A 144,179-nucleotide genomic window follows, 5' to 3' on the forward strand; every position below is an offset into this window, starting at 1 on the left:
TTTGTATTGCGTATTAACAACGACTGATACTAATTTAAATGTGAATAACAATAATTAAAATTAAGTTTTAATAATAAATAAGTGTTCTAAACTATATTTTGTACTTATTTCATGAAAAATCCCCTGAAAAGTTTATTACACTTGTAAAAGGTAATAAAGGCAAGCTTTAGACCTCAAAGTATACACTTCCAGTCAACCTAGAGCTACTGAAAAATAAGTACTAAACTGCCAGTTATTATTAAAAAATCAAAGGTATCCATTTACCCTAAGAACTTTTACTTTTAATAAAAGCAATAAGCATCAAACCCGCGAATTAGCCTAGGCGCAGACCACCGACTTTTAGTTGGCCAATAGTTGGGTCCGATTCTAATTTGTGTGAAGAATCGGCCGATACCAAATCGGTATAATGTGTGCACTTTCATACACCTCCATTCTGCTCATCAGCCCGACCCAACTATCGGCCAACTAAAATCGGTGGTCTGCGTCTAGGCTTATCCTATAGTCAAAATTACCAAGTAACAAAACACTTCGTCCTTTGTCAAATGGACGGATATCGTCAAGCATAGCAAACTCTACTTTGCAATACCATTATCCTATGAAAGCAAAGCCAGGCTATCACTTTGGCAAATCTTGCCCTAGCCTAGGTCTAAGGGCCCTCGCCCACGGCGACTTTTTTAGGCGACAGCATCGCTACTAACGCGCGTTAGTCGCATTTGCAACGCACTACAGAAGTGATGCCAACGCGCTACTAACGCGCTACAGCAGCGCGACTGCATCGCTACAAAAAGTCGCCGTGGGTGAGGGCCCTAACTAAACTAGCCATAGAGCCATGGAGTCATTGAGGTGAGGTTGATAGTGATGGAGAAGACATACATTTATTATCAAACTTTTGCACATATAAATCATGTACAGAGGCGGACTAAATGCCAGGTGACTGGTAGAGAATGCCAGTCAACAAACATTAATTGTCAAGATTCGATAACAACTGCCTTTATCAGAAAAAGCTATTTCGGTGTTTCTTTACGAGATCGAATCAGAAATGAGGAGATCAGTAACTAAAGTCGCTGACATAGCCCGATGGATTATTCAGTTGAAGTGGCAATGGACAGGGCACATAGGTAGTATGCAAAACTGACGGCTAATGGGGCAGCAAGGATCTGGAGTGGAGGCCACCACGTACCAGAAAACGCAGCGTGGGACGTCCATCCATAAGGTGGACCGATGACCTGATTATTTTATTGCATTAATTAAATGCTAACATTATTAAACCAAAGACTAGTATTTTACTTAAAAGATGCACATGAATATGGTCATGGTCACTTATTTGCGAGAGGGTTATCCATCAATAACTACTCCTTATGCACCATCGAAGAATATAGGTCGTCAATAATGACGTCACTGACGCGGCGGTGCGCGTGGCCATTATGCCTATGACGTCATCGGTATTCTAACTCTTTGAAATGGTAATTTTTCAGTCTGCGACACAATGCCTGATTTTGCATTAAGTGCGACTTAGCTGAGCTATTTTAAGAATGGTATTATCGTTTTATGGTTTTTCAGTTAAAAAAACACATTTTTTTTCCTCCTAATTTAAAAACTGTTTTTTTTTGTCTGAAATAAAACTAATTATTTTCGTTCTTATCATTCCAACTACAATATAGCCAGAATCTACAGATTGACCGTCAATTTCAAATTCTTTGTTTGAAAGCCCTTTTCAGGGCATCTAAACACATTTAAAATATAGCTTGCTCTATTTTGTTTATTTAATTTTATCAGGGATGACAAACAATTGCACAAACAGATTTAACAAAATGTATTACAGAACCTCTCTCTAACCTTCAACTATGGTTGGGTTTTTATTGGCGGTCAAGCTGTAGATCCTGGCTACACAGGAGTTGCAGTGGTGGGAACGAGAGGTGGGAATAGTCCCTAACTATTATCAGAGTAAATACAAATGAGTAGTAGACAAAATTCGGCGCAACTCCCCGCTAATCCACGCTAAGTTTTGTCAGCGTGTGCGTGCGCGCCGCATACGTATTGGCGCGCTCACATACAAACCGCACTCGGTGCGTTTCTATGAAGAAAACCTACTCATTTGTATTTTACTCTGGCAGTACCTCTGTCTCGTTAGTGTCAATTAACAAAAAATAAAATCAAGACTTTTGTTTTCATTTTTTTATTACAAACAAATTACTGAATAATAAATGCATGACAATGTTCGCTTTATCTTACAAAAGAAGACTAAAACATTTTTATATTACAATTTATACAATATTTTGGCATCAATGGTTACTCCTATGTACTGCTTAGGGTAAATGGTACCCTAATCATCATCATCATCATCGCCCCCTTTGAAAATTTTCTGGGCTTCCAAGATGGTGTCCACGGCTGGGCGAGCGCTGATGATGCTGTCACGCACTCTCTGGCCTATTCCTTCCTGAAAAAGAAAACAAAATTAATTAGTAATAATTCCAGACCGTACCGGAAAACGCAGCGTGGGACGTCCACTCACAAGGTGGACAGACGACATCATAAAGTTAGCAGGAAGGCGCTGGATGCAGGCCGCTACCAACCGGTCATTATGGACAGCATTGGGCGAAGCCTATGTTCTGCAGTGCACGTCCTATGGCTGAGATGATGATGATGATGAATTCCAGACTAATTTCAGCTAGGTCATCATCACAATCATCATTTCAGGCATAGGACGTCCACTGCTGAACATGAGCCTCCCCCAATGATTTCTATAATGATCGGTTGGTCGGCCTGCATCCAGCGCCTTCCTGCTACCTTTATGAGCTACCATTCCTATTCAATTCTACAATTTCCTGACTGGTACAGCTAATGGATACCTGATATTATATTTGTTATAGCCGCCATCATGGGTAATGTGTAATAATGTCGGATGCCTTTTTAATTATTATTGAAGGAACGGTAGACCTTTATTATTGCACTTAGGTAAGGAAATGTAGAGCTACGAATATTATTCGATATTATGCGTTACACAAATGATAGTAGAATTATTAGTTTTAGTTTTATTCGTATATTTTCAAGTCTTATAGCTTTTTCAAATGCCGTACCTACATTATTTAAATTAAATGACTCATAATAAAGGATTTACGTAGGTATATTACGCATCACAGCTTCACTTCACTGAAATTTTGAAGTAAACATAGAACCACCTCCTTTTTTTAAGTCAGTTGAAAACATTGTCACTTCCGTAGATCTAGGTAAAAAAAACTGTATGAGATGAAACGAGTAAATTCTCTGCAATTTTCCCCAAAAAATTACTACCCGCATCTTTATTTTCCCTGGTAGGAAATAGACCCCATTTTTTAAATTGGATGGACTTGCAAGATTACAATCTCACCTGAGGGTAGCAGATTGTGATCTATGACAGAGCGAGTCACAAAGTTATATGACCTATTTAGCGTTTATACTATAGCTCTAGGACTATAAGGCTGAATAAAATTAGCAAAGAAATCCTAATTTATTTTTGTTGTTTCCACATTTCAAAAATTATAGTGTACTTTCCTTGGTAAGTGCAGGCTATTAACCTAAGAAAACATGATTTTGTCTTTCTAGTAGCATGTTAGTAATTAACTGACAAAGTAGTATTACGCCCGTATTCACAAACGATGCTTGCTTAAGTGAACCAACAAATCGAACGTACAGCGTTGAACTTTATTGTGATAGTGATTAATATCAAGCCTTTCGTTTATCTTTCTACTAGCTGACCCGGTAAATAAGCAGACTTTTTTTTAATTTCGAACGGGATAAAAAGTATCCTATGTCCTCTAAACTACCTCCCCGACAATTTTCAGCTAAATCGGTTCAGCCGTTCTTGAGTTATAAGTGGTGTAACTAACACGACTTTCTTTTATATATATAGATAATACATTATAACTGTTATACCTTTAGGAATATTGACAGCTAGGGACTGAAATTCGCTGCCTGCTGCTGTCTTTCCTGAACACTAATCCGGGCCTTTTCAAGGCGAGAGTAAATAAGCACTTACAGGGCAGATCATATTATTATTATGTACCATGTATGAAACTGAATCTCACTAAACACCAGGTGCGATTGCGGTCAAAAAGTTTTAATGGTGATGAATGCGATCAATTTGTTACATTATACTTTAAATTTAGAGTTTTTATGTTTAACGTAATTCGAAATGGCGAATAATAATCTACATATTTATTACCAAATGTTCGAGGTCTTAGGACTAAATGTTACGATTTGAGACTTAGCATTTTGAATAACGATTACGACGTAATTATTTTGACGGAGTCTTGGTTGCACGGTGGTATCTTTGATGGTGAGTTGTGTGACGACAGGTATGATGTTTTTAGGGCCGACCGGGATTTGAATGCCAGTGGTAAGTATACCGGTGGTGGAGTAGTGATAATGATACGACGCACACTGGGTGCTATGTCTCGTGATCTAAACGTCATAGCCCCAACTGAATTACTGTGGGTTACAGTGCCGTCGCAGTCCATTTCTAAACCTAACTTGCATTTTTGTGCGGTGTACATACCCCCCAATATGCGTCAGAATACCCTCCGATTTGAAAACGATTAAAAATACGGTTAAAAACGTAATCGATCTCTGTCCCGAAGATAATCTTGTATTACTGGGTGATTTTAATCTGCCATGCTTATCTTGGAGCCAGAATGGATACTCAGTTTTAAAAAAAGGGTCGGTTGAGGTTCAAGAGGCTAGTTTGGAACTTATGGAAACAGTTGCGTATTGTGGATTAAAACAATATAACGTTCTAAAAAATTCTCATGGCAACACATTAGATCTTGTGTTTTCCAATCTTCCAATACGTGTTGAATCTGGGTTCACACCACTCTTGAAGGAGGATCGCGCACACCCATCTATTTATTGCTCACTTCTGGACTTAAATATCGCACCTTTGCGAGAGGCTCCCGCAGCAAAGCGGAATTTCAATATAGCATGCTATGATAACGTAAATAAATATTTTCAGGAACAGGACTGGCAATCTCTTTTGTGTACAGGCACTATCGACGAGGCTGTCGATGTTTTCTATGATGTCATAAATAACTGTCTAAATTTAAACATTCCTTATTTCTTTAAAAAAGATAGTCGTCGGTCGTACCCTAAATGGTACTCACCAGCATTAATAAATATTATAAAAGAAAAAACAAAAGCTCATTCGCGCTGGAAAAAATATGGAAATAGATTAGAATATGATGAGTTTTCTCTATTACGTTCAAGAGAGCGACGCGTACAAGATGAGTGTTTTAAGAATTTTACGGCACACTGTGGAAACAATATTAAAAAACACCCCAAAGCATTCTGGACTTTTGTTAAGGCTTTGCGTGGTGGATCCGCATACCCCAAAAAGTTTTACCTGGAGGGAGTTGAATATACGGACGGGAAAAATATATGTAATGCCTTCAGCTCATTCTTCCAGAGTGTATTTGGCACACCCTCTGACAATTACTCACCAGCAACCCAGAAACCATCTTTATGTAACCCAGTATCAAATATACAAACTTCCTTGTTAATTGTAGAAAATATGTTAAAATCCCTGGACATAAATAAAGGTGCTGGGAGTGATGGGTTGCCGGCTGTGTTTTGGAAGAGATGTGCTAAGTCGCTTGCTCTTCCGTTAACTATAATATTTAACCGCTCTTTACGGGAGGGTACTTTTCCACATAGGTGGAAGTCCGCCCTAATAGTGCCTGTACATAAGAAGGGGTCGCGTATGGATATTGTCAATTATAGAGGCATTTCTATATTGAATACTGCTGCAAAGATGTTAGAGAAAATTGTTTATAACGTAATTTATTCTACCTTGGCACAATCAATACCTGAAAACCAACATGGTTTCTTAAAGGGCCGCTCAACCATTACAAATCTGGCATGGTTTACGAGTTTTGTACTGGAGAATATGGATGGGGGTGGGCAGGTCGACGTGATCTACACCGATTTTGAGAAGGCTTTTGATCGGGTGGATCACGTGATCCTATTGAATAAACTTCAGGTTTTGGGAATCCATGGGGATTTACTTCGGTGGACTGAATCATATCTCACAAATCGTTCCCAGGCTGTAGTGATGAGTGGTTTTCGTTCAAATTACATTAATGTCCCTACAGGGGTTCCACAGGGCTCCCTTTTGGGTCCTCTTTTCTACAACGCCTACCTGTATGATATAGGTATGTGCTTTGAGCATTGTCACTATCTCATGTATGCGGATGACAAAAAGATATTTTATAAAATTAATAACCTACAAGACAGCCTTTCTATACAAAGTGATCTGGATCGCCTATATGAGTATTATGTTAAAAATAATATAACCGTTAATGCAGGCAAATGCGAATGCATAACATTTACTCGAAAGCCAAAGCCTATCGTACAAAATTATAATTTCAACGGCAAACAAATAGAGAGGAAAAGTAATGTTAGGGACTTAGGAGTACATTTGGACAGCAAAATGCTACTTTCCCTCCATGTTGAAAAAACTATTATGAAGGCGTACAAAAATCTAGGCTTTGTTATGCGTGTGTGCAAGCCATTTTCGGATATTTCAATTGTAAAAACAGTTTATAACGCGTATGTGAGAAGTGTCCTTGAGTATGCTAGCCCTATATGGTCTCCCCAGTATTCTGTATACAAATCCCGTCTGGAACGTATACAAAAAATTTTCGTTAACCATCTAAAATATCGTGGTCGTAAAACTTTTGATAATTATGAAGACGGCTGCATAAAACATAAAATCTTATCTCTGGAGCAGCGACGTATATTTTTGGATATGGGTCTTCTGCACGACATAATAAATAGTAAGATTGACTGTCCGTATCTGGTATCTAAAATCACATTTCGTACACCTAAATACCGAACCCGTCAAACCCCACTTTTGGAAATTATGCGGCATCGTACAAACTTCCAGCAAAATTCAGTTTTGCTGCGGCTGGCTCGTGAATATAATGCGCGTTTTGAAGGTGTCGATATCTTTGCGAACACTAAGCGCAAGTTTAAAAGAGATGTAGGTGCGTTGTTGGATTCAGGTGCAGGGGCTTGTGGCTGAGTCTGGAATCATGGAACTATTATTTACCTACGGCTTCGCCCGCGTGTGGTTTAGCCTGTTACGGATCCTTCTGGATCGTAGATTATAAGTAATGATGCTTTAAGTTTCGCTAAAATCCGTTCAGTGGTTTTTGCATGAATGAATATGTACTCAAATAGATGTTTGTGTAAACATAATAAACTTACGTATTTATAATAATAGTAGGATGTAAACTACATAATATCTTTTCTGTATCTCAACTGACATTGAGTTGGCTATTGGGATGATCTTTGTTTTGTAGTGTATTGTTTAGGTAGTGTTGTGTGAACTTGTGTGGATAGGTATTGGTAGCATTCCAACCTTTACTAGTACTATTGGTAATAATTTAAGGGAAACCTGTTATTGGCCATATTGTATGTTAAATTTATGTATGGTAAAATTGTATAAATACGCTGTTGGTTTTCTCAATAAAATAAAATAAATAAAAAATAAAAATAAAAAATACGGGTGGTACCTATTTGTTACGCATAAAAAAAACTTATACTACAAAAATAAGGTTAATTCGATTGAGCAGTTCAGGCTTGTAACCTTGCCTGTTAAAGGACCTTCTTTTTTGAAGTCGGTTAAAAAACTCACCAGTTCCTTCCCCAGATTCCATGGGGTGGCCGAGACCGTAGCGAAAACCGCTACAAACACAACGACGACGAAGAAAATCGTAGTGTATTTCATTTTAACTTTTAATGTATTTACACCTTACGAACTTGCGTTCACTTAAAATGTTCCTTACAAAGTGATACTTGTACCCTTGTCTGTGTGTTTATATACGTAAAAAGCTGCTTGATTGCTGAGATGGGTCGGCAAGAATGTAATCTTACTTTGAACCTTAATTGCATAGCCTTAAGAGTGTCGATATCAGCCTTAATGCAATGGTACATTGACAGCTGTGCGTGTCGTTGATCGGATAGAGTTATTCCCCATGAAAATTGGCCAATAAAAAAGGTATTCTAATTTCAAAATGATAAATATTCAAGTTATGATAAAACGTAAGGAAAAACTAACTTTGCAGTGATTGCTTAATCAGTAGGAAAATCAGTGGTAAATATTAAAGTCTTTGGAACGAAGAAATTAGGTCAAACGCTTAACTCAGTCAGTGCCTGAGGTATGTGAGCGGCACGGGAGGGGTGGTATTGACATTATGACGTCATAGAGCATACAAATCTGAAGTCTCGCTGACATTTTGACATAAAAAAAAAAACACTTTCTCACAAAAAAATTGATAACTAGTAACTAACATAACTTTATTTATTTATTTATTTCCAAACTTAAGCCTATTTTTACAGAAATCCAATATGATAGACAAGCGAAATATAACAATATTCTATTAATGCTTTAAGTCTTAGTTTTAACAGTCATCATCATCATCATTTCGGCCATAGGACGTCCACTGCCTCCATACATAAGCCTCCCCCAATGATTTCCACAATGGCCGGTTAGTGCCTTCCTGGCTACCTTTATGAGGTCGTCGGTCCACCTTTTTTTATGGCTTTTAACAGTAAAACAAATAAACCATCAAGGAAGAATCAGTAGCTTTACTAGGCACAGAAATCATCTACATATTCATAGTTTATGTCACAGTGTATGGCATCGTATTGCCTTACAAGTTTTATGATTATTGGAAAATAAAATTATAACATTACAACGATCGGTAATCTTACATCGAGTCGTAATGTTACGCAACCCAGCCATACTGGTTTGTTTTTGTAAGTAAAATTTTAGTTTAGTCTTATTATTAAATTCTAGAAAGATAGGTCCTAGGATTGTAATAAGCGCAGCGTAGGACGTCCACCCACAAGATGAACCGACGACTTACGACAACGAGTAGGAAGGCTCTGGATGCCGGCCGCTACCAACCGGTCATGGAAATTATTGGGGGAGCCCTATGTTCAGCACTGGACGTGCTATGGCTGAAATGATGAAGTACTAGGATTGCCCATTTATCCGCCTCTGTGGTCTAGTGGTATGATCAAATCACCTGTTGTAGACCCAGAGGATTGGGATTCGATTCCCAGTAGAACAGATTTTTCTCTTCAGTTTGGCTGGTGGTAAGGCTTGTTCTAAGTCCGCCTGGCTAGCTACCATCATCTTACCTAAGTCTGTTGCCATAACAACAATGTTGACACCATTGTTGTGTTCTGGCAGTTGGAGGTAGATAGGCAGTTCCTCTATGGTTGAGGATTCCAGTTGAAAATCGCTTCCACCTTCAGCCTAATCATCACTTTCCATCAGGTGAGATGTAGGCAAAAAGTTTCCTAGTCGTAAATAAGAAAAAAATTTAATAGTATTATAACCGTATGATGAATACTTATAAAATATCTTTGCCGTAGGTGGTGGCGGCAATATTAGTGATTTTTTCAGAACAAAATTTACTCTTTTCAGAATTTAAGATTGATGTTTGATTATTTTCCATGTAGGTATTATACCTGAGGTCCTAAGTAAATATTTTTTCTTTCTTCTTTTTAATACACCTAGGCTTTTCACTCGAAGACCTTTAGACGCATTGTGCTTTCACAACCTTTTACGTTTTATGCTGAGTAGTTTGAAATAGGGATGTTATGGATATGGAGTTTCGGTTATGGATACGGTTACGGATATAGGAATAATATTTTACCAGTTTCGGATACGGTTACGGATATTTTTTTATTTCGGATATCCGAAAGTTTCGGTTACGGTTACGGTGTCTGTGCTTTAGAATGCAATTTGCAATAGTTGTCCAACGCGGTTCATTCATGGCCGCTCACTTTACATCAAATAAAAAGTAATAAAAAATATAAAAATTGATACTACATAGATGGCATTATAAAGGTAAATCAGGCTGCCTTTACATAATTATAATTCTATACAAAAAACAATTTAAACTGCCTTCATCCGAAACTATCCGAAACTTTTGAATCGGTTACGGTTACGGTTTCGGATATTTTTTTATTTCGGGTATCCGAAAGTTACGGTTACTGATATCCATAATATGCCTGGTTTGAAAGGTAAATCTTTTCAGTTTTTATAGCTACCTCCATGGCGGCAGACTACGTGAACAAAAGTCACACGAAGCCGTGGAAAGTGCGGTTTTACCCGAAAAGGTCGCTTTTCAGGAAGGCCGATCTGATTGATAAGGGATGTACAGTGTTTATCAATGATTGTCCGCGTTCTTACAAGTGAGTTTTTATTGATGTATTTACAAAAAAGAAGTATTTAAGTATGTTTATATCCGTTGTCTCTAGTACCTATAGTACAAGCTTTGCTTAGTTTGGGACTAGAAGAATCGGGGTTAGTAGTATTAGTGTAAGATGTCCAACGATATTTATTTATTTATTTTATTCACCAAAAATTTTAACCATTATGGCTCGAATCCTCGTACTGTCAGAAAGTTACCATAGGATGCATTCCGTGACAAGCTTTTATCGTGCCATTTTATCGATTTTACGCGACATTAACCCTTAACCACTGACGTGTCATTTTGTTACACTAACACTGACGTACGTACGGCATACGTACGTAACTTTGAAGACCTCTTGATGTATCAATAGAGTGTAACATTGGTGAAATTTGAATGTAAATTATTTACACATGTTTATATTAAACAGAGATAGTAAAAAAAACTTAATAAGATTAATAGAATAGTATGATTTGGGTGAAATCCTACAGAGGTAATAAAAGTTACAGAGGCATTTTTTTAAAATCAACACAAAAATATTCGATAACAGTACGAACTTCTATTTTGGCCATATTTATGATTAAGAACAGTTTTAATCAGGAAAAAATCACAATAGCAATAATTCACAAAATAAGCCACTTTTTAATACAATTCATTTAGGAAGGCTATTTTCTATTGTCTTTATTTGATTGATGACCTGGCCACCAGTCTGCCGTGCTTCAAACTAGTGAGGAAATATGAAAAATGGTTTACAATCTTCAGAAGAAGTCAATCCAAAGCCACGAACTGAAATTCTTTCACCATCATAAAGATTGTCCTCGAAAGATGCAACCGATATAAAAAATTTCATCACCTAGATTTTTTGCTAATTTCTTCGTCATTTGCAATATTTTCGGGAGTAAATGAGGTTTTTTATATATAGACGACCAAGAAAATAAATAAGACTGATAACGATTAATTTTATCTATGGACCACCATACATAAACGATTTAAAAAAAGTTACACTAACACTGACGTTACGTACCACATACGTCGGGTGGTCTAGTTCTCCTACTTAGGAACATGCTACCCATTTATTTTCTCCCTTCGCACACGCATCTCTGGCCACTAGGAAACTACCAAAAAGGACACGCAAAAATTCCCGCACAAAATGAAGTTTTGAACGAAAAACCGTTTGACCGACGTACCACGTACGTACGTCAGTGGTTAAGGGTTAAGCCCATACTTGTCATTTAAGTAAAATATAAATATAATAATAAATAATAGTAAAATCATCAATAAGAAAGTTATTACGGTGCGCAGCCCATCTTAGCCCGGCAGATCTCATGTAGGTACGATGAAAATTATTAGAAAATGGCTATTTTACACTTTACACGAGGTTTCCGGCGACTGGGACCGCAATTAACTAGGACCGCGGTCCCAATCGCCGGATCCGTAAAAATTAAATAATTTTCTTCCGGCGACTGGGACCACTCATAAATTTTAGTACTGTACCCATTTGGTCCTAGTCGCTGGAAGAATTATATTATATAATTTTTATGGATCCAGGGACTGGGACTGCGGTCCCAGTTCATTGCGGTCCCAGTAGCCGGAATCCTTTTTTTTGATACACCATTTATCCTCCTGAGACCCAGACCCCTAAAAATTGTCGGATTGTCTTGAATTTTGGAAGGCAGGCTAAGTTTCATATGTACAACTAACAAAAAATGCGAAAAAAAATCTAGCCCCCCTACATACGCCAAAATGGGGGGTGTCACCAGTGACACTACAGGTTTCAAATACATTAAAACGGGCTTGAATTAATTAATATTTTAATTACTTCAGGTATGGTAAAATAGGTGTTTTAGTTTCAAATTGATCTGCAATTATTTAGAATCATATAAGATTTACTTTTTAACAGCTTTTATTGAACTTGTTATTAAAACTTTAATTTAACTTGCAATAAATGTGTGAATGTATGTTTGAGTAAAATCTTGGAAGCTGAATTAGAGCTACTTCCTGCCAACCGATTGAGCTGAAATTTTGCATAGACATGTAACTCAGATGAGACTTCAATATAATGAGGTCATGGACCTGATCTGATGATGGAGACGGAAGGTAGCCATAGAAACTCTGTGACTAAACGATGTAACTCTGTCGAGTTTTGACTCATTTGATTGGTATTGACAAGTACTCTGGTCGTGGATGATATCCAGGGTCTGATCTGAGGATGGAAAACACAAAACAATACCAAAAAACTTGTTTTAAATAATATTTTCTTTTCTTGGAATGTGTCATGTCGGAGGTCGCCCGAATTCAAAATTTCAATTAATGTTTACATAATCAAAAACCCTTTCGTGCGAAGCATAGCAATTTTTTGGATATGTGACATATTCCAACGTTTCACACACTTTTATTAATTTTCATAAATACCAATAAATGGCGCTGTAAAAAAAATATATACTCAAGTGTCACGAGTGACACCGGGGGTCTCAGGAGGTTATCAATAATTCCAAAGCACAATTTTGCTAATTAAGGCACATGTATAATATTATTTTGATCTCAAAAACTCACTTTTCATATTTTTTAAATATTTTAGGCAAAACCACATCTGCGCAAGGCATTACGACGGCCAATACAAAACATTCAACAACTACTGCGAAATGGAGTTTGAGAACTGCAATAGTTGGAGAAGTAAGTCATCACCATCATCATCATCATCAACTGGTCATTTACGCCCGATTCCCATATTCAATCCTTGTCCAAATCCGGATTACAACTGTCAAATTGAATTCAGTTTTAGATTATATTTCCAAAATTTTCGATGCATTTACACTTTAATATTGTTTAAATAGTCTTATTATAAACAATATAAAAATGTAAAAACATCAAAAACCGCAGTTATTTTGGCCAAAAACATATTAAAATTTGACAGTTGACAATCCAAATCCGTATAATTTGGATTAGGATTGAATATAGAAATCCAGCATTAGTCTCCACTGCACACGATCCTCTCCAATTTAGCATAGTCAAATGGAGGGTTTGACTGCCTCATGAAGCTAGCAGGAAGGCGCTGGATGCAGGCCGCTACCAACTGGGCGATGTGGAAGTCATTGGGGGAGGCCTATGTTCAGCAGTGGAAGTCCTATGGCTGAAATGATGATGATGATGAAATGGAGGGTTTGATTTGTTCCCACGCTGGCCAGAAGGGCTGGGGAGGCAAACTTTTTTTAAAAATTTCAAATAACATAGGTACATTATTATTTTTTAAGTATGAAAACCACAGAACAACTATTGATCTTCTTTTGTTTTCTTTTTTTCAGAATGGAGTATGGTCAAAAGGGAAAGATGCTAACATTATTTTAATCCATTCAACTTTATTGTTTTTTTTTCATGTTTTACAAAAAAATATAATATTTTGCTAATTACAAGATGATCAATAGTACCTATTTATCAGTTATTAAAGTTTTATTGAGTTTTTATGATGTTATTATTTTAATTTATATTTATTTATTTTGTACCCATGATTTCATAACAGTCCCATGTATGTATTTATTATGGCCACTTCAGTTAGTAGGACTGTCATTATTTAGCATAACACTGGCATCTGAGAAAATATCCATGCCATGCCAAAGTAAATAAAAATAAATCTGTCAAATAACTTTGCGCGGGAAAGTAAGAACTAATTTTCTCTCCCACCCATTAATTAGTAAACTCATTTATTGTCATTATGGCACAATGAATACACAAGCCATTTGTAACCGTAATAGCAGTGACTAACGCTTATTATTCCTTGATTCTGTAATTAATGTCATTTGCTTGGCCAATGTTTATACAGGTGCTGAAAATTTAATGAAAACTATTAAAAAAAGTAAATTAAAATAGGAATGTTTTGCGAGTCGTACATTAACAATTTGTCTATTGTAAAAAACCTATTTGCAGAAAGTAAATAAATGTTTTTTTTATGATGAAATAGTTTTCAATAAAATGTCAAAGAATAAAAATTAAACATTATTAATTATTTTGTTTTGCACTAAAAAATAGGTTCACAGTCATAATTTTATCAAATCATTACTTTCGATGTTTTGATTAAGCCTACGTGCAGACCAACGACTTTTAGTTGGCCGATAGTTGGGTTGAGATGTATGAAAGTGCGCACATTACACTTATTTATTAATGGCCGATTCTTCATACAAATTAAAATCGGACACAACTATTAGGCTACCTAACTAAAAGTCGGCGGTCTGCTCCTAGGCTAAAAAAAGTTGATTTAAACTGGCCAGTCAAAACCGAAGACAAAAAATTCGTATCGTACATTATTCAAATTTGAATTCGAAAAATCGAACGCACGTTCAATTTTATTAGCTGTCAGAAACAAATGACTCACGATATATTTTTTGAACGTTTGCGATTCCCCTGCCAGTGTAATATCGGCTTTATGCCCATATAGATAAAAGTATTGACCCGATGACATGAATTTGCAACTGCGCGATAAAGAGTTCAAGAGGTTGTGAGGGGGGACTCCCGCTTGTTAATCTCCTCCTGAGGGAAAACCACATATTATTATTATTGTTATTGTATTTAAATATTCATTGATAACGGAAGTGCAGTGGCCAGCCTCAATTGATAAATTAATTTATTAATTTACCGTTCTTATAAAAATTAAACAAAGCTTGTGACCAATTTCATAATGAGGTCTATCGTTTTAGCGCTCACCAGTTAGCGCCACTGTAGAGTAAGGTTCTGTCACTTGCTAGTAGCGAAGACAGTGGCACCAACTGGTGAGCGCTAAAGTGGTAGGACTATCGCATTTGCACTCATCAAGATGGCGCCACTGTAGAGTAAGGTCTTGTCAATCGCCAGGGGCGCCAACTGTTAAGTTTAAAAACGATAGCCCTCATTGTGACTCTACCTACGTCTGACATAGTTCCGTGATAAGCCGATTTTGAATAGTGCCGTGTTAGGAGCTTTTAGGTCGCCGAAAGTGACCGACATAGCCCGCAGAATTGCTAAAATCAAGTGGCAGTGGGCGGGGCACATAGCTCGCAGAGCTGATGGCCGTTGGGGCAGAAAAGTTCTAGAGTGGCGACCATGGGCTGGAAGACGTAGTGAGGGCAGGTCCCCAATAGGTGGACCGACGATCTGGTGAAGGTCGCGGGAGGTGCCTGGATGCGGGCGGCGCAGGACCGGTCTTTGTGGAAATTAAATCTTTGGGGGAGGCCTTTGTCCAGCAGTGGACGTCATTTGGCTGAGACGATCTATTAGTTTTTACGTTAATGCTAGAATTATTTGTGGGTGAAAAATAAACAGTGTGTTTTATTAATCACAGTGAAGTAAAAACTGCAGGAAAATACCTAGTTACAGTTTTTTCTTGTTTTGCAAAAAATAATGTGTGCCTGACATTTGTCATAGACAAATGATAGGGTTATAAAATACAAATGCCATTTCTGTTGACTTATTTCACAAGTGCTATAAAAAGATAGTGTGTGTCAATGTATGTATAGGCATAAAGTTCACTATTTTAGTAATAGTACAACATAGTTTTGAGATGTTATTCATCATAGTGCAAGTTCTACTAAATCTTCAGTTCTTAAATGGTGACCACGGATTGTAAGACGTATGTATGCAGGTCTCCTACATAGTGGACATATGATCTTATGAAGGTCGCGGGAAGCACATAATATAGTTGGGACCGGTCGTTGTGCCTTTGGCCAGCAGTGGACGTCTTTTGCTTGAAACAAACCAGTTGCACTTCATAATAACTTACCTGGTATTCTACTTAACCAAAACAAATCGACTATAGTGTAAAGAGTATGACGATAGCTTAGAATTTGCTAAAAAAATGTCTTCAATAATGAGTCACCATTTCGTAAAAATACTGAAATGCAATTTAAATATTTAAATTGTTTTTCTTTGTATCTCCGAGGGGAAGAACTCACTCACACGTTGGTACTGGCATATTTTCCTGTCCTTATCCACATTGAAATACGGTTCACAATACCTGACTTTATTACGTCGATAATGGTAGTGTTTTAAGTATATAAACTTGCTACAACTGGGGTCAAGCATCATACGCTTTTGAGCATTCATCGAGAACACAGCTAAAAGAAGAAGAAGAATAAAGAACAAAAATGAAATTTTCAAAGGTTTTCTTCGTTTTCTTCGCATTCGTGGCTGCGTTTGCGACGGTCACCGCTTCGCCATTCAACTTAGGGAAGGAACTGGTAAGTGATTATAAACCTTACATTGATCCCTTAAAGTTTAATTTTACGCGGTAACGTAGAGCTGTCAGAAGGATTTTTTTTTATATTTGCGATCGCTAGTTGGAATTACTGGCCAGTAGCAGCGCCTACTCGCTAGTGGCGGCAACTAGTCACAGATTAAAAAGAGTATTTCGAACGCCTAGTGTTTACCCACCATAGTTAAAATAAGCAATTCTCTATAATCTATGGTTAAAAATATTAGCAGCATGTAAGCCAATAGCAAAAAACCGTACTAAAAGTCAAGCTAACCATAGTTCGAAAACAGTTTTGCTGATATTTTACGACTGTCATTAAATTTGACAAATAGTTATTTTAACTATGGATCATGAAACTGGGCCTTACATTGCCGCGAAAAATAATTTAGAAAATAAACAAAAGAAAGCCCAGCCTTTATGTTTTCTTTACCAAAGAGCTGGTCAGTTTAAATCTGTTTAAAAAGTAATATTATTATCAATCAACAAAAACCCATCCTTGTATTTTCGAATTTCAAACAAAACTTTTTTTTAAGTTCTCACCAAAGACATGGCCACTCAATGTCCAGTTCGTTTTATAATACATAAAAGAAATTCACATTAAATTATTGTTTTTCTTTACAGGAAGGAATCGGCCAGAGAGTGAGGGACAGCATCATCAGTGCCCGACCGGCTGTTGACACCATCTTGGAAGCCCAGAAGATATTCAAGGGAGGCGACAAAGACTGAACGAAATGACGTCATAATTTAAATACAAATATTTTTTTAAGTTAGTTTTACAACATAAAACGTTAATACCTACGTACGTTTGAGGAAAAACTCATTAGATTATTATTCATGTAAATTATGTAGATTAGCAAAAGAGAATTTCAAATTACCTTTGTTTGGAACTCGGATTCTGTGATATAATATATGTTTATTTTAAAGTATTTAGTTGTATCTATTTTTATTTTCACAGTCAGCACATTTCCTAATTAATTTTGAACTTTGAATTAGAGTAAGAAGGGTCATAATCATCACTGTACAATTTATTTATGGTTTCATGCCATACAAATTAGTACTTATCTACATAAAGTGAACTTAATGCCATGAGGCATTCTCTGCCAGTTACAAATTCCTACTTGCAACGTTATTTTAGCTGTAGACAAGTAAATTATTTTTATTCATTGACCATTTTAGTTAGCATTCCTTAATATCGTAATTATTTTCTCAATGAAATTAAGTTGGTAATGTTGGTATACCTAATTTAGTCTAAGAATTATGTCAGTTTTCACAATCAATCACTAATTTTTAAGTGGCCCTTATGGTAACAGGCATTTTGTTTTCATAGGGGTCACTTAAAAATTAGGGATTGATGGTGAAAACGGGCATTAGACTCTAAACTGGCTCAAAGAAAACAGTTTTTAAAATCGTACTTAATCATAAGAAACTGTTCTCTGTCTGTATTTACGCGAGCGAAGTCGCAGGAAAAAGCTAGTAACAATCAAAAATGGTTTCTTCTAATCTTTACAGTTGTAATTACAGTCCATTGTACTCTTCTAAGAGCTTCTGAGGGTAGATCTATTGTTCTGGGACTATTACGCGACTCGTTAAGTACCTACCCACCTATTATTATTAGGAAGGATTTTTTGGGAGGCGTTTAAAATGAAACAAAGGATAGAAGAGATTATAGATCGTTTTAGCAATATTATTAAGTAATTCTTAATACGCAATGTAGACCTCCCACTTGGTGCACCGACGATCTAGTGAAGGTCGCAGAATCACCTATCTACCTAGCCAGGTATTAGGTATGACCTTTGAATACCTAACGTACTTGACATCTAAAGTTGCCAAAAAGGTGTCAACAAAACCACGTGTTGCGAACTTTTTAGCTGCTTTACTTTGGGTATCACGAACTACACTCGGCATCAAATAAATAGCACCTCCCGCGACAAGCACTTTATCAAACGTATGCATCCCCACTTCCCACCAACATTGGTACCATTTGAAAGCCTAGTTCTAAACTTTACGCTATAGCCATTTTTATGACTATAAAACTGTTAAGTTGGGATTAATCGCTATCCATCTGTTAAAGAGGACACGTGAGATCTTTATTTGGTTTTATAACCATAAAAATTGGTCTAATTGATCCCAGAGGTGAGCCCGAAGTGAGGTCTATTTTCAAGTCACATTTATGGTATATGTTAATCATTTATTTAGAAATGAAATGTATTTTTCTTTAAGGATATTTATTGGGCTTTCAAATAACACCAATGTTGTTGGGATACCATAATTGTGTCAGAAGAAAATCTGTAAAGTTCGCGTCGCGGAAGGTGCGGTTTATTTGATGTTGTGTATTTGACGCTGAATATTGCACCTGGATACGGGCAGCGCAACCACGGGCTAGAAGACGTAGCGTGGGCAGGTCTCCTACTAGGCGGACCAGTGATCTGGTAAAGGTCGCAGGAAGAGCCTATATGCGGGCAGCGCAGGATCGTTCGTTGTGGAAAACCTTGAGAGAGGCCTTTGTCCAATAGTTGACGTCATTTGGCTAAAACGAACGAACGAACGAACGGGCAGGGCAGGACTAGTTGCTGTGGAAATCCCTGAGGAAAGCCTTCGTCCAGCAGTTTACAAGAATTAATGATGATAAAGTAAATCTTGTATCTCCTATTGAAATATTAGTTTAAACTGAGTTACTTTGAAGAGCGCCTGTCAAATTAGTTCCATCGCGTATGCTCAGTTACGCAAGATTGCTTTTAAATAAATGAAGGGCTTTTTTTTATCCACAACTAACGAAGAAACTAGACCTGGAACTCATCTGATGGAAAGTGATGATCAGGTCAGGTGGAAGCGAGCTGCACCCGGAATAGACAGTTATTGCGACAGACTTAGGTAAGATGGTGGTAACTAGTCAGGCGAACTTAGAACAAACCCTAACACCAACCAAACCGCGCAGAAAATTTTGTCCCCACTGGAAATTGATCCCAGGATCTCTAGAGATCTGAAGCAGGTGGTCTTACCACTACAACACAGACGTGGTTAACTATTATGCGGATACTTATTAAAACACTGCCTTTTTCATCATCATCATTATCATTTCAGCCACAGGACGTCCACTGCTGAACATAGGCCTCTCCCAATGACTTTCACATCACTCGTTTGGTAGCGCTCTGCATCCAGCGCCTTTCTACCTTTATGAGGTCGTCAGTCCATCTTGTGGGTTCGCTATTAAGGTGACATAAAATTCCAAAAACTATTCATCTCATTTATTTTTAAAACAGTAGCGTTTTAGATTCAGCAGAGCTTGTCGCTGTGATAATGCCAATAATCTGAAAAAGATATGATACGGTTAGCTAAAATGATAAACTGGAACGTTTTAACAATGTCATTTGCTATGCAACTTCAGATAGAGGTGAGATAGCCAACATTTTAATGCTGGAGTATGTTTGTAGACTATTCATTGATTAGATACTCGTTTCAGTCGCCTACGATTAAACACACAAACATTACTACGAGGTCTCACAATGCGCGTGAACGCACAGGGTGACATACGAATCAATCACAGAGCTCTATTCAACGCTGTGCGTTCGATTTGCTGCTTCACTTAAGCAAGCATCGTTTGTGAATACGGGTGTAAAGGTTTTCCCTTAGTTGACAAGATACAAGGAAAAAGAAAAGTGATAGAATTTTAAAATATCATTATCAATATTAATATCAAAAATCAATTTGCCTTTATTAATTTTGCAGTTGTCATAATTCATTTCGCACAGGCCGAGATACAATTTCTTGGTCCCCTCCCCGTTGATCGCACAAAATGGCCGCTCTCTGAAAATAATGAAAAATTAATTTAAACAATATTTAGGCAGGATCTTAAATAACATGACTGATCGCAAAAAAGTTAGGAAAGTTGAGACACGAGTCAATTGACATACTTTTTGGAGCTGTCAAACCGTGACGTGTAGATTTTCTATGGAAAACCAAGGGATTGATTTATGAGCTTATACTCCATTGAAAACTTACTCAGTTTTCAGGGCGAGATTGAAGTATATTTAAAAAGAAGTTGTATCTTAAAATCTTTTATTACTCATGTCAGCTACTGTATTTTTACATGTGCTAATTGTTGTGTCGTAAGCTGAGTTGCACCTTCTTACTTTAGCTTTAACAAACGTCAAAAATCTGTCAAACTCCATGGTACAAAAAGCACCGGTTATTGTCATAGTTACCACAGTAGTTACCGTTAAAGTTAGTTGGTGCAACTCGGCCTTAATGTTATTACTTTACTTGTATTTGTGTAATGCCCTATTGTGTCTTTCTTTCAAGAAAATAATTGTCTGTAGAGTTAAGAGTTTAATGCCCGTTTTCACCATCAATCCCTATTTTTTAAGTGACCCCTGTGGTAACAAATAACAGGAATTTTGTTTACATAGGGGTCACCTAAAATTAGAGGTTGATGGTGAAAACGGGCAGAAGTCTCTTGCATAATAGGGGAGAGTTCGGTATATTATACTGCCGGGTAAATTGTACTACCCTCATATTTCGTAAAGTATTTATTGAATGTCTGTAATTGCAACACTCAGCGATACACAACTAAAATCAATTAATATCGGTCATGTGGTTTTTGCCGTGACAACAAACACGTGTGTTTTATTTTGAAAAGTATTTTTTTATTGTTTTCAAGTAACTTTTGACAATACATGTTTAGTTTGTAATTTTGTTAAATTTAATCACAGGGTGTTTCTAATATATTATTTAGAAGCGTAAATTAGTGTGAATTACAATTATTTGAAAGATTTTTCGGTACTTATAAGCTATATTTTTTACCGATTTTTTAAAAGCACTATCACCTCGGTACCAGTCGGGTAAATTGTACCACATCAAGTTGTATGGAACTTTACCAAAGGATTTTGAAATTGTTTTTAGTAAATCATATTTTGAAGTTATAATAGCGTAGTTATGTTTGACTAACAATAAATGAAAGCAAAAGACTGGCAAAGTAGATTAGGTACAAGTGTGCGTTACGATAATTGGAATTACAAAACTTGTACTCAAAATCGTGATAACGTGTAAAACAATATCGATTGTCTATGTTATTAACTACTGTTCCTTTTCGTTACCTAATTTGTTAAGAATGTATCGTATAATATTTTGCCATAGTTTTTTTATAGGCTTGAAATTTATTGAAATCCAATTTAGTAACCCTGTGGTACAAATTATCGAACCGGTTGGCTAAATTGGACCGAAGCTCTGAACTCGTACTTTGTTGATTCATACTTTGTACATTCAATCATGTTAATTAATACTTATGAAATAGTAAGTTGAATAATGTATCTTTTATTATATACCATGGATATTAGCAAAAACAAAAGAAAACTATGTGTAATATGGGATTGAAAAAAACTGGTCCAAATTAGCGGACTCTCCCTTATAGACAGCCGAATAGACTATGTGCCAGCTAAAGGGATTTAAAGTCTAACTCTTCCATTATATACGAGCATTAATTATTTAATTAATTTCGAGATTATTTCGCATCCATTAATATAAAGAGGATTAAAACCAACACAAATATTTTCGTAGGACTTATCTAAACGGAAGTTCCAAAGCTTTAGAACTTTCCGATTCGAAACGGTTGGAAGTTCCCACTTCCTCTCCAAAAGTGTGAAATCCTTTTACTAAAATTTAATTATTAAACGGGAAGCTTGCATGCGGGCAAATGGAATACTTAGGATGTGGGAAATGCTTGTAATAGAGAATAACCGCGAACTTGTAATGAGTATGAAAGGACAATGGAAAACGGCGGCACTATTTTGAAAGGGATGTTGTTCGTGTGTTTATTGTATGTCAGGCTACAGGTTTTTGTTGGAAAATGTCCTCTAGTACAATTAAATAAGATGCAGTAGTATATGGCTTGATATGCTGTCGTCTCTACCTTAGGCCGTCTTTTGTCTTCTGTTTTGGTTTTATTCTTTTTACGATAAAAGTGTATTTTACTAATGCGGAGCTGGACAAAACTGAGTGTGCTTCTTAAATACTTAGCTCTGCGTTATGCGTGGTACTAGAACGTAACTAGGCCTTATAACTAAGCTCAAAGTTGCACAGCGTGCTAGAAATTATAACCATTCTCCTTTTGCTCTTATACTCAAACTTACCTGTTTTACCCCGTCTACCCGTTTACGGCGATGCGAAAAAGAAGGTTTGTGAATTTAGCAGTCAATATTATTTGTGTTTAGGTACGTAAGTTCCTCCGTAGCGCATTTTATTTTGATGACCTTATTCATGTTGATCAATTCGTTATTAATATTTTTTTAAGATTATTAGAATTTGTTATTTCACAAATTACTTACTAATACTCCCGTTAGCCCCTCGTACCAAGATAAATATGCTTGTGTCACGAGTGAGCTCACCACAATAGTCAAGCGGCGGCGGGGACCGAACCCACGTTCCCCGGATCACGAGTCGGCCAGTCCGACCCGAAGAAGAAGAATAAAAGTACATACCCATTGACTTAGATTAATAAAACCTAGATAGATAGTCAGTGCACGAAAGGTGAGGCAGTTTTTAGGGAGCCGGCACGGCTCACCCGTAAACGTCACATGAACTGTCAAAGTGAAAAATTGGTAAACACGTCCGACGAATTTTAATTAATTAAAACGGTTTGTGCTGTGAAAGGGTGTCTAAAATGCATCAGAAAAACGAAAGAAAGTGACCAGTGTTACATTTCAAAAGTAAGTACTACAATTCGACGCGTATTTTGCTTGAATTTGGCTTTCAAAAATTAAATACGGGAATGATACCAGTAACAAGAAAATTTATTTCCCAATTGTTCGCCGTACAAATACACTTCCTTTTTTATGAAATCGAGACTTTTAAGTCGATTTATCTTATTGTTATTAGGTAGGTACTTTGAATTCAATAAATAAGTAAGTACATGATGCGTTTTGTTTTTGTTAATTATAAAATAATTAAAAACGTATTAAAAATTTCCCTACTTTCGGGAAAATCGCCTTCACTGTCTACACTCCCCAACAAAATTGACACTAATGACATAAGATTTTTGCCTCACTCTTGACGAAGCGTTTGTATGAAGACTATCCATCTAGGTTTTATTAATCTAAGCCCATTGACATAAGTGGCGCAGTTGATGAACTCGTTCATACACTCCTCCAAGTCCCGGTCGTACTCGGTCTTGTTCCCGGACAGCAGGTCCAGCGGCATCGGTCGCGCCGTTACGTCGGCGTATATTATTATAGCGTCGTCGTATATGCGCCCGATTTGGGTATGGTATAATGGCAGTAAAATTATAAGTACTAGGTACTACAATAGTGAAGTAAAATACTTGTACTTGTACTTGTACCTCATAAATACTTAACAAGAGAAGCCCAAAACGATTTTCTATCTACAGCAACAGGGATCTGATGTCACCAATTCACAAACTAGTAGTACGAGAGCCCACTACCAAAATTTTTGTCTCATAGCAATACGGCCAAAACCGCATCAAATCGATAGATACGATTATCCTGAACTCGAAAATACCAATATCAGACATTTTCCGCGTAGCGTTTGATCTGACCGAATTTTCAAAATTGTCAAAGAATTTTACCGAACTGCATCATAGCAATATGTCTGATTTGCAGACTGTAGTTGAATGATAGTTCTGAGATACCGGAAACATTATTTTCAGACGTTAGTGGTGTAGCGCAAACCCGTAAAATCACTTAAAAAAATTAAAAATGAGACAAAAAAAATGTCTCATAGCAATACGTCTGAAATTCTTTTTTATTAGTAAATTTTGGTTATTTGATGCGAACAAAACAATTTTCAGACGGAAATGTGAACGCATTAAATTTTGAGACCGTTTTGAAAATGTTAACAAATTTTACCGATCGGTATCATAGCAATATGTCTGAAAATTGTTGGACATGATAAAATAAGTTGTCCACATGTGCAAAAAATTTATATCAGACAAATTAAGTGTAGCACCTTCTCTATCATACAACTTTTTGATACACTTAAAGTGTCTGAAAACAGGTTTTTGGTAATCATGGCAGCAATACGAAAAGTTAAAAAAAATAATTATTAGAGATGGGCCGACTAGTCGCCGACTAGTCGGGAAAGCCGACTATTCGGCATCATTTGTAGTCGGCCGACTAGTGACGACTATTCGGCAAAATCTGCCGATTATAATCGGCGCATTACAAATTAAAAATTTGAATGAAATAAAACTCATAATTACCAAGATGATTATGAGGTAGACCAAGGGCGTTTATCTAACTAAACCATTTTTGACTGCAAAAAATCAGTAAAAAGTGGTTTCACCTGATTTAAAATTTTGGCAATCAGACTAAATTCATACAAAGTTAAGATTAGTTAAAATTACCAGGAAATCGTCAAAAATGTGTAAAGTTTCTATAATTTGTCCATATAAAAATTGTGACACTTTTTTTTCGGGGCAAAAATGCATGGAATTCTCCTCTCATCGGAAGGATGAGGAATACCCACATAAATAACCCCTGAGCTCCGTCGATCGCCTTAGTGTGAAGAACTATGGGAATCCGGACAAAGCCATCACCTATCACAGTCTGTGCCAGCAATTGGCGGGCCCTGCCTATCCGAGGGTGGTGGTAGTCCGTGCTATGTAGGCGAGGGTACCCCCACGCTCCCAGCTTCTGACCATCACCGTGGAGGGTGGAGAGGAATCAGTGGGCCTAGGATGCGTGCCGCGATAAGCGCAATTTGCCCATACATTTTGACGTCGATACTTAAGAATAATATCACGGCGCGCATCCTAGCCCAGCAGGAGGCGATCATATTGTCACCTCCTCTGACCCCTCCGCCGTCGAAAATTATGACATTTACCTTAGGTACTGTTAGTTAGGTGATTGTGTGTTGCTTTTTATTTTTTCTTATAATTAAAGAAATTTCATTTCTCAAGAAGTTATATTTTTATCTCTTTAGAAATCTAGATATTCTTATTGCTTTGAGAAATCTATATATTATTCTTCGGACAAGTAGGTATTAGAATGATCGGCATTGCCGACTAGTCGGCCGACTAATCGGCAATTTGGAAACCGATTAGTCGGCTAGTCGGTTAGTCGGCAAAGACCATAGTCGGCCCATCACTAATAATTATCCGTATTGCTATGATACAGGTCGGCTAAATTTGTTGACATTTTCAAAAATGCGCACAGGCTATATGCTACGCGCAAAATGTCTGAAAACAAACTTTTTCGTAATACAATTATAAAATCTATGTACATTTTCACTATCAGACGTATTGCTATAATACCGACTGTCTTTTTTTTTTGACACAGCAGAAATGGCCTCCCACTCAGTTGCTACACTTTCGACCGTTACTACACACCTAGTCGGGTTCAGAATCATACAATCTAACGATTTTATAGGGTTTTTGCCGTATTGCTATGACACATGGTTTTGGTCGTGGGCTCTCGTACTATAGATTGACTTTTAATTTATTTATTTTTGAGTAGAAGGAAAGAAGTATTTAGCATTCTTCTCTTGTTTTTTCAACCCTTGTTTTTCACTTAAAGTTATCTAACTAACCAAGATGGGGCAGCGACCCAGTAAGTCTTGGCCTCGACAGTAAGAATATTCACTCCTGTCTGTTCTGCGTCCTTCGCTACTATGTATCATCAAACTCAAAAAATAGTAATAAGTCTACATACCCATTGACATAAGTGGCGCAGTTTATGAACTCGTTCATACACTCCTCCATGTCCTGGTCGTACTCGGTCTTGTTCCCGGACAGCAGATCAAGCGGCATCGGTCGCGCCGTTACGTCTGCGTATATAGCGTCGTCGTATATGCGTATAAGTACTACTACTTACGAAGTAAGTACTCGTACTATCCCTAAAGCTTTTGTATCTACAGCAACAGGAATCCCACAACGATTTTGCATCTACCTACAGTAGAACCTGACGTCACCGACTCACCAACTTGACCTTATATTATTATTATTAATTAAAATTTTGACAGGAAAGAAGAATCTAGCATTCTTCTCTTGTTCTTTCGATCTTTGTTTTCTCTGAAAGTTATTTAACTAACCAAGATAACGCAGCGACCATAATAAAGAGTGAGATTTTGCCACCGATAATAAGAATCTCTACTCCAATCTGTTATGTGGTCCGCAAGTCCTTCGCCTTTTCATTGAAAATTACTCAAACTTACCTATTTCTAATGTGTTCCTATAACTTACCCATTGACGTAAGTGGCGCAGTTGATGAACTCGTCCATACACTCCTCCATGTCCCGGTCGTACTCGGTCTTGTTCCCGGACAGCAGGTCCAGCGGCATCGGTCGCGCCGTTACGTCGGCGTATATAGCGTCGTCGTATATGCGCCCGATTTGAGCATAGCATGATGATAGTAGAATTATAATTGCTGTAATAATTCAAATTCAAACCGTTTATTCGGGAAGTCGAACCTTAACTTAGATTTCCTCCTATGTTCTTCTGATTGATTTCGTTGCGGGTCCAATGACAGTTTAACCTTCTCACGGGACAAACTTGATCTTCGCTAGTTGGGTTTTTATTGGCGGTCAAGCTGTAGATCCTGGCTACACAGGAGTTGCAGTGGTGGGAACGAGAGGTGGGAATAGTCCCGAGTCAAAGCATAGACGTTTATTTTACACGAACTTTTCTTGAATTGAATTTGTCCACACGGAGCAGCCTATGCAGGCCAAATAAAAGGTAATGTCGGAGTACCCACACCTTCTTTTTAATTCATGATTTTTGTCTTGATAGTTTTTGCCACTTAATTTTCATGATAGTAATAAAATCCTTAATTCTGAACTCTAATTTCAGAAAAAAAATTACTCACTTACTACTATTACTGAAAATGGCTTACCTGTTATTATACAATCTATTTTTGGGAGTATCCTTCTCATTGCAATCAAATATTTCTAAAAACAAAATTGAAGAAAGAATAGTCTAACATTTTCAATATCACTAGTTAATTCTAATATTGGAAAAATGGCTTCTCATTATTACGAACACTGAAATCAAATCTATCTTTCTGTTTCATCTCGTAGAGTATTCTCGAATACTTAATTATGTGGCTGAAATTGATTATGAAGACTTATTAAAACCTGACGCGCTTGAAATTTTAATTAGTTTTCTTCTATTATTTATACGTAGTTTAGATAGTTATATGTCCTCAAAGACTTGCCCATTATTTATATCTAACAGCCTAGATGTTGATATATCGATAAAAATAACTATTTTCTGGAGTTTTATAAAAATAACCCTGCATTGTAGTCAACGTGCTCTCTACGTTACAAAATGTAGGTACCTATCATAATATTTTGATTATGAACTTTTTACTAATGCATTTTAAGATTCTCGAGGAATTGTTTTTAATGATATTATGTTTTATATAATGTTGATTGTACATAAACATAATACGTGACTGAAGATTAATTTTATCTTGAGATTACGACATGATCTCAGTGGACATTTCATTCTCAAAGTTTATATCGTTTCTTATCACCAAAATTGATTGTCTATCTTTTGTAGCCTGACTAAACAAAAACTCAATAAAATTCTTATAATTTGTAGTCAAATTGTTGTCTTTTAGAACAAATTCGTGAATACTATAAATCGAATTTAATTAATTCAATTTAAATCTGTTGATGTTTGTCTCTTTCTTTATTGTTTAAATTCCAATAAATCAAAGAATGGTGACTCTGATTTAGGTTGATAACCTAAAACGTTTTAACTATAAGTTCTAATTAAACGGCTCTTTTATTGCTCAAAGTTAAAAGATAATTCCTCCGAATTCTCGTTGAGATTTCAAATCAATTATTGAAGATTTTCTTGAATGATAAAAAGCAAAGTGTAATTAGGTATTTAAAAAGGTATGTTTGCCCTAAAGCTACAACTCAGCGAAGAATTTAATTTCATGCGCCTTCCTTTAGGGTAACATTTTTAAGCAAATTTATTTAATCTCACTCGGATGTTGCACAGCTCAGTATTAGCGTTAGTAGGTCAAGACAAAAACCTTTCATTTCCATATTTCGTTTAATTAAAAAACCTACATCTATCTTACAATATATTACAGCAGTACTTCGCGTTTTGGGCTCAGAAAAACGCAAAGTACAAACTACAACTATCCTTATTCAAAACAGTTCGTAGAATTTACATTTACAATGATATCGTCAACATAGAAAACATAACAAAGGAACTTTATACACAGCACGGCGTCTTAACTAAAAGAGTCACTGGAATTGACACTGAGAGTTTCAAATATTGTGCATCTCGACACTGCTGGTCTCATGCTATTTGAAACATGTCTTTAGTCAGAAAATCTGAGAGCACTGGGACGTCTTCGTGTTTGCTGTCACCGTGTGTTCCAGTTGTGCTAGCGCCGTCAGTTCTGTATCCATCTTCCTATTCTTTGCTCTCCCTATGTTCTTTTTCAACTGGCCTTTTTTTTGACAGCAGCAAAGAATCTCTTCAAACTCCTTTCTGAAGTTGTCGTTCAGCCATCCGTATAGCAGCGGATTCGAGACAGCACTGGACATGCCAAACATGTGGCAGATAGCGTAAGTTATTGTCATGGCTTTCTCGTCTAGAAATGGTTCTGAACTGAAGTCTGCTACTAAATTGAAGACGTTTAGCGGCAGCCAGCTGATCACATACGTAGCTGCTATAGCTATTAGGATTGCTGGTGTCTTCCTCGTGGTCCTTCTTCTTCCTCTTAATCTCCTGTGAATCTGTACATGTGCTAACACTACAACTAGAACGGGTAAAAGGTATTGGAAGATCAAACTTAATAATGAGTAGATTGCCCTGCCATTCTTGATGGGCCAGTCTTCTATGCAGAAGCTTAACGAGTCCATCCCGATTAAGCCCAGCTTGTGAGTCTTGAGGTTTCGGAATATGTACAGAGGGGAGGCGAGGGTGAAGGCGGTGGCCCAGATGAAGAACATCGTGATAAGGGCCCCCATGGTCTGGAGACCAGGCCGCGTTGGGTACACGATGAGCTGTGGACAAGGAAACATAGGTGAGTAACGTACTCGTAGATTATTTACAATATTACATATTCAAGAATTAGTTTGGACCTTTAAATCTTTTAGATTATTAATGGTTGTTTGCCTCTGATCATCTATTATTCAAAAGTTGGATAGTAAGAAAAGATAAGCAGTTTATGATCATAGGAAAATGTTTGTAAATATCCAAACTCACAAGACTTTTCCTTGTTTGCTTATTCAATTAACATTACCCACTATTCCACCACTCTATACCCTTTTTAATGCCACAAGCTTTTAGACTACCACTACAGCACTCAATTTAAAAATATTTCCATTGAAGTGCAAATATGCAGCTCTCACATAGTTTATTGATTTTGTGTTAACTCCATTATCTATGATTTTATCATTCGAGAGTAATGAACCAAGGGTACAGTCGACAACACTATAGTATCTTATGTCGTTGCAATAGACACTATTTTGCAACAAAATTTACAGTTTGATGTGCGGTCAACTGTACATACCACTACAAAATTGATAAAGCTACTTAATACATTGATAACAGATGCTATAAAACATAGATGAATTCAATATCTGTCTGTTTTGATAGGTGTGAATCATGTCGCTATAAATTATGTATGAGTACCATAAATACAACATACGAGTACATGTGTATAGATATAGTATCTTCATAGATTATCATGCCGATAGAGATTAGAACAGATGAAATTGTTGTCGAAATATAGTGAAAAAATTCATATTATAGTTTACACTAAATAATGACACATTACACACACACATACACATAAGAGCTGCCATAGGTGTAGAGTTTAACTAAGTAAGGCTAAGAACTCACGGCGCGATTTTCACCCGCGCCCGCGGCGGTTGTGGAATTGCGGTTTTATTTCAAAACTCACGGGAGCGGTTATTTGCGCGGTTATTCTAAGAACTCACCCGCATACAACCGCGCCCGCTGCGGACGAAAACCGCGTCGTGAGTTGTGCGTTAGTTTTTACATAAGTATAATATCTGCATTCTACAGTAGATGCGGACCCGCAACCGCCGCGGGCGCGGGTGAAAATCGCGCCATGAGTTCTTAGCCTTAGTGCCTGAGGTATGGGAGCGGTACGGGGAGTGTGTTTGTGATGTCAAACGTCAGCGAGACTTTAATGTGCTTCAGATTTGTATGCTCTGTCACGTCATAATATGTCAATGTCACCCTTCCCGTGCCGCTCCCAAACCTCAGGCATTGGCTCAGTTAAGCGCTAGACTTTGTACAACGATAGCACATTAACCGTACTTGTTGCTCATAAAAGTAGCCCTTATTTTGAGAAGATTAGAGGATATGTCAAGGTCATGTCTAGGTTAGTGTAATAAAATATACAAGTACTTATGGGCCTCATAAGAAGGCTCAAGGTCACCCAAAGGGCGATGGAGCGGGCTATGCTCGGAGTTTCCCTGCGTGATCGAATCAGAAATGAGGAGATCCGCAGGAGAACCAAAGTGACCGACCATAGCTCGCAGAATTGCTAAATCAAGTGGCAGTGGGCGGGGCACATAGCTCGTAGAGACGATGGCCGTTGGGGTTGGAAAGTTCTCGAGTGGCGACCACGGACTGGAAGATGTATCGTGGACAGGCCTCCTACTAGGTGGACCGACGATCTGGTGAAGGTCGCGGGAAGAGCCTGGATGCGGGCAGTGCAGGACCGTTCATTATGGCCTTATATGGATAACGACCGTTATTTGGCATTAGGCCTTTGTCCAGCAGTGGACGTCATTTGGCTGAAACAACGACGACGACTTAGACCTAGTTCTCGTGACAAACAATTAAATTTGTATTGATTTTTTTCTTAAAATTGTAATTATCGATGAAAATTTCACAGCAAGTTTTGATTTCAAAGGTTTTGTTTAACAGAAACTTTATATAGAAACACAAAATTTCTAAGATTATATTGGGAGTTTGGGATTTAAATAACTTTGGTTTGTGTACTTTGTTAATTGGACTACGACTGGCGTTATAATTGAAATTAATTATTTTGCTAGAAAATTCTTGTTAGAAGTTTTTTGTTTTAAAAAGTCCAGTGTCTTTGGAAGACAATTAGGTAATGCTATAAAGCTGATTTCAAAACCCTAATTTATGGATTAACATTATGCACCATAATACAGTTGAAACTTAAGTATTTTGTGTAAGAAAAAGCCAAATTATATTTCTTTCATCATCATCAACAGCCTTTTACAGTCCACTGCTGGACTGGAGTGGAGGGTTTTGCCATAATCCCCACGCTTGGCAGGCGGGTTGGAGATCGCAGTTTAAAAGATTGATGTTTTTCAGAGAGCGCTGCTGCCCGTTCTCCGTATTTCTTTACAATCATCATTTTATTTCTTCATGTTTTTTTTATCATCCGTTGATAAAGCAACAATAGAAATATGCTTTTATTAAATGAATTTTAAAAGTATAAACTGCCTGTAAATTACCAACCAGATGACAGATAGGACAAATAAAACAAAAATAGAGTTCCTTTGCACAATAATAACCCACAGAACCTAAAGTAAACCGACCTTAATTATTATATTTAATAATAATCATTAACAATAACTTTCAATTATATCCGACACGAGTGTCCTAAAATAACAAAGTCAAATCAATAATCCTTTCGCGGACCCAAGTAACAGTTTCGCCGATACAAAAGGCATTGTTACTTCGAAATTAACCGAGTTTACTCAATAAACAACTAAATAAGCCCTTCGACCTTCGTTTGAGGGGACACAATGGCTCTAGTCTCGTGTTGCCGGTTACCTAACTGCAAAATGCTTGCTTGGAAATACAAATGGTTAAAATAAGCTCCTTTTTTGTCAGGACAATCGTTCGTTCGTTCAGCCAAATGACGCCCACTGCTGGACAAAGGCCTCCCCAAGGATTTCCACTATGAACGGTCCTGTGCTGTAGTCTGTGCAATCAAACGTGAGAATATTCAACTATAGGTATAATTTAATTGTTTTGATTTAAATATTATATTTTCAGTGGTATTAACAATAAAATGTTTAATAAATTTGTCTTTTGTTAGCTTATCTCTACTTCTATAACTTCTATTACAGACATCATTTATTACATCTCTATTACTACTATTAAAAGTGACATTTACTAGAAATAACCTAAATTTATAAAACTTGTAAGTTTAATACTATTTGACACTTTTAGCAAAAAAAAGGTCTGCTTACTATTTTTTGAAAACCTACCGTCTCAAGTGATGCCTATTGAGACATTTAAGTACCCTAATAGCTACAAGCAAGGTTACTCCGACAAACGTTATCTAAAGTTTCGAGTTCTAGAATAAGTGACGTACGAGACTATTCCCACCTCTCGTTCCCACCGCTGCAACTCCTGTGTAGCCAGGATTTACAGCTTGACCACCAATAAAAACCCATCCAGTGAAGTTAAAGTTCGTCCCGAGGGAAAGTTATACGGTTATTGGACCCGAAATTAAATTAATCAGAAGAACTTTGAGGAGTTCGAAGTTAGGGTTCGACTTCCCTCCAGTGCAAAGCCAAAGAAAGGATGTCAAGTGACAAAACAAAGGTTTAATGAATGAACGACAGAGACAGATAGACCCAATGCGTTTCGGAGTACCCCTGAAGGTGACAATGTTTATTTTCAATTCCCAGTCGTCCCTTGTGGTAGAGTCACTTAAGGCGGCAACTGGGAAACCCATCCAATCCAGGAGTACCCTAACCAAACATGTCCCATACCCTCTAAATATACATGTTGCAGTCAAAACTCATAGTCGGTCAAAACCACTTTTGCCTGATTTTTCCAGTTCCATCTTTTACCAGACGAATACTTAAATGTCTTAAAATTTTAAATCAGTCAAAAATGGTTTAGCCTGATTTAAAATGTTACCAAACTGTCGCCCTTGGTCAAAACCACTCTTGGTTGATTTTTTAAAGAATCAAATCCACTTTTGACTGATTATCAGTTTTGACTGTAACATAAAAATCCCTTTGCTTAGAAGTCGAGCGCGTTTCGGACAGCCAATATGATTAGAATCTGACGTCAAGCTCCTTTATTTATAGAAATTATTGATAATACATATTATTATAAACATGTTAACGCTAGTATAAATTCATTTGCAGGCTAACTATATCCAGGAAGTTTGTAAGTTTGTACATCAAAGGGAGTTTGCGGGAATTGAGAACGTGAGGGCTTCTGCATGACTCAGATAACAGCTTCTTAAATATACATTTTGCGAGATATTAGATTTTAACGAAAAGGGAACGATTTTTCTGTCTAGTTAGAATAATAATAAGTACTACGTACAAGCCATAAGTTTGTATGGCTTGTAACTTATGGCTCGGAAACGTGGCCTCTCACTATAGGCCTTATACAGAAGCTCAAAGTTGCACAGCGTGCTATGGAGAGGGCTATGCTTGGTGTTTCTTTGCGAGATCGACTCAGAAATGAGGAAATCCGTAAACGAACTAAAGTCGCTGATATAGCCCGACGGATTAGCAAGCTAAAGTGGCAATGGGCAGGGCATATAGTATGCAGAACTGACGGCCGATGGGGCAGCAAGTTTCTGGAATGGAGGCCGCGTACCGGAAAACGCAGCGTCCACCTACAAGGTGGACCGACGACATCGTAAAGGTAGCAGGGAAGCGCTGGATGCAGGCCGCTACCAATCGATCAACGTGGAAAGCATTAGGGGAGGCCTATGTTCAGCAGTGGACGTCCTATGGCTGAAATGATGATGATGATGATGACTACGTACAAAAGGTTTTCTTCGCGAAGGTATTAAAAAAATGTATGAGCTCTAGTATTCAACGCTGTGCGTTCGATTTGCTGCTTCAATTAAGCAAGCATCGTTTGTGAATACAGGCGTGAGTTGTGTCAGATATTTACCGTTGAGGTGATGTAGATAGTTTTTGACATTTATAAAGGTACAAATTAATTGGGGGATGCCTTTGTCTAGCAATGGAGGTCATTATTTTAAAACTAAACGAATGAACAAACTTTCAACTTAGGTTTTAGGATTTGCTAGTACTTAAGTTATTTACAGTTAAATGGTTAAGTGGTCGGTTAGACGAAAATGGCCTAAGTTTGGACTAAGTGACGTAATATACGATAAGGGAGGCCTGTATTTTTCAACTTTGTGTGATTTTTACTTGAAATTTTCACTTTAAGAAACTGGAGTCTTTGTGCATTAAATAAGATTTGAAAATCTAAGGGTATAGAGTAGTGATGAATTAAATAATTACAAGCTTAAACGAAGTATATTTTTTATGCCAAAAGTAATAAATTTTACATTACAGAAAAGTATTTTTATTTTTCTAGGATTTAAGTCTATTTTATGAAAGTAAAAGTATTTAATATGAAATATTGTTTTACAAACGTACGTCGTACACGTGTGTTTAACTTTTTTTAATATTAAATTCTTTATCAAAACATAATCGCTTGTTTGTTTGCGAATGAATAGCTGTTTTTTATTTATCACAAAAGAGTACCATTTTATAAGCAGCCGTATTGTATTTCCAAGATTATTTTTCCAAGAACTACAAGACAAAAAGATCTGCAAACGTTGACCCTACCTACTGGGAGTTGAACTGAGACTTAAATACATTATGTTAACGAGCGAGCTTTGTGTCCTATTGATTCATTTAGGCTGAGCTGAAAAAGCAAAAGTTTACAAAAGGTTTGAGTGTTTTTACCCGACTGTTCAGAGGAGGATAATGTGTTTATTAGCATACAAGTATGTGTTTAAGTTAGTTTCTTTGGGGTACTCTAGCTAGAGACCAAATACGTGGGCCGATTTAACATAGCAACCACTCCATAGGATCTATCTATGTATAAATTTTAGAAACCATACATTTTTAAATGAAAAGTGTAAAATAAAAAAGGCTTTAAATTTTAATTAAATGTTTAAGTCATCGGTTATTTTTAAATATTAATTTGCTGTTCTATTCTATTATTTTTTGTTCTATAATTGGCGTTTGTATGTAATCCATGGGTCATACTTTTTGGCGACCGTAAAAAAAATATCTAAAATAAAATAAAATCGACTTCACAATCACAAATAAGGCGCAAAGCTTCTCAATGTAAACTCACCCTTAAACAAACATAAACCACTCAAACTAATCTCTACATTCAAACCACTAATCCCTTTATCAATAGAGTTTATTTTACCTGGTATCTGTCCAGGGCAATAGCGGCGATTTGTACTTGTGGGGCCATCCAGGCCCCACAGGCCTGGCAAAGGATAGGCCAATACTTGGTCAGCAGTTCCATGAGTATTCAAGCTAATTTCTACATTCAAACATTTCATAAATATTTATTTTATCGATAGAGTTCACTTTACCTGGTATCTGTCCAGGGAAATAGCAGTGATCGATATGGTTGAGACGAATATCGAGATAACGTGGACGGCCTTAGAAGCCTTGTAGAGGCCAAAGACTGTTGCTTGGTCAGCAGTTCCACAAGGATTAAGCTAATTTCTACATTCAGACCTCTACTTATACATATATCAATAGAGTTCACTTTACCTGATATCTGTCCAGGGCAATAGCGGTGATGGAGATCGTGGAGACGAATATGGAGATGGCCTGGATGGCCCCACAGGCCTTGCAGAGGCTAGGCCAGTGCTTAGTGAAGAGTTCCATGAGGGTTAAAGGGGTGCCAACGCAACCATTCAAGCAGATTTATACATTCAAAACACTAATCTAAAACTAATAGAGTCAGCTTTACCTGGTATCTGTCCAGGGCAATAGCTGTGATGGAGATCGTGGAGACGAATATGGAGATGGCCTGGATGGCCCCACAGGCCTTGCAAAGGCTAGGCCAGTCGGGCAGCGGCCAGTGCTTGGTCAGCAGTTCCATGAGGGTCAAAGGAGTACCGACGCAGCAGACCAGGGCATCGGAGACGGCAAGGTTGACTATGAACATGTTGCGGGCTGTTCGCATTACCGGTTTTCTGACTACCTGGAAGAAATTTGCGGTTATCAGGGTATGCTGGTGTTATTTACTTAAACCTAGTGAAACCTTTAAGATCTCTATTTAACCTATCATAAATATCCTAAGTTCAAAATGCTGCAAGTCTCATACCCATTCGTTGTCAAAAGTTGTGGGGTCATTTATGTAGAACGAACGTTGATCATTCTGGATATCTTTCACACTCCGTCAACACAAAAATTATTTGAAATTAAGGTGCTGAAAATGTCAGTCAGTATCTCCAAGAAAGGATAATTTTGTAATATTGAAAATAGCTCGAAAATGGGGGATTGAAAATCTTAAATGGCTTTATGAAAATGTAAGTAGGTAAATAAGAGTTGTGTTTTTTGCTTATGTTGGGGAGAACTCTACCATGCCCCCGAATTCAAAACGCTCACTTAAGACCACTTGAGTGAGCGCCACTTTATTTATTCGATTGTAATATAAATAGTATAAAGTTACGAGTAAAATCTACTAAGAGTGGTATGTTCGAAGTTTCCCTGCGTGATCGAATCAGAAATGAGGAGATCGGCAGGAGAACCAAAGTAACTGACATAGTCCGCAGAATCGCGAAAATCAAGTGGCAGTGGGCGGGGCACATAGCTCGTAGAGCTGATGGCCGCTGGGGCAGGAAAGTTCTTGGGTGACGACCACGAGCCGGAAGACGTAGCATGGGTAGGCCTCCCACTATGTGGACCGACGATCTGGAGAAGGTCGCGGGAGGTGCCTGGATGCGAGCGGCGCAGGATCGGTCTTTGTGGAAATCCTTGGGGGAGGCCTTTGTCCAGCAGTGGACGTCTTTCGGCTGAAACAAACGAACGAACTAAAGCCTGGTCCGTGAATTTTGTCCAATGACCCCAAGCTACCCATCCTCATCGATCGCGCCTAATTAGCAATATAATTACGCGCGAGCGATAAGGATGGGTACCTTGGGGTCATTGGACAAAATTCTACGTGCTCACGGGCCAGGTTTTAGTAAAAAAAAAGCAAATTCACTTACGGAAATAACAACCAGCGCATTGCCAACAGCACCAATAACTACCAGGATGCCATAGAACGCCAACAGGAGGGATCTGGTCGGGTCATCAACCTTTCGGTTTTGGGAGAACTTTTCAAGGAGCACGTTTGGGTCCTGTATGCCTCGGGAAGCTTCGATTATCCATTTTGCGGACGCATTGAAGGTCAGGTTCATACTGGCGTCCGGGGTCTGGAACAAACAAATGAACGTTAATAGGGTTAGGGTTCCGTTGTTTGTATAGAATATGAACCTTTTAGAGGCCTTCCGGTCGCCACCAACTCTATTTGGTGGCCACGGGAAGGGCTTACAAAAGACAGTATAGTTTTAGGGTTCCGATATTTGTGCAGAAAAGGAACCTTTTAGTGGCCTTATAGGGTTGGTGGTCGCCGGAAGGGTTTATAAAAGTGCTTAATATCTAAGTAGGTCGTTTCCTGGTAATAACAGTATAAGCTTTGCTTAGTTTGTAACTTAAAACAAATGAGCGTTAATAGGTTTAGGGTTCCGTTATTTGTATAGAAAGGAAGCTTTTAGAGTCCTTGTAGGGTCACCGGAAGGGTTTAGAAAGGCTCTAAGTACGTCGTTTTCTGGTACTATCTGAAGCTTATTTTGGGACTAGAGGTGCAGTGTAAATTCATCACAATAATATCTCTTCGTTGACTATCCGTTTGATAAGACCCTTCTTTCAGGAAGGTGAGTAGTAAATTTATCATCATCAAACTTGAAAGGTCTAATATCTCTTGAAAATATCAGAAATCAAACTTCTTTCGCAAAGAGAAGAATTCAAAAAGCCAGTATAAATCACAATATTTAGAAGGATAATATCAATTCTAAAATAGTAAGACACGGGTCTTAATGCGACGTTTATTAATGAGTTACGTTATGTACTCACGGCTTGACGTTTCGTCTGCGATGCTGCAGCCGTGGTCACAATACATAATGTAACTCATTAAGGCTTGGTATTTCTGCTAAAGTAGGTATTTCGCGCTGTCAAAATCTGCGCGCGCAATACTTCGCCGAAGACAGCGCGCCAAAGAGCTCTCGCGGCTACACAGTATAGAAATACGCAGTTTAGAAATACGCAGTTGGTTAGGTTAGGTTGACTTCCTTCCGTTCAAGCGTCACACTCACAGCACTTTTTAATACAAATCATATCCAAGTGATACAAATTAAAACAACTTTCAAAAGTTTTGGAAATATATTTTAGAATCGAATAAATATAGAATATAGCTGCCAAAGTAAACACGGTTCAAAGAGGCATGGCGTCACCCGACCTTCCGGAAGTTCCGCGCCGGCTAAAAGAATTTCAAGATTACGTCACCCGACCTATCGGTAGATCCTCGAGAGCTTGAGCGATTGGAAAAACATTTTATGATCAGTTACTCGTAGTAGCGATTATTTAGAGCTTGGATAATAAATTATAGTTGTTGCAATTCACAAAGCTTTGTATCTGGTTAATTACATTAATCAGTACACGCATCAATTTTGTTCAGTCTTTTTGTTTATTAATAAATAAAAATATCATACTAAAATTGCATACATATTTGTTTGTATTGGTCTGGGTGTTTTCTTTCCATAATTTATATATAACGTATGTACAGGGCTCTGTATCGAAAATCACTATGAGCAATAAGCATCACACACGGTTACCTGTAGTGCATTACCGCAGCAAAAAGCTTGCCATCTTAAATGAACGGTATAATATCGAGGTTTCGTCAGTACAGTTGCGAACAAAGGTGTTTGTGTAGTGTAGTTGAGTTGAGAGGTCAGATTATTGAAATAATAAAAGGAACATTTTATTTTTTAAATACATTTTAAAAATAATTTACATTACAGATAACAATGATAGGATGACATTGCAAGGTAGTGCCAGTCCAGTCTTAAATCCGTTGATATATGCTGCATCTGCCATGTTTTTGGCTAAAAAATTCTTCTATCTTGCAGTTTAGACTTTTATTACAGACCTCAGACAGTATTTTTTGAAAACTTTTACGCATGGTGGAGGAAGGGACGCTCTAGAGACTCAAGTCTAGAAGGAGTCACATGAACTCCAAGTTTTAAATCCGTTGACATCTGCTGCATCTGCCATCTTTTTGGCTAGAAGATTCTTCTATCTTGCAGCTTAGACCTTTAGCTACAGACCTTAGTATTTTTGAAACATTCTTACACATGGTGGAGGAAGGGACGCTCTAGACACTCAAGTCTACAAGGAGTCACATCAACTCCAGTTTTAAATCCGTTGACATCTGCTGCATCTGCCATCTTTTTGGTTAGAAGATTTTTCCATCTTGCAGCGTAGACCTTTAGCTACAGACCTTAGACAGTATTTTTGTGAAAATTCTTACGCATGGTGGAGGAAGGGACGCTCTAGACACTCAAGTCTACAAGGAGTCACATGAACTCCAGTTTTAAATCCGTTGACATCTGCTGCAACTGCCATCTTTTTGGCTAGAAGATTCTTCTATCTTGCAGCTTAGACCTTTAGCTACAGACCTTAGACAGTATTTTTGTAAAAATTCTTACGCATGGTGGAGGAAGGGACGCTCTAGAGACTCAAGTCTACAAGGAGTCATATGAACTCCAGTTTTAAATCCGTTGACATCTGCTGCATCTGCCATCTTTTTGGCTAGAAGATTCTTCTATCTTACAGCTTAGACCTTTAGCTACAGACCTTAGACAGTATTTTTTATTATTTATTTGTGTCAGTGTGCTCTTCTAAAGAGTGTAAGACGATTGTATGTAGGTACTATTAAAATGTAATTTTAACTCATTGGTTTTGTCTAATATTTGAGGAATGTACTATGTATCATGAGTAGAGTCTTCGTTTAAAAGGATGCGAACGATTTAAATTTCAATAGGTAGACAAAATTGATAATTTTTAACTATCAAAAAGGACAATGACCAAAAGTGGTCCAAATGTCCACCACTAATTAGACCTATATTGGCTTATAGTCCATTAAATAGAGATTAGCTTTCAGTATGGGACGAAAAAAAAATAAGTTGTCAGTAAAAAGTTATGACTGTTTGAAAAATTGTAGTAGTTTACGCGCTAATCTCAGGAACTACTAGTCCGATTTGAAAAATTCATTTTGTTATGGATAGCCCATTTATCAAGGATGGTTTTAGGATAAATAACATCACCCTACAACCAATAGGGGCGGCGCAGTAAAGACAAATGTTGTAAAAATGGGAAATATTATTCAAACTATTTTCACGTGTATCTACAAAGTCGTAGGCACAGCTCATTATAATATTTAATAAAATTCATTTATAACCCCGCGCCATATGCGACATGACATAACAAGCGTAGATTAGTCCAAAATGTGCAATGGATAGAATGATATCAAGAACATTTTTCTTATGAAAAGGTAAGAAACAGACTTTTCATTCAGTCATAACTTTTTACTGACAGCATATTTTTGATTGCGGTTGGGTTATAATGAATCAGTATTTATTAGACTATTTTACTACATAGGTCTCGTTAGTGGTGGACATTTGGACCACACTCCATACATTTTTGGTCATTGTCCTTTAAGCTTTCTCCAGTAACACTGATATTATTATACTGTGACTCATCAAAGTCATCATTGTCAAAAATATTGACAAATCGCGAACTGTCACGCCCAAAAAACTGACACGCGTCCGTCCTCCGTAAGCGCCACCGCGCGACTGATTGAGAGTGTCCAAGCCGTCATAGACGATTTTTTCCACATTTTTTAACATAGTAACTAAATAAGAAGCAATATAAAAATTTCATCCGTTAAAAGCCCTCAAGTTATTTCTGAACTTTAGTTTAGTAAAAGATTTAGAATCTCAAATCGCTTATTTTCAAAATAAAACCATAAATAGAAAACGAATAGAGGTAACTTTGGGAATTTATTCTATCGAGTCAACTTCATCAAATCGTGTTTCCATCCGTTAATAGCCCTAGAAAATATCCTCAACTATGCCCAATAAAAATCTTAGCCTTTAATTTTACTGTTTAGTACCTCAAAAATGAAAAATGAAAACCTCATTTTCGCCATTTTCTCTGCTACCCGGCCTTAATAAACGTCGCGTTAAGACCCGTGTTTTAGGCTGAGTTGCACCACCTAACTTTGACCGTAACTTTGACGATAACCGGTGTTTTTTTGTATGGAGTTTGACAGATTTTTGACGTTTGTCAAAGTTAAATTAAGATGGTGCAACCCAGCCTTAATATTTTAGCTGAAATGGAACGCGTAAGTTAAAAATCTTATAATATCAAATTGTTAAGTTTCTTTTGTACCTAATGCTAATAATGAAAGGTAAGAACTAAAACCATCATAAGAAACAAGACCATCAGTGCGTCGTCCATCTATTGGCATATAACTCACTTGAAAGTGAGTTTGACATTTAAAGCAGAAGGATCTTTCACTTGCCTTTTGCATTAAAATATTTTTACCTCTTTTGTTGATCTGGCTATGAACAAAATAAGAAGAGACTCAATTACCTCCCTTCTAAGGTAATATAAAGAATTTCTTAACCCTTTCATTTATCTAGAACCATAACAGACTAATTTGTGAAACTACCGTTTCAGCTTAATTACTAACACTAAAGAAATCTTAAAGCTTTGTAACGTTAACGCGTAGGCTGCTAATCCAGGGCTTGTAATTAAAATAGACAATGCTTTATTAAACAAATTATAGGTCTAAAGCTGAACTCATTTAGTGCCTGGGGTATAGGAGCGGTATGGAATAGAATAGAATAGAATTTCTTTATTGCGGTAAATGTGGTACAAAGTAGTGATAAACAATGAATGTCCGTTTCACACATCTAACCAACGACAATTGGCATGCAACATACAGTGAAACAGAAAGCACACAATTATGTCCAAATAAATAAGTCTCTAAGACTATAAAAATTCAACTAAAATAATTAAGTAATTAACAATATTGATATACATTCAATAATAATAAACAAAATACATTTCGATTTAAAAAAAAAATAGAAAAATAGTGTCAATTTCTTTAAAATTTGCAATTAATAAATTCATTTATGCTATAAAAACATTTGTCACTTAACAATTTATAAAGCTGGTATTTAAATTGCTTAGTGGGTAAGTCCTTCATTGCGTCCGGAAGTTTATTGTACAGTTTTATAGACATAAAGTAGCAATTTCTCTGAAAATTCGTCGTTGAACAAGACGGTACCACCAAACGATTAGGATACCGTGAAAGAGGTAACATTAACATAATATTATGACGTGACAGAGCATACAAATCATAAAAGAAATGTGAAGTCTCACTGACGTTATACGTCGCAAAAACGTTTGTTAGTCGTATACCTCGAAATCAAAAAATCCTCGTAGCTTTTCACCTATTCGCATTTCGCCGCGATATCAAAATTTCTGAATAGATTTTTATTCTTGTAGTATAATTTTTGATCGCTAATTACAACTGTCTAAAAAATTCATAGTAGATTTACTTTCCTGCCTGTCTTAACTGTAGTCGCTTTTCACCTTGTTAGATATTTGTTTGTAATGCGTTATTACATATCGCGATATTTCCTTTAAGCACTATACCTCTATAGTTCAAAATATATGCGGCTTAATAAATAGGCTATTGATAATACATGCTTTATCAAAATTTGCTACCGTTGTAAAAATCTGTTAAAAATATATGCTAGTAACAAAATATACTACCGATATTACACGCTACATCAAAAAACGCTATCACGGTGAAATGCGGATAGGTGAAAAGCTACAAGGAATTTTTGATTTCGAGGTATACGACTGTTGCTGGCAGTTTGGCCAGCAATCCTTTTTTGATATTGTTTATGGTTTTATACTTTTTTTAATATTGTTTTTTAGGATTTTTGAAGTTGCTTTTGTACACTCTCTCGTGTTCTTAATGTTTTGAGCAATATACCTACTGTTTTGGCCCTTTTTGAAGTTTCCTTGCTTCTAGCATACCTATAATCACCACCGGCCTGCCTATCACTATAATACAGTCCACTCCTTCGTTTTTAACAACGACTAACAAACGCGCAAAAACACCCTCCCATGCCGCTCCCATAATGAGTTAAGCGCTAGACCTTAGATACAACTTAGATCTTAGATCCAACGCGATTTGAAACTTAATCTGGCGCTAAATCTGAACAATATTCCAAGGAAAGAGGATTTTCAGTGTCTAATGATGAGGTAAAACTAGTTTTTGCTTCTGACGTCACCCGCCTTATTATCGCCTTGTCTCAGAAATACTTTATCGGTCGCTTCATCCTCTCTACAACCGGTATTTTATTTTTTCCTTGGCACATATTACACCTTGACCTTTTCTATGAATCACTGAATCTATCGATGAAAACCGCAAAAAAATCCATAGAGTAGTTTCCATCCATAGACTTAGTTTTATATAGCGAAGTAGGCGTTAGGCTTCGAATAAGCCGTGTTTTTCCATAGTTCGAGGAAACGCCCGTCTATTTTCAGGCGGGAGTCATCCAGTGATCAATCAATCATGGCGACACACGCCACCCAAGCACTTGGGTTTATTCTAAAAAATGACGGCCTGAATTGTCTCCGTAAAAGGACTTTTTATTACCGCACGATGGGCTCATTTTTAACGCGAGATGTTGTTTACACTTGTGATGGACCCGGCAAATTAATGTACTCTCGCACATTACTATGTGGTTTCACAGTGTTCGTGGGCGCACAGGGTCACACATGAACCAATGACAGAGCTCTATTCAACGCTGTGCGTTTGATTTACTGCTTCATGGTTCATGCACTTAAGCAAGCATCGTTTGTGAATACGGGTGTAAGAGTCAAATCACACGACGCGTGGCAGCGCCTAACCGCAAAGATTTCGCCGCACCGCTCGTGAGCCCGCCGCAGATATTTCTATGTAAGACGACGCAGCGACACCGCTCCGTAACAGATATTCCTGTCATTGATACAATTGACACTGACGTCTCATATAGATCGACAAAATCGATTAATAGCGCAAGTATCCTTATCTTGGAACGTACGTTAAATTTTGCATTTTCTAAAGGTACTAATAATCTATCCCATCTGTACTTTAGGTAATCAGTAAAGAAGTTTTATAAAAGTAAAGTTGAAAAAGGAGGATTTATAAAAGTAGCGTAGAATTCTAAAAGAAAAAGAAAAAAAGAAAGCCATTTCCATGATGCTGATTAAAATAGTCTATAGGTGGTTCGTTTTACGCAATACTTAATTCAATTCACTCTTCGCTCATTTGTAAGAGAAACCCACTTAAAGCAAGCACCTAATTAGTTTTTTAACTAAAGCCTTACTTTTTCATCCAGAATTTCAAGCCTCTAAGGCTCTATAGTATACTAGATTTTTCGGTTTTTTATATAACCTATGAGCTATGACACTCAGCAATAATGTGGCTTTAAAATTGGTGAAATAATTTTTAAAATCGGTTCAGTAGATCCCGAGATTACCCCTTACAATTTAACAAATAAATAAACACAGAAACTTTACTATTGCGTGCGTGATAGCTACGCGACTGAATAGTGATTCTTTGGTTCGTTTCAACCAAAAGAAATTACTGCTAGATAAAGGCCTCCCCCAAAAATTTCCGCAATAGACCGGTCCTGCGCTCTCCGCATCCAGATTCTTCCCGTGGCCCTGACCAGATCGTCGGTGTACCGAAGGAAGCCTAACTACACTGTGTCTTCTAGTTAGTAGTAGTTAGCTGGCGCTGTGTGAAATTGTCCAAAGATTTATTTATTTATTTATTAGTTGTCGCCACTGGAGAAATTTTCAGCCTCAATGGCCATCAGTTCTTTGAGCTATGCGCACTACCCTCTGCCACTCGAGTTTTTAAATTCTATGGCCTGCCAAGCTAGGTTGCGCGCCATGATATAATTTTATCGATGTTAGACGTCAAATGTTTGGGCGCGTAAAATCGATATAATGGCGCGATAAACGCTTATCGTGCCGCGTACCCAGGCCTACTGGTATAGTGATTACTTACACTACTGCTTTTAGTAATGTGTCTATAAAGGTAGATAATTCGCTATTGTATCATAAAAAAAACTCATAAAACTCATTTATTTTTGCAAATAGACTTTTAAAAAGCTTTTCCAAATATTCTAGCTACATTGAGACTGAACTGAATATTCCCTTGAATCACTACAAAAATCGAAATGTATAAAGGGCCTTAACATAGTGGTTTACTTAAGTCAGAAAATGTGCAAGCACTTAGTGTGAGCGGGGTCAGGTTTCCATGGGAGCTGACAGCCATAAAGGTCAAAACCACTCCAATAGATATTGGCAGGTTTTGGTTGTTTCTAGAAGCCAAGGTGCTGACCACAACGATTTATAGTTGTTGCAATTCACGAAGCCGAGTGAGCTATAATATGTGTGGTGGTTCGCTACTGTTTGTTTTTCAAAGGTTTTGATAGACAATAGACATCTGACTATCGTTATGTGCATGTACAGGTACACGTACACACACAAGTAAAGCTCATTCGCCTTCGTGAGTTGCAAGAACTTTAGCAGAGAACACCTTAAGTCCTAACCTAACCTTAGGTCGTTAGGGGTTCGGGACTCGGTGTCATGTATGACTAAGCCATTTTCTTGGGTTAGGATCTGTGACATGAGTGAACTTATTTTTTTATTAGAAAGTGAGTCCCAAAAATGTCGCTGAAAACCATTTTACCAACTAACGGATCCTATTATTTCACTTCATTGACCTTTTTGAGTCGATACTTTTAATACAAAATTGACTCTATTTGCATGGAACAAAAGCTACCGTGCATCGCAGCCATATCCAAAAGACATGTGCTAATACATTACCCACATAAAAATGTACGGTGCCGCTTCCCTGGGTGCCACGGAAGCGGCCAATAAATGCATTAAGGTGTATTCATACCTAAACTTACGTGACATACGCAGGGTACAGTCAAAAGTTTGTAAGGGCTCTTCCCCATGGAGATATCTCGTTTTTTTTTCAGTACTGGTTTTGCAGGATCTTGTTTGGCGCGGGCACATTGACATCCTGTTTGCAGTGTCCCGCAAAAATCCGATCCTTTCGAATTTCAAGCACACACTTGTATTCCTGCATTACTGAATCCTGCAATACTGGATTGCTGTAAGAAAGGCCCTAAGACTTCTCACTCTTCTCGTGGATGGTCATCAGTAGACCTAGGATGCGCGCCGAGATAAGCGTTTATCACGCCATCTTATCGATTTTACGCGATAAGGCCATTCATTTGTCGTCTGGTTAGCTGCTGGTCTCCTTACTGGCCGGTCGTGGGTAAAATTCAAATCCACACTCTTGCCTTTATTATGAATTAGACCTGTATTCACAAATGATGCTTGCTTAAGTGAAGCAGTGCTAAATGAATTAGATTATTAGAGAGAATGGACCTCCTGCAGTAGAGGCTAAACGACTTCATAATAATAAAACTTTAAGGCTAAGTTGCACCACCTAACTATGACTGTAACTTTAACGAAAACCGGTGTTTTTTGTATGGAGTTTGACAGATTTTTGACGTTTGTCATACAACCTGTACACTACAATAATTTATATCACCATAGTTAAAGTAAGATGGTGCAACCCAGCCTAAAAGTAATTAAACGGTGACCAACTGTTTATTTGACAACAAAAAACGTTAAAGTTTCACGTCACGTTATCTACTTAAGCACGTCTTACGTAATTAGTAGCTAAGCTGTAATTAACGACTTAAATTACGTATTCTAAGCAAGGAGCTGGCACATTTTATCACTTGCTAGTTTTATCGTTGAAGTTCTTTTGTTTGTACAGTCAGAAACAAATTAGACTAGTATATTTTTATTGGACAATTACTATTATTACAACTGCCTACGAGCCAAAGCACACGATGCGTTGCGGCGCCACTCTGCAAGCCATTTCGCAGCCCCCCTCCGGTGTCGTGTGGCTACAAAACGAAATGTATTGTATGTAGAAAACCGGAGCGGTAACGCTCTGGCGCCGTACCACACCGTGTGATTTAGTTCTAAGAGTCAAAGCACGACACGTTGCGGCGCCGCACCGCAAAGATTTCGCCGTATCGCATGACGCGGCCGGCGCCGCACCGCTCGTGGGCACACGACACAGATATTTCTATGTAACGGCCGGTTCACACATGTCTCCATTTTACTGTTCCGTTTTATCGTGTACGTTTTTTTTTCGTCGATGGCGTATGTAGTTGTATGAGCGACTTCACACATGACACAGTATTCTGTATACAGTAATACATACATCGACGAAAAAAAACGTACACGATAAAACGGAGACATGACGTGCGAACCGGCCGTAAGACGACGCAGCGACACCGCTCCGGCGTCGCACTACCACCGCAACGCATCGCAGTATGTATCTGGATTTGGTGTCGACTGTACTTAATCTTGGCGCTTGTTTTCATTGAAGATGAGGTTGATGTCAACTGATTAACTTTACAAGGCTGTATCCCGTTAGACTTATGTAACAAGAGCGTCCAGAAAATATTACATTTAGTTTCTAGAGAAATTAAAAGAAAATATGATGTAAAACTTTCTTTCAGTAAAGACAAAATATTTTGCACATTTATTTTTAGAAATATAATATTTACAGAAGAAAAAAGTTAAGTATAATTTACATATCTCAATGTTTGCCCGAATTAGAAAGACCCGCACATGCCCCGGAGTAATTTAATGTGATTAGTAATTATGTAGGTAAGTAGTGTGTGCGGTACATGGCTCGTAGAACTGATGACCATTGCGACAGAAAAATTCTCGAGTGGTGACCACGGGCCGGAGTGTGGGCACGCCTCCCGATCAGTGGACCGAGGATCTGGTGAAGATCACAGAAAGTACCAGGATGCAAGCAGCGCATACGTCGTTCGTTATGAAAATCATTTGTACAGCAGTGGACGTCATTTCCCTGGAACGGACGAACTCCTTAACGCCTCTATATGTAGTTAAATTTATCTGCAGCTAGAATTTCAATTTGCTGGAAACACTTGAAACTTCGTTTAACGCTGTAAGAATTAGCCCCGCTGCACCGAATCCGAATTCGATGAAACGCGAAAGCGAATATTGTGCTATAACTTGGAATATTGCTCTAAGGCTTCTAAGCTATTGAATGTAATTGAATTTACATCCAAGTAGTGCAAACGTAGTTTCACAACTTAGATTGCCTAACTGAAAGTTATTATTCAGCTCTCATAGTACTGGAAATAGTTTGATAAACGGTTAAAATATAGATTAATTTCCGTTTCCAAGTTCATATATTCATAACTTGATTGGTCAAATCGTATGACTAGATTCGTTCGATCGTGGCCACCTATTCAAACGAAGGCGTTACGTTACTTTACTTTGGTGAACACCAAAAAACATTATTGTCGCGTGCGTGACACTGGCCACTAAGAAAAGTACATCCGCGAAAAAAAAATTGCATTCTTTTTTCCATCGACGATTATCGTTTTTCTTTTATTTTTCTCTTGATGCTATTTTTCTCACGTAATTTTCTCCACAACTCGTAATATTAACTTTTTTACCACATACAAACCTGCGTGGTTTCAATTTTTAGAAAATACACACAAAATTTTGGTTCTACGCGAGCCACTACAAAAGTAATCGCCTTACTTTTTATTGCTTATTTCTCATAAGACACTAGACAGTCAGCACTTTCCATTTTCATGGTTTGGTTTCGTAAGCCACACAAAAAAAAGCTTTTGTTTTCCACCCTCATGTCTCCTCAATAATAACGAGTAACCAAAGAAGGCCTCTTACAAAATAGTTATCCGTGAAAAGAGAAATTTTCCATCTTCGTCAAATCAAACCCTCGTAAGGATGTCTCGAGAAATGCAAAGTTTGCTCTTTATGAAAGGAACTTGAGTGCCATCAGCCCCCGAATATAATAGTAAGTGCCAGAAGTGGCCGGTGCTTTTATGAGTTGCCAATTTTGGCACATAGTACCTAGATCGGGGAATTTGATACGCATTGAGTGTGTTAGCATGGAAATAGGTAATATTGGAAATATTGGATAGTTGACCGGGAAATGTTCAACAAATTTTGTATAGTAACAGAACCTTTGGTAATATTCGGTGTCCAAAAATAAGGGACATAAAGAACTTATGGGCGACCTTTTTTATTTCTTGACTTTCATTCTTATGTGCCAAATCTAGGTCAAAATTGAATTTTCAGCTTACTATGGCCTACTTACTTTGTTATTTCCACAACATCTCTTTGCTCAGATTCAATTTGGAAATCTGATTAGTTAAATCCTAATCTTTTTCTCTGAGCACAGAATATTCATGCTAAGAAGGAGGTGGCTTAAGAGCCAAAACACACGATGCGTTACGGCGCCATACCGCTGAGGTGTGTGGCAGACACATATTTGTGTAAAGACGATTAGACGACGCAGCGACACCGCTCCGGCGTCGCACCGCCACCGCAACGTATCGTGTGCTTTGGATCTACCCACAGATCATAGAAACTAAAGGATGATGTGACAAGGGGGCGGGGCCGGTGTCGCAGCAATATGCCCAAAAACAGAACACATTACTCGCGAAAGCAATGATGACAGCAGCGACGTCATAATGTAAACATTGCTTGCGTAGTACTAAAGATTATTCAAACAACGTTGAGTACCTACTGATACCGCAGTGGATAATGAGCACATATTTTGATTACTTTGTGTGGGTGAATTTTTAATGCGACACTGAGTTTCGAACTCAGCGCATTAGTTGGCATCTTTCTATAATCTCTATGGCTCAACCTAATGCGTCTAAAACTGCATTGTGATCCACGTGTGCATATGCCCTTACGTGTCAAGTAAAAACAAAACAAAAGCGCTACTTACGACAGCTGTCATTTTTATTCTTGACATGACAATAAATAGCCGTCATTTATTCAGGGTTATGGCAACCCCACGCGTATAGTATCCTGCATAACGACATCCACTTTGTGTTGTGGCAACTTGCCATGCTTCTCTTGAGGCGTAATGAAATAAGCTAGAAGCATCAATTGCCTTTATAAATGAAAGTAATTAGTATTTCTAGTATAGCTTTTATTAAGAGCATATAAGTTATCCACGTATTATTATTAAAATTCCTAAAAATATTGAAGATTTCTTCTCAAAATATTTTATATTAAAACTTACGAGAATTGGATTACATAAAAGGACCAAAAAAGTCCAAAAATATAGTCTAAATATATGTATATATTTATCTCAAAGGTGACTGACTGACTGACTGACATAGTGATCTATCAACGCACAGCCCAAACCACTGGACGGATCGGGCTGAAATGTGGCATGCAGATAGATGTTATGACGTAGGCATCCGCTAAGAAAGGATTTTACGAAACTCCACCCCTAAGGGGTAAAACGGGATTTACGCGTACGAAGTCGCGGGCGGCCGCTTGTACTAAATATAATATCAGCAGACTACATTTATTTGTGTAGCAAAATATTTATTTCCAGAAAAATATAGTACGTATTGTAATTATTAGGTCTGGGGTCAGTCCCTGAGGTATGGCAGCGGTACGGGAGCGGTGACATTGACAAATTATGACGTGACTGAGCATACAAAATCTTATTTATTTAGTAGGTGGATTCTTACTCACTACACCTAGTCACACCTACCTAGTCCTGACTGAGTAAATGATAGTTAGTTTGAGGGCCATTATTTCTGTGTCAACGGAGTTGCAGATCTGATGTTTACTTATTCGAAATAATGTTAATAATTATTTATGTACCTACATTATTTTTTGTTTGTGGGCTTTGCGCATGCTTCGTCACAAGACAATTGTTGTAAATTATTATAATCTCATGTAAGTGAACTACCCTGTTCTTATGAGAATAAAGATTCTTTAAACCGAAACGCAGAAGAGCGTTATTGAAGTCTCGCTGTTTGACGCCCCAAAAACACCACCCTGGTTGCCAGGTAAAAAAAAAACTTTGTGCTTCATTTGGCCGCACATTTTACCCTAAAAGCCGGACATGTCACGGGGGGGAGGTGCAATTATTAGTGTCATAGCTCACTCACGAGTGCGTACTGTCATCGTCGGTTGCTGAAGCGTGCGTTTGATATTATTGTGTGGCTCGACTTTCAAATGCACATAAAAAGTCTAACAAAAGCCAGACAGGCCGGACAAGACCGTAAAAAGCCGGGTCCGTGGCCGAGTCCCCCAGTATTTGACGCACCCGTGGTCGACGCCCCCGGTCAGTGAAATTTGATTTAAAGCAATTTTTAATTAAATGTACAGTCAGGCACAAAAATGTTTATAAACGAACTATGTAGTTTGTGCCCGCGATGTCCCTATCTATAAACTCATGAAGTTTGTCTAACCTTCCGGCAGACACCCTGTATAATAACAATTAAATAACCAGTCTTTAAAATAACTCTACTCTCTCTACATTTAACTAACTACAAATAAAAGTTGAAATTATAAAAGTTTTATTAAGTAGGTTATTTATAACCAAAAATTAAAAACAACATTTTAATTTTTGTAATAACAACAAAATTATTATATTTTTCATTACTTTTCGTTGACTGTACTTAGTGCAAAAGCCGAAAAAAATATGATATTAAATTAATTTAAATCGGGGGCGTCGACCACGGGTGCGTCGAACACTGGGGGACTCGGCCACGGACCCAAAAAGCCGTGCCAACACCTGGCAACCAAAAAAAAAAGTACCCCTACCCCTCTGCCACTCCTATATCTCAGGCACTGACCGAGTTAAGCTCAGACAGCTTTAGACCCCGTGTCTATTATGGATCTTAGACCAAATCCAAAATAAATTATGGCCCATTTAAGCGCTTAAGGCTAAGAACTCATGGCGCGATTTTCTCCCGCGCCCGCGGCGGTTGCGGCCCCGCAGCTTCTGTAGAATGCAGATACTTGTAAAAAGTAATGCACAACTCACGACGCGGTTTTCGCCCGCAGCGGGTCCGGTTGTATGCGGGTCCCGCCGATCGGCAGGCGACTATTTTGTACCAGTGACTTAGTGCGCGTGAGTTCATAGAATAACCGCGCAAATAACCGCTCCCGTGAGTTTTGAAATAAAACCGCAATCCCGCTACCGCCGCGGGTGCGGGTGAAAATCGCGCCGTGAGTTCTTAGCCTTTTTTTTTTTTTTTTTTTTCGGGGAAAAATGCATTGAATTGCATACCTACCCTACGGGGACAGGGTAGGTTATGTGGGGCTCACCAAGTCAGAAGGACAAGGCATACCCACTAAAAGACCCCGGTGCTCCATCATTCGCCTTAAGTGGGAAGGAACTGTGGGATTCCGGACAAAGCCTTCACTACCACAGTCCCTCCCGGCGATTGCCCGCCTACACGGCGGGCCCTACAAGCCCCCCAGGACGGGGGGCGACGGGAGCAGCTAGGAGCACACAGCTGTTCCCGTCCGACGGTGGTGGTGGCCTATGCAATGCAGTCGAGGGCGCCCCCACGCCCCCGGCCCGCTGGCCATCACCGAGGAGAGGAAACTGGAGGCGATCGTACTGTCGCCTCCTCTGACCCCTTCGCCGTCGCCGGAGCGAGGGCGCGTTTGGATCATCTTCGCGCTCTCGCTCCATGAGTTCTTAGCCTAACCCAACTCCTGAAGGTTGTCTGGGACAGATCGCATAGCGATAAGATCCCAAATTAGGTTTTGTAACCGTTTACTGTGCGCGGACAATAAAGTGTGGTTATCTATATGGGTGAATATCAACAAACTCGTTTTTTGCCTAATTCCGGTGGCGAATTTTAATTTCCACTTTCCAAAACTTTTTTGTGGCAGAAATAATAGTAAATAACTTGTATTATTCAATGATATGGTAGAGATCAAAATATTATTAATACTTCTCGAGATATGTCAATTTGAAATTATCAAGAGCCACCGAAATTGTATTTGAGCCACCGGAATTAAGAACCAATCCACCGAAATTTATTTATACAGCGGACTTCGGAATGTTACGGATGATTGTCTCAAATTACTTATTTATTTGTAATCAATTAAGTATTATTATCCAGTAAAGATGTTTATAATTAAAAACAATATTCAGGCCTGTGTTGTGACCCTAAAAAAGCATCAAATCTTCCCACGTGAGTCGTAATAGCCGACTAAGGAATCAAAATACTGGAGGGTGGGCTGCAGCATCTTTCCGGGTATTATACTACCATACTGGAACTACCAACCAGCCTGCTAAGCATGGTGATAACGGCAAAATCCCTCCATAGAGAACAAATCCAAAACTTTCTGGCTCTAGCCGCCAACAGCCCCGTTATTCTAGAGTCATCACAAAGACATCATACATGACCCTCAAACCCAGAAACCAACTCTAGTCCCGGGAGGGCGACCAACTGCCCCAGGTTGGTGTTAGGTTTATCTTCCATAAGTAAAAATATTGGTCCAGGCTAGCCAAGTTTTCATGATGGTATCATACCTATCCTATACTCAGAATTACGCAACTAATTATTCGCTAAAGACCATGCGAACTGGAGATTAAGTATGAAGATATTTCTAGATCTATACCAGCTACTGGACTAACACATTACATATTTGTGACAGGGTAATTTAACGGAAAACTATGCAAACCTAGCGACAATGAGCTAGATGAAAGTAGTACAATAATTAAGAAACGGAGGACTAAATCCAGCCAGCCTCATAGAGAGAGAAGGCCTAGCAAAAGATGCCCGAACTGTAAAAGCGTACTGAGCTGCACCCTAATAGTACTGCAAAAATCAAAATGTAGTAATCATTTTTAGACGAACAGGCAATTTAATCACATTTGCATTCTCCGATCACCACACAGCTTATGACCGCAGTCTATAAAGGAACACTATCTGCGGTTGCGATCCTCATCAGTGAGGGACCGAGGAAGAAGAAGAAGTCATCACCGAAATAGAAGAATGCCGAATAAAAGATGCTCAAAAGCTGTCGACTGATGAAGCCTAAGCCACGACCAGTGCCAATCCAGCTCCAAAGCCCCACGAATTTTCATCTCGAGTGGCAGAATAGATTGCAACCTACGAGACTAGGGAAATTTTAGCTGTTTCAGGACTATTCTCATCTGTTTTTAAGATTCTGCTTAGTATCGATGTATAAATAGCTATCCAAGTCCTCACGCTGATACAAAGTGTATTATAGAGACGATTTTTTTGTAATAAATCGAAAGTATGTATTTGCGAGGACCAAATTGAATATACCAACATGAATAACGAGGATAGCAGAACCATTTTGGTAAATGCCTAAGCTGCTAGGAGAGATTAAGAAGCACTACTAGTAATTAGGCTGAAGATCGAGATTATTCCGACACTTTAGCGAAGATATCCTAGACTTTAGCTTGAGTGAGATTAGAATGCCCTATTAAAAACAACAAGGTATGTACCAGGAAATAATGAAATCACAACTGAGCTTATGAAATCAGATGGAATGCTAGTACTAAAGTTCTCTTAAATACCACCATATTTATTGGTCGATAAACCAAAAAATAAGACATGGTGGTGGTGCTAGAGACTGGAATGGAATGGACGTTGGCGATGGTCCAGTCAGGTGAGGCAGCTTTTTCCTGAAACATCCAGTCTCCCAGACAACCTCATTTTCGAAAAGACGTTTGTAATACTACGTACACATTTAATGCTGCGTCAAATTATGCAGAAGACTGAGGACTATAATCAGTCATTATTATTGGCCTTTTTGTACCTTCTTCGATTCGGTCAAGACCTGGGCTGTGCTACAGTCTCTTTAATGGCGTCAAATTGACTGTCGATACATGCAACTTCTGAAGTATTTGTATGAAAACTTCATCATATCAGCCCTCCCCCAAGATCAGAACTCGAAACTTATCTGATTGCTGCGAGGGTTCAGAGTTGTAGACACCATAATCTCTTAAAGTCTTCACTACCTCCCACTTAGAGGTTTTCAAGCCTGAGCTAGACCGAGCTCAGTATCAAGATACGGCGAGTACATCACACAACTTCGATTCACTGACGATATTGTAGTTATGACTGAGACCTTAGTAGACCTAGGTACAATGCTCCAGAGCCAATAAGACCAATTCCGGCAATAGATTCGCCACCGGAGCCACCGAAATTGCGCCACCGGAATTGAAAAACTGTTACAAAATTCAAATTATAAAGAAAACTATAATTCTGATCAATAATTTCTGTATGCAGATACAACAAAACACCAAACTTTAATCATGTTAAAGAATCGTTTAGCATCTAAGTAAGTAGCTTTCACTCATACACTTGCCAGCGAAATTGAAAATTTTTGTATTCCTGTGCCGCTGATACTAATATTTACGGGTCTGCTGGAAAAACAATACCACAAGTGGCAAGTCTTTATAGACCGATCAGGAGGACACAGTTGAGTGATGCAGGGAAGAAGAACTCTACGTCTCTCAAAGCTTCTTTGGAGAAGTAAGAGAGTGTCGAAATTGAGCCACTGTAATTGCTTTTTTTCGTGGGACAGTTTTGAAAGGCTATTTAAAACACTTAAAATATGAAATATCACATTTCTTTCATATCATTTGGAAGTCTTATTTAATGTATTTTATGGCTATACTATTTTTAAATTACTAGAATCCCTGAGAAAGAAGGAATAACACAATTTATGAGTAGAAATAGAGTTAGGACGCGCCACCGCTATTAGATTCTGGGTCTTTGAAAATTTTTTTAGTACATAAAATAACTACCTATTGTCCTGAAGACTTTGCTATCGTGTAAAACGCTGTATAAACTATATACAGAAAAAAAATCATCGCTCTAGTTACATTTCTCCCATCAATTCTCAGCTCCGCCGCGTAAAAAACGTGTTTGGGATATTCACCCATATACAAATCTGATGGGGCAATCATGGCGCGTTTTCTTAGAATGTTTGTTTGTATGTAAACCCATTATCCATACGTTTTCTGGAGATAAGTCTGTTTAAATTGAACTTACAGAACTGTTTTAATTTATCTTTAAGTCGTGATATCACTATCACTGATATTAGGAGCAAGTTTTGATTGTTATTTTCTACGTAAAATTTACTGGACGAATCTTCATGAAAATTACAATATTAAAGCGTAGTATCGCAGACAAAATTTCAAAATCCTTCATATTATAAATGTAAAAGTTTGTAAGGTTCACTTTTTCATCTAAAAACCACTTAACGTATTTTGATGAAAACAATATTATTGTTAATGCATCAGAATTACATTAATTATACGATACATATTATAACTTAGGCTATGATTTAGAAAGATTTTATAAATCGTTCGTTCGTCTCAGCCAAATGACGTCCCCTGCTAGACAAAGGCCTCCCCCAAGATTTTCCACAATGAACCGTCCTGCGCTGCCCGCATCCAGGGTCTTCCCGCGACATTGGCCATTTTATAAATGTATGCAAGCAAAGCCGCGGACAAAAGCTAGTCTAAATAAATTAAAATGCTAAAATGCACCCCAATTTGTACCATCGTTTTGTCATCCAAACTTTTTAATAGCGCCATTCAGAATTAATTACACCATACTCATAACGAAATTCATAACTTTCTGCCAACAACATAATGCGTTTACACTCGTAACTTATAAATAGGATGAGACCTAAAACACTTATTAAATTCTCGTCCATTTTAACTTTAAAACTTACGGTTAATTTTTTAGCTCAAAAATTCTCATTGAAATTTCGACTCTATTCACGAACTTTTCAGTGGGCTTCGGACAAAAACTGCATGGAGCGGGTTGGTAGCTCATTTTTCAGTTTACAACAATCATTTCCCGCTCGGCCGCTGGCTGTACTAAATGCTAGCTATATTCGGCTGGAGGCACACTGGGAGATATTTTGGGAAAAAACTTGAAAATATAAATTTTTTTTTTGTTATAACATTTCCGTTAATCTTCTAAATATGTTCTAATCCTATCGTACTCTATTACAGTGTACCTATGCTTCACTGAGTGACAGATATTGGTGACTGGGTTTCTTGCGACGCTTCTTCTATTAATATAGCTATTCGGGGCATAGACGTATCCCACAAATCATAGATCGTCAAAATTGTGTAGCTAAAACAATTTATATTTAAATATTTGGTATGATTTTGTGGCTGAAGGGATGTTTGTTACTCTCAAATTACTTAAAACCGATTCTGTCGATCTCATACCAGTCCATCATTTCATCAAACTCTCCTAAATAATAATATTGTCACTAACATTCATGTATAAAATTTGGTAAATATAGAGATATTTCAAAGTAGCAGCAGGCTTACAAAAACTCCATTTAGCGATTGTAAAATAAGATTCAAAACATAGGATGTGGTTTGAGATAAATATCTTATTTAAAAGACCCCTAAATCTAAGACGCGCAAGTGTATCCCGCACCTAACCTTTTAAGTAGTCCGTACAGGCTCGTTGGCTGTTTGACCCAGTTATTACTATGAAAGTCGAATCAGAAGCCTACTGCAGTTTTTCGGTCATACAAGTTGCAAAAAAGAAAACTGAAGCGAGTCGAGAGGTTAAACAAAAAGATTCAGGTTTTACTGCTTCGCTCGGTTTAAGTTAAAAAACATGTAAGCTTTTATGCATATTTTTGTTCATTTTTGTAACTTTTTTTTATATTGCAGTGAAAATTACAACCTAAATCTTTTGGTGTTTTTTCCCTCTTTTCTAGTTGAAGATTTTTAATTCAGCTGACGCTATGATTTAGGCCCTATAAGCTATAAGGTAGCCTTTCGAAGCGAGCGTCTATAGCGTCAGTGGCGCCGCGACTGTTGACTGTGACGCCGCGACAGAGCGACAAATAGATGTTCTATGCAAATGTATGAAATTCCAAGGACCAAAGCTAAAGACGCTGCGTCTGTGACGATTAGTTCTAAAGGCTACCTTTAGTGTCACCTACAGGCGCCAATCTCTAATTTACCAGAGGCAAAATGAAGATCTTGATTACACTCCTCACACTTGCTAAACGGTTGACCCTTAAGTACCTAGCTACCATCGAATCGAAACTCACTAAAGAAATCAGTTGTTATCGCGGTCTCATGCGACCACTTAGGTTTCCTCGAGTCAAGAAGGCCTGATGCCCATTTTATTTATAAACAAATTAACATGGATTAGAGTTTCTATATAGGGTTTCTTGAAGAATCTACAAAATCCACCTTCAGGCTCCATTTCATCGAACACCGATAATATCAGGTCGTTTCACAAACGACTGACAGTCCTTTCTTGTAAATCGTAGGTAATGTAGCTGATTGCTGGCCATCAAGATCAAGGTGATACCTACTTCGTTTTTTGGTGAGCGGCAATATTACTCGTAAATAACCTTCTTTTTTTGAAGTCGGCTAAAAAAGCTTGGTCGCTAAAAACTACAAACTTAGATACTTGATGTAATTAATTATTTTTATACAATGGAATAAAAGGAGGTCATGTTTTTTCATTTCTACGAAGCGACGTAATAAGTGAACCTGGTATTAAACGGTGGTAAAAAAAATCTTTAATTTAGAGGTAGATTTCAATGTTAATTAAAATTCTTCTTCACAGATTTAACATTTAACAAAAATTAAGCTTGTGGACTTTTAGATTTTTTAAGTCGGAATTTGTTAGTCCAATTAAAGCATCACTTTAACTGTAAAACTATGAAAACCCCCTAGGTAACAAAATGAGCTTTTACGCAGTTAAGTTTCACGTTTTTCTTACGTGTATTACTGAATTCCATACTAACCCTGTCTAAATCATTTGCGGTCTCAAACCCGTGTGCGGACATTATCTCGACGTGCTAATTACTGTCTTAGGGAGGGACTCACGAACGTTAGAGAGGGGTGCTCCTCAAAATGGGCTGTGGAGACAGATTACGGCAATTTGGGATGAGACATCATATTTTATTGTAGAGTCGTCGACGTAGAGTTACAGGTAAAACATAACTATCATAAAATAACTTAAAGTAGGAGCTATAATTTGATTTTTTTTACCATTATTACCATGCCTTTTTGTTTCCACTGGTTTTAGCCAAAAAGTCTTTCTGAGGGATTACCCCAACGACCAGTCCTGCGTTGCTTGTATCCAGGTACTGCCCGCGACCATCACCAGATCGTCGGTCTGCCCATACTAGTATGAACTCTGTTATTTACTAGAGGCAAATGGAGGATTACAGTCCTGACGCTGGTCATCCGAATTCGAGTACCTGACTGAAAATTGTGGACGGGCAAAATTATGACCTTCAATCTCATACTAACCCTGTATAGTTCCGTTGCGGTTACGCAAGTCCTTTTAGATTTATCCGCGCTAATTACTTGGTAGGAAGGGTCTCATACTTCCCAAGACACGAACTGCTTAATAGTGTGCCCGAGGGATGTCGGGAATGGACCTGCGGGAATATGGTGTGAAACGATGCCATAAAAGCTGGTCTGAATTTAATGCACAGTTGGCTCATGAAAGTAAGAGACCTTTATCACAGAAATCCAGTTTTCGGGATCTAGTAATGTAGGATTACGCAAAAACTGGACTGTCGTATGATGAACACACAAGCGTGTTTGAAATTCGAATTCCAAAATTGAACTGATCGGTTTTTGCAGGACACTGTAACCGGGATGTTCGTGTCTCCGTGGCAACAAGTCCTTGACGAATACGGCCCTTTCTCACGGCAATCCAGTTTGGTAGATCCAGTAATGCAGGACCAAACCGTACAGGTTTGTTGTTAGAAAATTACCATGACTTTGAAGTGAAAAGTCTTTGTCGCGCTTCACACAACCTTAATCACTCTTTAATCAAAAGCTTAAATATGAATGGAATAATTTTCATATTATGCCTGCCTTTGGAAATGTCTCTAATTTACGTGACATACACGCTTTCATCCCTACTTAACCCCTTTTGAATTTTCTTTTTGCTAAAAAAGGAAAACATGGCTTAAACTTTACTGTCTTTCTTTCTACCCTAAACCTTCTAAATTTCTCCCATTATCTCTACCAAAATTATTTTTTAGTCCAGTGAATTAGTCACGAAACGTAATAGATTAGAGATACAAATGCGAAAGTAATTCTAAAGATTTTTTTCATATTTTTCAGAACCAACATCAATATTTTGTAAACAAATGCCTATCATAGTAATCCCTATTTTCTCCATCTCAACTGATCTGATCTTATGAATTAAAGACCAGCTTTCAAAAGGTTTTGCGAACTCAATTACACCTTGTAGTTATAATCATCCTCATTTTCCTCATCGTCGGAGGTGGCCGGATGAGATGAAGATCCTGGGTTTTTCTTGGAAGATTAATCTCCCAGATAATGTAAAAAAGTTCGAGTCGGACTCACGTACGGGTTCCGTGCGTCAATTTTGTTGTTTTAACATTTCGTTCGTTTCAGCCAAACGTCTACTGCTGGACAAAGGCCTCCCCCAAGGTTTTCCACAATGAACTGTCCTGCGCTGCCTGCATCCAGGTTCTTCCCGCGACCATTACCAGATCGTCGGTCCACCTAGAGGCCTGCCCACGCTACGTTTTCCAGCCCGTGGTCGCCACTCGAGAACTTTTCTGCCCTTTTTTGCAACTTTTAACATTTATTTTATTTTAATAATTTTTTGTAGTGCTATAACTAAGTTCTGTATTTCAAGCGGCTACGTTTCTTTTTTCTAGTAATTGTTATAATGTATAGCAGCAACATAAATACACTTTGAAAATTTCATGTGTCAGCCAGACAGCGAAGTCTTAGTAATAGAGTAATAGGGTCCCGTTTTTACTCTTTGGGTACGGAACTCTAATAAAAGGGTCCAGTTTTTACTAAATAGGGTCCGTTTTACCCTTCGGATACGGAACCCTAAAATACTTTTTGCCGCGTCTTGGGGCGGGTGTGACCCTTTCTACAAGAGGCTGGGGAGTAATTAGTACCATGCGGGGGGGTACCAGAGGGACTTCTTTGAGGTCACACTGTTGTTGATAAAAATAAAAGAATACTGTTAAAGTTATATTTATTACTAGCTTTCCGCCCGCGGCTTCGCCCGCGTGGAATTTTGTCACAGAAAAACAATATCGCGCGCGTATTTGTTCACCGTTTAGACCTACCCTGGACTACTACAAACATTTTAAAACCAAAATCAGCTCAATCGGCCCAGCCGTTCTCGAGTTTTAATCAGACTAACGAACATCAATTGATTTTTATTTATATAGACAGATTCTGTTCTCATTTTTCTATCGTGTGCCTTTCTGGACGAAGTAAGTGGACATTAAGTCTGAGTTGCACCACCTTTGACCGTAACTTTAACAGTAACCGGTGATTTTTGTATAGGGTTTGACAGATTTTTGACGTTTGTTAAAGTTAAAGTAAGATGGTGCAACCCAGCCTAAAGATTTTATTCATTTATTTCAATTTTAATGCCACACAAATTGGAACATCATGCGAACTTTCGGATAAACGTTTACTACTACGAGTATGTAGTTATTTTAATATAGATTAAATTTTGGAATCGCCTCGCTACTGATTTTTTACCCGACTGCGACAGAAGAAGGGTTATGTTATACTCCATGAAGCATCTAAAATCCGACATCTGAGATCCAGACAAATTCGCCTTTTCCATTTATTTCCCAAACCCACAAATAACACTGTATTAACTAACTTAATCAGGAACCAAAATCTCTAATTAGTAATGATTTAGCTAGATAATCCGAAGGCATTAATACTTACCTAAGTATAGATTAGACGAAACCCAACGATTAGTTAGGTACTTGAAAACGATCCCGGAATTCTAAACTAGAACTGAACAAATGGCTGTAATTTAAATGGACAAACAAACTGGAAATTAGATAACGTTTTTGTAGTAGGATTTCTTCGTTTGAAACCTGAGTGTGCTAGACTAAAGGGATAATTGGTACTAAGTACTTTGTTTTAAAAGTCAATTTAGCTTGAATTTAAGATTTGTAGTCTGAGTGGAGTGCATTAAAAATTTACATTATGAGAGGAACGGGGAAACAAAAAAAAAGAAGATTGTAGGAATAGTTTGTTATTAAAAATAGCTTTCAATGTATGCTGGATGTTTTATTTTATTTTATTTGTTTATTTAGGACTAACTAACGTTTCAAAAATTAACTACATTGAACCAGGAAAACTATTTAGTTAAGGATATTGTAGTAAAGCAGATTTTATACATCTTTTAAAAGTGTTGCCAGCAATAAATCGAGAAAGTCAAAACAATTTGAGTACAAACCCTTCATTATGTTGCCCACTAAAAAAGTGCTCTTACTTCCTTAAAAGCTGCACGCGATGGCAACCATCCTGTATAATTATACCACAAACAACTTTTTAAGTAACCCATAAATTCTTAGTGGCTATAGAAAAGTCCATAATAACTTTTATGGTTTTATAGTACCTACAGTTTATAAGAGGAAATGCATTTAATAACAGCGATGCGATAAAGCTGAATTACAACACGCCTCCGTTGTAAAATAGGCTTTATTGCGGTGACGTCATTGGTCACGATATAGAAAATGGGTGTGCAAAATAATGTACGTAACAGAATAGTTTCGTCCGGTGACAATGGTATACATCCGTCCGGTGAAAATGGAATGTCAAAGCACTTCCTATAGTCCATGGAACTGACAATCTTGCAAACAAACTAAGTGATACTATGATGACAGGTCGGTGTTATCAGTCTCTGCAATGTGTAGAATAATTCGGCATTTTTTCAAGTTTATTATATTCCATGCTAGTGTCGTTTAGACATGATAGTTTAGTATCCACATAGTCTATCTATCTATATCTATGTCAGCCTTTGGGTTCGCCTTCGAACATAGGCCTCCTCTTCAACCCTCCACCGACTTCTGTCCCTGGCCACACGCATCCAGTTCATTCCAACCTGCTGCCGGATATCAGCTGTCCATTGTTTAGGCGGTCTTCCCCTGCCGCGATCCACTTTACATCCCATAAAAAAGGACTTTGAAGGAGACATTTTTTTAAGGCTGAGTTGCACCACCAAACTTTAACGGTAGCTATAACGATAACCGGGGTTTTTGTATGAAGTTTGACAGATTTTTGACGTTTGTCAAAGTTAAAGTAAGATGATGCAACTCAGTCTAGAACTTTACCCTTCAGAAGAAAATTCCGTACTTTTTTCTATGGCACGTGAATTTCATGAATATAAACTGAAAAATCTTATTCGTCAAAGAGCCAATTAATTCTAAATTTCATCTTACATAATATCGGATTACTCTTGAGAGCTTTTCTACAAAATATAAGATAGTTAATTGCTTCAATCCTGAAATCTCTGAATGGAATACAATTTAGCAGTTATTTGCCTAATTGGCCATTTTGTTTCGCAAGACTAATAACTTGGCATAAAATCAGGCATACTTATTTTGAAACGCCACTTAGGTAAGTATATAAATGACTCTTAACTCAAGAACAGATTTTTATTTTACTTAGGCCCGATTCGACCAAACTTTTATCCGAGAATAACTCCTGTTATACTGGCACATTGAGAGTTTCAGTACCTATGGGAAATAATCATCATCATCATTTCAGCCATAGGACGTCCACTGCTGAACATAGGCCTCCCCTAATGCTTTCCACGTTGATCGATTGGTAGCAGCCTGCATCCAGCGCTTCCCTGCTACCTTTACGATGTCGTCGGTTCACCTTGTAGGTGGACGTCCCACGCTGCGTTTTCCTGTAGACGAAAGTCTACAACCAATGTGTGTTACCAGTGATAACTTATGGCTCGGAAACGTGGCCTCTCACTATTGGCCTTATACAGAAGTTCAAAGTTGCACAGCGTGTTATGGAGAGGGCTATGCTTGGTGTTTTTTTGCGAGACCGAATCAGAAATGAGGAAATCCGTAAACGAACTAAAGTCGCTGACATAGCCCGACGGATTAGCAAGCTGAAGTGGCAATGGGCAGGGCATATAGTACGCAGAACTGACGGCCAATGGGGCAGCAAGGTTCTGGAATGGAGGCCGCGTACCGGAAAACGCAGCGTGGTAAATAATATTTCCAAATTAATTATAATGTCAAAATATCGAATAACTGACGATTTATTCTGAGATTAAAATTTACTCTTGTTCGGTCAAATCCACCCTTATACGAATAACTAGCGGCCGCCCGCGACTTCGTAAGCGTGGATCCCGTTTTACCTCCTTAGGGGTGGAGTTTCGTAAAATCCTTTCTTAGCGGATGCCTACTTCATAATATCTACATGCATGCATGCCAAATTTCAGCCCGATCCGTCCAGTGGTTCACTATGTCTATAGATCACTATATCAGTCAGTTATTCACCTTTGAGTTATACATATTATTTAGATATAATTATGGGCCATAGACTAGGTTTTGGAGCCACCTATTCCATATCTATTTTCTCTAGCAATAAAATACGAGTAGAAGTAATACAGTTCTTATATAACTTGTTTATGACCGCCAAATATGACTAGAATGGGTTACATAAAGTCTAATGTAACACTCACCATAATATTACTAGATCCAGTGGTATAACAGCTGTATTTCACCCTTATCACAACATGGCGTTCATATCTCTGTCGTTACCGCGACATATTTTATGGTGTGGGCTTGAACTTTTATTAGCTACAGTATTTTGTTATGTTTATCGCTAGGAAATAGGCTAAAATATTGCCTAAGGCTTAATGGGTATACCTAGCCATGAATAAGGCCCTTATTTCGGCAATTTAGTGCCTTAATACGGTACTCGACGTACACGACAGATTGCAGATACGCACCTAAGGCTCAATTTCCACCAAAGCGGAGCGAAGCTGTGCGGAGCGGTTAAATCTGATGTAAGAGTCCTAGTAGATGACGCCTCCCAAGCCTCTACACAACGTCCCGATTTTTTTTTCTGGGTCTCTTACCGCCCCCCTTTAAGCCTGCAGCGCCCACAAGGGGGCGTTATCGCCCACTTTGGGAAAGACTGTTCTAAACGGTTATAAGCCACGATAGCCGAACGGTGAAGGGGTCGGACTGGCCGACTCGTGATCCGGGGAACGCGGGTTCGGGCCCCGCCGCCGCTCGACTATTGTGGGAGCTCACTCTCGTGATACAAGCTTTAAGCTTAGTACGAGGGGCTAACGGGAGTATTAGTAATTTGTGTAATAACTTACTAATAATCGTTAAAAAAAACACTTCTCCATTCCGCTCTGTCTTGGTGGAAACCGGATCTAATGGGTTTTGCTACGTTTTAAATATTCTATGTACCTATGTACATGGTTATGTATTACCTATATTCGACGTCATGCTATCCTTTTCACTAAGTTATTGATAGCTATCACAACCGCATTTAGTTGATTGCGAGGGAGGTTAGTCCGCTAACTAACACTATTTCATTTATATGTTTGCATTTTGTTTATGTGAGTTCAGGTTATTTTAGGTAGACCTTTACCCTTATTTGTCATCCACTTTGATCTAAAATGATACTGACTGTCAATTGAAATTTTTGAAAATTCATGTAACTTTGAAAAAAAAAATGCACTAATACTTCATATTAATAATAGTGCATTTTTTTTTTCATTCTTATTCAAAGGGACTCTATCAATCCTAAACTTTTAACTCATCCTGTTTTTCTTCTGATTCATTGCGGGTCCAACAACAAATTAACTTTCTCCTGGGACAAGCTGGGCCTTCATTGGTTAAGTTTTAATTGGCGGTCAAGCTGTAGATCCTGGCAACACAGAAGTGCGGCAGTGGGAATAAGAGCTGTGGGATAGTCAGGTGGGGATTCTCAGACGGTTCCAACTGGAAGTGCAAGCGTGGTTGTATTCCCCAGTCGATGAAGCACATGATGTGCCCTGCGTACCCCTCAGATCATAGCGTACCCAAACAATTGCACGCAGGAAGATACCGACAACGCCACTCTTGTAACAGAGTTTTGTTCGTTTTGGGAGTTTTGGGTTGGCACTGTGTAGGTTTGTTGGGAAACCAACAACGCGCGGGAGGAGTCGTGCGGGCGGCTTATGATGACTAACGTCACCTCGGGCTGACAGCGTCATCATCGGCTGCGCTCGGCTCACACACTCGCCTTTGGACACCACCGTCGACGCACGATTACCGCGTAGTCTATTAGGCTGGCGAGAATAACAGCACCTATTTTTTATACAGTCCGCTATTCATTTTACTAATATTCGTTAGAATCCTAACAAGGTTTGTTGTCGACATGACAAGAATAAGTCGCAATCTTCACTTATCTTGTTCTAGGTGTTGTAAAAACATCTCATACTGTCCCTTTCTTTCCTTCTAAGATTCAACAATATTCATAGAAGAGCCATCTCAAATCATAATACCAACAACGTAACATCAAGATTATTAAATTACATAATTAGAGTAGTTACTTAAGCGCTATCAAGTGTTGATTAATGAAGATTAGATTACCTTTGTGACAATCTGTAGTTCTCTCACAAGGTCCTTTACTACATTTGCCCACGGCTTTACCCGCGTAAATTTCGGTCTATCACAGAAAAAAATTGAAAAACACATGACAGTAGTTTTTGCGGGAAAGAAAAACAAACAGGGTTTGACTCAGACTGTCCCATTCGCGCGTCTCATTCGCAAAATGGTCACACTTTTGAAACAGTTGTTAAACTTGTAGGTTGAAAAAGTGTGGCCATTTTGCGAATACCAAATACAAATGGACAGAATGTGAATGAGACCGTTTTTACTTCGTGACGGAAAGCGAATGGGACAGTCTGCGTAAAACCCAACAAAAATTCATCAACTCACAAACTTTCACCTTATGCGAGAATGAGAATTTTAACGAGAATTATTTTGCCGACATCGTAAACATTTATCATCGAAACGGTCCGTAATAAAATAAAATTTAGTCTATAGGTACATCTGAAAACCTTGTTTACTACCAATCCCGTAGATTTACTGTGCAACATTTTGCAAACATTGACGTATTTATTGACGTTTAAATCGTCCTCCACGGCCGAAGTGGGATTTATACCTGATTTGTTGTCTGTGGCGGTATTGAGCTGGGGCAGTAAATTTCCATTTACAGTGAGCAGGATCTAGTTTAAGGGCCAACTCACGTTGAAGTTTCGTTGGAACTTAGAATTCAAGCTGTTGTTGGCTATAACTATTGTATTCTGATTAATTTCGTTGCGGACCCAATGACAGTTCAACTTTCTCCTGGGTCAATCTTGGCCTTCACTGGTTGGGTTTTATTGGCGGTCAAGCTGTAGATTCTGGCTACACAAGAGTTGCAGCGATGGGAACGAGAGGTGGGATTAGTCCCGTACAACTATTTTTTTAAACTTTAATGGGTAGCAAACGTATGTCGGAAGGTCTCACACTCGATATACTGACGATCTTGTGAAGGACTCAAAAAGTATCTGAATGCGGGCAGCGCAGGATCCGTTTTGGAAACTTTTGTCCAGACATCCTTTGGTTGAAATTAATAATGTAACAGGCGGGCGATATTTTGTGGAACCGTCACTAAAACGTGCAAGATTGCACGGCAGCTAATTTGCAGCCAAGTTGCAATGCAACAAATCTAAAGTAATAAAATATGAACCTGTTAATAGTATCTGCGCGATTTTTGAGTCTTATTATTTTCTGTTTCAAAAAACAATTCGTAAAATATAGCAATATGTCATTGTATACTTACGAATAAACTAAAATTGTTTTCAAAATATCCTACTTCTTCAATTCTAGTATCTGAAACACCTGCCTCAGTAACTCGTTAAAACGCGATAGGTACGACGTTGTAAAACGAATTTTTACTGCGTTCAAACGCAACCGTCTTACGAGCGCTTAACGTGGCTACAATGTCTGCTATGGCCCTAAGAATGACGTCATGAAATCCCTGCTGGTTTAAGAAAATAAACAACGGATGCTTGAGTAACGCGATGTTCAAGGGAGATTTTCAATTGTTCCTGGAAATAAAACTTCACACGTGCGAGAGAAACGATGATCAATGAACGTCATAGAGAAAATGCCTTTCATTATTATCTTTTTTAAAAGTGTTTGAAAGATTGATCAATTTATAGTTGTAGGTACTTTATCATCAATAATAATTTAGACTGCAGACATTTTGTCGCCCGATAGTTGGGTCGGGCTGTTAATCAGTATGGACATAAGTGCGCACATTGGATCGGCCGATTCTTCATTCAAATGAAAATTTTGAGCCCAACTATTCGACCGACTAAAAGTCTGTGGATAGCGCCTAGGCTTAGAGTAGGCGCACACCGTTGATTTTTTATCGGCCGATAGTTTAGTCGGGCAGTTGATCAGTATGGGCATGTATGGGAGTGCGCACACTACGCCGATTCGATTTGGCCGATTCTTCATACAAATTAAAATCGGGCACAACTATCGGCCAACTAAAAATCAACGGTGTGCGCCTACTCTTAATGTTACGATCTAGCGCTATTCAGATTTTTTTTATGCATAACAAGGCAGATATTTTATCACTCTCAACTAAAATTAAACTTGGCCATTGTAGTAACAGATAGTGTATTTGATGTATTAAAAAAAACGAATTTGTAAAAACCTTCTTAATATAAAATCCATCACTGTAAGTTCAAAATACAGTTTCACAAAGTTCTAACAAAACTCCAAAATTGCAAATAATGGTTAAAACGTCTACAGCCAGAACCACGATTCTTTTCTTTTTCCGCACTATCTGAAGGACTTCCAACTTTGAGCTTTTCATTAAAAAACTTGGCAAACTCGAGTGAATCAGCAAAAGCAAAGTTTTGTATAGAAAAGGGTTTTAAGAAGCTTTTAAAAGCTTTTGTTCGGGCTTATTACATCTTTGGTCAGATAAAGACGAGTTAGGAGTCATTGAATGAGGTTTTGTTATAATCTTATAGTCTGTAATGTAAAGGCATCAAAATGATTATTTTTGAACGCTGTTTTGGAAGGTTTTCATCCGTATTCTTCTATCAGAGTAAAAATTCAAGATGAATTTCTTTGAAGCTGATTCAGCTTAAAACTTATTCACTGTTATTCATCTGGTATAGCCTGACCAGGAACATAAAAACCCTCGCCATGTTGCGGAAAACTAATGGTACTAATTTCTTTTAATGGCAACAGTAACTGAAAACTTCATTGACATGTCACCTTGCATGTCAGTCTATTGTTGTCAAAGTGTAAACAAACTTTATTTTAAATGTGTGCAATTGATTTTGTGAATTAAATTGCTAAAATATTTTTATAGTCGTGAAAGAAAAGTGGTTCACAATGTGTTAATGTATTTGTCGAAGAGAAATACTAAGGGTTCGGACAATATTTTCATTGAATAATGTTTCCGACAAAGGTTGTCAAATTAACTGACATGTTTATCGTATAGTACAGTCCACTATGAAAATTAGCTGTAGTCTGTTTCAACTACCTATTTTAAAGTTTTTTGTCACTTTCTAAGTTTTGAATTTTATGGAATTGGGAAAGAAGTACCGAGTTTGTGTAATGTATAGAATAAAGAGGGTAGACTTAACACCACTATATAAATATGTGTGCAGCGCCGTTGACAGTTTAGTCTTATATTAAACGCGATACGAATACACTACGGTCTTTGATTTCTCAGTGGCGACAGGATTTTAAGTTTAAATATGGCGGTCGGCAAGATAACGGAATTTGATTTGGATTGCGGAAACTGGCAGTTGTACGCGGAAAGGCTGGAAATGTATTTTAAAGTGAACGGCATTAGTGAAGAAATGAAATTACCAACATTAATCACTACAATGGGAGACCGCGCATACGAACTATTGACGAACTTGGCGAGCCCACGGAAACCGGCCGACATGACTTTCAAGGAAGTGAGTGAAATATTACAACAACATTTGAACCCCAAACCATCGTTTTTGGCAGAACGTTTTGTGTTCCGGCAAAGGAAACAAAAGGCGGATGAAAATATTTTGGGGTATGTGGCGGTACTCAAAAAACTATCTAAAAACTGTGAATTTCGAGCGAATTTGGAAGAGAATCTCAGAGACCAGTTTATATGTGGCATACGTGATGATGGAATTCGTCAACAGTTATTTGCAAAAAACCAAATAACATTCAAGGAATCGGTGGCAATAGCGGTTTCATTCGAGTCGGCGGTGAGGGACGCGGCAGTCGTGGAGGCGGCGGCGGACGGAGCCAGCGCGGGCGGCCGGGCGGCCGCGGGCGCGTACTCCACAGACGCGTTCTCACGGCTGTCAGCGGGACGGCCTTCTTCAGTCGGCGGTGAAGATGCCATCAACAACCTACAAGTTGGCGGTTGCTTTGCATGCGGGGACTACAGACATAGGCGGAACGAGTGCAAATTCAAAGAATACGAGTGTAGTAGGTGCAAGAAAGTGGGACATTTACGTCGAATGTGTCCAGAAAACTCTAAAACGGCGGCAGCACGTTTTGGCGGGAAGAATGAGGGGAGCCGAGTTGCCCACCGAGGCAATCGCGGCGCTGCACAGAGCAGAGGATCCAGAACCCCGGCATCCACCCGAGCCCATTACCTGGAGGACGCTCGGGAGACGGCAGAACGGGATGAAGAAGAGGAGGAGCCAATGTATCAGATGTCATTGAGTAGTTACAAACCGGTGAGCATAATTTTAAATGTAAATAACGTTAATTTACAAATGGAAATTGATACAGGCTCACCACTATCGTGCATTTCTCTTGTAGATTACAATAAATATTTTAAAAATGTTCCGTTACAAAAATGTAATTTATCTGTTAAATTTTATAACGGTTCCAAAGTTAAGCCATTAGGCTACTTAGAGGTCGATGTAAATTACAAGAATAGGAGAAAAATATTGGACTTATATATTTTTAAAAACGGTATGACAACTTTATTAGGACGGCAATGGCTAGCGGAGTTAGAAATGACCGTACCTATTTTGTCAACTTGTCATAATTACAATATCATAAATGATCAGAAAACAGAAGTTATAAATGGCATTTTTTCTAGATTTAAGGAGCTGTTTGATGGTCAACTGGGGTGTTTCAACGGTGGACGGGCGACGCTGCGCCTGCGGCCGGAGGCCCAGCCGGTGTTCTGCCGCGCGCGCCCGCTGCCCTACGCCCTGCGCCAGCGCGTGGACGCCGAGCTGGACGCCATGCTGCGCGCCGGCGTCATCGAGCCCGTGGACTGCTCCGACTGGGCGACCCCACTGGTAATTGTACACAAACCCGGTGGGGCCTTGCGTATTTGTGCCGATTATAAAGTAACTTTGAACCGCGCGTTACAAGTCGATAAGTACCCTGTGCCTAAAATTGAGGATTTATTTTCTAGTTTACATGGCAGTAAGTATTATACGAAGTTAGATTTATCACAAGCCTATAATCAAATTATGTTGGATGATACACGAAATCTGACAGTTATAAACACTCATAAAGGTTTATTTAGATACAACAGGTTAGTATACGGACTCGCGTCGAGTCCTGGTATTTTTCAACGAATTATGTCTCAGTTATTTGAAAATATACCTAATGTCACGGTATTTTTAGATGATATCTTGATAAGCAGCTCATGTATAAAATCACACATTGATACCATAAACAAAGTATTGAGCATACTCATGGAAAAGGGCCTAAAACTTAAAAAAAGTAAATGTGAATTTTTTTCCGATTCCGTCAAGTACTTAGGTTTTATTATTAGTGAAGATGGAGTCAAAGTAGACTCTGGTAAAATTGAGCCTATTTTGAAAATGTCTCCTCCTAAGAATGTGTCCGAAGTCAAGTCTTTTTTGGGCATGATTAACTTTTATGGAAAATTTATTAAGAATTTAAGTTTTCACTTAGCACCATTATACGATTTATTAAAAAAGGGTAAGCATTGGTGTTGGGGCTTAGAACATAGCAATGCATTTAATTATGTAAAAAAAATATTAACGGGGTCCGAGGTGTTAGCGCACTACGATGAGTCATTACCTATTGTGGTGACATGCGATGCGAGCGCGCGCGGTGTCGGCGCGGTACTGGCGCAGCGGGCTTCGGGCCGGGAGCGCGTTGTTGCATACGCGTCGCGCGCTCTCACGCCGGCCGAGATTAATTATAGTCAAATACACAAAGAAGCACTAGCTATTGTTTTCGCAGTAAAGAAATTTCACCAATATTTATATGGGCGGTCGTTTGTGTTAAAGAGTGATCATAAACCCTTAGTAAGCATATTTGGGCCCGCATACGGCATTCCAAGTATGACGGCGAGTCGTATGCAACGATGGGCGCTGTTATTATCGGCTTATAACTTCACTATTGAGTATATAAATACAAACGCCAACACAGCTGATGCTTTATCGCGGTTAGTTGATAGTTATAAAGCAAAAGATAGGAGTAGCAGCAATGATGATGAACCAGAGCAAACGTATTTACATTTTGCATCGGAGGCATTGATGTTAGATTTCAGGGAAATAAAAAAGGAAACACAAAGGGATCCAATCCTCGGCCGGGTGTTAAGCTTCATCAGAGATGGTTGGCCAGATGAGGTTGACAGCAAGGAACTGAAACCATACTTTAATAGACGACTCGAATTATATTCTGAGTTAGGTTGTATAATGTGGGGTCATAGGTTGGTAGTACCTAAATTGTGTCATAATAAAATTTTACAAGAACTTCATGACGTTCACATGGGTATTGTTAAGACAAAATGTATAGCTCGTAGTTATGTGTGGTGGCCCGGCATCGATGATGATTTCCTTAGACGGCACAGTGGTACATCGACACATTGATCAAATAAAACTTAAGTCAAAACACCATGAACCAAGTTTACCAAAAGGCACAACAACTCATTCAAACGGTACAAGTAAGCAAGGCTTAGTAGGGTGGCCACAGTTGCCAGTGGAGTCGGAGACTGGGGGGTCGTCTTCGGACTCGGTGAGCGGGTCGATTGGCTCTGAGTTGGGCGGCGGGGTGGAGGGCAGTGGTACTCATAGTACAGACACAAACAGTGTTGTACCGTCCACCGGTGAACGCCGTTACCCCTTAAGGGAGAGGAAACCACTAATAGATACGGCTACTCATAATGAAATTTAATAATAAAATTGTATACTTAGTTATAAGTTACTTGTTGTGATAATATTTTATAGTTTTCTTATATACTGTTTAAAAATCATATCTTACTGCAAATAATTTGTGATGTTGTAGTTTTACTGTAAACGTTTATTAAGGAGGGAGGTGTAATGTATAGAATAAAGAGGGTAGACTTAACACCACTATATAAATATGTGTGCAGCGCCGTTGACAGTTTAGTCTTATATTAAACGCGATACGAATACACTACGGTCTTTGATTTCTCAGTTGAAGCGTTCATGAGCAGACATTGCAGTTGAATATTCAAGTTCTGAATTTGATTATTCATGAATAATAAAATAAATCCTACTAGCTCGATTGATGGTTTCATTTAATTTATTTAAACCAGGTTACCTTTGATAATATTTTTTCGTTAATTTATGAAAACATCAAATTAGCCCGTAATCCTGAATCCTGATACATAAATTTAGCCTATTAATTTAACACATGTACGACTGTACTCAGTGTTGCACTATCCAATGCAATTGACGCGCCTCTATGCCAGGGTTTTTATGTTCCTGGTCAGGCTATATCTGAGTTTATTTAGTAGTGACTAATTTTATGTATTCCTTCATACGGCACGCTACGGTACGTTTAGTTTGCCCGATGTATGAACTTCAAGTTCACTGACTAGTTTTGTTCCGACGTTTCTCCAATAAGTTTGTCTCGTAGAGCTGGTAAGGCTCAAAATATTATGGAGACTTGAAAGAGCTCCTCGCTATTTTATTGGCGTTCGAAAATGCAAATTGTAGGCTAATAAATACAATATTCATTGTTTTTTAATTCAGTTTTTAAGCGAATATAATAAACTTCATTAATTTAACCCAGATACTCCTGAAACTTTTTATACTTGTCAATTTTTATAAATTTTTAGTATGTTTCTAAATAGAGGTCAAGTGTCCACAGAAAAATAAAATAGTAGAAAAATTCTTGGTCAACTGGAAAAGCCGGAAAATGGGTGGTGTTTTAACACCTGGTCGGAGAATGGACTACTACTACGAGAAAAAATTATACTATGATTTTGTTAGGTTCAAGAGTTAAAAACGAGTTGTAAGTTATACTCATTTATTAAAAAAATACCAAAATCTTATTCAGAGGAGGTAGGAGGATGGTAGAGACATAAATCATAGCCTAGGATGCTTTAGTACGTGGCGCATATTTTACACCAAATTGATTTTTTCTTGCGAATTTTACATGTCAGTTGCGTGTAGTACTCGTAAGTAAAGTAGTACATAGGGAGGGATGTAAGCTCCGTGGACCCTGGTTGTGGCGCCATTCTTCATAAATATCGTTTCGGAGTATGACTTTGGCACAGAACTTTCACAGAAGGTACTTGCACTATATTGCATTGTTGTAATTATTGTGATTGCGGTAGGTACTTTCATGGCAGAAGAACTAACTGCATTGGTGACATCATTAGATTAATTTCGTCTTACTTTAAAAAATTCAGAGATCGGACTGTTATCATCTTTATCTGAAGAAGACTTGTCGTACTGTACTTCTGCCTCGGCTCTAAGTTGAGAACCTGGAGTTCACGAGAAATAGCAATAGAAAACTTACACGCTATAAGTAGTAATGCAGAAGCAACGGATGAATATTCTGGTGAAGAAGACCACGTTACCTTACAAAATCTTCCAGGTTATAGTTAGATAAACGGAACCAGGCTAACCTGGGAGATTTTGTAAGGTAACGTGGTCTTCTTCACCAGAATATTCATCCGTTGGTTCTGTATTAGCATTTTTTGGTGGTAAAATTGCTATGTAATTCGGTATCTGAGCATCGTCATCAATGTTTTCTAATACGTCTACAATTCGTGAAGTCTCAGCGGTCTTTTCTATCGTGGCCTAAATTTTTAATAAATATACAGGTTAGACGTCGATTATGCGACCAGGTGTTAAAACACCGATCGTAATTTTGTCATAAAAAGTCTCAAAAATGTAAAGCTTTTCAATAACATATGTTTATAGTTTTGTAGCTAACAGTAGTACATAAAATAATAACTAGTATAATCTGAGGTATTACTAGCAAGTTTATGAAATATCTTACCTTTTATTAGACGTTTTTGCACAAAACTAAACAACAGAATTCAAAATAATAAAAAACTAACAAAATAAAGCAAATATGCGATATCGAACATACTCAATTACAGCTTGATTCGTAATGAAGAGAAAATACAAGGAACAGTAAACAAATTCTCGATATTTTTATAATTTATCTGAGGATATTCCGAACTACTTTTTAGCGGTGTTATAACGCCAGGTAGGAGTAAGTGGGTTAAGTTTAATTATCTTTGCATTCAACAAATTGCCAACCATTTAGATAGTGTTCTAGATACACTGAAATCACTAAACACCTGCTTAATTGTATTACTTTAATGATGTGCTGATACCGAACTTCAAACTTAAGTAGTTTCACTGAACTATCTACGTAATTACTGTTAACGCACACTTTGATGCTATAAATTGTAGCAACCGGCAATTTGTATCCGAGCAAAGAGTAAGCGCCACAAATGACGACGCAGAAGTGCCACCACCTGAAACAATAGGACTATGCCTACCTCTGATTCCTGTCTAGTGATAAAATTTAGATTTTGCGGGCATTGAAACCTAAAAATCAATTACAAGTCCCATGTGGAATAAAGTGGTCATTAAAGTAGTAAGATACGGGTCTTAACGCGACGTTTATTAATGAGTTACATTATGTACTCACGGCTTGACGTTTCGGCTGCTGCATGCTAATGCAAACTGGTCATTGTACCCGGAACGAAATTAATCAGAAGAAAAAAGTTTGAAGCTGAGCAAATATTAACCGATTGAGTCCCAGACGGCATTAATTAATGTCATAACAATTGATTATCTATTGTGTCTAGATTCGCGGAGCTTAAAGGATTAATAAACGAAGATAAGATTCTGTCCCAACCAAAAGTTACGCCCTCTCCGATTTACTAGAGGCAAGTGGAGGATTTGACTTACACTCTCACCCTGCATCATCATCATCATCATCATCATTTCAGCCACAGGACGTCCACTGCTGAACATAGGCCTCCCCCAATGCTTTCCATGTTGATCGATTGGTAGCGGCCTGCGTCCAGCGCTTCCCTGCTACCTTTACGATGTCGTCGGTCCACCTTGTAGGTGGACGTCCCACGCTGCGTTTTCCGGTACGCGGCCTCCATTCCAGAACCTTTCTGCCCCATCGGCCGTCAGTTCTGCGTACTATGTGCCCTGCCCATTGCCACTTCAGCTTGCTAATCCGTCGGGCTATGTCAGCGACTTTGGTTCGTTTACGGATCTCCTCATTTCTGATTCGATCTCGCAAAGAAACACCAAGCATAGCCCTCTCCATAGCACCCTGCATACTCGCATTTATTCCTTAGACTCCTCTAACAAATTCCACGCAAGAGTGAGGATGGTACTATTCTACTTTAACGGAACCAACAAAGTATTGACATAGTAATGTAGGCCAAAACCTCAATTTGCTATATCTATTGTGGAGAGTCATATTTCTATGCAGCAAAGATGATGATGAACACAATTTTGATAATGATGGTGATGATAGGAAGAATAAAAAAAAACCATGGAAATGTGGATACAACCGACATGGAAATTCAATCTTCCTCGGCTTTTCTGCCTAAATATTTCGTCGCTTATTCATTGCCGCAGTAATAAAGTCGGAAAGCTTATCTGTCCACACGCTGTTCATACGATCATTACAGCCGTATAACGTACTTGAGCTCATATTATGTGAGTTCAGTAGCACCATTATCTGTTGCAAAATCACTCTTATTACAACCCCGTAAGATGCTATAGCGTTTGCTTGATGTGTGGTCTTTCGTACCACAAATAAGACATTATGGTGCGTTTTTGAACAAATGAAGGTAATTTAAAGGGAAGTAAAAAGGGCTAAGTTCTTTGGCAAAACAACGAAACATAATATCGTACCACATCCACGAAGGATCTGACGTCTTCTGACGGAAATCAACGAATTTATTTAGGCTTTTCAAAAAAATATTATTTAATTAGGAAGAATCAATCAATTCATTTTCCGAGATCAAAAACGCGATTACCACACTAAGCGACTGACTTAACCTTAACGTCAAAAGTCTGACAAACTCCATACAAACATAACAGTTAAAGTTATGGTTATAGTTAAAATTATGGTGGTGCATCTCAGCCTTAGATTTTTAAAATAAGTACAAAGCCTCCAAAATCAGTTCATAAATTTTGATGAAGTTGTTTATTTTATCTTCCATAAACTTGTAGGTGTGAACACAATTTCCTTTACCAGATTCTGGAGGCATATTTGTAATATTTTTTCCTCATATTTTGTAGAGAAAAGATTGTAAGAGCATATTGCTCCACTGAAAACGTTTTGAGTGATAGGTTTGTAGGCTTTATAAGACTTTTTTGCTTTAGAAGTATAGCGAAAGAAAATATACTTACCCGGATTTATAGTTATAATGTAATTTATTTATGTGACTTTTATAAATAAATTTAAAAAAAAAATTCAGACCTGGGCCCATAAAATTTCAATAATTATTAAATTAAATCCAATAATTAAAATGAAATTCAATCAAATATGAAATCGAAAACAAATTAAAAAAAATAAGTTGAATTTATGAAGAAGTTGAAGAATAATTTTTAAATATTTTCAATTAGTCACCTAAAAAATCAGTTTAACTCAAAACTAACTTTTAAAAACAATTTAACTAAATAAATAAATAAATTAACGTAATGACATTAGTTTTGTATTCTAACCTAAATTTTAGTGCCTTAAAAGATACCACAGCTACAGTTTCGTAGGACTTACTTTATTTCGACTTCTGAGCATATTGGTTATTTAAACATTATTTGTGCCAAATTAAGTAATTATATTCTAATCTATACTTTTTCGCCTTACGCGGTTAAATTGAGTGCCATAAAATTTTTAACAATTTTCTCTACCTTTTTCCACCTCCTCCATAATATCCCATTGGATGTAACCTCTCACACGCAATGCCATTTACGCCAATTCGCCATCGGTGTTTATATCCCGCAACTTGGCCTATCATATGCCGTGCTCCCGAAATGGCTCGTTCCGCGACAGTCTCGCTATCAGGTATATTGCCTACTTCGTTTTCAGTGAAATGTGTTTCGGGAAATACCCTCAGATTTCACTGATACCTCGAGATTGTTCGCGGAAATGAATTTTGTTCTTTTCGGCAGACCAACATTTTTATTTGGAGTAAAAGTTAGGCGGTAAATACGAATTTTGTGTGTCAGTGCTTGTGAGACAAATAGAAAGACAGAGAAAGATATATTGAGAATAATAATGATAATGTAGGTAGATGTATTCTGTGAACCGCATTAAGATTTTGATGCAAAAATAAAATAATAATAATAAATATTGGGGGCTCCCTATACTTAGAACTGAAACTCAAAAATTTTTTTTTCATCAAACACATACGTGTGGAGTATCTATGGATAGGTCTTCAAAAATGATATCGAGGTTTCCAAAGTGGAAAAAAGTTGGTCCCCCCACCCCCCTCTAACTTCTAAAATAAGAAAATGAAAAATCTAAAAAAACATATAATGTACATTACTATAAAAACTACCAACGAAAATTGTTTTGAACGAGATCTAGTAAGTAGTTTTTTTTAATACCTCGTAAATCGTAAACCGCTTATTACCGCGTAATCTTTCATACAAATAACTTAAATTAAAAAAATAATAATTTTAATTTCATAAATCAATGGTACCTACGGAACCCTTTGTGCGTGAGTCCGACACGCATTTGGCCGGTTTTTTTAATTCTTATGCTGGCAAAATGTTATACATTCTATGAAACAATGACACTTAGTTTTTATTCATAACTAGGAATCTCTTGGCCTGCATTTCACCTGATGGAAAGCGATGATCAGGTCGCAAAAGCGTGCTTTACCCGGTTATCAAAATGTCTACAATTATGACCTGTAGAATCTTCCCTTTCAAGGGAAGACTACTGACATTCCTACAAAAGACCATACAGTCAGCGTCAAATAAATCGTATCACCCATAGTGGCCAAAAATTTGACAACGCAATCGTAACAAAGACGTGTTGCGAACTTTTTGGCTACTTTGGTTGTCACGAACAATTTGAGGCTGACTGCACAAAGGTTTTAAGAAACCCTGCATAAAGGTTCTATGCATTTTGAAACCTCAGCTAACCTTTAAACCTTTTTGCTCGAACGTAACTCGTCAGAACCGTTGACCGGCACTCTAGGGCTCTTACAACAAGAGCCGATTGACCTAGTTCCAGGCATAATGTAGAGTGCTATAATGTTCGCGATTTATTGATAAATAGCATTTGTTAAACACTGACGAAAAAGCAGATTTGAATCTATATTTATAAAAGCGAAAGGTCACTGATTGACTGACTCACTCATCACGAAATCTTAGAAACTACAAGTGCTAGGAGTCTCAAATTTTGCATGGGGGTTCCTTTTAGAACGTAGGTGCTCACTAAGAACGGATTTTAAGAAACTCCACCCCTTATGGGGTAAAACGGGATCCACGCACGAAGTAGCGAGCGGCCGCTAGTACAATATTTAAGGCAAAGATAATAATTAATTAATAAACATCTGAAAATAATAGAGTCGCATTTCTTCTTAGTATATTCGATCAACCGAAATGCTTTCACTCCGAAGCCTTTGATAGTAATTCAATGAATTAGCTTGATGGATTTCTTCAAGCAATAATTACATTCTTCGAATTGTTATTGAAACATCTTGTTTCAAGGAATTTAGATGTCTGTTGGAATAATCTATTCAGAGGAAAGTGTTTTGCGTACTTTTAGTTAGGCACAGTCAGCGTCAAATATACTCAACATCAAATAAACCGCACCTTCCGCGACGCGAACTTTAACGATTTTCTTCTGACACAATCATGGTGCCCCAACAATATTGGTGTTATTTGAAAGCCCAATAAATATCCTTAAAGAAAAACACATTTAATTTCTTAATAAATGATTAACATATACCATAAATGTGACTTGAAAAAATACCTCACTTTGGGCCCACCTCTGGGATCAATTAGACCAATTTTTATGGTTATAGAACCAAATAATGATCTCACGTGTCCTCTTTAACAGATGGATAGCGATTAATCCCAACTTAACAGTTTTATAGCCATAAAAGTTGGCTTTAGCGTAACTACCTATTTTTTGAAGAAGTGACTCTGGATCCTTAAAAGACACATTTTTGGGGTAAAAACCTTTCCTTTAATGAAATGAAGGTTAGAACTAGGCTTTTAAATGGTGCCAATATTAGTGGGACGTGGTGCGATTTATTTGATGTCGAGTGTAGTTCATGACACCCAAAGTGGCCAAAAAGTTGACAGCACAACCTTAATCAAATTATAACAAAGACGAGGTGCAATCTTTTTGGCTATTTTGGGTGTCACGAACTATTTTGGGTTGACTGTACTGTTGACACAAATAATGGGTTGACACAAAACAAAACAGAAATTGAGCAATAACGAATTTTAATCTGAACCTCTTTTTTCAGAGTGCTTTTCTGCAATAAATCTAGGTGTATTATCTTATAGAAATTAAGATTAAAAAGTAGAACGCAAGAAAATATGACTTTTAAATTAAATATAAGTTTGTAAATTAGATCCTATATTTCATTGTTTTGAAAGAAACTAGATAACAACGAATTTCAAACTACTAGAAAACTAATTCATTATACAAAATAAACTCTTTAATAAATAACTGTTTGGTATTTAACTCACACTGTTAAAGCACAATTTACAAGAAAATTAACATTTCGTTAAGTTTACCGAAAACAAATAATATTTCACAGGCCATCTGTATAATGTAGATTTGTTTATAAATCTGACAAAATTTTAATCAACTTCATGAATATTTAGAATAATCAGCTATTTTTGCTTTCAAGCTTATTAATAAGTTTAGACGATTGTTTACTAAATATTTTGAGATGGCCTGCTTTATGTAAAATTATAATAATGAGCTCGGTAGCGGATGTAGCCAAGCTTTGTCTGGGTGTGCTTAAAATAATCGCCACAATTCTTGAGAAATACGTATTTTATTATTTTCAACATTTAATCCGAATCCACCCACAAGGTCGACAGACGACCTCATAAAGGTGGCAGGAAGGCGCATGAGGCAAGCCACTACCAACCGGATAATGTGGAAATCATTAGGGGAGGCCTATGGACCAGCAGTGGACGTCCTGTGGCTGAAATGATGACGATGATTTATCCCGAAAACTAAGAAAAGTTTGGTGGCTACAATTTTATAGCTCAGAAGAAAAATAAGTCGCTTTGTAAGTTATCTCTTTACTTCAAAACGAATTCCAAACAAAATACACATTTCGTTCTGAATTTAGCGAATTTACGACTGTTTTGAAACTAAAATCTAGGTTGTTTTTAAAACCCCGCTGTTTTCGACGTGAGTGGTTTAAAATGAGATTATGTACGATGATATGTATTCCGTCATACATTTCTTCGCCCATGGTGTATGAATTTAAAGTCTTAAGATACTTAATCCATATCTTTGTATCTAAAAATAAGCATAAATCTATCAAAATGTGTTCAAATGAGATTATAAAGATGACGCTATCAGATTTCAAATCTTACTTCTACGTAGACCTATCACAGATTTTTTAGTTGTTTTACATTATTTTGTATCTTGATCGAGAAATATTTCTAAATTACTCTATCAAATTTAAATAAACAGACATATATTAAGACTATCTTCATTTGCCATCGTATGAAGAAGTTTACGTTGGTAAAACATACATTTATGCCTGCATCTTGATTTAACATTGTGTGAAAACATATTCGTCTTTGGTTATTGCAAAAGTTTGATACAGACAATAAGAGAAAGTTAGCAAAGTATACTTATTCTAGAGTCTAGAACCTACACTAGACTACGGAAGAATTCCCACTTCTCATTCCCACCGCTGTAACTCCTGCGTATCCAGGATCTACAGCTTGACCGCCAATAAAAACCCAACCAGTGAAGGGAAGGTCAAGTTTGTCCCGTGGTTTTTGCTAACGGGACTATTCCCACCGATGCAACTTCTGTGTAGCCAGGATCTACAGCTTGACCGACAAAACTACTCGTCTGACAGACTAGTAAGTAGGTACCTAAAGAAATTCAGGAAATGTGAGCTATGAAAAAGTAGAATCACGTAAGCTGCACATTAAAAGTCAATGGCGTACGCTCAAAGTTCTGTCCCCAGATGTCGCTCTCTTGGGTCGGGTTGCCATTGTTTTAATTCGGCCCACAAGGAAAAGGACAAGTCATAAATCATACTGCCCCATTTCCGAGCAACTGGGAAAAAATACTTGAGGTAATGAGCTCCCCAGTGCTCTTGGTGCAATACATATCTATACTAATATTATAAATGTGAAAGTAACTTTGTCTGTCTGTCTTGCTTTCACGCCTCAAAATTTGGCATAGAGATAGTTTGAGTCCCTGGAAACGACAAAGGATAGTTTTTATCCCGGTCTTTGAAACAGGGACGCGCGCGCTAAAGGTTTTCTGTGACAGACAAAATTCCACGCGGGCGAAGCCGCGGGTGGAAAGCTAGTTTAAGATAAATAAATAACCTTGACTACGCGGGCAAACATTCGGCGAGTGAACATCGACGACGAGCACTTTTAGACTCACTTCAACAACTTCGCACTAAACGATATTTCTTTGTAACTATTAGTCAGTATAATACTTATTATTATTCTGTGGTATAATTATCATTATTTATACAGTCCACGCGCCATTTTATTTTCACTATTTATATTTTATATCCACTAGAGGTATTTTACACACTATGGAGGCAACAATCCTTTAATTACTTAAGAACAGTTGTAAGGTGCGTACCGAAAATCATCATTATCATTTTCAGCCACAGGACGTGCACTGTTAAGTACCTACTTATAAACTCAATGATTTTTAAATTGGCTGATTGGTAGCGGCCTACATCCAGCGCCTTCCTGCAACCTTTATAGGGTTAGGTCTCTACCTTTTTGACGGACGTCTCACGCTGCGGTTGCCTGTTAGGTCTCCCTACCAGAACATTTATTATTATTATATTTAGGCCCGATTCGACCAAACTTTTATCCGAGAATAACTCCTGGTATAGCCTGGTTTCAGTATGGGAAATTTTAACAAAATGTCGAATAACGACGTATTATTCTGAGATTAATAATTATTAACTCTTGTTTAGTCGAATCCACCCTTACTAAGAATATCTTGAATATTCCAATAACTGCGTGTGTAGTACTTTGCTCATTTCTCAATCCGTCGGGCTAAAAGCACCAATTTTTATCTTACGTTTTTAATATTAATAAAAATCTTTATGAACAATAATGTGAACCTACGGTATAAAGTTATGTTAACGTGACTTCGTACCTACAACAAAACATAAGTTTCGTCTGAATATTCAGAACGTACAAAATGTTAGTGAAATGAACCGAGGGATTTCATAGTGTTGGGGTGACATCGATATTTGATCACCTTTCATATCGATATTCTTGAATGTTTCTATTCACGCTAGACATTACACAGGGGTAAATTAACAAAGACACTGATCAAAGGTGCATTAAAGGTGTTATCGAATGGATTACACGACTCAGTAAACGTGTAGAACATTGCAACATAAGCGTTATTTTTATGATTTATTTTTATTTAACACTCATTATTAATTAAATTTAAGTTAACGCCTACTTATTACGAGAATAATAGATTCTACTTTTTTTCTTTCATAACTCGTAGAATTGATGGCTTTTGGGTAGAAAAGTTTACATGTGGCGAACGTAGTAACGTAAGAACGTAGTAGTGTAATAATAATGGCAGGCTTTCCACTTGGTGGACCGAAGATCAGGATAATTATGGTCGCGGGAAGCACCTGGATGTGGGCAGCGCAGGACCGGTCATTGTGTAAATCCATGAAAGAGGCCTTTCTCTAACAGTGGGCGATATTAGGTTGAAATGAGAACGATAGAATTGACTATTGTTATTTCTTTTATCGTTATCGATAAAACTAACCACTGGGTACAGCACTATTTATAGGTTTTACAACGGAGTGAAACATGTTCAAAGCTGAACTGGGAAAAACAAGCTTTGCTTATATTTTAATATACTTTCCATTTTGCTTTCATATTTGAGCTTTATTAAATAGAAAGAGGTGAATTTTGCTATATTTAACAATATTTGCTGATGCTGTGATAATTAACAAAATCGAATGTTAAAAGTAATGTAGAAAGGTAGGTAATTATTGTAAGGGCAGAGATGGGTAATACACACCCACTGGGTATATTGTATCGCCGGATTAGGTGGTACAATTCCACATGAATATTTCCTACTCAATGCGTTAATTACAGTAGAATTACGACTTATTATTAACTAGCGACTCGCCCCTGCTTCGTCTTAAAAAAACCGCATCAAAATCCGTTGCGTAGTTTTAGAGATTTAAAGCACAGGTACATAGGGACAGACAGACAGCGAAGCGACTTTGTTTTATACTGTGTATTGATTGAAAGTAGATTTTGTCCACGTGGAACTGAAATTGGTTTGCACACAGAAAAACTCGTTGAAAAAAAGGTGGGTGATTGAATCCGAATTCACCTTTTTTTCTACGATATATTCTGTCGTTTTAATGCATGGCCAAGGACGGTATACCCTCTGTTTCTGACTTGAGATCCTTAGCTGCTCATTAACGTAAATATGAACTGTTTTTCATAAGTACTTTCGTAGAAAATGATAATCCCATCAAAAACAATACTTGTCAAAAAAACCAAGTCTCGCAACTCAGTTGTTCTACGGTAAAAAGTTGTGAGATCCATGTAATACCAAGTCCAGGCCAGGAAATCTTTAACGTTTTACATAAATTATTGACTTGGCCATCGCACTAAATAATTTAATTTACACGTGTTTTCATGCGATGGCCAAGTCAATATATTTATGTAAAACGTTAAAGATTTCCTGGCCTGGACTTGGTATTACATGGATCTCACAACTTTTTACCGTAGAACAACTGAGTTGCGAGACTTGGTTTTTTTGACAAGTATTGTTTTTGATGGGATCTCATTTCTTTTTGTATTTTGTAGACAGCAGTTATGTATCTAGAAAACTGGACCGAAATTGAAAAATTTTACTCGACTTGGCGGTTGCACTACCGTGCCCCCAAATCTCATTTCTTTTTGTATTTTGTAGACAGCAGTTATGTATCTAGAAAACTGGACCGAAATTGAAAAATTTTACTCGACTTGGCGGTTGCACTACCGTGCCCCCAAATATTTTAGTTTTTCCTTGATTCATACACCAAACACTACTTATATTCCAAATTTGAAGCTTCTAGGTCTGCTAGAAGTGCCTTAGAGTTTTGATGATCGGTGAGTCAGTGAGTCAGTGAGTCAGTGAGTGACAAAATTAAGTAACTTTGACCCGTTATAATTCTTAAACTACTGGTTCAAATTGAATGAAATTTTAAATATACCGTGTCTTTACAATGCCTGCATAGCTAATGAAAATTCAGCCTTCTAGTTTTATCCACAACGAAGTTACAGGCGGTCGAAAATGGCCTGAATTGCTTCGAGAAAAGGATGGTACGGCCGTGCCGCTTTTTTGCTCGACTTGGTGGGGGCACTGCCGTGCCCCCAGATGCTTGAGCTAAAAATCTTAATCCAGAAATGGGGCCATAATCTATTATGTTGTCGTATTAATTTCGCTTTTGAAATATTAGTATTGATGGCATGTCACTTTCTTCGCCGTCACTGGCCCACTTTAGTTGATTGTTTCGGCCTTGGCTTCGATCCAATTGATCCAATGTCTATACCAAAATTATAAACATCGGTTAAGCGACTTAAGTATAGAAACTTAACCAACAAACTAGGACAATAAGCAAATGAAGCTACTTTTGCATTTATAGATTAACAGTAGATTATAAATTGGCTACATCTTCACCAATGGTGAATTAAATAAGGTTGACCTATAGTCAATTACCAGTAAAAACCTGAAATGGATGTTTTTTACTCTGTCATGCAAAAGTACTGAACGGATTTTCATGAGACTTTACAGTATTATTGCCCTCAATCCTCAAGCGGTCGTATAATTATGACCGACCGATGATAAATCAATAGATCCTCAATTCGTTGGGCTTGAAGAGATTGGTGCGAGTTAAGCTCTAGCCGAGAGCTTTTGCGAAAAAAATATATTTATTTTTAATTACAATTTTTACTTAACTAACTAACCTTATTGAATACAAGTCTTCGACTGCTGTAAAACCGGGCTCGATGCTCAGGCGCAGGGCTGCTTATCGCCAACAAACGCAAGCTCAGCGTCTAGACGACATCGTCCGATCATTTCGTAGAACCGAGGTACATAGAGCTCGCATAACACCTCCCCGCCGAGATAGAGGTCCATTCTTTAGCTTATCTGCTGAAGATAGACCGAGGAACGGATTCAGTTTGTAGAATTACAGGGCGTTCCGTTTCTGTAGTTACAGCGGCTGCCCTGTTCTGTATGTATTTCCTCCATTTGATGTAGAGAACATATGAAGCTGCTATAATGAAGATTATGTAGAGCGGCGTGGTCCAGTATAGATGCGGCTGAATATCTACGTTTTCTAATTTCAAAGTTTGCTGCTCTCGTTCCAAAAATCCAATAGTATTATGAAGTTGTTTCAAATCCACATTTTCAATTTTCAGTCGCTCAAGGGGGTTCCTGATTTTCACTTCCTCTGAATTGAACGCATAGAGCTTTATAGGTTTTCCGTAAACGGTATGATGTGAATTTATGAATTTCAGCTTTTCACTGGATGCACTGCAGTTTTCCGGAAGTTGTAGTAAGTATACTCCTTTAATTTTCATGTATTCATCCTGAACACACTGTATGTGAAGCTTAGTAGAGTTTGGACTGACAAATATGTAGTATTCTTCATTTACCTTTTCAAATATTTCCTGCTCTATTTTGACTTGTTCATATTGACATTGCGACGATAGTTTCTGAGATATAATCAGGTCGTACACACAGTTACGATTTTGTTCCGGGCTCTGCAGGAGAGTGTTTTCTTGGCAGTAGTGAAATTTTCCTGTTCTTATGCAGGGTGATTCCAAGTACTGGTACGCATTTTCGTTCATAACCAGGTAGGATTTGTTAGGAATAAGGATAGTATTATTGGATGTGGGGATTGGGAACAATTGATAGTATGTAAATATATCCATATAGAATATCGGTACTTTTATAACAAATATCAACTTATTATCGCTAAAGTAAGAGCCTATGTCTAAAAAGCTACAAAAAATACGAGATTCTTTCAAATCGGTCGTTACCAATTGATCAGGCTTGTAATGTTTAGTAAGTTCTGATACAAAATATGCTACATTTGAGGACGATAGTATGTTACGATAAGCAATATGTTTCGTAGACAGTGATATCGCTGTCTCTAGATCAGTCAGGGTTTCCAAAATAATTTGTACGTTAATTTCCAATAATTTATAAGAACTGTCCAATTTTACAAAATCAATAAAAGATTGTTCAGAGTAGTTTACTTGTCTTAAAATTTCCGAAATCTTTGTTGATAATTTGTTTTGATTCTGAACAATAGACGAAATAGTTGTATTAAAATTTTTCAAAAAGAGTTTGTTCAAAGTAATTGCCTCATTAACATGGTGTGTAATTTCGTTTTGATTTTTCCGAAGTATGTTTATTGCTTTATCGTATCTTACGGCATCGTCCTGGTCTAGATTACCAGTAATACTATGAATAATCGTACCAAGTCCATCAATAAGCGCTCTTCTAAATCTAGATTGACTTAACAAATTAAACTTATCGAGGATACTAGTTAGTTTATCAGAAATAAACTGATGTAAAATAACAAATCTAAATTTATAATCCCTATTTAAATCGCTAATCAAAGCCTCTAGGGTGAGAGCCTGATTTTTGGTGATAATTATTTGGTCTCTAATGCTGTCTAAATTAATAAGATGTAAAAAGACGTGATCAGTTTGTTTAACTTTAGATAATCCTAATTTGAATGGCAATATTCCGGGGTTATCAGTCATCGGCGTTAGTTTCGCTTCCTCGGCTTGTGCCGGGTAGCTCGCCGTCGTCCTGTAACAAAGAACGTTGCATTTTAAGAGGCCTTCGTATGTTTCGCTTATGGTACTCTTGTTCTCTGACGTCTGCAACTTTAATACCCAAATCTCTCGCGGCGGTCCTAGTCAAATATCGCGGTTGGTCCTTGTGGCGGACAGCAAGTGGATTTTTTGAATAAATGGCCTTATCCTCTTCATATTCGAGGGGAGCTTCTAAGGTCTCATTACGTTTATTAATAGTATTTATTTGTTTAGAATTTAGACGTTCGTTGATTTTTTCGTACATTGTTGTTGTTATTTCTTTATGTTTATTTATGTAATTTTGTAAACATTGTTTTTCCAAAAGAATGTCAAACGGATCGCGGTTATCTAAATGGCCATTAATAATTTCTATAGGTTTTTTATCTGTGGCGGAATGTATTGAATTATTATATGCCAATACTGCAAACAGCATCAACTCAGTGATGGTGGACTGTTTGTGGTTTTGTTGTAAAAGTCGAATGTGTTCTAATATAGTCGAATGAAATCTCTCAATAGCTCCATTCGATTGAGGATTATTGACGCTGGTAAAATGTAAATTAATTTTGTGTAATGCGGCAAATTCTTTGAGGGGTAGGTTTTTAAATTCTGTCCCTTGGTCAGCGGTGATATTTAAAGGTAAGCCATGGTGAGTCATCCAGATCGTGAGTGAGTTAATGACACTAACTCCTGTCATGCTATCCAGGGGGTATGCTTGAGCATATTTTGAGAATGTATCTATAATTGTCAGAAACTTTTGGCCTTTAATTTGGAAAGTATCAACATGTATAATTTCGAATGGTTTTGTAGGGACCGGTGTGAATTGGAGCATTTGTTTATTGGGATGTCTTTCATATTTATTTGTTTGACAAGATGAACAGTTATTTATAATTTCGGTTACTGTTTTAGGAATATTTGGCCAATAGTAATTCCTTTTAAGTTGTTTTTCCGTTTCTACTATGCCTCTGTGATTAGATTTACCTTCGTGATAAGCTTTTGTAATACGATACTGCTCATCTGTGTCAATAACGTCCTGCAATTTGTTTTTACAGAACACAAGATCGTATGCGGAGTTTTTAAAAGTTGTTTGCAATATTTTGGTAAGATCTGGTAAGTAATTAAAATCTGAAAGCCAAACGCCATGCTGGATATCAGGTCGAATGTAATGTTTAAATAAATCAATAATGTTTTTCGATAAATCATTGAGGCCAATTTGAGCAATTATGCGGTTTTTCCCAGGGAAAATCTCTTTAATATCTACTTTGGCTGGTGAGTGTAAAACAAATTGAATAAAAATTTGATTTTTATGGGTGTTGACGCATTTTTCAGCGATAGGAATTTCTAAAACTGGCTGTTCCTGATTAGTGTGAACTGTTTCATCCTGTAATTGGTCCAATTGTATATTATCTACGTCGGGAATTTCTGAAACGTTGCCAATAAGAGATAAGATGTCTTCTAAAACTTCTGAAGTACGTGGACTCTGTGGAACTGTGGACTCAGGTTGATCAGCACGGGATTCTGTCTCATTGTTGTTAATAACGACCCTAGATAGAGCATCCGCGTTGGTGTTAGAAGTTCCTTTTTTGTATACGACCTCATAGTCGAACTCAGCCAACTTGAGCTTCCATCTCGTGAGTCGAGAGTTGGGCTCCTTTAGGGACACGAGCCATTGCAGGGGTTTGTGGTCGGTGACTATTTTAAATTTTCGGCCAAATAGGTATGGGCGGAAGTATTTTGTCGCCCAAACAATAGCGAGCAACTCCTTTTCAGTTGTGCTATAATTGACTTCGTTGTCGTTGAGCGTTCGAGAGGCGAATGCTATTGGTTTGTCTGAGCCAATAGGACCTTGCGAAAGTACTGCGCCGATGGCGAAATGAGAAGCGTCAGTTGTGACGTTAAATTCTTTTTCAAAATCTGGGTAGCTGAGAATAGGATCATTCATCAGGATTTCCTGGCAAATTTTGAATGTTTTTTCGTAAACTGGGTCGTCAATGTTTATTTTGGCACCTTTTTTTAGGCATGAAGTGAGGGGTTTTGTTAATTTTGAAAAATTGGGAATGAATTTTCGGTAATAACCGAGAAGACCAAGAAATGACTTTATTTCTTTCGGTGTTTTTGGAATGGGGAAATTTTTGATTGCATGGACCTTATCAGGATTTGGTTTGACACCTTCTGGTGTAACTATGTGTCCTAAATAAGCGGTTTCATGTTTGAGAAATTCCGATTTATCTAGCTGAATTTTGAAATTTGCTTCTCTAAGTCGCTGGAATACTTTTTCAGTGTTGGCAATACTTTCCTGAAGGGAAGTTGCAAAAACAATTATGTCATCCATATAAACAACGCAGATATCATTGATCAACCCCCGCAGAACATTTTCCATTGCTCTTTGGAAGGTTGAAGGCGCATTTTTGAGGCCAAACGGCATGCGACAATATTCGTAATGGCCGTTTTCCACTGTAAAAGCGGTTTTCTGTATATCGTCGGGGTGCATCTCAATTTGATGGAAACCACTCGCCAAATCGAGCGTGGTAAAATATTGACAACGACCTAATTTATCTAATACGTCAGATATATTTGGGATAGGATATCTATCGCAGATCGTTTTTTCATTTAGCTTTCTGTAGTCTACAACTAGGCGCCATTTTTGCCGACCAGATGCATCAGGTTTCTTTGCTACTATCCAGATTGGAGAGGACCAGGGAGACTCAGATGGTTGTATAATTTTTTGTTGAAGCATCTTATTTATTTGTGACTGAACCTCTGCTTTGTGTACGAACGGATATCTATAAGATTTTGTGTAAACAGGAATTTCGTCAGTGGTTTTTATTCGATGCTTGATGGTATTTGTGAAAGTGAGAGGGCAATCCTCATAATAAAAAATGTCACTGTAGTCTTTGCAAAGTTTAACTATTTTTTGCTTTTCCTCTTCGTTCATATGGTCAGTTCGAAGAAGGGATTCTATGTTGGATGATTTTGGCATCGGTGTCTCAATATTAAAACAATCAAAATTTTTTTCCAGGGGAACCGACTTCAAAGGTTGTGTCAAATTGACGATAATGTCATTACGACTTGGATTACTAATCTCAATGTAAGCGTGTCCCTTCTGTGAATATGTAATTAATGGCGGAATAATGCACTGATTAAGGAGATTTTCCGGGATGAAAATTTCGCCAGATTCCGTATTTACGGGAATTTTAACAGTGGTAGTGCTATTAGCTTTGACTAACGCCTCAAAAAGGTTGTGAACTCCAGTATCCATCATACGGATAGGGTTTTTCGCAAATTCTGTAATCAACAATTTACTTGAAAGGTTGACACTTGCTTTGAGATTTTCCAACAAATCTAAGCCAATGAGGCCGTCAAAAACGTTGTGAAATTTGTATGCATAAAATTTACACATTTGTTTTGTGTTAAATTCGTCAAAAAGTGGTATATCAATTGTATATTTGTGGTGTGTAGTGCAATGCACATTTGTGACCGAAAATGGTTCGTGGTTTAATTGAAAATTTGGATAATATTTTTTTATGACCTCCGGAGACAAAAATGATTGGTTAGAACCAGTGTCAATAAGTAATTTTAGGGGAGGATTATTTATCTGTATATACGGAAGTTGTCTTTTCGAATGAACATTAACTTGTATCACGTTTCGTTGTTGTGGTCTGGGACTTCGCAAAAATTTTGTTCCTCAGGAACATTTGAAGTTTGAGAACCGGAGGCAGCCTCGCAATAGTTCATGTCATCACATGGAGCGGGAATAAATTCTGGCTCGAAATTATTTTGGTCACATTCGGAATAATAATAATTTTGTTCAGCAAAATCATCATTTGTTTCGTTGTGATTTAATTCCTCAAAAACGAAATCGGGGTAGTGGCCAACATTTTTGAAATAATTTGGATTTTGTGGATTTAGTTGCTGCGGTCTATAATTAGGATTTGGAATAAATCTCGGTGTGTTATTGTTGTTATTTTGTGCATTCGGGTACGAAATTCCACTCATAGGGGTTGGTTTCGGCCTAGGAGTGCGTCTCGGGTCTTGATAAAAATAGTTTTGTCTGTTTTGCTGATTTTGGTTTGGTCTGTACTGATTAAAATTTTGTCTGAAATTCTGTTGGTTTTGATTATTATTCCAAGGTAAACGGTTTTGGTTGAAATTCATATTATTTGGTTTTTGTGGATACCAATTAGGTGGCAATTTTTGAAAATTATTCGGTCTGAAATTTTGGTTTGTTTGTTGATTTTGCGGTCTATTATTATTATTGACGTTGTTATTATTTTGGGGCTGAAAACGTTTCTGTAAATACATGATGTTATTTTCCTCTTTAATAAATTGCAACGCTTTAGGTAAAGATTCGGGGCGCATAGCCCGAATCGTAGAGCCTAAGGGCTCTCGCAATCCAGCTAAAAAGGTCTTTAAAGCCTGGGCCGTGAAAAAATCTCGTTTACATGCAATGACGTTTGGATCGTCATTGTGAATATTTATGTAATTCATCAAAGTTGTCAATAAATTCACACATTTATCGTAAAATTGCTGGGGGCTCTCGTTACCCTGATGTAAATTTACAAGGTCGCGATTTAAGGAATTTTCGTCTCTTTGGTCCGAAAAATTTTGAATAAGCACTGCTTTAATTGCAGGCCATGTATTTGCGGCATTAACGTCAATTATTTCGAGAGCTTTTCCCTTCAATTTTCCGATAATTCCATTAATAATAATCACATTTTGAAAATTATCATTATTTGCGGCATCAAAATATTGTAAATAAATGTTATCTACTGTATTTAAAAATCTGTACAATGAGTTTGCATCTCCACTATATTCAGGCACTATTTTAAGTGCTAAATCAAAAAGTTGTAACTGTGCCATTATTGCTAAAACACACAAAAATCAATTGATAAAATATAAAAATAAACACAATTATGGATTTCGATAATCCTATGTATTTTATCTATTTATTTATTACTCAAAGTGAACTCTATATTTTTTATTAATTATTTTTTACAATATTACAGTATTCTTGGAATTCGGGAAAGGAGAGTTATGAACTTGTGTAAGAATAACCAAGCGTACTCACAGTATAATCACAAACACAAACACTTTCGCCATAATTAGTCCTTATGAGAGTGAAGTGAACCCCCAAGGCGTCGCAGCTTCCACAAAACGTAAAAAGTCACTTTTCGGGAAAATAGTTCGCACTGTAAACCGTTGAAACGGACACTGAACACGATTTTTAGTTGTCCAGTTCAGCACGTCCTACCGACTGCGCCAGTTAAGCTCTAGCCGAGAGCTTTTGCGAAAAAAATATATTTATTTTTAATTACAATTTTTACTTAACTAACTAACCTTATTGAATACAAGTCTTCGACTGCTGTAAAACCGGGCTCGATGCTCAGGCGCAGGGCTGCTTATCGCCAACAAACGCAAGCTCAGCGTCTAGACGACATCGTCCGATCATTTCGTAGAACCGAGGTACATAGAGCTCGCATAACATGCGTGTAATATTACGCAAGTTCTGTTACTGGAACTTGGCTGGATACACTACCGTGTGTAGATACATCAGAATAACATAATAGAGACAGACAAAATGAAATTCACGCAGAAAAAAACTATTAATTAATTATTTGCTACATAACAGCCTAGCCTCTCTAAATTGTTCGAACAATTAACCAAAATGTTCCCATGTTATCTATGAATTAATTACCGTGAAATTATTTAATCTCGCTAATTCTATAAAGAGCTCTCCCCTAATATCCTTTATCAACTGAACCTTCAATCCCTCGCCCAAATAATGTAATTCCCAGAGCTCATAAAATGGCACCCAAAATTTGGGTTAAACGTTTACACGGACAGATACATTAATAGGCTGAGAAGAACCGCCAGGTTATAAAACCTAACTAGTTTTTACCCGTGGCTTCTCTCTCGTGTAGATTCTCTGCTTAGCATTGGCCCATTTATTGTCCTGAAGCAGTGGTAGGGCTCAGTATCAGTAGAACGTGTAAAAGTGCTTTTTAAAAGCCTACTTGCATAAATAAATGAGTTTTATGACTTTTTTTTATGATTTTGATCTGACACATCAGTCTGTTCATAACATAGAGATCTAGAGAGATGCCAACTAATGCGCAGAGTTCGAAACTCAGTGTCGCATTAGAAATTCACACACACAAAGTAATTAAAATAAAAACAATACGTAGCGAAGTGTGTGTCAAGCACACATCGCATTCAGAGATACTATTCGTTCGCATACCAGGTTGCAAGTAATATACGTACAGGACCTACCACTATACGTATTAGACTAAGAGCTAGTGAACGCTAGACCTACGTCATTTTATAAAAGCTGAAAATTTGTCAGCGTATGCTCCCAACAAAGGATAGAATGTTGGTGAATCATAAAGTTTGGGTCATCGTGGCTTTGGCAGCTATCTTAAAAAAACTGTCTGGCAAGGAGTTGGAACTGTCAAAACTGTCTGGCTGATGAGGAAACCACTTCTAATCATTGCCCCAAATTAATATGATACATAAAAATCAGATTTTATGGTATAACGTAACCCTAACTTTTACAGTGGCTTTTTCTGTATGAAAAAAAAAACCAGTCGAGTTAAGAACCTCCTCCTTTTTAAATTCGGCTAAAAAAATAGTCCCGTTAGCCCCTCGTACTAAGCTAAATATGCTTGTATCACGAGTGAGCTCACCACAATAGTCGAGCGGCGGCGGGAACCCGCGTTCCCCGGATCACGAGTCGGCCAGTCCGACCCCTTCACCGTTCGGCTATCGTGGCTACTATTATATTATATTATCCTCAATCAAATTACTAATTTATTTTAAATTTATTAGGACTGGTTGTTTTAATAATACCTGTGGCCATACCGCAGAGAAAGCATGGAATATTCAAGAAAAACGCAAAATGTTTGGGGTTTTACCGTTAAGTTTTATGTTTTGGCATTAACGTTTTGGAGTCATGCGAGATTGTGGGTGGCAACACTGAGAACCTGGCTGTTTTGATTTCATTTCTTGATTATGGCAACACTTTGGCAGTAAGTTAGCTAGTTTACGATTACGACTGGACCAATTTGTTTCTTTTACAAATATTTGTAGGAATATTGCTGGAAAACTTTCTTAGAAATATTTTTTGTACAAAAATGGAGAGAAAAGTTGGAAAAGGTCGTGTAAATATTAGAAGTCAAAGTTTTATTCAATTCTTAGGCTCTTTCTAGGGCGCTTAGACGTCCCAAATATAGTTTGCCCTACCAACATGTAGAGACAAGGGTTACTTAGTTATTTTAGTCTATAAAAATGACTCTTAATTTTTATGGTAACCATTGGTAACGTAGTTATAGGTTTACACGATTTAGATATTAATTAAAATTAGATTTTTAAGATTTTATAAGGTCAAAATATTTATAAATAGGTAGTCAACGTCAAATATTATAGTTCGTGAGACACAAAGTGGCCAAAAAGTTGCCAACACAATCTTATAACAATTGAAACAAAGACGCGTTACGAACTTTTTGGCTACTTTGGGTGTTACGAACTTTTGATGCTGACTGTACTGTAATAAGGTTAGTCAAGTACATATTAGTAAAGCGAGCAATGTATGGCAAATGTGTAAACAACACTAATAAAAAAAAATTAGGTGGAAGCCTTTACGTCAGTAAGTACTTTATATTCCTACGCTACAGTCTAAAGAGTTTCCCAAATAAAGATAATAGGATTTGTTTTTTAATAATTAGCTTGTTGCTAGGCTATTTAAAGGTACATTGAGAATGCTACGACCTGACTTGAAAAGCCTCTTATGGAATTTTGGGAAAGCGCTTTTTAAAGCCTCCAAAAAATCCTCTTCTACAAATTTTCAGTAGTCTTGTCTTGTCTATTGGATATAGGTCTTCCAAGAAGACCAAGGAGCTTTTTGAGGTCATCAGTCCGTCAAGCATAGACAAGGTCATCAGCACCACGTTTGCTGAAGTTTGGTGATTTAAGTATCCGCATACCTACTCTATGATTCACCTTATCTTTCAGCTGACCATACCACACCAGTAACCATCCCATACCCTCTTTTTGGCTTGAAATCTTGTTAAAGGATAAAAATTTTCACAGTTTATAAAATGATGTACCACCATTTCGTATTTCTATAATATCATTTCGTAAAGTAAATAGTAATAGTAAAGTCCAATAGTAATCACATAAAAGAAACATACTGACCTTTAATACCTTTTACCTACGTGCTGAATTCCGCTTTCTCATAGGTGTCACCCCTAACACACACCCGTGTCAATATACCTTAAAAGTAACACCCAACTGATACCGCTTCGTAAAAAGTCGTTAAGCTAAGTCAGCGGCCTTCGGGTGGCTTAATGACATGTGCCAATAAGGTCGGGCGCTTATCTCACGCGTACTGGTGCACACAATGTGCGACCCACCTTAAAAATGAAGCTTTAGTCCCTAGCCATGGGATGCCATGGAGTTGGATGTATTAAAATTTTGGTATACATTATGAGTCCATCCACAAGGTAGACCGACGACCTCATAAAGGTAGCGGGAAGGCGCTGGATGCAGGCCGCCACCAACCGGCCATTGTGGAAATCATTAGGGGACATTGAGTTATAATAATATTATTACTTCAATGATGATGATACATTATGAGAGGCTCTTTTTTTTCGGTGGTAAAAATACATTGAGTTGCATGAAGCTGAGTGAAGAGGTAATATGGAAATAACGAAGTCTGATTGGTCAATCAAACATATCTTCTCTCCTCTTTTGACAAAATGAAGCTAAGACCCTAGCCATGGAGTATCATGGAGTAGGATTGGTGAAAATTTTGTTACTGTCAGTAGGTACTACATACAATACATTTCCTCATGTCTCCGTTTTCGTGGAAGCCGGGCCTAACGCCTGTTCTAAAAATACCGTCTTAGATGTCACTCGCAAATGCCTACACAATCGTAATTGAATTACATCGTACTTTCTTTAGCTAACTTAGTTGTATTATACTCGTAGTAGATACTAGCACTCCGCCCCGACTTTGCACGGGTGCCAACTATACATAAACTTTCCTCTTCCCTGCCCTTTTGTCCCTATTTCTGAGAGTCCTCCTCCTGGACATGAGCTCCCCTAGCTTACCTGGAAGTCTTTAATAGACTTCGGACGCAGGTCGGCCGTAGTAAAGACAATATGTTCAGGTTTGGATTCTTGGATGGCCCAAACTTGGAGTGCAAGTGCGGTTTTGTTGCCCAGTCGATGAAGCACAGGATGTCATGCCCTACGTGCCCAAACCGCATCAAAATAGTGTGAGTAGCTTTAAAGATATAAGCATATAATGGGACATACAGACAGGAAAGCGACTTTGTTTTATACTATGTAGTGATAATTAGGGAAATTGTCGTCTGTTCTGTACGAGATGTCATTCCCTGTAAGAACGACCCATCTCAATGTCACTGAGTCTGTTCAAAAAGAAACCACGTTCCTTCAAGATAATCCCTACAGTATACACCACAACTGAGTAAACAAGTTCGTTACAAAATCGCTCTTATTACCTCTACATAAGATGCTGTGGAGTTGAACTTAAAGTGGAGACTGTACCTCCCAAGTAAGGTCCAATTTGGCTAGAAAAATCCCAATTTCATTTTTGCGAATTAGAATAAGCGGCGCACGAATTTATGGAACACCCTTGTCATGGCAAATTATTGAGGAAAAGTTGCTAAAAACATTAAACTCGAAGGTTCTGATAAGGTGGCATCTGCGGACGGAATAAATTACTAAAGTTAAACATTAAACATTGTTGTGAGCGGTTCAGGAACGGATGGGTGACCGGCGCGGTTGATTAATTATGGTTTCCGAGAGTTGTACAAGGTCAGGTAAAGATCAAAATGTAAAATTTTCCCAATGGGTTGTATACGGAATTTTGTAAAAAAAATATAAAAATTAAACGCGAAAATTTTTCATTTTTTGAGAGCCTGAAACTCAGATTTTTAGAAAAGTTTGATCTAGTTTTAAATTCTTTCTGGAATTGATGACTTCAAGAATATACTTACTGATATTGAATTTTGGTGAAAAAAACAAGCTTGAAGAAAGGTTACTTCCAGCAAGACACTGTCATAGGCTTAAAATAATGATGACGATGATAAACGGCTAGGTTCGAATTTTCATAGAATTTTGACCGATGTAGCTTTCGAAGGGCCATAGATTTCTTGAAATGATTATTTATTACCCTTAGTTAGGGCATCCGCGACTGCGAAAATAACTGAAGCCTAATCGCTTCATCATCATCATCATTTCAGCCATAGGACGTCCACTGCTGAACATAGGCCTCCCCCAATGTTTTCCACAACGGCCGGTTAGTGACGGCCTGCATCTCGCGCCTTCCTGCTACTTATAAAATATGAGGTCGTCGAACCACCTTGTGGACCTACCTAATCACTTGTTATAGTTTTAAAACAACTATGTAAGGCAAATCCTTATCAGAAACTCCTTGGCGCCATTCAGTGTATTGAACCATATCTCAAGATCTTCTTATCAGTTATCAGAAATGTGCATCAGTTCTTGTAATGATGTAGTCGCGTCAAGTGTTTGCTGTGTTGGACACTGATTAGATTTGTTATTTCTTGTTTTGCTGGATAAAGGGCAGATCTAGATTTCGAAAGTGTTTATCAAACGTTGTCTCACTTATTTCAGTACCAGATACATAATTAAGTGTGATTTTTATTCATAATTTATTTATAAATAACTAGGATGTATACGGGTATATTAGCTTAGTAAACATTATAGTACCTAATCAACCCATTAAATACACATTTCTAGGTAAGAGCAAACCAACAGTACTTCCACAAAAAAATTGTTCATCATCTGATGATGATTTGGTCATTTGATCGCCAGTAAAATATCTCGACCCGATCCAATTAAATCCTTCATTTGCTTCTTTGATAAGATAATCTATAAAACAGGAATGAAAGAACACCTCCCCAATGGACGAATAAAACCTGAATAAAATGTAGAAAGTAACTGCTATTTCCCTGTCGTTATTCAAGTTCATTCTTAGAAGTAAAATTGAACCATCAATTTCAAAAACCAAAAATTTCCTCGATCGTTTTATGAAGCTTTCCGCCCGCGGCTTCGCCCGTGTGGAGTTTTGTGTCACAGAAAAACTTTATCGCGCGCGTCCCTGTTTTAAAAAACGGGATAAAAACTATCCTATGTCCTTTCCCGGGTATCAAACTATCTCTATTCCAAATTTCATCAAAATCGGTTCAGTGGTTTAGGCGTGAAAGCGAGACAGACAGACAGAGTTACTTTCGCATGTATAATATTAGAATTATAGATCATTTATATTGACAATCGACAGTGTATTGGGACTCATTCAAACGTCATTATTTTCTATCGTACGATAGGGTAAAATAAAGACGATATGAAACATCCAACAAAGTGTTCCTAAAGAAATTATCACAAATTGCTCCCAAGGGCATCATTTGTCGACTTGTGTCCTACTTATCTCCCACTCAACGTAAATACGAGTCTGATACACGTTTTTCTTCGCAAGTTTAAAAGGAACTCTTTGGCGAAATGGTTCAGCATGCAAATTGTTATACTTCATAAGCTTTAGGCATAATGAAATAAGGAATAGTAAGCTTACATTTTTGTTTACACTAAATTATGAAGAGGAAAGATTTGATTGTTTGTTTGCGTAGAACAAACTCCAAAACTAGTAAACTGATTTGGAAAATTCTTTCACTATTAGAATCCCACATTATCCTTGATGAACATAAACAATAGAACATTCTCAAAAAGCTAAAGATCTATACCTACGAAAACTACGATAGTGAAATGTTCAAATAACTCCGCCATTTTCCGCAATTGACTCCAAATGTTCCACACTAAAGCCCTTATTCACAAACGATGCTTGCTTCTGAAGCAGCAAATCGAACGCACAGCGTTGAATGATTGGTTCGTGTGTCACCCTGTGTGTCCACGCGCACTGTGAGACCTCATAGTAATGTTTGTGAATACGGCATAATTGACTGGCATGACGTTATGAAGTACTCAATAATGTTATTGCATTCCATACATAGATTACAAAAGGTGTTTCTGAATAATTTTATGATATCTCTATGGACTTTTTTGGTTAAGAGCAAGGGTACGCAGTAGGTAAGGAAGCCCGGATATCATTTGTATAATATTACTAGCGGCCGCCCGCGACTTCGTACACGTGGATCCCGTTTTATCCCCTTCATCTATCTTACGCGGTTTAGATTTTTTCATACAAATGTTTTTTCCCGCTAATTCCCGTTCCCGTGGGAATTTTGCAATATCCTGTTGTAACTAAGCTTTAAGTTTACTAAGGTACCTGCATGCCAAATTTCAAGCGTCTAACTTAAGCGGTTTAGATTTTTCATACAAAAGGATTTTCCCGCTAATTCCCGTTCTCGTGGGAATTTCCTTTCTTAGTGCACCTCTATGGTACCTAAGCTACGTCCCTTCCAAATTTCAAGTGCCTACGTTTAGCCGTTTAGGCTGTGCGTTGATATGTCAGTCAGTCATCTAAATTTTATATGACACCGATTGAGTTATATCCCATCAAAAACAATACTTGTCAAAAAAACCAAGTCTCGCAACTCAGTTGTTCTACGGTAAAAAGTTGTGAGATCCATGTAATACCAAGTCCAGGCCAGGAAATCTTTAACGTTTTACATAAATATAATTATTGACTTGGCCATCGCACTAAATAATTTAATTTACACGTGTTTTCATGCGATGGCCAAGTCAATATATTTATGTAAAACGTTAAAGATTTCCTGGCCTGGACTTGGTATTACATGGATCTCACAACTTTTTACCGTAGAACAACTGAGTTGCGAGACTTGGTTTTTTTGACAAGTATTGTTTTTGATGGGATCTCATTTCTTTTTGTATTTTGTAGACAGCAGTTATGTATCTAGAAAACTGGACCGAAATTGAAAAATTTTACTCGACTTGGCGGTTGCACTACCGTGCCCCCAAATATCATTTCTTTTTGTATTTTGTAGACAGCAGTTATGTATCTAGAAAACTGGACCGAAATTGAAAAATTTTACTCGACTTGGCGGTTGCACTACCGTGCCCCCAAATATTTTAGTTTTTCCTTGATTCATACACCAAACACTACTTATATTCCAAATTTGAAGCTTCTAGGTCTGCTAGAAGTGCCTTAGAGTTTTGATGATCGGTGAGTCAGTGAGTCAGTCAGTGAGTGACAAAATTAAGTAACTTTGACCCGTTATAATTCTTAAACTACTGGTTCAAATTGAATGAAATTTTAAATATACCGTGTCTTTACAATGCCTGATTGCAAAATCGATAAAATAGTTCGATAAAATATATCGTGGCGCGCATCCTAGACCTACAGATTATACCAACCAAACAGTGAAGGTTGACTTGTAAGTAAGAAAGAAAGAAAGAAAGAAAGAAAGAAAAACATTTATTTGGTTCCAACTTAAAGTATAACACACAGGTAGACAAATTAATGTCATACTAAAATTTTCTATCTAGAGTATTATGAGTACTTTCCTTTCAGGTGGCAATAAAAAATTCCAGCCTGTATGTATATTTTTTTGTATTCTACGAGTATCTCCTTAACATTGATTCACTTGAGATTTATAAACAAACATCTCACGCAATATAAATGTAAGTAGCATAATCTAATAAGAGTACTGCATGTAATTTTATTAGGTTACAGTCGAACGAAGAGAATATCTAATGTGTTTCGCTTTGTCTCAGTTTCTTTTGCCCAGTTAAATTATTAATTTACTTGGCTCTTTGCAGCTTTGTTACGAGTTTAATGGGATAGAAAAAGAATATGATGGTTTTGTTATATGTTAATTTTCTGAACTTTTGAAAGTAGTAACCTTCGCAGATAATTCAATTACGAGTTGGTCAACAAATTTTGAGGGATATCGAACTCCAGTTTGTATCTCCTTTTTCGAGTCGTCCCTCTTTGAAGTTTGTTGGTCGCAAGTACCTACCACCAAACGAGATACTTCTTTTAATTTATTTTTCTTTATCGATTGTTATTTTCTTCTCTTCTCTTAACTTTTCCGGAATCCAAACTAAAACCATTATGTAATGTGAATATTTGTACAATATCCTTTTTAATTTTACACCATAAAAGCCTTTCAATCAATAATATTTCGTAGTGTCGGTGACGTATTTCTTTCACTATGTTTCAAGCTATTCTAACCTAAGAACAGAATACATACCACAGATCACAGAAACTAAGGGGAGATGTGACAAATGGGCGGGGCCGGTGTCGCAGCAATATGCCCAAAAACAGAACACAATGATGACAGCAGCGACGTCATAATACTTACATTGCTTGCGTAGTTGCTAAAGTTTATTCGAACGTTGAGTACTGATACCGCAGTGGATAATGAGTTAATATTTTGATTACTTTATGTGTGTGAATTTCTAATGCGACACTGAGTTTCGAACTCAGCGCATTAGTTGGCATCTCTCCATATCTCTATGTAATATATTAAACTGAAACTGAACGATGTGACAATGTCCATGACCCATATTATGAAAGTGTAAATTACAATTTATTATTCATAGTCGGTCCATCGAGCAAGGGACACACCCTACATTTGACGAGACGTATCACCATATAATTTTACATCTTTCCTAAATTATTAATCGATTCAAAACGATGGTTTAATCAATGCTCACCTGTACGGCTAGCACAAAAAAACTTTCGAGTTCAAATCGTTTGCGTACTCAAATCGCCATCAAAAGATTTAGTAAGAAAACTACAACAGCGCCCTTGTGAACGTGTCGTAAAGTGAACTTAGTATGAGATGTGGTTGCACGAAACTTATTTTGAGAATCAAAATTGTCACGTTATCATTTATTTCGAAGATTGAGTATCGAATTTTATCGAATACGCAAACGATTCGAAGACGAAAGTTGTTCATGCTAGAGGTACTGCAATGAGAATTTTACCTGCAGAATGAACATTGAACAGGTAAACAAGTAATTCAGTCAACAAAATCGCTTCGTAAACATATCAGCGATTTTTATGGGTTTGCTCCAGACATGTAGAGTCGGCTGCAGAAAAACAGGAACTCTTTTGATGTAGCTACACGTTCCAGGTTTGTAACAAATATCCTTGTTTGCTCGTGTAAAAGAAATTTCGTCAGTAACTTCGTGAGTATAGTACAGAAGTTGGGGATGGTGTTTTTTTGCTGTTAAGGCTATTAACTCGTACAGACGACAGCACATTAGACTATACATTTTCGTTGCAAAGTCGCCCTTATCGCAACTACGTAAGATACCACATTGTTTACGTTGACGTGCTGTCGACTGTACATGCAGTATATCGTAGATAATATAGAGGTATTTTATCATAGTAGTCATTTAGATGATGATGATGATGATGATATAAGCACGTAAAATATAATATTGAATAAGAAACAGAACTCTTGAAGAACTTTACTTTTCACGTTATTCGATAAAATTCGATTTCTGATGAGAAAATAAGAGAAAGAAAATAAATGAAAAAATAAACTATTATGAGACTTAACACCTTTAAATACTAGCTTTCATCCCGAAGACCAAAACAAAGCTAACATTGGTAATAATAAACGAGGTTTGTTAAAAAAGTATTGCATTTTGCAAGTGAACTGTACATTTTGTACCCAAATATTTTCTCCAATTCGTTTGATGTTGTTTGATGGTTTTAAACTCACAAAAGCTGTTCTGCCGAAAATGCTATTTCAAGATTTCTTTCTTTGGTGTTGAGAGCATAAAAATCTTTTGATGGAGACCCCGAAGGTCAGGATTTGTTCGGAGAATCCGGTGGATATAAAATTTTATTGCGGTAACACTTTTTAAGAATTTAGAGACGGCTTTTTCTCGAATCGAAACGTAAAATGAGTATATTATGTAATAGGATTTGCTATCCAAGATAAACGTTGTTTTAATATCATTGGTATAAAAGATAAAACAGTCCAAACAATAATCATTAGCATTTTTGAATTCATCATTGAATCATTGAAACCTAAATTAAAACTGACCTTTTTTTCACACAGTTTTTTTTACAAAATCAATTTTTTGTTTTATGTATTTTTATGTGTAATAAGTTAATTTTTATTTCTTTTTGCTTTTCTGTCTAGTGTCATAATGTCTCTACATTAGATCCATCGACTTGAATCTAAATTCATTTACGTAGTTTTTGCACCTATGATGATAATACATACCTACAATTATTTGCCATGTCCACCTAACTACAACTTTGTTTATTTACATCTATGCAAATAATTTTTACAATAATGTTGAAATCCTTGGGGGAGGCCTTTGTCCAGCAGTGGACGTCATTCGGCTGAAACGGATGAAGTGAACATAACTAATTATAATCAATATTAATAAATGAGCACAAATGTTTGTATTGTGCGAGAATTCAACCTTTGGCCTAGCAAATACGCTCTCAATGACGCAAAATTGTCTTTAAATTACTAATTGTATAATTAAATTAATTCCTGCTAATATCTTTAATGAGTTCGTCGATGAAAACTTCTGAGTCCTACTGAAATTGAAAATCAAAAGTTGAGCCAATTAATTAATTGATTTTAATTATTTTGATTGCGAAGAAAACATCAGAAGATGGAGTATCTTCGCAACGCTCTAAAATGTTTGTGAAAACAATTTTTGAGTTAAGCCTTTGACCTATTTAAAGGTGACATTGATAGGAAGTACGTTGGTAAAGTCGTCACTTTGACAAACTTCTGTCTGAAACAGAAACGATTCCTTTTCTTATGTTATTATTTCTTATATTAGTCGGCCGTTTGGTGTAGTGGTTCAGAACGTGCTACTATGCCAAGAGGTCCCGGGTTCGATTCCCGGCCGGGCAGAAATTGAAATGATGAATTTTAATTTCTGTGACGGGTCTGGGTGTTACTATGTATAATATGTATGTATTTAAAAAAAAAAGTATATAAGTAGTATATCCGTTAAGCTAGCACCCATAACACAAGCATTAAGTTGCTTACTTTGGGGCTAGCTGGCGATGTGTGAAATTGTCAAAAGATTTATTTATTATTATATTATATTATTTTCTTAATTATTTTAGTTTCGCCTGTAGAATCAGGACACTAAAATTACCATAAGCAAATGGAGGATTTGGCTTACACTTCCCACGCTGGCCAGACGGGATCTGAAGGACTATGTTCGCATATTCCTCATTGTAGCGACAGCTCATACAACTCATTTATTTTTGCAAATAGGCTTTTGCAAAAAAAGCACTTTTACACGTCCCAGTATTAACCCTACCACTGCTTCGGGACAATAAATGGGCCAGTGCTGAGAAGTTGCACTGCAATAAACTCAGTCACTTTGTCAGCCTCCTTTTCAAGGGTCTTTAAAATATACATACATAGTCATAAATATTGATGCGAACTAGGCTTTAATTTTTTTAAACTCTTCAAGAATTTATAAGAAGACAATTTTTACTTCTGAACCGGAAAAGGGTAATCAAGCTATTTTTCACTGAACGCGGAAGAAGCCAAGGGCAAAGACTAGTCCTCAATAAAACACCATTTGCGTGTCTCTAACTTTCCTAGTTACAGATTCTTGGTGTGTAGCACCCTTAACTGCATTAGATGTTATATGCATCTTGCATACCGTATCGTTTGAAAATCAACCTTGTTCCAAACAGCATACGGTCCAGTTTAGTTTATCATACATTTCGCATATGCACTTCGAGAGGGCACATAAACAAGGATAAACCCTATTCAAAAAGCGTAAGGTTCAATATGGTGTGTTTTGTCAAACGTTCTGGTATTAGTATTCAAAAGGTGGTACAGTACGGTGCAAATGACGATATTACATTGATCTGAGTAGCATTTATATGTCCCGATGGGGGATGAATATTGAGTTAATATTCTTCTTATTTCTTCCCTCAAGTAGCTATGAGATTTTCCGAGTTATTTTATACCTACATAAACTTTTACTGATAAATTATCGCACTAATATGAAAAAACTTCACCTAGATTAAATTTTAGATACGTACACAATCGGCGTCAAATAGTTCGTGTCACCCAAAGTAGCCAAAAAGTTCGCAGCACGTCTTTATTTCATTTGGAATAATGTTGTTTTCTCCTTCTGACTTAATCGAGTATAAATAGAATGCCACATATTAATCGTTCAATTTATTCACAGCGAATAAAATATACATTCCTTGGATTTATTTTTAGTAGGTACCTCAAACGTGTCTACGGTATTTTAGTGGTTATAAAAATGTCAAACTTATAGTTATTTTCCTAAGGCCAATATTATACCACCAATAAAACTTATTTTCAGTATATTATTTCCTGATATTTTATACTGAATTAAAATAACTTTTATATGAAGAACTAGCGGCCGCCCGTGACTTCGTACGCGTGGATCCCGTTTTACCCCCCTAAGGGTGGAGTTTCGTAAAATCCTTTCTTAGCGGATGCCTACGTCATAACATCTACCTGCATGCCAAACAGCCAGATCCGTCCAGTGGTTTGGGCTGTGCGTTGATAGATCACTATGTCAGTTAGTCAGTCAGTAAGTCAGTCAGTCAGTCAGTCACCTTGAGTTATATATTTAGATGTACGTCGACAGCATATAGAGCACATGATGCGTTGCGGCTCGTGTGCCCGCCACAGATATTTCTATGTAAGACGACGCAGCGACGTCGCTGTAGGGTCACACCGCCGCCGCAATGCATCGTGTGCTTTGGCTCATACTTTTAAAGTAAACTCGTTCTTATTACAACACTGTGTAAGATACCGCATTTTTTGTCTAGATGTGCTGTCACACTGAAACAAACTAAGCCGTCATTTTTGGAGGCTCTTTGACTTAATTTTTTTTTTTTTTTTTTATGTGATAGGAGGCAAACGAGCAGACGGATCACCTGATGGTAAGCAATTGCCGTCGCCCATGTACACCCGCAACATCAGTGAAGTCACAAGTGCGCTGCCAACCTTTTAAATCCCATTCCCCCCCAATTGGGCCTCCGGTATCCTCACTCACTCGGCGAAACACAGCGCAAGCGCTGCTTCACGCCGGTTTTTTGTGAGGCCGTGGTATCACTCCGGTCGAGCCGGCCCATTCATGCCGAAGCGTGGCTCTCCCACGGTAGATTCTCATTTGAACTATTCAACATATCGTATATCGGTAATTCTATTCAATGTCTACTGTTCAGATATCGATGAAATTTTACAGTTAGGCTTTTTTTGTTAATATTTAGTACGCAAAAGCTACTTTAATAATTTTACTCGCAAGTCTACATTGGCCCCCAAACAGCAATTTTTGGGGACTAAAGTAACTAGTTCCAAGGACAGTGTACCCGAAAGTCTAGCAAACAAAATACTTATTTGCAGAAGCGAAACTAAAACAAAATAGCCTGTGAGCCCATCTGCTGAAAAGGCGCTCTTTCAGCACTATTCTGGAATTTCAGCAGTATTTGGGAGCATTGGGACACTGATTCTCAGTGGGAAATAATCTGTACTTTTGTAAAACCGTTTGTCCTTCTTTTCTTCTTGACGTGTCGATAACAAACATATACAGTGTCAGCTTAAAACTCCGCTACAAAAGTGGCGTTGTCAGTAGCATTCATTAATATCTTCCTGCGTGCAGTTTTTTGGGCACGCATTCCTTCTTTTAAATGAATGACAATGGGCTAGTTATCAAGACCTGGTTTTACTGAATCCAAATTTCTGACGACAGATGAAAGTTAATCTGAGAAACTAGCCCAGATGTTTTTTTTACGTAACATCTGCTATTCTTTAAAAAAGTAGCATAAGCCTAGTCACAGACCACCGATTTTTCGTCGGCCGATAGTTTAGTTGGGCAGTTAATCAGTATGGGCATGTATGGATGTGCGTACATTACGAGTACACCGATTGATTCTTCATACAAATTAAAATCGGGCCCAACTATCGGCCGACTAAAAATAGGTGGTCTGCGCCTAGGCTAATAGAGCATGGGTGAATCGTAAAATCTTAAACTTAACATTAAACTGCTTAGACTCGTTTAGTATAAAATATAGAGCCGCTATTAATTTTTATTTTATTTCATTTTATAACGCGAAAGACACGTGTATTATTTGCAACATATGAGTCTTATTAATTAAGTCAGCTGTTATCTTTATGTGCGTACCTATTAGTTTTCCACGCTCTCAGGACATAGATATCACTGATTTATTTTTTTCAAACAACAAAACACAATAAATTGTCGAGGGGGCGTATCCAATCACTGATAAAGCTATGTCCGAATCCAATATACAATATTGTCATTTGAACCTATTCCACACACCATATGGACTCGCAATGTGATATATTATGCCTTATCCCAGTGGTGTAAGACTCAAATTTCAACGACGAGAGAGATTGTTTACGTAAGGGCTTCTTACGGCATCCTGCATCCTGGATCCAGTATCCCGCAAAACTGGACTCTCATGTTCTTAATTCAACCTCTCAAAAACATCATTCTCATCTGCACAACCGATTAATTCCGGTTGCAGACCAAGAGCTAAGTTAGTTTCGTTTAGCTCGCATAGCTGACGCAGTTTCCCATAGAATTGGCATAGTTTTCAGTCTACACACGACTATGGAAAACTGCGTCAGCTATGCGAGCTAAACGAAACTAACTTAGCTTAGCTCTTGGTCTGCAACCGGTATAAAGGACGTAGCACACTTATTTACCCGGAAAGGGATCTAAACCGTATCAACTCGAGGCGGTCGGTATATACTCCATACTGCAACGCACACATCCGCACCGTAACGAAAACGCCTTGTCTCGCGGCAGACAGCGCGCGAAAGGCGATGACGTCAGCTCGCAAAAGGCGATACGGTGTTGATCCCCTTCCGAGTAGATAAGTTTGCTATGACCTTTAAAAGTGACATAAATGCTTTCAATTAAAAGTAAGAGGCCTTATTATAACTGCTTTAAAAGTCAAGTTCACGGAAACTTTCAGTTAAGTCAGTGTCATTAAAAATAACAACTGCCATAAAGACGCTTTGCTTGTAAATCCTTTACTTAGGTGAGTGAAAGGGTTGGTAGAGTTTAGGTGGTTGCGGTAATATCATTATCATTATCTCCCATTTTTGAGTTCGCGACTTTTCGTGACTACAATGACGTATTTTTTGAGATTATAAAATATTTACTTACCCACCTGTACTGTGTGTTTTGTTTAAATAAATAGACTACTTTAAAAAATTTAAAGTGAGCTTACAGAGTGATTGACACTTCCAATTTGAAATTACACATTTAAAGCTAAGCTAAGCATTTTTGTAGGCCTACTATAAAAGTAATAATGAGTGAATTTATGTATATTTTTAAATATTTAAGTAGGTAGGTAAACGTGAATAATAAATTTCAAACTCTGTAAAAACTAAATTGTTTGACAAAATAACTTAAAAACTAAGTTTTCTTGTAAAACGTTTTTGTGCGGCGGTGATGGTACCTGTGACATCTGATATACAGTGTGAGTCACGTTAAAGTGTACATATGAAAAAAGATGCAACTAGACCTGTTTTTATCGACAAAAAAGATGTCAAAAATTTTTTGAGATTTTTTTTTATTTTTTTATAGAATTTTTTTTCTTCCAATTACTTATTGTAAAGAAAACGTAATAACTTTTAAACTAAGCGGTAGATCCTGATAAAATAAAAACAGTAATAATGCTAAATAACAGGCGATACTAAACAAATACATAAAATACACAAAAAATGCCAGCAAATAATAAAAAATGATACTTTTTGAAAAAAAACTGCTTAAAAATTCGTGTTTTTTTTGGTTATTTGATAAATTTCTCCAAAAAATGCCCCTATAACCGGTGGTTTTTATTACTTTTTATTGTTCTCTATCGTATTATCTTTGTAAAACCAAAAATCGCATGCCTCTATCCCTATCACAACATTTGCTATGATCGTTTGAACAAAGGCCTGCCACAACATTATTCTCCGCTAAAGGTAGAGACAATTTTAATTTTAACTAAAATGTTTATTTTACTTCGAAATCTTTTGTTTTTATTTGAAATCTAACTTGTCTTTATCAAAATTACAAATCTAGAGCCATTTTCAGTTTTGTTGTTAACGAAGCGTTGAATGGCGCGCCCGGAGAGGCTTAGTTCAAACGATCATTGCAAACGTTGTGATAGGGATAGAGACATGCGATTTTTGGTTTTACGAAGGTGATACGATAGAAAATAATACAAAGTAATAAAAACTACCGGTTATAGGGGCATTTTTTTGAGAAATTTAACAAATAACCAAAAAAGCACGAATTTTTAAGCAGAATTTTTTCAAAAAGTATCATTTTTTATTATTTGTTGGCCTTTTTTTGTGTATTTTATGTATTTTTTTAGTATTGCCTGTTATTTAGCACTATTACTGTTTTTATTTTATCAGGATATACCGCTTAGTTTAAAAGTTATTACGTTTTCTTTACAATAAGTAATTTGAAGAAAAAAAATTCTATAAAAAATTAAAAAAAAATCTCAAAAATTTTTTGACCTCTTTTTTGTCGATAAAAATAGGTCTAGTTTCATCTATTTTCATATGTACACTTTAACGTGACTCACACTGTATAGTAGTATCAGTACGCCAAGACGCCAACATCCAGACCAGCAGGGCTACGATGCGCGCTGTGATAAAATCTTATCATTAATGACAAATGTATGGGCTTATCGCATATAATTAATCGATAAAAAACCTAGATAAAAGTTTTGCTCGGCTTTCTGGCAATCGTTGAACCCAGAAAATTGATATACCTATCTATCTATATTCTGCCAAAAAACCAGATTTCAGCTAGCAAATGTGAAACGTTTTGCGTGTCGCCCAACTTTCATGGGTGTAACTTCAGTTTCCGTATTGGAATACTTTTATTTTATGCGTTCGCGTGACCAACTTTTTATTTTATTTCCTTGAGCTTATGTAAGTTGCCAAGAATTGATTCGTGACACATAAAGTGTTGGCACGACAGTCAACTGTCGCTGAACGCGGGTTTTATTTGAAAGAGTTAAACGCACGATGAACATTTGTTTATTTGACATTTAGTATGGAAATGTCATTTTGAACAAGTATTCAACGTGTGTTTTACTTTTTTTGTAATAAGGCCATTAGGCCATGTTATGTTTAGATAATAATTATAACGTTTATATTTGTCTGATGTTTTAATAAAAAATACACATAAAACTTTACTAAAATTCAATTAAGCTGAGTAAGTGGCGTTTTAGAACTTTTGATCTATGATATTGTTTAAATGTTCCTTTGTAATGCTTTAAGTGTAAATAATGTTGGAACTATTGACTCTATACATTATTAAAATTGAATAGATTTTCAGACTTAAAACTTCTTAAAAAAACTTATAACTATTTTCAGTTAAGATTGAAGATGACAACCTAATTTGTCACAGTATTTTCAATTTCGTCCTCAAAAATTTAATAAAATCGAAATTAAATCTAGCTCTAACAAAACGTTCCGCTCACTTGTTCTTAGAATTCAATTGTATCTATAAAAGTGTCTAGATTTAGACTTAAACTTTTGAGCCTAGAATGTACGAAAGCTATAGCAGATTACTTTTGTAAAACATCAAAAAGCACTTTTTGTACTTAACAAAAACAAGTTTTACATTCCGTTTTGTGATCGAGTAAAAATAAGCTTTAAGCTTCGTGATAAGTGAGCTTTTAACATCAAAGCATTGTCTTTGTAAAGATACGTTAATTGAATTTGGATTTTGGGTATTGACAAAGACAATGTATTTTTAATTAAAGGTTATTTTTGACCGACAGCAAAAAGGAAGATAATGTTTTCAAATGTATTTATTTATGCAAATTTTAAAAGAGAAAGTCTGGTATTATGGAATGAAAGAAAGGATTACCCTTTCTTTAAAGTAGGTATTTGTGAAAGCCTAATGAAGTACCTAATGTGCTAAAAATATCAAAAAGTTTTAACGGCATTATGGCCCAGTTAAAATAACCAACTGTCATTTTTTAACTTATAATATTAATAAAATGTTAACTTATAGGTAAAAAATATACTAATAATAAAATTGTCAAGCTAACCATAATTATCGTTCGGTATATCGAATTTTAGTTATTACCTACTTAGGTATTGACAGTATTGGTGGTATTGAGCTACGTTGTAAAGATACTCTTTTCATCACTACAAAAAGATTTCAAATTTTGACAATCCCAAATTTGAATTTAAAATTAAAAGCAAAACCGGCCAGTCCCTAAAAACAAGATAAAACGTATGGTGAAAAAAGACCCGAAAAAAAGTTTTTAATGTGCTTTATCGTGCCTGAAAGTCTAAACTTGGAGTGTCGTGTCGTTAAATAACACTTAAAAACTCATTTTGCGTAGAAAATTCACAGACTGAAGAGTTATCAATTTTAGTCTCAAATTAGACCTTATTTACTTTAAATGTAACAGCTGTGGCCTTAGGGTGAAAATTATTTTCCAGCCAGCATCCAGTTTAGTAAGACCCTTCATTAATAAAGAATGAGTCGCTGTAGAGACTTCTAATATGTCTCAAGATCTAAATTTTTTGAGGAAATAAAGTTTAGTTCAGTTTAAATTATGTAATCTTCTATTTAATATTGTAAATTTCTTACATTGTTTACATTGAAAATATATTTTCTTAAGTACAATTATTTATATCTAATATATAATTAATCTTATTTTGCAGTTTATTAAAAATACAAATAATTTTATTAACCTACATAGACTAAATATTTACAAATATTTACAAATAAAAAATATGTCCCAAATCGCTGTCCAAACAACGCGACATGGTGCCCAGAATGCTGGCTGCATTTCCACGCTGAATGGCCAAACTGATTCGTTGGCCAAGAAATGCGCCAGCTCTTCTATCACCTGTACAGTCAATCAGCCGCTTGGCTAATTCCCTGTACAGGCGATGAGCACTTGGTCCCCACGGACCTAGCGTCTCGACCCCAAATGGCTCAAACATGTAGGTACTACTAAGACCTACATATTTGCGTCGTTTGAGGGATTCCGCTGATGCAGCGGCAGTACCAGCCCCAGACGAGGTTTGCGGAAGATGAGACGGTGCCAGTGTGTCTACGCAGGTTGCGTCCCACACTAGTGGCCGTCCCACCTTCCATGGAACCAAAGTCATACCATCAGGTCTCTTACCATCACTTCGAACCAGGCCATTTGGTTCAAGAATGGCCGGTACGGAAGCGCTAGAAAGACACCTGCGTATGATGTCATTGAGGCTGGCGTGACGGGAAAATCTCCCGGCACTTCTGCTGCATGACAGTCCGTGATGACCAAGGGAGTCAACCATGTCACCGCAGGGACAGCGATGGGGGACAATGCATGGTGCCCCCAAACGGAGCGAGACTGCTAAATTAAAGGTGGTATTATCCAAAAGTGTGCCAATATGAGGAGAAGGTAGGGAGTGAAGCCAAAGACCTGATTCCCACTCGGCTACAGCCAGAAGACGAGCTCGATCTGCAGAACTGGAAGACGTGTTTAATAAGTTATTCCGTACAAGTCTGCAGAGCGGCTCGTCCCACTGCCTTTGTGAGATGAGAGACAACGGCAAATTTTCAGAGCTTAACTGCCTCCAAGCGCTAATGCCTTCGGCTAGGTGGATGGTAGTTGAGTCAGAACACTTACTCAGTATTTTTGAAACCAATCCACTGGTGCTATGAGCCGAAGACAAAAAAGCCGGTAGAGCAACACTGGAAATTTTGCGAATACCCAAACCTCCAAACCTAATAGGTAGAGAGGCTTGGGTCCATGATCGATCATCTAAAGGAATATTTAAAACGGAGGAAATAATTTGTTTTATAGAGTTATCTAATTTGGCAGTTAAGCTAGGGTATTTCCAAAACTGTGAAGAACGAATGCAATATGTGAATTTAGGAACAAAAAGACAAAACCGAATAATTGTGCACGCCATGTGTGTGTTAATTTTAAGTAAACGGTCCGAAACATTTTCAAAGCTCTGTAATTTTTCGTCTGTGAAAGAAGCAAACGCTTCCTCCAATATAGGAGACCCAAGGAGGCGAAGGGAATCTCTTTTGATAATTTTAATATTGGGAGCTATGGAATTAAAATTCGAAATGACCCTATCTGAATTAGGGCAGGAGTCGGGTACAAACAATTCACATTTTGAAAAATTTAAATCTAAACCGGCTTTTTCAAAGTTTTGTGTTAACATATTTAAATCGGCCAAAACTGTATTAGGGTCTCCTCCAAGGGTCCCGTCGTCTAAATACCACACATTTAATTTGGAATTTAGTAAGGTTATGAAAGGATGAATTGATAGGCCGAAAATAGCTGTTCAACTAAATACTTTTCAAGAACGAAACAAGAAATAAGAAAGAAACATACGTAAAAGTAAAATTCTAAAAATTAAACTTTGAACTCCTAATAACGCCAAAGTTTTTAACTCTAAAATGATAATAATAAATTGTGATTTTTTTTCATGAAATCATAATCAATCAAATAGTCGTCATAGGTGGTACTTCAAAAACTGAGTCTGGAATAAATTCCAAAGCTAAAATCCAAAGCTAAAATATTCCACGTCACGGTACTACGCGATTTCCACAAAATCTGGGTAAATAATGAAAAGAGGGAAACATGACAACTTGACATTATTTTTAATGATCCCATCCTTGTTGGTTTAAGCGTTGTCAGTTGAAGAAAAACGAGTGACAGAATTTTGCTATTTTCGAGTGTTTTTACTGACTTTACGATGAAATAATTAGGTTATTTTGTTTTAATAAACCTCTTTCAATAAAGAAAAACCGTATTATTATAAAACAAATGATGAAAGATTCAAATTCAGACGTCAAGCCAAGTAGAATACGTAATATAAATTATTCATCTCTATCACAGAACAGACTTGAATATATTCTTGCCTCTACTCTTACTTGAGTATTCATCGGTAGACATTACGTTGTACGTACATTATCATATGGACCTTCAGAGTCTAGACTGGGTTTCAGATTTTCAGAACTAGCGGCCGCCCGCGACTTCAGACGCGTGGATCCCGTTTTACCCCCTTCATCTATCTTACGCGGTTTAGATTTTTTCATACAAATGTTTTTTCCCGCTAACTCCCGTTCCCGTGGGAATTTAAGGAATTCCTTTCTTAGTGCACCTCTACGGTACCTAAGCTACGTCCCTTCCAAATTTCAAGTGCCTAGGTACGTTTAGCCGTTTAGGCTATGCGTTGATATGTTAGTCAGTCAGTTTCTCCTTTTATATATTTAGATATTAAGAACGCAAAGGTATAATGACCAACTTGATCTTCACTGGTTGGGTTTCTAATGGCGGTCAAGCTGTAGATCCTGGCTACACAGGAGTTGCAGCGGTGGGAACGAGAGGTTGGAATAGTCCCGTTAACTTGATTTTGCAAACTACAAATAATACAAAAAAATTACACAATCTTCTTAGCGTTAATATTTTCAGTAGGTAGTCTGCGACTGTGTCAAAAAATGTAAGCCTACTTTTATTTTGCATAAAATAAATTGATATAATTAGGTATTCTCAATTACGTGACAACAGCTTCAGTACCTTTATTGATACAATTTTATCATTTTGATATAATTAATGCTATCTATTGTACCTTTTAAGGGACTATGTCATCTTATCTCTAAACAGCAAATCTTTTTTTTTTGAAAAATCTGTCACGACTAAGTACATAAGATGACCAGACATTTTAACTGTACTTTCGTCCCTACAATTTCCAAAGTACTTAAATATTTACTATGTTTCAACGAATAAAACACTAGTGAAGAGACATTTTCCTCCTTTTTCCTACTTTTCCCATGGCCATACTTTGGGGGTAACTAAAATAGGAAAAAATACTCGTACTATTTTTATTCTAACCATTTTCATTTTCATACCGGGCAGCATGGAAAGCATTGGGGGAGGCCTATGTTCAGCATTGGACGTCCTATGGCTGACATGATGATGATGATGATTTTCATGGTACCTACTCTGTCATAAATATTTGAGCTTTTAATAGATTACAATACGTAAAGTATTTAGATAGGTAAGTTTCTTTAGTGAATAGTTTAGTGTAAAATTCGATTTATCAAATCGAATTTAGATTTTTTAACGCTTTACTTTGTAAACTTGTGACGTTATTTTATAAGACAATGTCGCGAATTAGCATAGAAAGCTTCTATTTATTTTAATTTTAGACTGATAACTTGTTAATTAAAATACTTACTAATTAAGAAAGTGTATTATAATCTAGTCACATGATTTTGTTTAGATTGAAAAATTTCCACTAAGTAAATTAGGCAGTTACTTAGAGTTCATTACTAAGTTTTTTTGAATTGTATTGTTAGATATTGTAAGATTTTTGATGTAATTATTTAGATTTCGAAATTGTTTTAAGCCTAAATAATATAATTAGTGATAGTGAACATTTATAGCCAGTAAATATTTTGGCACATTAGTGAAAAGTGTGCGATAGCAGAGAAATTCTGTAATAAAACCGATAGTACAATCACAAAACTCGGAATTTGGCCTCCAAAATCATCTAAACTCGTGATAAAGATATCAAAAAATGACAGTGGACTTACCATATCATAATAAAAAGGCATCAGGGCAGTCAGTATCCGCCTTATGTGTAAGAAACATAACGTCCAGTTTACGTTGACACCGCTACACGATGGTTGACTGTTTGCCCAGAGCTCATTTTGAATGGTTTCTTCTAGTCCACCTATTTTGACTGATCACCACATTAACAATCATTTAAGAAAAAACACTGGCCACTTTGTTGTAAAATTAAAAAAGTTTCAAACTCACTGTTCTGAATAAAAACAAAACAAAACGTCACGACTTTTAAATTTGAACAGCGAATGATTTACTTTTAAATTGAAATATGGATCGGCTTTGGTTTGAAGAAAAGAGGTTCGTAGCGAAACTTTTCGACGTATCGGGAGGATTCAGTGGAAATTGGCGCGCGTCCGTTCCCGCCAACGTTTCGGTTCTAACTGACGAATCCTAGCACCGCTGGTTATCGTTTTCAGTAGTGAGAATTTTCTTTTACTTTTACGTTGACAAGATAAGTTCTTGTATCTGCACTCTGACAGTACATTTGTAAAGGGCTAAAGAACAAGATTGTTGGAGAAAACGAAAATGTAATAAAACGTTTTCGGTCTGGTACTTGCGTGAGTGAGTTAAGAAACAAATAAAACGAATTAAACTGTCTCGTTCATTTACATTTAATTTACATTATTTACTGATGCATTAGGAATTGCCTTTGACGTTTCATTAGAAGCTTGAAGATACATTCGCGACTGTAATGAAAACTGAATAATACAATACTCTTTGTAAAGAAGGACTTACTTTTTTATCTGTGTCTATTGTCTAAGAAAAATAATAACTTTAAATACTTTATCAACCTTCTTTTATTCACTTCTTACGTTTCTGTGCTTTAGTAGCCAACTGGCTGGAAATATGACGCTGTTAATTAAAAAGAACGAAGAACCAGTCTTTAGTAAAACCTTTTTAAACATTGTGTGCGTTAGACGCATTCAAAATAAAACAAAAGGCTATCGTTGCACATTAAAAATAATTTGTTACATTTTATGCATAGATGAATTTTATTGATTCTCTAAGCATTTTATGTCATTTCAACCCAACTTACTTACTTTTATAAGAGTAGGCGCACACCGTTGATTTTTCGTCGGCCGATAGTTTAGTCGGGCAGTTGATCAGTATGGGCATGTATGGGAGTGCGCCCACTACGCCGATTCGATTTGGCCGATTCTTCATACAAATTAAAATCGGGCACAACTATCGGCCAACTAAAAATCAACGGTGTGCGCATACTCTAATGCTGCAAAATAGTCCGTTACTCATACATACAGTGTATTAGATTGATTTGATGTCGAAGGTAGCAGGAAAGCGCTGGACGCAGGCCGCTACCAACCGGGTAACATGGAAAGCATTGGGGGAGGCCTATGTTCAGCAGTGGACGTCTGAGATGATGATGATGATGTCGATCGTAACTGTCAACATTTGCAAACGTTGATTAACTTGGAGTGCAAGTGTGGTGGTGTTCCCTGGCCGATGATGCACATGATGTCGTGTGCTACGTGCCCAAACAACTGCACGCGGTGTTACCCGCGGTAAAATATAGCCTTTGCTTTAGTCCAGGGTGTCAGTTAACTCCATACCAAATTTTATTAAAATCGCTCCAGTCATTTAGACGTGAAGAAGTAACAAACATACACACTCACAAACTTTCTTTTTATATTAGTGTGATTTATAGAAATATCATAAACAAGATATTATTTTTATTCTCATGTCAATCGTGATATAAATTGCGATACAATGGCAAAGGAAACGGGTCCAATAAGTCATTCCAGATTACAATAGTGACTATTTCTAGCGCTATTTCTTCAAGCACTGGCCCAAATTCATGGACTATATTGGTCGTATAGGTATATGTAGGTAAGTGTGACGTAGTCGTAACTACTATGGATGAGCTTATTTTTTGTTTTTATAAACATTATTATTATTGTGATTAGTTTTTGATTTTCAGACATTCCAACACTCACTATTCTCAGAGTAAATACAAATGAGTAGGTCATCTTCATAGAAACGCACGAGCGCGGTTTGTATGTGAGCGTGCCATATACGTATGCGCGCCGCTTCTATGAATACGTTTCTATGAAGATGACCTACTCATTTGCATTTACTCTGCTATTCTTCTAAATGATGAAATTCTTCTTCTGATTAATTTCGTTGCGGGTCCAATGACAGTTCACAAACCCCGGGACAAACTTGACCTTCACTGGTTGGGTTTTTATTGGCGGTCAAGCTGTAGATCCTGGCTACACTGGAGTTGTAGCGGTGTTGTCTGCATCTTTGACTGAGTGAAAATCAGTTTTTAACAGAAGTAGATATCGTAAGCTTTTATGTTATTCTGATGTTAAAAAAATAGGTACTGTAGTTTCATCAAAATAAATTCAGCAGTTTTTGCGTAAAGGGGTGCATAATATCAATCCTCATTCATTCTTAAATTATTTGTAGGATCTTGTTTAAACATAATTATTATTTTAAAATAATAAAATCGAAAAGTCTGGGATGCCCGCAGATTTTTGTACGTTCTCTTATTAACCCTCCGTGTACGAGGTGACTAAAAGTTACGTCCCGTACCAGGTGGGGTATGACATACCCCAATATACAAAGTGAAAAAACTTTCATTAAAATTTTTTTTAGGTGGTATTTAATATTTGAGTATTTCTCAAAAAAAATGTACATTTTGAAAAAAAAAAGTGTGCTTTGAAACAGTTCAAAAGTTTTATATAATTATAAATCATCACACAAAAAAACACACACACAATTTTGAAGGATGAATATTAATCTTTAAGATAACGAAGAATTATAGCTATAATCCTACTTATTACCAAATATTTAGATATTTTAAAAATAGTCCTTTTTTACCTTTCATACAAAAACCTGTTTGCCACCCTAGCTTTTTCATGTATTTTTGTTTCATAAAATGCGATACGTAACTAAATTATTGTAAATTTCTTAGTATTATCGTTCTACAGTAATCGCAGTTTCTGTATCAAATTGATTTTCTATGGGGTGTCATAATGAATTGGCAATTTAAAGCAAAAAAACAAAATGAGTCGCTCTCATTTACTATTTCGACCCCTCACGCGATCTGCCGCGGGAAGGCGCTACTGCGTGAAGTGCCCCCCCCTTCCCGCGGGAATAAAAAAAAAATACCTATGCGCATTTTCCCTAATATAGCTTTTCAGTATTACCGTTACATACTATCGAGTCACATTTTTGGAATCTGGATAAAATTACCCGTCTTTTGGTGTAACTTTTAAGGCTAACAAATATATATTTTAGGTACAACACTTACTTGAAAAAAAAGATTCGTTATTTTTGTCACTTTTTGTGATTGCACTTGATTCACCTTCAAAATTAAAAGCAATGTTATATATTAACACTTATTTCCAAAGTTAATCACATTATACACGTTTTTTATAAAGAAAAACACACTTCCAAAGCATCTAAACGATAAAAAACATCCATCTTTTTCACTACCCAGACGGGCACCGCGGAGCGCGTCATCTTCAAACACAGACTGAGAAAAATTTGGTTGAAAAGCAACCATAGTGGCTAGAAAATATAGCTATCACATTCATACTTAAGCATTATTACTTTCGTGCGAAAGAAACAGAACTATATTTTTTAAATGACAGGGTCCCGAACTCGGACAAGTGATTTGCGGCGGGAGCCGCCGCAGATCACTTTAGAGCTTCGTGAATTACGTGTGCTCCCGCCGAAGATCGCTTGAGAGGTTTCACTCTTTAGTTACGATTTATTTCTACTTTCCCATGGTTTCTGAACAATTCCGTATTTATTTTACACGGACAACAATAGCTGCACTCTGAATGGCTGTTGGCCTGACGTCTCCGCCATAACATCTATCGCAAAAATTAGTGAAAACGTATGTGTTTTGTGGGATTACTTTTTCGTAACAGGCAGTAAAATCAGCGATTTTATATAGAACGGTAAGTCTTCATTTAACCATTTTTTGTAATACGTGTGGTACGAACATTTAGTAAGCTTTTATATTTGCTGTAACAAATTTTGTCAAAAAAATACTTGTTTCTGATCTCATTTTGTCTAATATTTCGTTACGTTTTTTGCGAATTTCGTTACGTTACGAAAAAGTACAACATAATGCTGAGTGTATACTATTATTACCTGACTAAGCATAGTAATATTCACTACTTAATTTATTTAAAAAAATATAGAGCGTTAATAACAAAAGGATTGGATACTATCTGCTTTACAGAAGTGCCACCAGCAAAAAATTATCAAATCATTTAGATTACGTTTTTATGTGATTACTTCTTTTCTTTTGTTTTTTTAGGAATGCCGCCAAAAACCAATGCCGAAAGGCAAAAAGCTTGCAGAGAACGACTCAAAATGGATAAACATGATGGAACAAAAACAATTTTATTAAAATAGTATGAATGATTACTCCCTTATTTTATTTCTAACCCCTTAATATTACCCCGTATTTGGGTGCATACTTACAAATATTTCGAATTGAATAAATGAAGAGCATTCACAATATTTCGCCAATGTATAACAAGCCTTATGGCCTTACTATTTCGTTACTACCGTTTCGTTACGTACATTTTTTTTGAGAAATACTCATTTATTATTGATTATTTACGTATGCTAATTATGTGTAAGAAAAGCTCTGAGCTGAAAATATGTATTATAACATTTTTGTCATAAAAAAAACAAAAATACAAAATTTCCGTTGTTCTTGTAATTTAGGAATCAGTTTCTTATGTATAATTTTTAATTAGTGCCTTTAATTATGACAACCGTTTTTATTTAACGAAGTACAAGATATTTACTTATAATTTAAAAGTAAATTAAAAACTGGAAGAGTATAAATTTATTTTGATCATCGTATTTTTATTTACCCCATTTCTGATGAAAGAAAATTAGTATGCTCAATGCATAAAATGGGAGCGTACCAATTTTATTTATTTATAAAATATGTTATTCCATTTCAGCAGCCCATAAATTGTATCACCAAGTATAAATTGTAGCCCATAAGTGTATGTTCACATCTTCGGATCTCAGTACTAAACTTCCAGATTCGCACTAAAAGTCATCTCATTTGACTAAAAGAGCTTGAAAATTTCAGATTCCGTGAAAATCACGAAAAATATTATTTGTATTGAATTTTATTCAATTAACAAAGCTAAAAATATATAAATTACACCAAAACTGTTAGATAATTTTTTAAACTTTTTAACAACGTCCCGTACCAGGTGGGGTGTGTGATACCCACACGCACTTTAAAGGCATGTAACTATGTTGGTAGTCACCGCTGGACTGATTTTGCAACGCTGATCGAAGAAGCAGTGCCATAATTCCAGCTACTGAGAATTTCAAATTTAGCACTTGCAAATTTTTAAAATTATGACGATTTTTAAAGGACTGGGGTGTGTCACACCCCACCTCGTACAGCGAGGGTTAAACGAATGTTGTACAGTCAGCGTCAAATAGTTCATGATACCCAAAGTAGCCAAAAAGTTCGTAACACGTATTTGTTACAATTGGAATAATAGCTATAATAACTACAATCCGGGCCTCTTCAAGGCGAGAGTGAATAAGCACTTACAGGGCAGATATGTACCATCCTAGACTGCATCCCACTTAACATCAGGTGCGATTGTGGTCAAATACCTGCCTTGTTATGCATAAAATAAAATAAAACATTTTGGCCATATTGAGTGTGATGAATTTGATGCTGACTGTACGAGTTTTGTAGCGTAAATTATCAAGAAAACATTCCACAAACTTCCTGCAACAATGATAGTGGGTTTATGGCTTCCTTATGATGTAACTTGAATTATTTACGAAGGGCCTACTATGGTGGTTTATTGTCGGTGAGAATACGCCCTAAAACGATCGACAGAGGGTGTTTTACTTTGGCTAACTCTATACAGTTAGTTTTCGCTGTTTTTCTTTTCACGGATTTTCTCAGTGGTCTTGAAAGCCATACTTTTTATCGGTTATTACCTAAACTGTAAGACATTGCGTTGTATGTATAATTAGGTATGAAATAAAAATACCGAAAAAAATACTATTATAGAGTTTCGTACAAAGGACAGTGCCAATCCATGTATGGAAGTTGGACCAAGTGCTGCCCAGAATGAAACTATAGTGCATTTTGTTCCTCAGGCCAATACTAATTTGTAAACCGGAGCGCACTGATCTATCCCTGGAGTTAAGAGAAAAAAAGAGTTTTGTTTGGAATTATTTACATACAAAATACGTCATCATAAATAATTCATCGATGTATACCTACTACGCATAATATTTCGCGATTTTAGCAATAAATAACACTCGCTATGTTGAACTTAACCATATTGCATCCGTACACCTTAATTTAGTACGACTTCGACATTATTTATAAGCGATCAAGCGCTGTTGCAGTAGTTTGGTTAGTTGACCGAAATTAATTTAAGAAGTCGAATTAAGAAGTTTTAGCTTACAATAACTTCAATAATCGATTGTAATACACCAATAAATTGATTTTTCGCAAGGATAGAGAACTAAAACTTCTTGCTTCATTTTGGAAATTATAATGATTTCTGTCAACTAACCAAACTATTGCAACAGCGCTAGATCGCTTATAAAGAATGTCTAAGACGCACTAAAGTAAGGTGTACGGATGCAGTATGGGTAAATTCAACAATGGAGTGTTATTTAATGCCAAAATCACGAAATCTTATGCGTAGTACGTATATATCGATGATATTTTGTATGTAAATATTTCAAAACAAAACTCTTTTTTTCTCTTAACTCCAGGGATAGATTTCAGTGCGCTTCGGTTTACACATTAGTATTGGCCTGAGGAACAAAATGCACTATGGGTTGATTCTGGGCAGCACTTGGTACAGACCCTGGCACTATCCTTTTGCAACAACTGAATCTTCATAGGATAATCATGAGAAAAATTATCAATTTATGGTCAGTATAGTTATGTAAAAGTGGCGCCATATACCTAAGTTACTCTTATTGCGACAATTCTTATTTCATATGTACTAATGAACGATACGAGTCCTTGCGAAAGAACTCTTGAAAAAGAGGCTAACAATAGTGAATGAGTTTCTTACGCTGTTTCTTCTCAGCACTGACCCAGTGCTTTTGGCCAGTTAGTTGTACCGAAGCAGTGGTAGAGTGGTGAGTGGCTAGGACGTGTAAAATAAGTTTTTATGAGCCTACTTGCAAATTATAACCTCCTCCTTTTTTGAAGTCGGTGAAAAAGAATGATTAATTTGAGCGTTGAAGTGATTTTATTGTAGGCTATCGTAAAATATTACTTCGTACTATCGGCAACAGCGTTAACTGCCCATTGTCGGTCATGCGTCTCGTTCTATCGGAAAGAATCGCCATTTAATGAAAGCGAGAGCAAAAACGGAAATGTATAGTTAACACTGTGGCAGATAGTACATTATTCAATTTCTGATTTTGACCATCATCTTTTTCGGTTTAATGTACATCATGCTACGAAAATAAAAGGGACTCTGTACAGTTTTATAATTCTTGGCTTTTTGCAAATATTGGACGTATGAAAGAGACTCGCGTGAGCATAACACATTGCATCGGGTTCGATTCCCAGTACGTGTCGTAAATTGCATTGCTATTCGATGTTCATGGAAAATTCCATTCCATATCGATGGCTGGAATGTAAAAGCATGTAAGTTAATATTTTAAAATTTCTCTCGAGCGTGTTACGTTTACAGTTGATTGGCGTTCTATTGTTTTTAGTTTTTCATTTGGCTGTACGAGTATTTTGCAATATACACTGCAACGGCTCAGTTTACATCTGAAAACAGGCTTTGCCCTTAGGGATTCCTATGTCAATAGTGAATAGTAAATGTAAATGAACTTGTTACTTGCAAACTTAGTTCAGGGAGAGCAGTTCCTCGAAGCTTACTTGAGTTTTTTAAATAGAGGCTTCAATAAAATGTAGGTACCTATAGTTAAAAACAATCAAATTAAGCATTTTAATAGGTATTAGCATAGGCTCGTTTTATCACCCGTGTGTACTTCAATCAATTTAATTTAATGTGATCAATTAAATTTTGACATAATATATTTAAGGTAAAAAATAATTATTGTGCATTAGTTAAGATAACTATGTTGGGTAGAGCAGAAATTTATCACACAATTTTCACACATCACCTAAATTGAATAAACAATTCAATGATTTACCTTTTCATTTCATCTTTCAAGAAGAGAGTAGCTGTTTTCAATATTTTCCACTTATACGTTTCTATTCTTTGACCTTTGGAATGCTGTCTGTGTTTTCAATATTCTTCGCATAAAAGCTATTTCAGTTTTTTATTTAGTGTGACTTTTGCCTTCTCTGCAGCTTTGTCAAGTTAATTTCTCGCTTTTGTTGATAAAAATATTTTTAGACACATTCTCACAACTTGACTTAAATTAGGTAGTATAAGATTTATGAGTCGGTGATTTAGCTGAAATTGTAGGTGTATTTTAGTCAATTTGTTTGGTTCTACCAAAATGCGTCTTCACCTGGACAAAAGATCCCAAATCTCCATCATCATCCAAGTGCTTCCCGCAACCTTGACTAGATCGTCAGACTACTGAATGGAAGGCCTGCTTATAGTATTCAGTCAAGTTATTCCCTTTGAAAAACAGAACTTACACGTAGCGTCAAACTTGAGTATTTTTATAAAAACTCTTTAGAAACATTTTTTAGATAGACTGTTCATGAAAAGTGGTACATAGTCTATAGTGGTTAAAAATACTTAGACTGTATTTTTTTTAGCACATAATCGATGTGGACTTTTCACATTTCACATACTGGAGTGCAGGTGCGGTTTTGTTCCCCAGTCGATGAAGCACCTGATGTCTTGCCCTGAGTGCCCAAGCAACTGTACTCAGGAGGATTTGATGAGTGCTACCTACAACGCCACTCTTGTGGCGGAGTTTTGGGCTGACACTGTGTAGGTTTTTTGTCGACACGAAAAGAAGAAGAAGAAGATTTCACTCATAATGGTACTCCGAGCATTCGTACCAATTTTCAGCTGTATGCGAATTATTACAGGGAGCCAGGGATGATGTCTAATCTGACCGGACTAACATAAAATCAATCTGATTCACTATTATTAAATTTTATCAAAAACACGGATTTACTCGTGTTTCTAAACTCGACTGAACGTGCCAATGCTCGGACGCGGGAGAAAAGTAACAAAATTCATTTTTGCACCGAAGAAAAAGAAATGAAGAATTAAGTTTTGAACTCTTAGGAACACGCTTCCCCTCAATTACTGACGGAACTTCTTAACTTTGGAATTAATGAAGTATGAAGTGTGTACGAATTTCGTTGGAAACCTCAGAAATACGGATTTTATCCTTGTACCTTCAATAACTTTTAGAAAAGTAACATTTGCTGTTCATTTTGTTCAACATGATTTTGATCTTCGATTGGATGTTGAAATACTTTTGTATTAAATCAAGTAAATAAATTCAATAAGACTTATTTCTCGAATTACTTCGAAGAGCTTCCTTGCATAGGTAGTTAAGCTCATACTTAACTATGTCATTATATTATTTAGTATAGAAATTTTAATCACCCAGACCAAAACAAACATAATGTACACACAAATGAGTTGTATTAAGCAGGGATTAATTAAACTAGGGACACCAGTAGGACGTCCATCCACAAGAAATGACGACGATAAAGGTATCAGGAAGGCACTGGACGCCGCTACCTATCGGTCATTATGGAAATCATTGGGGAAGGCCTATGTTCGGCAGTAGACGTCTTATGGCTGAAATGATGATGTTGAAACTAGGGGCCACTTGCATAGTGGCACAGTTATCTATGTTATCGCCATTATAATAACTATAACGAACATCGTTTATACCTACATACTGTTACGTCCGTACCGTGTGGGGACGGCCGTAAAGAATACAATTCCCCACCGCCAACAGGAGGCGTGTCGTAAGAGGCGACAAAATCCTGTAGCACGAGATGGGCAGCAGCGTTTGCGTGCGAAATTTATAAAAAACTGCGCTCGCCAACCCGCCTGCCAAGCGTGGCGAGTATCGGCAATGATCCCCCCAATGAGGAACACAACAGCGACCAGGCCCCCAGTCTCCGGTAGCCCCGCAGTTCCTGGCTACGGTAGCGGTCAGGGTAGCAGCGGGGCGGGGGGTGCTAAGAATCTCCGGAGGCGGACTGGCTACCCACACCAACGACGACTGGCCCTGGTAACGCATAATATACGCACATTGAGGACTGACGAAAGGATCACAGAGTTGGAAGACGAACTGAGTAGGTTGCGATGGAGTATAATGGGACTATCGGAAGTCCGACGAGAGGGCGAGGACACGATCATCCTAAAATCCGGAAACCTACTCTACTACCGGGAGGGCGAACAACTGTCCCAAGGTGGTGTCAGGTTTCTCGTCCACAAGTCCCTCATTAACAACATCATCACCATCGGAAGTGTGTCGAGCAGGGTTGCTTACCTGATACTCAGAGTATCCAAAAGATACTTGCTGAAGGTAATTCAGGTATACGCACCGACCTCTACACACCCAGATGAGGAAGTAGAGGCTATGTCATTGTATGAGGACATAAGTAGGGCCATACATACTACTAAAACCTACTTCAATGTTGTTATGGGGGACTTCAACGCGAAGCTGGGCATGCGAAGTGATGATGAGCTGAGAGTGGGGCAATTTGGATGTGGGCAACGGAACCCCAGGGGGCAGAGGCTGGCCGAATTTCTGGAGAAGGAAGACCTCTTTGCGATGAACTCCTTCTTCCAGAAGCCGCCTCATAGGAAGTGGACATGGATGAGTCCCGATGGTTCTACGAAAAATGAGATTGACTTCATCATGACCACAAAGCGACGAATATTTAGTGATGTCTCCGTGATCAACAGGGTGAAAACCGGTAGTGATCACCGAATGGTCAGAGGCATACTAAATATTAACGTCAAGCTAGAAAGGTCCCGTCTGATGAAGTCTACGCTCCGACCCTACAATTCCCATATCCACTGCCCCGAGAGCTTTCAGCTCGAGTTGACAAATCGCTTTGCATGCCTGGAAAACTGCGAGTCAGTGGATGAGATCAATAACGGGTTCGTAGAAACTGTCCAGGCGGCTGGGCTTAAATTCTTTAGACCTCGTCGTAAAGACAAGCCGCAAAAGCTCACCGACCACACCCTCAACCTCATGGCAGAACGACGTGCAATGACGCTGCAGTCCTCCGTTGACGCTACGGCATATAGGCAGCTCAATAGACAGATAAGGAAGTCCTTGCGACATGATATTCGCAACTTTAATACTAACAGTATTAAAGAGGCGATAGAGCGGAACCAAGGCTCCAAAGTGTTCGCAAGAGACAACTCTATTGGGCAAAGCCAGCTGACGAAGCTAACGACGGCGGACGGTAGTGTAACGTCAACAACAGCCGAGGTTCTGGGTGAGATCGAGAGGTTTTATGGACAGCTATATACCTCGGTCACCAAACCCGTTGATAGCTCAACTTCAGATCGAAGAGCTAAGCTAACTCGACACTATACCGAAGATATCCCGGACATCAGCCTATACGAGATTAGGATGGCTCTCAAACAGCTAAAGAACAACAAGGCACCGGGTGATGACGGAATAACATCGGAGCTTCTGAATGCGGGTGGAACACCGATACTGAAAGTCCTTCAGAGACTCTTTAACTCCGTCCTACTCCAGGGAACTACGCCAGAGGCATGGAACAGAAGCGTGGTGGTGCTCTTCTTCAAGAAAGGTGATAAGACCTTGCTGAAGAATTACAGACCCATCTCGCTTCTGAGTCATGTCTACAAACTGTTTTCGAGAGTCATCACGAACCGTCTCGCGCGTAGGTTCGATGACTTCCAGCCTCCCGAACAAGCCGGATTCCGAAAAGGTTATAGTACCATAGACCACATCCATACGCTGCGGCAGGTTATACAGAAGACTGAGGAGTATAACTTGCCACTATGCTTGGCGTTCGTGGACTATGAGAAGGCCTTCGATTCGATTGAGACTTGGGCAGTGTTACAATCTCTCCAGCGGTGCCGTATTGACTATCGGTATATCGAGGTGCTGAAGTGCTTGTACAAAAACGCCACCATGTCGGTCCGAGTACAGGAGCAGAGCACGAGGGCGATTCCACTGCAGCGAGGCGTTAGGCAGGGAGATGTTATATCTCCGAAACTGTTCACCGCTGCATTGGAAGACGCTTTCAAACTCCTGGAATGGAAAGGATTCGGCATAAACATTAATGGCGAGTACATCACTCACCTTCGGTTTGCCGACGATATTGTAGTCATGGCAGAATCGTTGGAAGATCTTGGCACAATGCTCGAAGACCTTAATCGAGTTTCCCAACAGGTAGGCCTGAGGATGAACATGGACAAAACGAAGCTTATGTCGAATGTCCATGTTACGCCCTACCCAGTTTCAGTTGGGAGCTCAATTCTCGAGATTGTCGACAAGTATGTCTACCTCGGACAAACGATTCAGCTAGGTAGGTCCAATTTCGAGAAGGAGGTCAATCGTCGAATCCAACTCGGCTGGGCAGCGTTCGGGAAACTACGCAACATCTTTTCGTCCAAATTACCTCAATGCCTGAAGACTAGAGTGTATAACCAATGTGTGTTACCAGTGATAACTTATGGCTCGGAAACGTGGCCTCTCACTATAGGCCTTATACAGAAGCTCAAAGTTGCACAGCGTGCTATGGAGAGGGCTATGCTTGGTGTTTCTTTGCGAGATCGAATCAGAAATGAGGAGATCCGTAAACGAACCAAAGTCGCTGACATAGCCCGACGTATTAGCAAGCTGAAGTGGCAATGGGCAGGGCACATAGTACGCAGAACTGACGGCCGATGGGGCAGAAAGGTTCTGGAATGGAGGCCGCGTACCGGAAAACGCAGCGTGGGACGTCCACCTACAAGGTGGACCGACGACATCGTAAAGGTAGCAGGGAAGCGCTGGACGCAGGCCGCTACCAATCGATCAACATGGAAAGCATTGGGGGAGGCCTATGTTCAGCAGTGGACGTCCTGTGGCTGAAATGATGATGATGATGATGACTGTTACGTCATCATCTAGGTATGTATAAATCCTGTTTCAGGAAGAGGTCTAATGGGAGGATGATCCTTCAACATCCAATTTAGATCAAAATCTTCTAAATGCTATTAAGATTACTATCTTAACGATAGCCCCTGTTCAATCATGTTTCCTATAAATATGTAACATGTGAAAATGTTACATATTTATAGGAAACATGATTATAACTGTTTATGTCAAAAAATAGGACAATAGTCATGTTAAGTAGTCAATTGACATAATAATATAGTACTTTGTGCGAACTGTCAAAAGACTGCTCAATGCTGCGTTCAATATTTATTTTGTCTATTCTATTTATTCCGAGCAAGATATACAAAGAATATCCATTAGGTCTGCGTCACCCAAAATAAACTTAAACTTCCAGTTCTCTAGAAAAAAGACACTAAATTGACCCAGATCGAATCAGGAATGAGGAGATCCGTAAACTAACTAAAGTTATAACATATCCCGACGGATTAGCAAGCTGAAGTGGCAATGGGTAGGGCACATATTACGGCAGAACTGACAGCCGATGGGGCAGCAAGGTTCTGGAGTGGAGGCCGCGTACCAGAAAACGCCGCGTGGGACGTACGACATCGTAAAGGTAGCAAGAAGGCGCTGGACACAGGCCGCTGCCAACCGGGCAACATGGAAAGCATTGGGGCAAACCTATGTTTAGCAGTGGACGTCCTATGACTGAGATGATGATGTTGATGAAGGATTAAACCTAGAATCCACTGCATTCACTGCGTCACTACTCCATCTATAATATTGACTCTCGCTGTTATTAATTACAGCGCTAATCAAGATGGAAGTTAATTTACCGCAAGTATCTATCAAGCTATCACCTAATGAAGCGACCTATCTCAATCAATAACGTGTTGGTGTCAAGATGTTATGTCAAATATTATGAAACACATTTGTCGTTGGTTTGGAGGGTGAAGTCTAGATGGTATTTTATCAGGGATACATACATGCCTTGTCTAGCATAAAAAAAATAAAAATAAAGAGCATTGTTTGGAGGAGGCATTTGTCCAGCAGTGGACGTCATTTGGCTGAAACGAACGAACGAACGAACATAAATAAAGATAGAATTCATCCAATGAGGTGTCTGCATAAATGTGAAAACTACTCTATGCATTATCTTTTCATACCTAAATTACAGGATTATAAGATTTCATTTTATCTCAAAAATAGGAGTCAATACTTAAAGAGGGCTGAAATAGAGGTTGTTACGTTATTTAGGTAATCGATAACTTTTGAAGTAGGCAAGGTACATAAATCTTAAGTTATTTATAATTTTAATTTGGAAAGAATTTACGAGGTAGACGCCAGAACAGCAGCTGGTTGTCAATAAAATTTCAAACACAGTGTCATTTGCTCCCGGTGGGAATCAAACTCACTATCAACACCAAGACTCGTACACATCACCATCATTATGATCTCAGCCATAGGACGTCCACTGCTGAACATAGGCCTCGCCCAATGCTTTCCATGTTACCCGGTAGGTAGCGGCCTGCGTCCAGCGCTTTCCTGCTACCTTTGTAATGTCGTCGGTCCACCTTGTGGGTGGCCGTCTCATGCTGCGTTTTCCGCTACGCTCACGGTATACTTACAAGCAGGCGTCAAGTTCCCAATTCCTAACGTGTATCAAAATAAAACATCAATTTGCTAATGGCACTCAATACTATGGTTTACTGCCAAATTATGATAGCCATAAAAGTATATGTCGATGGCACGGTGTTGCCAAATAATAATTTGATGGCATTTTACGGGGATCCCTGACAAAAATAATGGTGAAATGTGATTGAAATTTATTTGTTATAAGTTATGTGTAGGTTTGTATGTAGGTGGTTTCTAGTTGTGTATTTGACGTTGTGTATGTTGATGTGTTGTCTTCGCTGTCGCAGTGGGATGTCCTGTGATGACAGTGTAGTGTTGTTGTCGTTGTAAATAAATAAATAAATAAATGTTTCAATAACATCAGGTGAGACTTTCAACTACTGATATAGTAGATTTGAGATTTCATGTTAGGTCACGAATACACTATTTTTATTTTATTCTCTCAATATAAGGCTCAACGATGTGGAAGTCATTGGGATGATGATGAAGGCTAAACAACATACCTAGCTACCACACTATTTTTAAATTTACTGATCGCTTATTTGCTTTGTCTTAATAAAAAGTATTCTATGCTACCAAAAAACTTTTTACAAATTCTAAGCAGAGTCAGAATTTTTTGAAAAAAAAAGTATGATATAATTATTTATAATTTCAGTGCCCCAAAAAAGTCGATTCAGCTAATTTATTTCTTTTGTCACATAAAACTGTCGCATGTGCAAAATATCTCCTATATTTCCTTTTTTCCGGCCATTTATTTAATTTTTTAAACTCAAGCGAAAAAAGTGTGCACATTAAACTCATTACCCTCATTTTATGCGTCGGTAAATCGCGCATGTGTATAATTCGTATGTTAAAACGGACTGTCATGAGCCATGTTATGTAAATCACATATTCCATAAAACAATGAGCCTGGTACTCCCAGGGGAAATTTAACGGTTCCCTTATATTCAATTTTGCGTTCGACACAGTTTGTTGTTCATATTATAGACGAATGGCACATCAAGCTTGACACTGTGGTATCTTATCTCATTGTAATAGAAGCGATTTTGAAACATAAAAGTAAAGCCAGTTTTTCGGGCCTGTTTATGCTATGTTAAATAAAGTTAATACTGATAAAGGGGTCTCGTAAATACTGATTCGCGTCTGCAAAATGGTTTCTAATTAGATAGGTGTTCACGTAGAACTAATTAATTAAATACATTCTTGAGTTTTTGAATTTATTGTATTTTAGACAATAATATTACATTGAAATTGAGTGAGTTAACGTGTCCAGTGGTTGATAGGCGAGAGAGGCATACAGTGAATGGAAGAGTGAACGCGCGCGCGGACCGAATGGGATCAAACGATAGTGATGTGTGGACATCCTATCATAGACAATAGGAATTATGCCTATAATAGGGTGCAGCGTGGAGAAGCAGCTTGCTGTCTTTCAGTTCGTTTCAGCCAAATGACGTCCACTGCTGGACAAAGGCCTCCCCCAAGGTTTTCCACAATGAACGGTCCTGCGCTGCCCGCATCCAGGCTCTTCCCGCGACCTTTACCAGATCGTCGGTCCACCTAGTAGGAGGCCTGCCCACGCTAGGAGGCTGCACGTCTTTCAGTTATAATATGGTAATGGCGCAGTTACACTATGCGTGAATTTGATCGAATCAGATAGTGTAAACATGCAGTTCAGTTCGTTTCGCCGAGCGGCGTAGGACCGTTCATTGTGAAAATCCTTGGGGGAGGCCTTTGTGTACGTTGCACTAGACGTCTTTCGGCTGAAACGAACGAACAGGTCTCCCCAACCCATCTAGCAAATGTCTGGGGAGTGTAGACCAAATCCTCCATACATTTTGTTGGTAGCGGCGACTGGTTGCGCCGCCATGGTGTCCCGGTGAAATATAGCCCTAAGAGGCATGCTTAGATATTCGAACAGCAAAATCTACAAAAGATATTGTTGTCAACCAAAACAAAAATATCAGAAAAGTTTAATCTTTTCCCAAATGCGAAATATCACTCATCCCATTGGATTTAATCTGTACTTCGTAGAACAAAAGGCGTCAAGATGAATTGTTTTTGAATTTGACAGTTGCGGTAATGGATCTTGTTGAGTGTTGCGGAAACAAAAAGGGATCGTGTTTTTGTTATTCATTTTGATATAAGTAAAACAAAGGTTAGAAAGTAATTACTAGTTTATATTGTAAATGGAAAAAGTACAAATCAACTGAATTTACGATAACGAGAATGACATAAGATATTAGTTCATAAAAAGGGCGCTAGAGGCGAGCGAGTCGTTCTTTACACGCAGGTTTATGTTCATATTCCAATATCCTCCCTTGGACATAAACCCATTTTTGTAGAGCAGTAGTCCAGCTTCAGTTGCGGAGTCCCTTTAGTCAGCGAGTCTGCCACCATCTCGCTTGACTGAATGTACTTGATGTCAATTTTCTTCAATTGTACCTTATTACGGACGAAATGGTGTCGTATGTCTATATGCTTGGACCTGGAATGATAATTTTCAGTACCTGCAAGTTTAATAGCGCTTTGGTTATCACATAAAATTAAGACAGGTATGGTAGAGCAATAAGGCCAAAACTCTTCTTGCATTTGTCTTAGCCACATAGCCTCTTGAGTGCAGCTGGATAGTGACATGTATTCGGCTTCGGTGGTGGATAACGCAACAGTTTGTTGTCGGTGTGAGTTCCATGTGATTGCTCCACCTTGAAATAGAAATACATAGCCAGTACATGATCTTCGGTCATCTTCATTGCTGGCCCAATCTGCATCACAGTAACCATGTATTGATTTCTCATCAATGTTTTGTTTATAAGTTAACGCATAATTTTCTGTATATTTCAGGTATCTTAACACTCGTTTCAGCGCCACCAAATGCTGCATTTCTGGTTTTGAGTTGAATTTACTTAGAGTGTTTACAGCATAGGATATATCTGGGCGAGTCCCTTGCGATAAATACAACAACGAGCCAATTATTTCTTGATATGAAGTTGTATCAACCGTTGAATTTTCTTCTTTATTCATGTTAAACTTTGTTTTTGGATCAATAGGTGTTTTCACACTCTTACAATTACACATTCCAAATTTGGTTAGTATGTTCTGAATGTATTGCTTCTGATCTATACATAGAGTTCCTTGTTTTCTGTTTCTGTACACATGAAAACCCAAACAATATTTTAGTTCTCCCAAATCCTTCATTTCATAATTGGAAAGTAGCTTTTCTTTTATGTGATTTCTAGTTTTCACAGAGCTTGTAAATAAAATTAGGTCATCCACATACACAGCTAAGAAAGTTATGTCTTCTTTTTCTATATTATAGTAAATACAGGGATCAAGTAATGACTGTGTCAAGCCAATTTCTTTTAGTGTATTATCCAATTTCTTATTCCACTGTCTACTGGCTTGCTTTAATCCATAAAGCGATTTCTTTAATAAACATACTTGTGTATTATTTTCTTCAAAGCTTGGTGGTTGTGACATATAAATAGTTTCCTCTACATCACCCTGCAGAAAGGCAGACACGGCGTCCATTTGGTGAATATCCAAATCATATTTCACAGCTAATGCGAACAAATACCGCAGGGATGTATATCTAATTACCGGTGAATATATTTCATTGTAATCCAATCCTCTTCTTTGAGCGCATCCTTTTATGACTAATCTCGCCTTGTATTTTGCTATGTTTCCTTTCTCATCTCTTTTGGTCTTAAAGACCCATTTACAGGATATAGCTTTTTTGCCAGTAGGTAAGTCACATAAAACCCAAGTGTTGTTTTTCATTAGAGATTTATACTCATCCTCCATGGCTTTCTTCCAATGACTAGATTCTGCGCAAGACATTGCTTCTTCAACAGTTGTTGGATCCTGACTTATCGCCAAACATGCATGATTTGAGTCTTCTTCTTCACTAATGGGCTGCCTTCGGCGAGGCCTCAAGTTTATGAATCGGTTCGGAGAGTCAAATGAGCAGTCAGTGCTAGGTTCATAGGTTGTATCTTGTTCAGCTACCTCCACTGTAGAGTCAAAACTCTCGTCGGAGTTAGATGTAGAGCCAGTCTGGTTATCGCAAACAGGGGTAGAGTTTTCTTGAGTGGATGGAATCTGTATATTTTCCGTCAATGGCACAGGTATCTGTAATTTATTATTATTGTTTATACTTTCATTCTTATTATAGAGACAGTCTTCAATAAATGTGACATTTCTGCTTTTTGTAATTTTCTTAGTAATTGGGTTCATTAATCTATATCCTTTAGTATTCTCACAATATCCAAGAAAAATCATTTCTGTGGACTTTGAATCCCATTTTAATCGTTTTTCGTTCGGCACGTGAACCATAGCTTTACAGCCAAATATTCGTAAATGAGAAATATTTGGTTTAATACCTGTCAATTTCTCCAGTGGTGTCACGTAGTCAAGAACTCGAGTCGGAGAACGATTAATTATATGAGCAGCTGTCTCCACTGCCTCTGCCCAATACTGTTTCGGGAGTCCAGCATCGAACAACATGCATCTGGCACGCTCCACGAGAGTGCGGTTCATCCGCTCGGCGAGGCCATTTTGCTCCGGCGTATATGGTGCGGTCGTTTGATGCTTGATACCTGTACCTGCCAAATATATTGACATTTGATTATTAATATATTCCAAGCCATTGTCAGTGCGTAGAATTTTTATTTTACAGTCTAATTGATTTTCCATCTCTTTCTTGTAAATTGCAAAAACTTCTTTAATATTAGTTTTATTTTTTAGAAAATATACTGAAACTTTTCTTGAATAATCATCTATGAAAGTGATGAAGTACCTGGCTCCACCCATAGATGGCGTTTCCATGGGTCCACACAAGTCTGAGTGTATCAGTTCAAGAGGTGCAGTAGCCCTGGAGCCTATATTTTTAAAAGGAAGTCTTGTCTGTTTACCTTTCAAACATGGAATGCAATTATTATTATTACTGTCATTAGTGTTCATTATTTTTACACCCTCTGTACACAATGGCAATTTATTAACATCATTGTAGTTAAGATGTCCCATTCTACGGTGCCATACATCTATATTCTGTTCATGTGAAGTTGACAAATATGCATTTCCTTTGACAGTGTTCAATTTGTACATATTATTAATCAGCCTAGCCGTTGCTACTAATGTTTTTTCTGAATTATATATTTCACAGCCAGCTTCATGAAATATTACTTTACAGCCATTTTTTACCAACTGACTGACAGACAACAAGTTAGTGCTCAATTGTGGAACATATAAAATATCTCTCACCTGTATGTGATTTATCTTGCCATTTTCACCAATCAAATCCAGATTAACATTACCAATCTTCTCCACGGCAACTGATGTATTGTTAGCAACCTTTATATTTTGTATCGGAGGTGCCCGGACATCATACATACAGTCAGGCATGTTAGTCATATGTAAAGATGCTCCAGAATCTACATACCATTCCACACTGTTCATATTTTCATGAGCTGCTGAAAACACTGCTGCAAAACCTTTATTATTATTATTATTCTTCTTTTTGTTATTACAGAACTTACTCATGTGTCCATACTTATTGCAGTTGTAGCAACGGGGGCCTGCTGGTTTATTATGCTGATTGCTGTTATAATTTTGTCGGGGGGTAGATTTGTGCTTTGTATAAAGAACAGAGACATTAGACTCCTTAACTTCTTGCATGAGTTTTGTTTTAATTGAGTCTGTGCTTATCTTTATGCCTGAGCTTTCTAATCCCATGATCATAGGTTTGTATTGTTCCGGCAAACCTACTAACATCAGCGTGCCCAACCATTCATCATCGACATTAAATCCAATGTTTCTCAATTTGTGAGCGGTGCTTACTATTTTATTGACATATTCTTCTATATTAGAACATCCTTCTAATGTGGTATTGACCAGGTCACGGAGTAACCCCACTTTTCTTGTTAAACCTGAATCTTCAAAAGCGTTTCGTAGATTTTGCCATACTTCTTTGGAAGTTTGAGCATCTTGGACGTGTATATAATTTACCGGGTCCACAAGTAGAATTATCTTGGTCTTTGCTTTGAGATCTAGCTTCGGATTTACCGTTACGCCATCGGCAGGTTCAACGCATTCCCACAACTCTTCGTGTTGTAAAAATGTCTGTACTGCAAATTTCCATGTACAGTAATTCTCTCGCCCCAATAATTTGTCTATTTGGACGTTATTCATAGCCATTTTACGTCGGAGCAAATTCAAAAATTGCTTTGTAATGATGGCTACCTAAAAATCAGAGAGAACACTTCGCGGAACTAGAACTTTTTACTAACGTAGTTTCACTATTATTGATTTTAACGTATCATAGGCCCATAACCTGATATAAGTAAAACAAAGGTTAGAAAGTAATTACTAGTTTATATTGTAAATGGAAAAAGTACAAATCAACTGAATTTACGATAACGAGAATGACATAAGATATTAGTTCATAAAAAGGGCGCTAGAGGCGAGCGAGTCGTTCTTTACACGCAGGTTTATGTTCATATTCCAATACATTTGTTTAGAAAATATTTCGGTTATTCAAATAGCCAGTTTTAATTCAATGTACTAAGGCTGAGTTGCACCACTTAGCTTCAACGGTAACTATGACGATAACCGGTGCTTTTTGTATGGAGTTTGACAGATTTTTGACGTTTGTCAAAGTTAAAGTAAAATGGTGCAACCCAGCCTTAGTTGCTGGCTGCTGCCTTTCAAAGGATTGTGTGTGTTTGACGAGGCTGAAAAATGATCTACATAATTATTACGATTCAAGTCTGTAAATTCTATTATCATTTTTGAGTATAATACCTACTTATGTAGAGATCCTAAATACATTAAGTATATTTCATAATACGGACTTATGTTTTTGTTTCGAACTGATTATCTTATTCAAATAACCAAGAGCAAAACTCGAAAGCAAAGGGTTTTATCCCGCATCCCATAAAAGCAATCCCAATACACAAACAATATAATTTTTATCAATACGACAAATCTTTTCCGCGTCCCCTTTTATTCGCAAACCCGAATCAAATTATAAAAGTTTTCGAACTGACCCAATTGGGGATTTACCCGAACTTTGAAAGCTTATTTCTGAACATTCAAAATATTTACACAAAATAAATATTTTTATGAAAATTTTGATAGTCACAGAGTTATGCCCGTTTTCATTATCAAGCCCTAATTTTTAAGCGACCCTATGGTAACACATAACAGGAATTTTGTTTTCATAGGGGTCACTTAAAAATTACGGGTTGATGTTGAAAACGGGCATTAGTGCCTTAGGTATGGGAGCGGCTCGGGAGGAGTGACATTGACATTATGGCGTGACAGAACACACAAATCTGAAGTTTTGCTGACGTTTGACGTCTCAAAAACACCCTCCCGTGCTACTATAGACCCAATATACTGAACTGTTCTATCCGTGACATTGACAGCGGGGCGCCACCGTCAATACCGAATAGCTGGTTCCGATTTTTGCCATGTTGAAAACTATATAGTAGAACGATGGTAGCGCCCCTCTGTTAAATTAGTTTGGGTCATCTGTACCATACCTCTGGCATTGAGTTAAGTGCTCCGAAATAAAATTACGTTAATGTATGACAGATTGTACAGCGCCCCTAGCGCAATGTTCAAGATCAAAAATCATCAGATTTTTTCACGCATTTTTGCGTTTGGTTGAAAATTTTCCAGAGGTATTCCTTATCTTTCATATTCCAGACCTAAATGAAAATTACGTTCCATTCCTACATCTTAGTATTTATATAAAATCATACCAGTTTCCTGTACGTTACTTACATTTAGAGCAGAAAATATCTGGATAGCTTGGTATATTATGAAAAAGTACTTTAATACAAGGCAGCAGAGTGTATTTTAGCCTGACCTTTTAGGTTGAATGTGCGGAGTTCGCGACAGCTGAAATAACACTGATGATACGGAATTGAGGAAACAACTGAATATCGGGGAGACCATGCGTTTTGAAAATGGAAGGAATATTTTTCGTTTATGGTCATGCTTATGTCTAACTATTTTTCTCGAGTACAGTCTGTTATGATCTACAAAGATAATAACTTGCAAAAAGATGCCAAACCTAACATAGAATTAAGATTTATTTCTAGTTAGACTCTTTATTTATTGTTGGTATAATTGTTTGCTACGATCCCTTACCTATAGTTAAAGGTTATGTAAAATGACGATAATACAATCTATACTACATAAAATCTTCTCTAAGATATCAATCGTGGCATCTACTAAAGATCGTCCGGCTCTCCTAGTGTGGAGCCTGCCCATACTACGTCTTCTGGCCCGTGGTCGCCACTCGAGAACTTCTCTGCGCCAGCAGCTATCAGTTCTGCGAGCTCTGTGGTCCGCCCACAGCCCCGATTTTAGCAACTATGATAATGACATTATATTTACAAGTAAAAACTATTGCTAGCTCTAAGTTAGCACTAATTTTCCCTGCTCTACACTATTTTGCTTTCTCCGTCAAGTAGGTACCTCTAGCCTACTCCTACTACAATTACTTTTTTTCAAGGAAAATTGTTCCTGAAAGAAAAATACTTCCTTTTCCTCAAAAATCGTATAATTTATGGTCACCCCGCCAATTATTTCGTAATATGAACTGTTAAAATCCGTTTTTATCGAATCGGCATCGAAATGTTCCGTTGAGCAAAATGTTTCTATTACGAATATAATAAAATGGGAATTTTATTTCTTCGGCCTTCAGGTTACGGATGTATCACGTACCTATACGTAGTCAGAAATACTTAGTGTAAACAATAATAGAACCACAGATAAAATATAATACTAGTACACAGTGTGAGGTGTACTACCAGGTAAGTATTTTATATTTTTCTGAAAGCTTTTGTAGGATCCAGTATCCAAAGTATGCTACAGGGTACTAAATGTCTCTATAGAAACCCTAATAGGTAGAAGTTTGAAAGTTTCACAAATAATAAGAAAAGGGAGACGAGAAACTTTAGTTGTGTTTTATTCTTGCCAGAGTCTAGTTGTTCTTTTTTTTTTCGTTCTATTGGTTGTTTTCAATTCCGTGGCAACTATCCCTTTAGAGGTTTCAAAATGCGAAATCGCGTCATGTCATTTTACTTTCATAAGTTACTTCAGAAAAAAATCTGCATAATTGTCGGCCGTTTGGTGTAGTGGTTCAGAACGGACTACTATGCCGAGAGGTCCCGGGTTCGATTCCCGGCCGGGCAGAAATTGAAATGATGAATTTTAATTTCTGTGACGGGTCTGGGTGTTACTATGTATAATATGTATGTATTTAAAAAAAAAAAAAGTATATAAGTAGTATATCCGTTAAGCTAGCACCCATAACACAAGCATATTAATTGCTTACTTTGGGGCTAGATGGCGCTGTGTGAGATTGTCCAAAGATATTAAAAAAAAAAAAGATATTAAAAAAAATTTAGGTACACCTTCCACAACAAATATCAATGACTTCAATTTATAAACGCTCGTATTCACTACACTAAAGTAAAATTAACCTCACAGTATTCCAGGTTCAATGAATAAATACCTTTACAAAATGAAACCCGAGCGAAAATCACACAAAAAGAATCAAAACCGATCGATCCCAAAACCTTTGTAAATTATTTTTTCTTCTCAGAACTGTGGTAATACAAAGTCAACACCACATCAGATTATACATTTTTGCTGCAAAATGACACTTATGACGTCTACCTAAGGTGCCTCAGTGGTTAGCTTGATGTGCTATATTGTGCTTTTGCCCGCGGCTTCACCCGCGTGAAATTTAGTTTGTTACAGATCGTCATAAATTATAGCCTATATGTTATTCTGGGTTATAAACAATAATACTGTAAAGTTTCATCAAAATCCGTTCAGTAGTTTTTGCATGAAAGAGTAACAAACATCCAGACATCCAAACTTTCGCATTTATAATATTAAGTAGGATACTAGCTGTTCCCGCGACATCGTACGCGTTAAAATGTATTTTTTATTGCATAACAAGGCAGGTAGGTATTTGACCGCAATCTTATAGTTTAGTTAGAATAATATTTCCCATTTTTGCAACATTTTTCTTTACTGCTCCGTCCCTATTGGCTGTAGTGTGATGTTACAAAATATTTTTTCATACTTACCAGTAGTTCATGGGATTAGCGCGTTAAGTAAACAAACAAACTCTTCTGCTTTAATATTAGCACAAATAGTATAGTTGTGGTAAAACGTATCAAAAGCATCCGACTAACATGAACCATAGAGAATTTCTTTGAATAAAGGAGACAAGAGCTCAATAGTAACAAAGGAATCAAAGTGAGGCCCGAATGATCCTAAAAAGGGTCTAATTTTGATTGTAAACGATTTACTTGGAACTATGAGTGTTCAGGATTCGCAGAAGACGATACAGTCTGCTCCATAGATTCGTTCGTTTCAGCCGAAAGACGTCCACTGCTGGACAAAGGCCTCCCCTAAGGATTTCCACAAAGATTTCCTGCGCCGCTCGCATCCAGGCACCTCCCGCGACCTTCTCCAGATCGTCGGTCCACCTAGTGGGAGGCCTGCCCACGCTACGTCTTCCGGCTCGTGGTCGCCACTCAAGAACTTCCCTGCCCCTCTATAGATTGTTAATATTAAATTGACGACCGATTGGCTGTAAGTTGATTAGGTACGAAGGGTTGAAGAAGCTTTTATGGTGCCGTTTTATCGATTTTAAGCGATAAGCCCATAGGTTTTCGTCTAAAATCATCGATAAGATTTTATCACGGCGCGCATCCCATCCCGGTTGATCGCTGTGGAAATCCTTGGGGGAATCCTTTGTCTAGCAGTGGACATCCTCTGTAGGCCTAGGATGCGCGCCGCGATGAGCGGTTATCACGCCATTTAATCGATTTTTCCCATATATTTTGACGTCGATAAAGTATATCACGGCGCGTATCCTAGCCCGGCTGATTGTATCATTTATCTTTAGTCGATAAAAATGCAGATAGGATGATTTGTAAAAACCTAAGTCAAAACTGAGCACACGACGATACAACTATGCAGTACCTATAGACGACAGCATATTTACTTAAGCAATTTTAATAGGTTTGATTTCGCATAAATGTATGTTGTCGACTGTACTAAAATATGAGTGAAGAATACAAATAAACAATAACAGTATAGCGTCAGTTAGGGGTCCATATTGGCTCACCTAAAGTTATTTACCCGAAATTGTTCTTCCTAACGATTTTAAATCCGAATGATCACTTTTCCTAAAATTTTTCATCCTAAAGTTTTCATTCATACTATTTGTAGTGCTACCGGCGATGTTCATAACACTCATGTTTCCGAAAATTGTAATTAATAAAATCATTTATGTAAATATATTTAAACTCCTACTGTTTTTTATCATAACACTTTTATCCCTAAACATTACCATAATATTTTCACTCATACAATAGAATAATAATAAATACTACGTACAGAAGTACGTTCTTCGCGAATGAAACGTAAGGCCACAGTTCTAACCTAACCTAAACCAATAATTATGAATAGGACCGATTCGTTTCTGGAACTTGACTGAATGACTGGGGTCGGGACTCTGGCTTCGCTCGCTCGGCTGGTGCGTTGTGGTCACAGTTCTAACCTAACCTAAACCAATAATTATGAATAGGACCGATTCGTTTCTGGAACTTGACTGAATGACTGGAGCGGGACTCAGGCTTCGCTCGCTCGGCTCGTGCGTTGTGGTCACAGTTCTAACCTAACCTAAACCAATAATTATGAATAGGACTGATTCGTTTCTGGAACTTGACTGAATGACTGGAGCGGGACTCTGGCTTCGCTCGCTCGGCTGGTGCGTTGTGGTCACAGTTCTAACCTAACCTAAACCAATAATTATGAATAGGACCGATTCGTTTCTGGAACTTGACTGAATGACTGGAGCGGGACTCTGGCTTCGCTCGCTCGGCTCGTGCGTTGTGGTCACAGTTCTAACCTAACCTAAACCAATAATTATGAATAGGACTGATTCGTTTCTGGAACTTGACTGAATGATTGGAGCGGGACTCTGGCTTCGCTCGCTCGGCTCGTGCGTTGTGGTCACAGTTCCAACCTAACCTAAACCAATAATTATGAATAGGACCGATTCGTTTCTGGAACTTGACTGAATGACTGGAGCGGGACTCAAGTATACGTGCTAATGCCAACAAACTTGAACTTTATATATCGTCAAAGAAAGAAATCTAAACAAAAAAGATATGACTTTCTTTAATTATTCAATAATAGTGTAAAATATGGTTATGTTTAGAAAATCTAGGAGAACAAATAAAAGTATAATAGATGTTTATTGCTAATGACATTATGAAGTTGAATGATTCGGAATTATGAACATTAGAGACAGAGTAGTTAGGAATTGTGATTGTTAGGATGAAAAATTTTAGGAACAACATTTTCGAACTTCCAATTTTCGGAGTTGAAAATTTAGGTGAACTTTGGCGCACCCGTCAGTTAGGTCAGGCGAGTAAAACTTTTGTCGCAACTAGCCAAAGGTCAAAGGAGCCAATCTTAGAAGG

The 144,179-nt window shown here is 37.5% G+C and overlaps 1 protein-coding gene and 1 long non-coding RNA gene across 2 annotated transcripts; one reads left to right on the plus strand and one right to left on the minus strand.

The window, feature by feature from the left end:
- Nucleotides 1–8,680: 8,680 nt before the first annotated feature.
- On the plus strand, nucleotides 8,681–13,700 carry LOC135083976 (uncharacterized). Its single transcript, XR_010259740.1, has 4 exons — nucleotides 8,681–8,793; nucleotides 10,086–10,242; nucleotides 12,820–12,914; nucleotides 13,544–13,700. It is a non-coding gene; the product is annotated as an uncharacterized LOC135083976 (long non-coding RNA).
- Nucleotides 13,701–28,455: 14,755 nt separating this feature from the next.
- LOC135083884 (neuropeptide F receptor) lies at nucleotides 28,456–117,332 on the minus strand. The gene is made up of 4 exons (XM_063978632.1): nucleotides 116,931–117,332; nucleotides 37,398–37,604; nucleotides 36,155–36,388; nucleotides 28,456–29,433 (listed from the first exon to the last, which is right to left on the minus strand). The coding sequence occupies exons 1-4, from the start codon at nucleotides 116,949–116,951 to the stop codon at nucleotides 28,747–28,749; spliced, it is 1,149 nt and encodes a 382-aa protein (XP_063834702.1). The 5' UTR covers nucleotides 116,952–117,332; the 3' UTR covers nucleotides 28,456–28,746.
- Between the last annotated feature and the right edge of the window lie 26,847 nt (nucleotides 117,333–144,179).

This window comes from Ostrinia nubilalis, chromosome 24 (assembly GCF_963855985.1).
Source record: "Ostrinia nubilalis chromosome 24, ilOstNubi1.1, whole genome shotgun sequence".
NCBI classification, from domain to species: Eukaryota; Metazoa; Arthropoda; class Insecta; order Lepidoptera; family Crambidae; genus Ostrinia; species Ostrinia nubilalis.

Bases quoted from the DNA above. Each gene is read 5' to 3' on its own strand.
- LOC135083884 (XM_063978632.1), bottom strand. From the start codon at position 116,951: ATGCCTTTTTATTATGATATG. The intron at 36,389-37,397 runs GTAAGTGAATTT...AATTTCTTCCAG, and splicing joins ATGCGCTGGTTGTTATTTCC to GTAGTCAGAAAACCGGTAAT. The intron at 29,434-36,154 runs GTAAAGCTGACT...CCTTGTCCACAG, and splicing joins TTGCCCTGGACAGATACCAG to CTCATCGTGTACCCAACGCG.